This window comes from Salmo salar, chromosome 19, assembly GCF_965601325.2.
Source record: "Salmo salar chromosome 19, fSalSal1, whole genome shotgun sequence".
In the NCBI taxonomy this organism is placed as follows: domain Eukaryota; kingdom Metazoa; phylum Chordata; class Actinopteri; order Salmoniformes; family Salmonidae; genus Salmo; species Salmo salar.
In genome coordinates, this window is record NC_138309.1 from 24,822,923 (window position 1) to 24,965,000 (window position 142,078).

The following is a 142,078-nucleotide window of genomic DNA, read 5'->3' on the forward strand; positions in this document are numbered from 1 at the left end:
ATAATGTGTCATTTTACAAATGCGATCTCTCCCATGCCAGTAGGCTGGCTAGCACAAGAATGAACATTAAACTAATAATTCCCTGTAAACACTCAGAATTTTATTCATTCATTAACCAGCGCAGTGCGGCTTCTAACCTACAAAAAAAAAAAAATGGAGGAGTTCAACGTTCATTTTAATCTTTAGAGAGACATGGATTTTAATGAGTGGTGGGAACAGGATATGGGAGGGGGCTACAATCCCAAAATAACCAGCCGACACACAAAGGTGTAGGAAAAAACCCTGGACTCCCTGTAAAAGTGTCGTAATGAAGCTTACACAGTTAAGCAGACTAACTGGGCAGTGTAATGTTTCTCTGACTGGCTCAAAGAAAAGGGGATAGCCTTCTCTTTTGAGTCTGAGATAATGACAAAGGAAGGGTTAAATGCTGTCCTGCAGGGGGAAGTGTGCGTTCTGATTAGCTTCATGGGTCTCCGTGCCGGGTTCAACCGTTACATCAACATCCTTTCCTGGTGTCTTATGAAAGACTCTGGGTTCACAACGTCCAACAATGTCTTCGTGGGCAAAGTCAAACAGCTGTGGCAACAGGGGAAGGACAAAACACAACATCATGCATACATCAGTCAGCAGGACTATGAGAAGATCAAAAATTCCAGTGCAGTAGACCTGACACACCTGCGGGGCTAGACAAAAAAGTGTGGTTTGATATCCAACTCCACTTTGGGAGAAAAGGCAATGAGGGAAGCAAAGATTTAAAGCACAACTCATTCTGCATGAATTTTTTTTTTTAACTATATGAAGTGTGCTACAATGACTATAACGCCGTGTAACGAGCAAACCAAGAACCACAAAGACCCCAACGAGAGGAACAAGGAGAGTGGGCAGGGGCTCATGTTTGAGCAGTCCAGAGATCGCTTCTGTCCCGTCGCATCGCTGGAAAGTACCTCTCCCTTCACCAGCGCCAGGACCATGGACAGTTCTTACACTATTCTAAACATCAACCTGCAACAAAGAATACTAGGAAATATGACAATGAGGCCACTCCCAGTCTTTTTCACTCTAAGAGAGTTAACAGAAACAGAGTCGAGTAACAACAACCACCACGTGATTGGAACGATTTCTTGAATCAAATGTCCTTTTCAGTTGTGTAGGCAAGGTGACAGACATTCCTAACACTGATCTGAATAAAAGGCATGGAAAGTAAAAACAATTTCTAATGACTAAATGCACTCTAAACAGGACGATGAGAAAGTTAACACTAGTGTTTAAAATCTGAACACTTAGGAGATATAGGTGTTCTCCTGTTTGGAAACTGACTGTAAAAAGCTGACTACCATGTTTAATCTTCATTCTAAATGCCTAAAATGAGAACACATTGACAAATCTAAATGCCTAATGTTTAAGTTTTGAACACTGATGTTTGGGTTATAACCGTTTCACATGTTTTATGGTTTTACAGTATATGACATTGAAGAAGAAAAAACCTCTTCCATTCACTTCTCCTCTTCTCTATATATCATTCATCATACTGTAGTAGCTTTACTGTTCCGCTAATCTTCCTTAAATGTGTCAGAATGAGTAAGTCAGGTCAAGATGATGTTCACAACTGGGATTTTCTCTATGGGGGGGGGGGGGGGGGCACTCTCTGCATCCCAAATGGCATCCTATTCCCAATTTAGTGCACTACATTTGACCTGGGCCCATAGGGAATAGGGTGTTATTTGGGACCTACATGTAAAACTAATTTCCCCGTACTGTGGATCGAGCAGCAGAGGTTGTTTCATGACAAGATCCTCTTCATCGTTGGGGGTTTAACTGGGTGATGGAGGGGTGTGGAAGTGGTGAGGGGAGGTCGGGAAGGAGGTGAGGAAGGGTAAGGGGGAGGTCGGGGCAGAGGGCTCACCCCAGGCTCAGAATGCACTGAGGCGTGAGAGACTTGTCATGATGACTCCAGGATTGTTTCTGAGAAAGCATGGCCTGAACTCAACACATCACTGCAGACCAGAAATATCATGTCAGCACACGTGACATGGCTCATCCAATGAGAGTCAGCATAAGAGAGAGACCATAAATATAATCATATTTCAGTTTTCAGTGTGTACATTTTTTATTTTAGGCAATGATTTTTGTACTCTTTTGTTCTTGAATTGACAATTATTAGATATTCTTCTACTCTCTCTCTCTCGCTCTGTGAAACAAGTGAAGTGATCCATCTCACCTGACCTCCCTGACATTACACCCTACATACGTACACCCCTGGGTACAACCTGACACACACGCTCGTGCACTCACACACACTCCTGGGTCAGCTGTGAGTTGTGGTCAGTGATGGTGGGTTGTGTCATGTCATACCTCTCATGTGGCCTCTCTCTAAGGTTTCGGACTCAGATTTCAAATGGGCACAAAAGGAAAATTACTGCACTTCTGCACAAAAATTAACAAATACCCAGGTGGACAAAACTGGAGGAAATGACGTCATTCTGATGACAGTATTATAGTTTAGTCATTCACAGTGGGCAATGACTGGTTTCGATGTATTTAGCTCTTAAAAACAGTAGGCTTTAACTACTGCTCTGTATGTGATAAATACTTTCTTATTCACTAACTGGCTATGTCATTAAATCAACATCATGAAAAAAACTAATTTAATAAAAGATTGAGAGTAGAAAAACAAGTTAATTATACATTTTCCCCTTTTTACCCTCAGGTGTTGTCTGTTCTATAATCATGTGTTGAGTACTTATCAGACGACAAGTCACCGTGTGCAGCCACTGTGTACACACAGCGTATAATTGGCAATTAATGAATATAATAGCCACACTTTATCAAGGTGAATTACCTCGCCAGACTATTCCAATAAACAGCTTTTATCTGGAGTGTCAGAGCTGAACACTGACATCTAGGCCCAGATAGAATAACTTATTGGCAAAACATAACAGGTGAGAAGAGCTACACACACATGCACGCATGCACACACACAGCGTTTAAGATAGAGCATCCTGTCAGGGCCGAGTACACAGAGCAGCACAATGTGTATTCCCAGGATTAGGAGCATTTGTTATGAGCGTGACCTCCTTTAATCCAGCCTGTCACTCCCAGCTCCCACAGCCTCCCCTGTGCATGGCTCACAACCCCAGTCTCCCCTGTGCATTCATTAATGCTCCGTTCTGAAGGCATAAACAGATCAATGGCCATCCATTGGCACAGGTAGAAATAGACACGGCAAACATGGTGGCCAACAGGGTCAACAAGTGCATCTCATATTGCAAAAAGAGACAACAAATCTGATAGAGAAAAAACACTAATCTGACAGAGAAACAACACTACTAATGTGGAAGGCTGACACCTACTTTTTCATGCATTTTCAAGCATTCTCTAGCCTTCGTCCTCTCTGTTTCTCTCTCTCAGATTCTGTCCCTCATATACAACAACAGGCCCTTAGCCCATGTGTGCCATACCATAGAGATATACTGTATAATATATAATATAGTATACAGAGCCATCTAGGTGCTAGTCAGGCCAAAGCTGTATGGGCACACCTGGGAACATGTTAGATGTAACAGGGCAGGGGAGGCATGGCATGAGATGCAACAGCCATGAACTGACATTCACCACATGTTCATGTTCACCAGCTGTGCATCTCTCACGCACGACAGGGCAGCAGGATGCACACATAAGGACAGTACTCATATGCTCGCATGCAGGCCAACCCCCCCCACACAGACACACACACACACACGTCATTCTTGGTGCCCTGCCATGACTTGCGTGCCATGGCCAATGTTCTGTTGTCTGCCTTGTGTTACATGTTCCTGATTGTGTTTTCAGAACAGAGAGTAATTAGGGATGTGTTTGACCAGGCCTGGAATAGAGGTATGTTCCCTTGTGTGTTTTGTAAACAATGAGACAGGAAACTAGTAAACACGCCACACTACTTCCTACTACAAGCGTGCACGCACGCACGCACGCACGCACGCACGCACACACACACACACACACACACACACACACACACACACACACACACACACACACACACACACACACACACACACACACACACACACACACTACTTCCAGCATTCCAAGAGAGAGGGCAGCGATGGCCTCTGCCAGGACAGGGATACAGAAAGAGAAAGTCCCTCCTCAACCTATGCCTATCAACCAATACTGTGCCCACCGTTATGATGTTCTCTTTCACAAACTTATACTTAAACACACAAACACACCTCCCCACACACACACACACACACACACACACACACACACACACACACACACACAATGCATTCGGAAAGAATTCAGACCCCTTGACTTTTTCCTCATTTTGTTACGTTACAGTCTTATTTTTCTCATCAATCTACACACAATACCCCATAACGACAAAGCTAAATTATTTCAGACCCTTGACTCAGTACTTTCCTGAAGCACCATTGGCAGTGATTACAGCCTTGAAACTTGTTGGGTATTTGGCAGAAATTACAGCATTGAGTCTTCTTGGGTATGACGCTACAAGCTTGGCAAACCTGTATTTGGGGAGTTTCTCCCATTCTTCTCTGCAGATCCTCTCAAGCTCTGTCAGGTTAGATAGGGAGCGTCGCTGCACAGCTATTTTCAGGTCTCTTCCGAGATGTTCAATCGGGTTCAATTCCTGGCTCTGGCAAGGCCACTCAAGGACATTCAGAGACTTGTCCTGAAGCCACTCCTGCGTTGTCTTGGCTGTGTGCTTAGGGTCATTGTCCTGTTGGAAGGTGAACCTTCGCCCCAGTCTGATGTTCTGAGCACTCTGGACAAGGTTTTCATCAATGATCTCTCTGTACTTCAGTCTCCCACTCCCTGCCGCTGAAAAACATCCTCACAGCATGATGCTGCCACCACCATGCTTCACCGTAGGGATGTTGCCACATTTCCTCCAGATGTAACGCATGTCATTCAGGCCAAATAGTTCAATCTTGGTTTCATCAGACCAGAGAATCTTGTTTCTCATGGTCTGAGAGTCTTTTAGGTGCCTTTTGGCAAACTCCAAGTGGGCTGTCATGTGACTCTTACTGAGTGGCCACTCTACCATAAAGGCCATGATTGGTGGAGTGCTGCAAAGATGGTTGTCCTTTTGGAAGGTTCTCCCATCGCCACAGAGGAACTCTGGAGCTCTGTCAGAGTGACCATCGGGTTCTTGGTCACCTCCCTGACCAGGCCAATCTCCCCCGATTGCTAAGTTTGGCCGGGTGGACAGTTCTAGGAAGAGCCTTGGTGGTTCCAAACTTCTTCCATTTACGACTGAAGGAGGCTACTGTGTTCTTGGGGACCTTCAATGCTTCAGAAATGTTTTGGTACCCTTCCCCAGATCTGTGACTCGACACAATTCTGTCTCTGAGCTCTATGGACAATTCCTTCGACCTCATGGCTTAGTTTTTGCTCTGACATGCACTGTCAACTGCGGGACCTCATATAGACACAAGTGTGCCTTCCAAATCATGTCCAATCAATTGAATTTACCACAGGTGGACTCCAGTCAAGTTGTAGAAACATCTCAAGGATGTTCAATTAAAACAGGTTTCACCTGAGCTCAATTTCGAGTCTTATAGCAAAGGGTCTGAATACTTATGTAAATAAGGTATTTCTGTTTTTGTTTTTAGTAAATTAGTAAAACATGTAAATAACCTGTTTTCACTTCGTCATTATGGGGTATTGTGTAAAGATTGATCAGGAAAACATTTCATAAAATCCATTTTAGAATAGGGCTGTATCTTAACAAAATGTGGAGAAAGTGAAAACTTTCCGAATGCACTGTATATCTATGGTAATGTGTTAAATAATTATTTTTCTTAACACTGGTTCCAGTGTGTATGATGGTCCCACTCTTTCGGTGTTGATTTAACACTCTCAGTGGAGAATGTATTGTGTGTATAACGTCATATTTTGTTATTTCAGGGGAATTTGGCCATGTATAGACCCATAAACTTAATTAGTGTAATAACGTAACATATATTTAATGTCAACAGGTTTGTTTAGGGTCTTGCACACAATGGTGAACCTTGTTTATGTGAGTTTTCCTGAATAGTCACAAGGGTAGGCCTGGTTTATCAGAGTTTTGGGACATAGTCATGGGAGTAAACATGGTTCATGTGGGTATTGGGCTAAGATACTGTTTGCAGGTGTAGATCTGGTTTATATTAGTATTGGGACTCAGTGAAAGGTGTAGGAGTACTCGAGCTGAGGTGCAAGGGCTTCAGCACATTTATGCCTTGAATTGTTGACTAATTGGGTTCAAGCACAAGTGTAGACTTTGTAGGTTTGTAAATTGGAGCTAAAGTACAGGTGTTGACCTGGTTTCTTAGAATATTGGTCCTGAAATACAGAAGAACATGTATTTTATGACAATTGGAACTGACAAGTAGCAGTAGACCTGCCTTTGTTGTCAATATTGGGTTAGACGTTCAGGTGTACACCTAGTCTGTAAAGATATTGGGGCTGAAGTACAAGTGTTGACCTGGTTTGTATGAATGTTGAGGCTTCGGCACTAGGGTAGACCTGTTTTGTATGAGTATGCCCATGAATTTACCTGGTTTACATGAGCAATGGGGTGTAGTGATACACAACGCTCATACAGGTAATTGGTCTGGATGGATGTCTATTGCCCATTAAAATCCTTTCTTGCAACAAGCTTGTGGTTAGAAAAAAGTGGGTCTGGAGCACGTGTTATGCCACTGTACAATGAGTACATCTATGAAATGATTAGCATATAGAGGTCACAAGACGATGATACTGTATGCTAATAACAGGGTTTGGGTGTGCAGCAAATAGCTGGATGGACTGTAGGTCACTGTTGGTGACTGTTGGTATACAGGCCTAGGCAAAGTGGGTAACAGGGCTGAGGTGTATTGGCAAAGGAACTGGGGTCTATGAGTAACAAAGAGCGCATTTAGGGCTAGGATATGGGTGTATCCGTACATGATTGTATCAATATTAGGGTATTGGCATGTGGGTGTTTTGAGTAAGGGCATGGGGGTAACAGGGCTGGGGTGTGTGGGTAATTGGGCTGAGATATTGGGGCTGAGGAATAGAGGTAAATGTCTGTTCATTTTATTATAGGCAGAGCACTGTAGGTATGTTCCCATCGGTCAAAATTGTAAATAGATCATAAATCAAATAAATCATAATTTCTTTACATACACTCTAATGGAAAACTGTCAATTATATGGTACTCTTTTTTATTATCAAGAGTCAAATACATCATATTACGTATTGGATTGCAAAAAAATACATTGTCTTGTAGTTTACAAATAAAATTGTCCCCCAGTGATGTGGACGTAGTCAGTATTGATATCCCAAAAGAAATAAATGATCTCACTACAATACATTTTAATGGAAGTTTGCCCATTCAAGTTAGCAAAAATAGATAAGATCTTGCTACCATGGAAAGGTAAATACCTTTTGCGGAAAAATTACCCTGATTAATTATTTTGTAACACTCGTTGTTGAAGGGGGATCCAAAACGCTGCGGGTAGAGTGCTCATCCTCATGTTTATTAAAGAAAACACTTAATCAATACAAAACAAACAACAAAAACAGTCCAGTAAGGTGCATAGACTATACTAGAAACAACCACCCACAAAACCCAGTGAAAACAAACACAACTAAATATGGCCTCCAATTAGAGACAACAACAGTCAGCTGCCTCTAATTGGAGGTCATTGACAAAACTCACATAGAACTAGAAAAGCTAGATAAACATAGAAATAAGAAAACTAGACCCACAATACCTAAACCCACAATACCCAACCACACAAAACAAACACCCCTGCCACGCCCTGACCAACTACAATGACCAATAACCCCTTTTACTGGCCAGGACGTGACAGTACCCCCCAAAAGGTGCAGACCCCAAATGCACCTCAAAACAAAACCCACAAAAACACCCCAAACCTAAAGGGAGGTGGAAGCCCCGGGCTGAGGGGCGTCGCTGGAGGCCCCGGGCTGAGAGGCGTCGCTGGAGGCCCCGGGCTGCGAGGCGTCGCTGGAGACCCCGGGCTGAGGGGCGTCGCTGGAGGCTCCTGACTGGGGAGCATCGCCGGAGGCCCCGGGCTGAGAGGCGTCGCTGGAGGCCCCGGGCTGAGAGAAAGCAATATGGAAAGCAATATGGAAAGCAATATGGATTACATTTTAGGTTTACAAGTGGCATAACATTTGGATTGTTGCATGTCTGGGAAAAATTTGGGAACAAATGGGTTAATGTAAATAAAATGTTAATACAATGAAAAACGTCAGCTGATTGCACCTAAGAACACATTTTTCCCTTAGGAAGTAATTTTGCCACATCAGATTTTAAATGAAGAAATAAAATAATTGGGATTAGGTGTGTTGGTTACATTTTGTTAAATTCATTTAGACCATCCACTAGGGACTGAATAGCATACAATCAATATTGTCCTTCTTGTGCTTGCAATTCACTTCTGTATTCAGAAGGTGGGCAAAATTAAATGTGACACCACATCTTTGTAAAATGGGGCTAGGATGAGCATTCAAGGCTTTGAGCAGAAAGATAATCAACAATTGCAGGTGTACAGATGTAGGATCTTAATTTAGCCACCCTGTTGTTGTGGGACATTTCCTGTTCAGCAGGAAATGCAAACTTGTAGTGTATTCAAGGTTTAAAAAAGCTTCCAAAGTTTGTAATTTCCACTACAGTTTTTTTACATGAATTATAATCCACACAATAATTCACATGTCCTGCTGCTGCAGGATTATTTTCCTGCTTTGAGAAACTGGTCAAATCAAGATTAAACAACTGTAAACGTAAAACAGGGAGGATTTATCAAGCCTGTCAGTTGACAGACGGCATGTAGCGTATTGTCGTTGGTCACTCCAAGAGACCAGTATCACTATCTAGTGATAGGCTGGAGGGAGGGAAGGAGGGACAGAGAAATCAAGAGATGACATTTGTGAGACAATTGAGGCCATGGGCGTGTGTGGTGACATGCAGTCGTGGATGGGAAGTGAAGAGGTCAAGTCAGTGTGACTGAGGGCCATCAGGAGAGGGTGTTGAAGGACTAACAAGAACCAGACTTAGACTGCGTCACAAATGGTAGTCAAATCTAGATAGAGGGTGTGAAGAGATCGATACCCTTGACAGTTGACTGTTTAAGTTGGGAAAAAACATTGTCAGTAAATAAAGAAAGGCATCTGTCTCAGTTCCAGATCTGGGATAATTATAGTTTTAGCAATGCTGTGTGGAAAGTAACTACTGTATTTTTGCGGGGAAACAAATAGTTACTTTGTAACTATAGTTACTTTTCTACAACAATTTCAATACAAATGTCAAGAAATGACTATGTTTTAAAACTATTTGAATACAGATCTCAGAAAGTGACTACTTTTCAAAACTATTTCAATACAGATCTCAGAAAGTGAATACTTTTCTGAAACTATTGGATTGGCTGCCTTCAACTGATGGCAGGGCTGTATCTGTAACTGCATGAAATAGAATGAAGAGCGCACACAGAAGCTCGAGTACTATTCCAATCTATCTGACAGTCATATTTGATCTACACAATGCATTCTATCTGAACATTCTGTAAATGTCCATTGCTCCAGGTGTAAATAATAGTCACCAATTAACCAATGATACTTTGTACATAAGTATAAATAAGTTGTGACGCTCAACTACTGTATGACTCTTTCAACATGCCACTGAAAAGGTTGAAAGCTGCAATTAATTACCTGAAAATACTGCAGAGTAATTCAAAGCCAATTGCAAACATTGCAAACAGCAAGTTGGATGCCTACAAAACAAATTCTCCAGTGTTAAAAAATAAATAAATAACAGAGTGCTAAATCAATAATGAAAATGTGGAATCTGTGGACACATATAGACACTGGAACAGTGTTAAATCAACACACTGCTTAGTGTAAAGCCTTATTCAAATATTTCCCAGAGTGCCTTGCCTTTTGAATAAATTGTAGAGTTACCACCCATGAATGTATTTGTTGGTGACAAAGATATGATTGTTACATTCATCCAAATTCTGACCTCTGGACTTAACTGAATGAGATTCTTAGCGATTATGTAAAAAAAAAGAATAATACATTTAACACAACACCACATTAAAAAAAAAATGCTGGGTTAAGAACGACCTAGTACTGGGTAAATAGTAGTGATATTACATTTGAAACCGAGGCATGTGTCAAAAACGCTAAGCAGTTTACACTCGAAGCAGTGTATCACTTTATCAGACGCACGTCATCAATGAGGTCCAAAGCTTTGTTTCGTCGAACAACCACCTGATTGTTTTGGTAATGGTTTTGGTAGAAGTCAAAAAGGCTACCCTGCGCGCTATTGTATAATAATTTGGCTGCTCTAAATGATTTTGACCAGCAGGTGCCATTAGTGTACACTGTGTTGATCAAACCCTCGAGTGATGAAACTATTTTCAGCACAATTGGCTGGAAAGCATTAATGCTTCAGAAATCTTTGTTTCCCCATGACTAGTAAATAGTGGACAGAACACACATTGAGTTATTTTGACCCAGCCAGTTCAATCAGATCAAGCATTAACCAGCGATAGCAGACACCCGCATAGTGGATGTTTTGGCGGTGTCGAAGGTGGAACTGCGTTGGAGCCGTCTAGTCAGCGAGCAGCTGATCTTGTGGTCATTATCACGAAACCACACCCGCCCCACTCATGTTAGATGTTCAGAACGAGAAAGTGTAGGCTATATGGAAATAATTATGCTCGAATGGCAAAATCATAATCAGCCTAATCGAGGTGTAGATTACATCTCACATTCCGGTGTTTGAACTTGAAAACAAGGCTGCATGTGATTTCTCTTAATGCATGCCAATGGTCATGTCAGCTTTAACTCTGTTCCACTCCGACACTGTGAAAAAATCAGATATGCGAATGTCAGCTAAAGCGGATCTGATTGAATTGGGCCCTTAGTTTGGTTGTTTTCTTTGAAGACTGGAGGTGTGGCTTAGTAGGTGTGTGGTGTTCCGATTGCTATTTTTGCCCACCTGTGTACGTAAATGTTATTCCAGTACGTCTGTTCTGTTGTACTGTCCTCATGTTAAGCTTGAGCACTGACACTTCTGTAGCTTTAAAACGCTTACACAAGAGCATGAGTCCATCAACTGCCTATGCATATTCCAATGTTGGTTTAGTTATCACTTTATGATATTCAAATTATGTTAAGTAATGTAATGAGTTAAAATACCAAAGGAAAATGTAAATGTGCAGTGTACAAATTTAATGACATTTACTCTCACATGTGGCCAAAAATAACTATTTGAAAGCCACGTCCCCAATAACCAGATTACGCAAAACATGGGATAATACAATTTTAATGTAATTCGTAGGTTATTTTCAGAAGCCGTGGCCAATAGGGGGTGAGGCTTTAATATAGTTTTTTTGTTTGCCACCGATGAAAGTAAATGTCATTCCTGTTCATTTTTCTACACGGCAAATTCTTTATATTCTTTTCAATATTTTCAGACATTACATATTTTAATATATATGTAATAACATAACAAATATGTTATAACAAAGTGGTAACTCTCCCAAAATTGGATATGCACTTGAGGAACTAATACTCTTGTGTAAGCCCCATAAAAGCTACAAAATACAACTATTTTATGCCCAGGTCTGCTCAGTTCTCACTCAAGCTTCTACACCTCATTGTACAACGCAATGGATATTCACACATTTTGTTGTGACGTGAACGAGATCTCTGCAAGATCAGGACAAACAAGTACTATAGCTGCTGGTTTGTACTGTGTGTTGGAAATAGTTAACTGTCTCTTGGACTGCGTCACAAATGATCCACTGCACACACTGGTTGAACCAGCGCTGTTTCCATGTCATTTCAATGAAAATATGTAGGACAACCTATTCCCTATATACAGTAGTCCACTAATTTTGACTAGAGCCCCAGGAGCCCTGGTTCTATGTCGTGCACTAATAGGGTGCAATTTGGGGCACAACCCTTCTCTGGTAATGGAGTAATTCAGGCAGGCCAAAATAGAAATGAAAACAACAATCCTTCCTGGTAATGCATATGCCCTCATTTAGTGGCCACGATTCTAGTTCTGTCCAAAGTGCTTATTATTTACTATCTGTATTATCATTCGAACGCCAGACTGCAGCAATGCAATTCTGAACCAATGAAACATGGGCACTCAGTCATAGAGAGAGACCCCTCTTATTGACAGCGGTCAGGCTGAATACAGACACTCAGCTCTTCTCTCTGCCACAGCAAATTGGCCTGTGTTGATTTTTCATTGTACTTTTTCTAGTGTTGCAATTAACACACAGTGAAATAAAAGAACCCCCAGTGCTGGTGTTAATAACCATAGTTATTGTTATACACTGTGGAGAGTAAAACAGTCCCATCAAAACCATGCCCATCATGATCATGTTTCCCAGCATGCTCTACTGCTGGTTGATTTCATTAGGAATGTTTTGAATATCTGTGTTTTTGTAAACTACACAAAGATAAATAACACACTTTTCTAAACTAATCCAATCAGTTAGTTAGATTTATTGCACCCGTTACTTTGTTGCATCCCTTTTTCTCTCCCTCTCTTATGCCTTTCTTCTCCACTCCACTCCTATCCATCCATCCATCCATCCGTCGAGTCGGAGTGGAGTGGAGTCGGAGTGGAGTGGAGTCGAAAACAATAGTGGATGAGCTAAATGGTATGTGCTAAGCCTCACTTGAACAATGCCCAAATCAAGATGCTGAGGATATGAGTGGATGAGATTATTTTTTTGTGAACTACTAACAGAAAAAAATTGAAGGAAGGAGGGTAGTGAAGAGTCATGTGTCTGAGTTTAGAGCAACTCTAAAAATCATACCAATATAAAAGTTCAGCATCTGCTCTGCCCTGAGCCAAAGGGCCATATAAAAAAAATTGTCTGAGCATGAGGGATGCCACGTGCCATGCCTAAAATCAGACAGCAGACAAAATCAGTTTGTGTGTGCGCGTGTGAGTGCATGTGTGTGTGTGTGTAGACAGACAATAAGATGGTAGAGGACAAGAGGAAAATGGTGACAGTCCAAGTCAATGTCGATGGTATAAAAAGGCAGACTATGGAAGCCCTGAAACACCCCCAATATATATTTTTTATAAATTGTGCGGACAGAGGGGTTGCAATCTTCAAAGAACAGTTTCCGATGCAATGTGCGTATGAATTAGTAGCGGAAATGTGTTGCAGTTGTGCATCCTGAGATTCATGCAGATTTGCTCCAATATGTATTTTTTTGGATCTATTTTTCATAAATTAAGTTTATTGCACCGTACTTGCCTACTCATTTTCTTTCTTCCAAAAAAATGTAAAATAAAATGCACAATTAGACCCTAAGAAATATCTATATTTTGGAGCATCCACACACAGGGGCGGCTTCACCTTAAAGTATTTTTCAATTTGAGGCTTTTCAAATATATTCCATTCTCCTTTCTCTTGTTTAAATTATGGCTATATTCCCACTAATATTCCTTTATGTAATTAAACTTTTACATGGTTATTTTTCTGTCTTTATAATTATAATTATAATAATCATAATATTTAATTTCCCATGCTCCATGCACGTGAAGCTTGTTAGTGCTTGCTTCTGTGCACAAATAACTTGACCGCTGCAGTTTGAGATGATTTATTCCATTTTATTTATGAAAAGAAGCTGATATTGGCCTTTATTAATTACAATTTATTTCAGATATTTGACCTTAATTAAATTGATTAATATTATTTAGTTTCTATTCCAAGAAAATAATATATATTTTACAGTACCCTATTCATTGCCTACTGAAACAACCGTTACTACACTTCAAAATAATAACAACACATACTAATGTTAGAAAGTAGAATATAAACTAGATATAGGCTACTGTGGGTGGGTAGGTTTAATACTTACAACCAAATAGCCCTAATTAAAAGCATGCCCAGAGCATGTGGCTGAGAAGTACCAGAGCGAAATTGTAGCTGGAGAGAAGGCTAACACCATTTTTTACATTTCCTTGAATTACGCTCTGCTCCTCAATTCACACTCGCCCATTTACATGCTCTGGCATTCAAAAGCAGTACTGCTTTAGGCTATCAAAGAACTGTCAATTAATAATCTTATTAAAGGATGGAATCAATGAATGAATGGCTGCAGCAGCCATTACACAGTCTGACAAGGTGCATAACACATTAGGCCTAATTAGACAAAATAACAATGAAGTCATTCAAACGAGATAATTAATTCAAACAATTTAGTATTTTGTTTGAACTTAGTATCTAATTTTAATAACTTTTTTTTACTTCGTCGTTCAAACTAGATACTAAGTCGTTCAAACTTGATACTAAGATATCGATTCTTTTTTTTTTGCCTTGGGCTTCAGGGCTTCCGTAGAGATGATTATTTTTTTGCCTTGGGCTTCAGGGCTTCCGTAGAGAGACAGAGACAGACCTAAATAGAAACACAGGTAAATCTAACTGAATGATAGCTAACTACACACACACGCACACGCACACAGACACACACACACACACACACACACACACACACACACACACACACACACACACACACACACACACACACACACACACACACACACACACACACACACACACACACACACAGTGATAGGGCAAGACACAGAATGTATGGAGTATCAATAGTATTTGGGACTGACTGGGTTCAAACCCAGGTTTCCAGCATGCCACTGACTGGGTTAGCCAACTGAGCTGAAAGCCATACTTATTTCTACGCCAAACTCACCACTGCTGTGTGTGGCCGAAGAGCTCTATTTTCATGTCATTAAACAAATGTCAACGCCTGGAGTTTGCTAAATGTCTTTGGCACTTGGACTGGAACCGGTGCTATGGTCAGATGAAATTAAAATAGAGCCCTTTGGCCACGCACACTAGTGGTGAGTTTGGCATAGAAATAAGGATGCATAAGCAGAAAATAACTCCATACCTACTGTAAAACATGGTGGGTGATCTTCAACTCGTCACGGGGCCCTTGTGAAAGTCACCAGTGCCACTTTACATAGTACCAGGACATTTTAGCCAAAAACCTAGTTGCCTCTGCTAGGAGGCTGAAACTTGTCTGCAAGTGAATCTTCCAGCAAGACAATAACCGCAAGCACACATCAAAATCCACAAAGAAATGGTCCATATAACACAAAATCAACATTTTGCTCTGGCCATCTCAGTCTCTGGACATGAACCCCACTGAAAACCTGTGGTTTGAATTGAAGAGGGCAGTCCATAAGCACAGACAAAGGATATCAAGGATCTGGAAAGATTCTGTATGGAGGAATGGTGTAAGATCCCACGCAATGTGCTCTTCAAATCTCATATGTTTGTCCTGACTGTATACTGTTATTTAAACAAAGCAGCATTTGTTTAATTTCAAGGACAATAATGTGGTATGTTGGTTAGCTGCTGGGTACCATTGCACGTACGCTTTTAGTCAGCTAAGCCCATCTATCACTACGCTCTTAGAAAATATGTGTTATTTCTTACACGTGTGTCTAGTAAGGGACAACACATGTTGTGTTACTTTAAACACAATAACTGGTGCCGATGGAGAGGGCTTCCTCGCTTCTAGACATTAGGAAACTTTGCAGTATTTCGTTTTATTCATGTATTTGTTACATTGTTAGCCTAGAAAATCTCAAGTGTTATTACAAACAGCCGGGAAGAACTATTGGATACCAGAGCGACATCAACTTACCAGCACTATGACCAGAAATACGACTTTCCGGAAGTGGATCCTTTGTCTGAACCACCCAGGGCATTTGAACTGATTTAAGAGGCTGACCCAAAACAACGCCGAAGGAGAAGTTGAGGCGCGCACACCACCCACCGCTTCTGAGTATATTACTCGCTAATGTCCAGTCTCTAGAAAACAAGGTAGACTAAATTAGAGCAAGGGTTACTTTCCAGAGAGACATCAGGGATTGTAACATACTCTGTTTCACGGAAACATGGCTCTCTCGGGATATCCTGTCGGAGTCGGTACAGCCACCTGATTCTTTGTGCGTGGCGCCGACAGGAATAAACATCTCTCCGGGAAGAAGAAGGGCGGGGGTGTATGTTTCATGATTAACGTCTCATTTGGTATTGGTATTTTATTAGGATGCCCATTAGCTGTTGCAAAAGCAGCAGCTACTCTTCCTGGGGTCCACACAAAACAGGAAATATAATACAGAATGACATAATACAGAACTACATACATTTTTAAAAAGGCACACGTAGCCTACATTTCAATGCATACACACAAACTATATAGGTCAAATAGGGGAGAGGTGTTGTGCCGGGAGGTGTTACTTTATCTGTTTTTTTTTAATTAACAGGTTACCTGTTTATTTGAGCAATATGAGCTGGAAGGAAGTTCCATGCAATAAGGGCTCTATATAATACGGTACGTTTTCTTGAATTTGTTCTGGAGTTGGGGGCTATGAAAAGACCCCTGGTGGCATATCTGGTGGGATAAGTGTGTGTGTCAGAGCTGTGTGTAAGTTGACTATGCAAACAATTTGGGATTTTCAACACAGTGTTTCTTATAAAAAGAAGAAGTGATGCAGTCAGTCTCTCCTCAACTCTTAGCCAAGAGAGACTGGCATGCATAGTATTAATATTATCCCTCTGATTAAAATGAAAAGCAAAACGTGCTGCTTTGTTCTGGGCCAGCTGCAGCTTAACTAGGTCTTTCCTTGCAGCACTGGTGCAATTGGTGTAATTGTAACAACACACAGGAACTCAAGTCCTTTTGTTCACCTGACCTAGAATTCCTCACAATCAAATGTTATCAAATGTTATTGTCACAGCCTTGTACAGTATATGCCCCCTCAAGCCTATACCATGACGGCCCTCAAGGAACTTCACTGGACTTTATGCAAACTGGAAAGAATATATCCTGAGGCTGCATTTATTGTAGGTGGGGATTTTAACAAAGCAAATTTGAGAACAAGGCTACCTAAATTATATCAGAATATTGACTGTAGCACTCACGCTGGTAAAACACTGGATCACCGCTACTCTAACTTCCGCGATCTATACAGGGCCCTCCTCTGCCCTCCTTTCAGCAAATCTGACCACAACTCCATTTTGCTCCTGCCTTCCTATAGGTAGAAACTCAAACATGATGTATCCGTGCTAAGGTCTATTCAACGCTGGTCTGACCAATCATAATCCATGCTTCAAAATTGTTTTGATCATGCGGACTGGGACATGTTCCGGGTAGCCTATAATAATAATATTGATGTACAGTACATGCTGATTCGGTGAGTGAGTTTATAAGGAAGTGCATTGGAGATGTTGTACCTACTGTGACTACTAAAACCTACCTTCTTTGCCCGCTTTGAGGATAATACAGTGCAACCAACGCGGCCCGCTACCAAGGACTGTGGGTTCTCCTTCTAGGTGGCCGATGTGGGTAAGACATTTAAACGTGTTAACCCTCGCAAGGCTGCCGGCCCAGACAGTATCCCTAACGAAGTCCTCAGAGCATGCGCAGACCAGCTTGCTGTTGTGTTTACGGACATATTCAATCTCTCCCTATCCCAGTCTGCTGTCCCCACATGCTTCAAGATGGCCACCATTGTTCCTGTACCCAAGAAGGCACAGGTAACTGAACTAAATAACTACCGCCTCGTAGCACTCACTTCTGTCATCATGAAGTGCTTTGAGAGACTAGTCAAGGATCATATCACATCCACCTTACCTGTCACCCTAGACCCACTTCAATTTGCTTACCGCCCTAATAGATCCACAGACAATGCAATCGCCATCACACTGCCCTATCCCATCTGGACAAGAGGAAAACCTATGTAAAAATGTTGTTTATTGACTATAGCTCAGCATTCAACAACATAGTACCCTCCAAGCTCATCATTAAGGCTGAGGACCAGGGTCTGAACCCCGGCCTGTGCAAGTGGGTCCTGGACTTCCTGATGGGCCACCCCCAGGTGGTGAAGGTAGGAAACAACACCTCCACTTTGCTGATCCTCAACACTGGGGCCCGTCAGGGTGCATGCTCAGTCCCTTCCTGTACTCCCTGTTCACCCATGACTGCGTGGCCATGCATGCCTCCAACTCAATTATCAAGTAATGAAGTAGTGGGTTTGATTACCAACAACGACGTGACAGCCTACAGAGAGGAGTGAGGGCACTCGCAGTTTTGTGTCAACAAAACAACCTCTCACTCAATCTCAACAAAACAAAGGAAATGATCGTGGACAGGAAATTGCACTTCCACATGGACAGGAAAGCAGTGGGGAAGGTGGAAAGTTCTAAATTCCTCGGCGTACACATCACGGAAAAACAAATAGTCCACCCACACAACAGCGCCTCCTAAACCTCAGGAGACTGAAGAAATGTGTCTTGTCACCTAAAACCCTCACAAACATGTACATATTGTCGGGCTGTATCACCGCCTGGTACGGCAACTGCACCGCCCACAACAGCAAAATGCAAAAACTTAAATTTTTCAAACATATGACTATTTTACACCATTTTAAAGACAAGACTCTCGTTAATCTAACCACACTGTCCGATTTCAAAAAGGCTTAACAACGAAAGCAAAACATTAGATTATGTCAGCAGAGTACCCAGCCAGAAATAATCAGACACCCATTTTTCAAGCTAGCATATAATGTCACATAAACCCAAACCACAGCTAAATGCAGCACTAACCTTTGATGATCTTCATCAGATGACAACCCTAGGTCATTATGTTATACAATACATGCATGTTTTGTTCAATCAAGTTCATATTTATATCAAAAACCAGCTTTTTACATTAGCATGTGACTAGCATGTGACTAGCATTCCCACCGAACACTGCCGGTGAATTTACTAAATTACTCACGATAAACGTTCACAAAAAACATAACAATTATTTTAAGAATTATAGATACAGAACTCCTCTATGCACTCGTTATGTCCGATTTTAAAATAGCTTTTCGGTGAAAGCACATTTTGCAATATTCTCAGTAGATAGCCCGGCATCACAGGGCTAGCTATTTAGACACCCAGCAAGTTTAGCACTCACCAAAGTCAGATTTACTATAAGAAAAATGTTATTACCTTTGCTATTCTTCGTCAGAATGCACTCCTAGGACTTCTACTTCAATAACAAATGTTGATTTGGTCCCAAATAATCCATTGTTATTTCCAAATAGCGGCGTTTTGTTCGTGCGTTCAAGACACTATCCGAAAGGGTAAATAAGGGTGACGAGCATGGCGCATTTCGTGACAAAAAAATTCTAAATATTCCATTACCGTACTTCGAAGCATGTCAACCGCTGTTTACAATCAATTTTTATGCCATTTTTCTCGTAAAAAAAGCGATAACATTCCGACCGGGAAAGCGTGTATACGTACAAAGAGAGAGAAAATAAAAACATCTCGTGCCCTCGTGCACGAGCCTGAGTCTCAGAGTACTCTGACCGGCCACTATCCAAACGCGATAATGTGTTTCAGCCTGGGGCTGCCTCGATATCATTCAGCTTTTTCCCGGGCTCTGAGAGCCTATGGGAGCAGTAGGAAGTGTCACGTTACAGCAAAGATCCTCAGTCTTCAATAAACAGAGACAAGAAGAACAAGATCTCTTCAGAGAGGGCACTTCCTGTAAGGAATCTTCTCAGGTTTTTGCCTGCCATTTGAGTTCTGTTATACTCACAGACACCATTCAAACAGTTTTAGAAACTTTGGAGTGTTTTCTATCCAAAGCCAATAATTATATGCATATTCTAGTTACTGGGCAGGAGTAGTAACCAGATTAAATCGGGTACGTTTTTTATCCGGCCGTGTCAATACTGCCCCCTATCCATAACAAGTTAATGTCTTTGCCTTCAAACGATGGTTTATGTGATTTCTGTGGTGTGTGTCTGGTGCGGAATGATATGTGTGTGTGTGTGTGTGTGTGTGTGTGTGTGTGTGTGTGTGTGTGTGTGTTGTGTGAGGTCAGTGGCTGAGTGAACAGCTATCAGGAGTCATTGAAGTTCTTAGTAAATGTCAGTTGTTATCTGGGGTTTGTATTTGAGCATATTTAACATGGTCTCATTACATGTTAATATAGTGACATTTCTCCATTGTAGTTATATGTCACGTTGGCTAACATTAGTCATATGTTACATATGCAGGAGTTGTTGAATATGTATGATGGTTCATGGCATATAGATACATTTTACCAATCTATCTTTGAAATATGGAAGATGTAGAGGAGAGTGATTCTTGATATCTATTTGTTGAAAGCAGTGTTGGGTGACATTACGCAACGAGGTGAAAAAAAAGCAATATCAATATTTCAAAGAACATTTCTTATGCTATGTCAGGTTGCTGAAAAGTTAAATATTTAAAAAGATTAGAGGGTGTGGGGGGGGTCGGGGGGTTGCGTGTGGAAAGGACAAGGTTATTTTTTCTGATTGGGACTCTTGAGAAATTCAAGAATAAGAATGAGGTGAAACAGAATAAGTACATATTGACTCTCTATATAAAAATTATGGTTGGAGTGCCACACATCTATTACAACTCATGCATACAGTAGCTTGTATTTGTCTGTAGGATACATACAGTAGCTTGTATTTGTCTGTATGATACATACAGTAGCTTGTATTTGTCTGTAGGATACTTAGGGTCTTTTTCTGACCATTTATTGACTGACCGACCTTTAGGCTCCGTCCTGAATGACATCATTTTACCTATATGCACTACTTTTGATTAAGGGCCCATAGGGCTTTGGTTAAATGTAATGCACTATATAGGTAATTGGGTGCTATTTGGGACAGACTTTTGTTCCCTAGCTCTGCTCTCCCTGCTGTGGTTTCCATTGAGACAGAACCGGTCTGTGACAGGGTCTGACAGATTACGTCCATATACAGCACACCCTCCTTTCCCCCCGCCCCCCATCGGTACCCGATAACATCATAAATTATCCCCTGCAATGCACGAGGACCAGCTTATCCGCCAAAGATGTGGCAGATATTGGTATTTCGTATTTTATTTGGACCCCCCCTTTAGCTGTTGCGATAGCAGCTACTCTTCCAGTGGTCCACAAAAAAACATGGAACATTACATAATAAAGAGCATTAACCTGTTGGGGCTAGGGGGCAGTATTTGCACAGCCGGATAAAAAACTTACCCGATTTAATCTGGTTACTACTCCTGCCCTGTAACTAGAATATGCATATAATTATTGGCTTTGGATAGAAAACACCCTAAAGTTTCTAAAACTGTTTGAATGGTGTCTGTGAGTATAACAGAACTCATTTGGCAGGCCAAAACCTGAGAAGATTCCTTACAGGAAGTGGCCTGTCTGACAATTTCTTGCCCTCCTTGATCATCTCTAACAAATACAGGGGATCTCTGGCATGACGTGACACTTCCTACGGCTCCCATGGGCTCTCAGAAGGCAGGAAAAAGCTGAACGATGTAATTCCATCCCCAGGCTGAAACACATTAGCGCGTTTGGCAAGTGCTCTATCAGAGGGCCATTAGACTGAGGCTCGTGCATGAGGGGATAGCATGCTTTTACTTTCACTCTCTTTGTAATAAAAAACGATTTCCCGGTCGGAATATTATCGCTTTTTTACGAGAAAAATTGCATAAAATTTGATTTTAAACAGCGGTTGACATGCTTCGAAGTACGGTAATGGAATATTTAGACATTTTTTGTCACGAAATGCGCCATGCTCGTAACCCTTATTTACCCTTTCGGATAGTGTCTTGAACGCACGAACAAAACGCCGCTATTTCGATATAACAATGGATTATTTGGGACCAAACCAACATTTGTTATCGAAGTAGAAGTCCTGGGAGTGCATTCTGACGAAGACAGCAAAGGTAATAACATTTTTCTTATAGTAAATCTGACTTTGGTGAATGCTAAACTTGCTGGGTGTCTAAATAGCTAGCCCTGTGATGCTGGGCTATCTACTTAGAATATTGCAAAATGTGCTTTCACCGAAAAGCTATTTTAAAATAGGACATATCGAGTGCATAGAGGAGTTCTGTATCTATAATTCTTAAAATAATTGTTTTGTTTTTTGTGAACGTTTATCGTGAGTAATTTAGTAAATTCACCGGCAGTGTTCGGTGGGAATGCTAGTCACATGCTAGTCACATGCTAATGTAAAAAGCTGGTTTTTGATATAAATATGAACTTGATTGAACAAAACATGCATGTATTGTATAACATAATGTCCTAGGGTTGTCATCTGATGAAGGTCATCAAAGGTTAGTGCTGCATTTAGCTGTGGTTTGGGTTTATGTGACATTATATGCTAGCTTGAAAAATGGGTGTCTGATTATTTCTGGCTGGGTACTCTGCTGACATAATCTAATGTTTTGCTTTCGTTGTAAAGCCTTTTTGAAATCGGACAGTGTGGTTAGATTAACGAGAGTCTTGTCTTTAAAATGGTGTAAAATAGTCATATGTTTGAAATTGAAGTTTTTGCATTTTTTAGGTATTTGAATATCGCGCCACGGGATTACACTGGCTGTTACGTAGGTGGGACGAAATCGTCCCACTGGCCCTAGAGAAGTTAAGGTATCTGTGACCAAGAGATACATATCTGTAGTCCCAGTCATGTGAAATCCATAGACTAAGGCCAAATTAACCTGTTGGGGCTAGGGGGCAGTATTTGCACGGCCGGATAAAAACTTACCCGATTTAAACTGGTTACTACTCTTGCCCAGAAACGAGAATATGCATATAATTAGTACATTTGGATAGAGAACACTCTAAAGTTTCTAAAACTGTTTGAATGGTGTCTGTGAGTATAACAGAACTCATATGGCAGGCCAAAACCTGAAAAGATTCTATACAGGAAGTGCCCAGTCTGACAATTTGTTCTCCTTCTGTAGCATCTCTATCGAAAATACAGCATCTCTGCTGTAACGTGACATTTTCTAAGGCTTCCATTGGCTATCAGAAGGCGCTAGAAAGTGGAATGACGTCTCTCCAGTCTCTGGGTGAAAAACAGCAGGAGATTTTTGAGTGGTCAGGCTGAGAACAGTGACACTGGAGATGCACGTTCATGTGAATTCTCCATTTTTTTCTTTCAGCCTTTGAATGAATACAACGTCGCCCGGTTGGAATATTATCGCTATTTTACGAGAAAAATAGCATTAAAATGTATTTTAAACAGCGTTTGACATGCTTCGAAGTACGGTAATGCAATATTTTGCATTTTTTTGTCACGAAATGCGCTCGCGCATCACCCTTCGGATACTGACCTGAACGCACGAACAAAACGGAGCTATTTAGATATAACTATGGATTATTTCGAACCAAAACAACATTTGTTGTTGAAGTAGAAGTCCTGGGAGTGGATTCTGACGAAGAACAGCAAAGGTAATCCAATTTTTCTTATAGTAAATCTGAGTTTGGTGAGGGCCAAACTTGGTGGGTGTCAAAATAGCTAGCCGTGATGGCCGGGCTATGTACTCAGAATATTGCAAAATGTGCTTTCGCCGAAAAGCTATTTTAAAATCTGACACCGCGATTGCATAAAGGAGTTCTGTATCTATAATTCTTAAATTAATTGTTATGTATTTTGTGAACGTTAATCGTGAGTAATTTAGCAAATTCACCGGACGTTTGCGGTGGGTATGCTAGTTCTGAACATCACATGCTAATGTAAAAAGCTGGTTTTTGATATAAATATGAACTTGATTGAAGAAAACATGCATGTATTGTATAACATAATGTCCTAGGAGTGTCATCTGATGAAGATCATCAAAGGTTAGTGCTGCATTTAGCTGTGGTTTGGGTTTTTGTGACATATATGCTTGCTTTGAAAATGGCTGTGTGATTATTTTTGGCAGGGTACTCTCCTGACATAATCTAATGTTTTGCTTTCGCTGTAAAGCCTTTTTGAAATCGGACAATGTGGTTAGATTAACGAGAGTCTTGTCTTTAAAATGGTGTAAAATAGTTATATGTTTGAGAAATTGAAGTTATAGCATTTTTAAGGTTTTTGAATATCACGCCACTCGATTCCACTGGCTGTTGACTAGGCGGGACGATTTCGTCCCACATACCCGAGAGAGGTTAAACGCGGCGAGGCATTGAAAATTTCAATGAAAACATGTCAGTGTTTAGATAGTAAACACCAAAACAAGTTTATGACCAGATAAAGCCAAGTTCTGCAGATGAAGGATCTTGAGGGGTTGACTCTAGGGTTTGGATTGGAGTCTCAGGTAGACCTTCAGTATTTAGGCTGCTGTGGTGAAGGCATTGATTCTAGTGTGGTAGAGACTGCAATGGAGATGTAACCAGACATAATGTTGAGTGAGATGGTGGTGAGGGGGTGGTGGACTTATGTGCGTTGGAGGCCATTAAGGAGAAGGAAGACTTGCACGTGAGAGGAGGAAGAACATGGAGACCCAGTAAGCAACTTGAAAAAGTTAACCTGTTAGGGCTAGGGGGCAGTATTGACACGGCTGGATAAAAAACGTACCCGATTTAATCTGGTTACTACTCCTGCCCAGTAACTAGAATATGCATATAATTATTGGCTTTGGATAGAAAACACTCCAAGGTTTCTAAAACTGTTTGAATGGTGTCTGTGAGTATAACAGAACTCAAATGGCAGGTCAAAACCTGAGAAGATTCTGTACAGGAAGTACCCTGTCTGACCATTTCTTGAACTTCTTTGCCATCTCTATCAATTACAGGGATCTCTGCTCTAACGTGACACTTTCTACGGCTCACATGGTCTCTCAGAAGGCGGCAAAATGCTGAATCGTGGCTTTGCAGGCTCTGGCTGAAACAAAGTAGCGCGTTTGGGTAGTGGCTGGTTACAGTACTGTGAGACTCAGGCTCGTGCCCGCGTCGACCGAAAGCTTTCTTTTCCTTTGTCTGTTTACCTAAAAGGATATTCCCGGTCGGAATATTATCGCTTTTTTACGAGAAAAACGTCATAAAAATTTATTTTAAACAGCGGTTGACATGCTTCGAAGTACGGTAATGGAATATTTAGAAATCTTTTGTCACGAATTGCGCCATGCTCGTGACCCTTATTTACACTTCGGATAGTGTCTTGAACGCACAAACAAAACGCCGCTGTTTGGATATAACGATGGATTATTTTGAACCAAACCAACATTTGTTATTGAAGTAGCAGTCCTGGGAGTGCATTCTGACGAAGAACACCAAAGGTAATCAAACTTTTGTAATAGTAAATCGGAGTTTGGTCAGGGCTAAACCTGGTGGGTGTCTAAATAGCTAGCCGTGATGGCTGGGCTATCTACTCAGAATATTGCAAAATGTGCTTTCACCGAAAAGCTATTTTAAAATCGGACACCTCGATTGCACAAAGGAGTTCTGTATCTATAATTCTTAAAGTAATTGTTATGTTTTTTGTGAACGTTTATCGTGAGTAATTTAGTAAATTCACCGGAGGTTTGCCGGGGGTATGCTAGTTCTGAACGTCACATGCTAATGTAAAAAGCTGGTTTTTGATATAAATATGAACTTGATTGAACAAAACATGCATGTATTGTATAACATAATGTCCTAGGGTTGTCATCTGATGAAGATCATCAAAGGTTAGTGCTGCATTTAGCTGTGGTTTTGTTTTTTGTGACATTATATGCTAGCTTGAAAAATGGGTGTCTGATTATTTCTGTCTGGGTACTCTGCTGACATAAACTAATGTTTTGCTTTCGCTGTAAAGCCTTTTTGAAATCGGACAGTGTGGTTACATAAAGGAGAGTCTTGTCTTTAAAATGCTGTGAAATAGTCATATGTTTGAAAAATGTACGTTTTTGGATTTTTGAGGAATTTGTAATTCGCGCCACGCCTATCATTGGATATTGGAGCAGGTGTTCCGCTAGCGGAACGTCTAGATGTAAGATTAAACCTGATGAATTTATTGTGTTAATAAATGAGGCCTCACCTCGTGGTTACACTAGTGACCATATCCCCTGTGCATCCCGCAAAGGCGGAGGTGTTGCTAACATTTACGATAGCAAATTTAAATTTACAAATTAACAACAACGACGTTTTCGTCTTTTGAGCTTCTAGTCATGGAATCTATGCAGCCTACTCAATCACTTTTTATAGCTACTGTTTACAGGCCTCCTGGGCCATATGCAGTGTTCCTCACTGAGTTCCCTGAATTCCTATCGGACATTGTAGTCATAGCAGATAATATTCACATTTTTGGTGACTTTAATATTCAATTGGAAAAGTCCACAGACCCACTCCAAAAGGCTTTCAGAGCCATCATCGACTCAGTGGGTATTGTCCAACATGTCTCTGGACCTACTCACTGCCACAGTCATACTCTGGACCTAGTTTTGTCCCGTGGAATAAATGTTGTGGATCTTAATGTTTTTCCTCATAACCCTGGACTATCGGACCACCATTTTCTTACGTTTGCAATCGCAACAAATAATCTGCTCAGACCCCAACCAAGGAGCATCTAAAGTCGTGCTATAAATTCTCAGACAACCCAAAGATTCCTTGATGCCCTTCCAGACTCCCTCTGCCTACCCAAGGACATCAGAGGACAAAAATCAGTTAACCACCTAACTGAGGAACTCAATTTAACTTTGCGCAATACCCTAGATGCAGTTGCACCCCTAAAAACTAAAAACATTTGTCATAAGAAACTAGCTCCCTGGTATGCAGAAAATACATGAGCTCTGAACCAAGCTTCCAGAAAATTGGAACGGAAATGACGCCACACCAAACTGGAAGTCTTCCGACTAGCTTGGAGAGACAGTACCGTGCAGTGTCGAAGAGCCCTCACTGCTGCTCGATCATCATATTTTTCCAAATTAATTGAGGAAAATAAGAACAATCCAACATTTATTTTTGATACTGTCGCAAAGCTAACTAAAAAGCAGCATTCCCCAAGAGAGGATGGCTTTCACTTCAGCAGTAATAAATTTATGAACTTCTTTGAGGAAAAGATCATGATCATTAGAAAGCAAATTACGGACTCCTTTTTAAATCTGCGTATTCCTCCAAAGCTCCATTGTCCTGAGTCTTCACAACTCTGCCAGGACCTAGGATCAAGGGAGACACTAAAGTGTTTTAGTACTATATCTCTTGACACAATGATGAAAATAATCATGGCCTATGAACCTTCAAGCTGCATACTGGACCATATTCCAACTAAACTACTGAAAGAGCTGCTTCCTGTGCTTGGCCCTCCTATGTTGAACATAATAAACAGCTCTCCATCCACCGGATGTGTACCAAACTCACTAAAAGTGGTAGTAATAAAGCCTCTCTTGAAAAAGCCAAATCTTGACCCAGAAAATATAAAAAACTATCAGCCTATATCGAATCTTCCATTCCTCTCAAAAATGTTTGAAAAAGCTGTTGCGCAGCAACTCACTGCCTTCCTGAAGACAAACAATGTATACGAAACACTTCAGTCTGGTTTTAGACCCCATCATAGCACTGAGACTGCACTTGTGAAGGTGGTAAATTACCTTTTAATGGTGTCAGACCGAGGCTCTGCATCTGTCCTCATGCTCCTAGATCTTAGTGCTGCTTTTGATACCATCGATCACCACATTCTTTTGGAGAGATTGGAAACCCAAATTGGTCTACACGGACAAGTTTTGGCCTGGTTTAGATCTCATCTATTGGAAATATATCAGTTTGTCTCTGTGAATGGTTTGTCCTCTGACAAATCAACTGTAAATTTCTGTGTTCCTCAAGGTTCCGTTTTAGGACCACTATTGTTTTCATTATATATTTTACCTCTTGGGGATGTCATTCGAAAGCATAATGTTAAAATTCACTGCTATGCGGATGACACACAGCTGTACATTTCAATGAAACATGGTGAAGCCCCAAAATTGCCCTTGCTAGAAGCCTGTGTTTCAGACATAAGGAAGTGGATGGCTGCAAACGTTCTACTTTTAAACTCGGACAAAACAGAGATGTTTGTTCTAGGTCCCAAGACACAAAGAGATCTTCTGTTGAATCTGACAATTAATCTTGATGGCTGTACAGTCATCTCAAATAAAACTGTGAAGGACCTCGGCGTTACTCTGGACCCTGATCTCTCTTTTGAAGAACATATCAAGACTGTTTCAAGGACAGCTTTTTTCCATCTACGTAACATTGCAAAAATCAGAAACTTTCTGTCCAAAAATGATGCAGAAAAAATGAATCCATGCTTTTGTTACTTCTAGGTTGGACTACTGCAATGCTCTACTTTCCGGCTACCCGGATAAAGCACTAAATAAACTTCAGTTAGTGCTAAATACGGCTGCTAGAATCTTGACTAGAACCAACAAATTTGATCATATTACTCCAGTGCTAGCCTCCCTACACTGGCTTCCTGTTAAGGCAAGGGCTGATTTCAAGGTTTTACTGCTAACCTACAAAGCATTACAAGATGATGTCGACAAGATGTCCATCCAAGATGGCGTAGCAGTTCAGACGTCCTCTACCCTCCTCTTGTCGTGTCCCGTGTATTTATATATTTACATATTTATTTATTTTTCTTCACTTATCTTTTTATATATATATTTATTCTTTTTTAATTCTAAAAACTCAACCTCAAAGCACTCTCCTGCAACCCGCCTCACCAATTTAAAAAAAGAAAGTATTATTTACCTCATCTGAATTCCACAACAGAAGCTAGCAAGAGGTTAGCCATTTTCACTGGCTAACGTTGAAGTTCAGCTAGCCACGGTTAGCTGTCCTCAGCTATCCATTAGCTCGAAAAGCTATCGCCAGTTTTTGTACAGCGCGACTCAGACCAGAGCATACCGGACCTATTCTCTCTCCTTTCCCCGATTTCTACCGCAGGCTCTGGACATTTACACCTGGATCTTGCAGCTAACTAGCTGCTACCTGAGTGACTATTGGCAACGTCGGTCACGGAAATAACACACATTATTACGGAGCTAGCCAGCTAGCCAGCTGAAGAGTTCCGTCAGCCACTCCTGGGCTATTCCTGAGCTAGCCAGCTGAAGTGTCTCCTGGGCTACAACTCACCTATCCTGACCCGTTTTACTGCCGATCCGGAGCCCCATCGGGTCTTCACGACTGGACCACCGACGTTATCTGCCCGAGGGAGTTATCCAACTGGCCCCTCCGTCGCGACGTAACCTGATCGCCCATCTGCGGCCCGCTAATCGTTAGCTGTCTTTTCGGCTGCGATCTGAATAGGTCTATCGGACACTTTTCTTGGGCCACTATAACTAACTATTTTGCCAACTTGGACAGGTCCCCCCTTCCACACGGAACCCCACTAACCCACAGACGGAAACGCACGAGCTGGCTAAAAAACAGACCTCCCTCCCATCTTCCACCAGCTTGCTACCTATGGCCCGGCTAGCTGTCTGAATCTCACTGGACCCTTTGATCACTCGGCTAAGCATGCCTCTCCTTAATGTCAATATGCCTTCTCCATTGCTGTTCTGGTTAGTGTTTATTGGCTTATTTCACTGTAGAGCCTCTAGCCCTGCTCATTATACCTTATCCAACCTCTCAGTTCCTCCACCCACACATGCTATGACATCTTCTGGTTTCAATGATGTTTCTAGAGACAATATCTCTCTCACTATCACTAAATGCCTAGGTTTACCTCCTCTGTACTCACATCCCACCATACCTTTGTCTGTACATTATACCTTGAAGCTATTTTATCGCCCCCAGAAACCTGCTCCTTTTTCTCTCTATTCTGGACGTCACAGACGACCAATTCTTATAGCTTTTAGCCGTACCCTCATACTTATTCTTCTCTGCTCCTCTGGGGATGTAGAGGTGAATCCAGGCCCTGCAGTGCCTGGCTCCACTCCTACTCCCCAGGCGCTCTCTTTTGATGACTTCTGTAACCGTAATAACCTTGGTTTCATGCATGTTAACATTAGAAGCCTCCTCCCTAAGTTTGTTTTATTCACTGCTTTAGCACACTCCGCCAACCCGGATGTCCTAGCTGTGTCTGAATCTTGGCTTAGGAAGTCCACCAAAAACTCTGAAATCTTCATCCCTAACTACAACGTTTTCAGACAAGATAGAACGACCAAAGGGGGCGGTGTTGCAATCTACTGCAGAGATAGCCTGCAGAGTTCTGTCCTGCTATCCAGGTCTGTACCCAAACAATTTGAACTTCTAATTTTAAAAATCCACCTCTCCAAAAACAAGTCTCTCACCGTTGCCGCCTGCTATAGACCCCCCTCGGCCCCTAGTTGTGCTCTGGACACCATATGTGAACTGATTGCCCCCCATCTATCTTCAGAGCTCGTGCTACTAGGTGACCTAAACTGGGACATGCTTAACACCCCAGCCATCCTACAATCCAAGCTTGATGCCCTCAATCTCACACAAATTATTAATGAACCCACCAGGTACAACCCCAAAGCCGCAAACACTGGCACCCTCATAGATATCATCCTAACCAACGTGCCCTCTAAATACACCTCTGCTGTTTTCAACCAAGATCTCAGCGATCACTGCCTCATTGCCTGCACCCGTAATGGGTCAGCAGGTCAAACGACCTCCACTCATCACTGTCAAACGCTCCCTGAAACATTTCAACGAGCAAGCCTTTCTAATCGACCTGGCCCTGGTATCCTGGAAGGATATTGACCTCATCCCGTCAGTAGAGGATGCCTGGTTATTTTTTTAAAATGCCTTCCTCACCATCTTAAATAAGCATGCCCCTTTCAAGAAATTTAGAACCAGGAACAGATATAGCCCTTGGTTCTCCCCAGACCTGACTGCCCTTAACCAACACAAAAATATCCTGTGGCGTTCTGCATTAGCATCGAACTGCCCCCGCGATATGCAACTTTTTAGGGAAGTTAGAAACCAATACACACAGGCAGTTAGAAACGCCAAGGCTAGCTTTTTCAAACAGAAATTTGCTTCGTGCAACTCCAACTCTAAAAGGTTCTGGGACATTGTAAAGTCCATGGAGAATAAGAACACCTCCTCCCAACTGCCCACTGCACTGAGGATAGGAAACTCTGTCACCACCGATAAGCCCACTATAATTGAGAATTTCAATAAGCATTTTTCTACAGCTGGCCATGCTTTCCACCTAACTACCCCTACTGCATTCAACAGCACTGCACCCCCCACAGCAACTCGCCCAAGCCTCCCCCATTTCTCCTTCTCCCAAATCCATTCAGCTGATGTTCTGAAAGAGCTGCAAAATCTGGACCCCTACAAATCAGCTGGGCTTGACAATCTGGACCCTTTCTTTCTAAAATTATCTGCCGAAATTATTGCAACCCCTATTACTAGCCTGTTCAACCTCTCTTTCGTGTCGTCTGAGATTCCCATAGATTGGAAAGCAGCTGCTGTCATCCCCCTCTTCAAAGGAGGTGACACTCTTGACCCAAATTGCTACAGACCTATATCCATCCTACCCTGCCTTTCTAAGGTCTTCGAAAGCCAAGTCAACAAACAGATTACCGACCATTTCGAATCCCACCGCACCCTCTCCGCTATGCAATCTGGTTTCAGAGCTGGTCATGGGTGCACCTCAGCCACGCTCAAGGTCCTAAACGACATCGTAACCGCCATCGATAAGAAACATTACTGTGCTGCCGTATTCATTGACCTGGCCAAAGCTTTTGACTCTGTTAATCACCACATCCTCATCGGCAGACTCAGTAGCCTTGGTTTCTCAAACGATTGCGTCGCCTGGTTCACCAACTACTTCTCTGACAGAGTTCAGTGTGTCAAATCGGAGGGCCTACTGTCTGGACCTCTGGCAGTCTCTATGGGGGTACCACAGGGTTCAATTCTTGGGCCAACTCTTTTCTCTGTATACATAAATGATGTCGCTCTTGCTGCTGGTGAATCTCTGATCCACCTCTACGCAGACGACACCATTCTGTACACTTCTGGCCCTTCTTTGGACACTGTGTTAACAACCCTCCAGACGAGCTTCAATGCCATTCAACTCTCCTTCCGTGGTCTCCAACTGCTCCTAAACACAAATAAAACTAAATGCATGCTCTTCAACCGATCACTGCCTGCACCTGCCCGCCTGTCCAGCATCACTTCTCTGGACGGTTCTAACTTAGAATTTGTGGACAACTACAAATACCTAGGTGTTTGGTTAGACTGTAAACTCTCCTTCCAGACTCACATCAATCATCTCCAATCCAAAGTGAAATCTCGAATTGGCTTCCTATTTCGCAACAAAGCATCCTTCACTCATGCTGCCAAACATACCCTCGTAAAACTGACCATCCTACCAATCCTCGACTTCGGCGATGTCATTTACAAAATAGCTTCCAATACCCTACTCAACAAGCTGGATGCAGTCTATCACAGTGCCATCCGTTTTGTCACCAAAGCCCCATATACTACCCACCACTGCGACCTGTACGCTCTCGTCGGCTGGCCTTCGCTTCATAATCGTCGCCAAACACATTGGCTCCAGGTCATCTACAAGACTCTGCTAGGTAAAGTCCCCCCTTATCTCCGCTCACTGGTCACCATAGCAGCACCCACCTGTAGCACGCGCTCCAGCAGGTATATCTCTCTGGTCACCCCTAAAGCCAACTCCTCCTTTGGTCGTCTCTCCTTCCAGTTCTCTGCTGCCAATGACTGGAACGAACTACAAAAATCTCTGAAACTGGAAACACTTATCTCCCTCACTAGCTTTAAGCACCAGCTGTCAGAGCAGCTCACAGATCACTGCACCTGTACATAGCCCATCTATAATTTAGCCCAAACTACTACCTCTTCCCCTACTGTATTTATTTATTTTATTTATTTTGCTCCTTTGCACCATATTATTTATATTTTATCTTTGAACTTTCTTCAAACTACAAATCTACCATTCCAGTGTTTTTCTTGCTATACTTTATTTACTTTGCCACCATGGCATTTTTTTGCCTTTACCTCCCTTATCTCACATCATTTGCTCACATTGTATATAGTCTTATTTTTTTTTTTATTTATTTTTTTTATTCTACTGCATCATTGATTGTATGTTGTTTTACTCCATGTGTAACTCTGTGTTTTTGTATGTTGTCGAACTGCTTTGCTTTATCTTGGCCAGGTCGCAATTGTAAATGAGAACTTGTTCTCAACTTGCCTACCTGGTTAAATAAAGGTGAAATAAAATAAAAATAAATAAAATTACATGGGCTTGCTCCTACCTATCTTTGCAATTTGGTCCTACCGTACATACCTACATGTGTGCTACGGTCACAAGACGCAGGCCTCCTAATTGTCCCTAGAATTTCTAAGCAAACAGCTGCAGGCAGGGCTTTCTCCTATAAAGCTCAATTTTTATGGAATGGTCTGCCTACCCATGTGAGAGATGCAGACTCGGTCTCAACATTTAAGTCTTTACTGAAGACTCATCTCTTCAGTAGGTCCTATGATTGAGTGTAGTCTTGCCCAGGGGTGTGAAGGTGAACGGAAAGGCTCTGGAGCAACGAACCGCCCTTTCTGTCTCTGCCTGGCCGGTTCCCCTCTCTCCACTGAGATTCTCTTCCTCTAACCCTATTACAGGGGCTGAGTCACTGGCTTATTGGTGTTCTTCCATGCCGTCCCTAGGAGGGGTGCGTCACTTGAGTGGGTTGAGTCACTGACGTGGTCTTCCTTGTCTGGGTTGGCGCCCCCCTTTGGGTTGTGCCGTGGCGGAGATCTTTGTGGGCTATACTCGGCCTTGTCTCAGGATGGTACGTTGGTGGTTGAAGATATCTCTCTAGTGGTGAGGGGGCTGTGCTTTGGCAAAGTGGGTGGGGTTATATCCTTCCTGTTTGGCCCTGTCCGGGGGTATCATCGGATGGGGCCACAGTGTCTCCTGACCCGTCCTGTCTCAGCCTCCAGTATTTATGCTGTAGTAGTTTATGTGTTGGGGGGCTTGGGTCAGTCTGTTATATCTGGAGTATTTCTCATGTATTATCCGGTGTCCTGTGTGAATTTAACCTCTATGGGCTAGGTGGGACGCAGGCGTCCCCCCCGTGGTGCACTCCATCAACAGCAGGTGCATTTCAAGAGCGGCAAATTTGAATCCAAATAAATGTCAAAATTCAAATTTTTCAAACATACAACTATTTTACACCCTTTGAAAGATAAACATCTCCTTAATCTAACCACGTTTTACGATTTCAAAAAGGTTTTACGGCGAAAGCATAAATTTAGAGTATGTTAGGACAGTACATTTACAAGAGTTGTGTGTAATGTTTTGTCAATTCAAAGACAGGGTCACCAAAACCATAAAACCAGCTAAAATGATGCACTAACCTTTTACAATCTCCATCAGATGACACTCCTAGGACATTATGTTAGACAATGCATGCATTTTTAGTTCTATCAAGTTCATATTTATATCCAAAAACAGCGTTTTACTATGGCATTGATGTTGAGGAAATCGTTTCCCTCCAATAACCGGCAGTCAAGTCAGCATCACAAATTAAATAATTAAAATTAGAAAACATTGGTAAAATATTATATTGTCATTTAAAGAATTATAGATTTACATCTCTTGAACGCAATCAACTTGCCAGATTTAAAAATAACCTTACTGGGAAATCACACTTTGCAATAATCTGAGCACTGCGCCCAGAAAAATACACGTTGCGATACAGACTAGTCGTCATGTTGGGGAGATCTAAAATCGAAAATACTATGTAAATAATCCATTACCTTTGATTCTCTTCATCAGATGTCACTTCCAGGTATCACAGGTCCATAACGAATGTAGTTTTGTTCAAAAAAGCTCATCATTTATGTCCAAAAATCTCCGTCTTGTTAGTACATGATCTAAGCCCGCCGGACTTCACTTCATGAACGAGGGGAAAAAATATATTTACGTTCGTTCAAACATGTCAAACGTTGTATAGCATAAATCATTAGGGCCTTTTTTAACCAGAACATGAATAATATTCAAGGTGGACGAATGCATACTCTTTTATAACGTATTGGAACGAGGGTACCCAACATGAACTCGCGCGCCAGGTGTCTAATCGGCCATCATCGTTCCATGGCTCTTGTTCGGTCAGATCTCCCTCCAGAAGACTCAAAACACTTTGTAAAGGCTGGTGACATCTAGTGGAAGCAATAGGAAGTGCCAAAATATTCCTCAGCCCCTGTGTTTTTCAATGGCATAGGTTTAAAGGTAATACAACACATCAGGTATCCACTTCCTGTCAGAAAATGTCTCAGGGTTTTGCCTGCCAAATGAGTTCTGTTATACTCACAGACACCATTCAAACAGTTTTAGAAACTTTAGAGTGTTTTCTATCCATATATAATAAGTATATGCATATTCTAGTTACTGGGTAGGATTAGTAACCAGATTAAATCGGATACATTTTTTTTATCCAGCCGTGCAAATACTGCCCCCTAGCCCTAACAGGTTAAGTATGCTCTCTCTAATTCTCTCTTTCTCTCTTTCTTTCTTTCTCTCTCTCTGAGGACCTGAGCCCTAGGTCCATGCCTCAGGACTACCTGGCATGATGACTCCTTGCTGTCCCCAGTCCACCTGGCCGTGCTGCTGCTCCAGTTTCAACTGTTCTGCCTGCGACTATGGAACCCTGACCTATTCACCGGACGTGCTACCTGTCCCAGACCTGCTGTTTTCAACTCTCTAGAGACAGCAGGAGCTGTAGAGATACTCTCAATGATCGGCTATGAAAAGCCAACTGACATTTACTCTTGAGGTGCTGACTTGTTGCACCCTCGACAACTACTGTGATTATTATTATTTGACCATGCTGGTCATTTATGAACATTTGAACATCTTGGCCATGTTCTGTTGTAATCTCCACCCGGCACAGCCAGAAGAGGACTGGCCACCCCTCATAGCCTGGTTCCTCTCTAGGTTTCTTCCTAGGTTTTGGCCTTTTTAGGGAGTTTTTCCTAGCCACCGTGCTTCTACACCTGCATTGCTTGCCGTTTGGGGTTTTAGGCTGGGTTTCTGTACAGCACTTTGAGATATCAGATGATGTAAGAAGGGCTATATAAATACATTTGATTTGATGTCAGCCTTAGCAAGCCAGGCTGCAGACAACACGTTTCATGAGAGTGATGGCATGATTGACAGTGTCATACTGCAAAAAGTCAGTACTGGGGATGAGGCTGTTGACACTGGAGACTGAAGATTTGTGGCGGTGTGGAGAGATGGATGATATGCTTCTTGCCAGAATTCTTCCGGGTGGCAATTCCGAGGTGACTGATGCGGTAGGTCGAGAATGACGGAGAGGGGAAGGGGCCAATAATAAACCCCTGCTTCGCCTCCTTGGCCAGGAGGGAGGAGATGATTTCTGGCTCGTCAAGTGCAGAGTGAAGGTTGGAGCAGAAGTAAGGAGTAGAGATGAGGCCGGGAGAGAAAAAAAATTCAGGGCGTCAAGCACATATCGGACAAATTAGTGGTCAGGGTGAAGGTCCAAGTCCGCAGCCATGGCAGTGACGTTGATTGGGAGGTTGGCCAGCATTAATTTATTAGCAGGAGGAGTTGAGGTGCGGGCGTGGGCACCACTACAAAATGTGCTGAGCTTGCATGTGGAAGCTCAGCAGATCATGCATTCTCCGACGAAAAGCACAGCTTGACTATGGCAGTCCTTCCTCCCAGAGGAGGCAGAACATTGTCTAGAAGGAGGATGTGGTTAGTGCGGAACAGCAAGCAGAGGCAGGGCAGAGGAAGCTTCAGGGGCCACTGATCACAGGGCAGACAGGGTTCAGGGTGGCCACAGAAGTCGTGGGAGTGGGACACTTTGCCAGCGAAGATGCGACAGTAAAGCTCCACGTCTAGGGCGGCTACCGAGAACCTACAATGCTAGTCGTAAAAGGTGTGTCCCTGAAACAGACAGCCAGATCCATGATGATGGATTGCTAGTTGTCCAACTCCTGAAGGCGAGAAGGACGGGCTGACCAAATTATGGCTCTGTAGTGAGAGAAAGCAGAGCAAAATTCTGGGACAGTGAGAATCTTGGAGTGGTGAGGGTCAGTGGAGCGCAGGGGCACCTGGAAGAAGCCGCAGTCGATGATGCGGTGTAATGCCTGTGGAGAAGAAGTAGTGAGGAGAGCAGCAAGATTTACATCTGCACCTTTTAGGATCTGCTGACGGAGAGGGGAAAAGAAGGGAGGCAGATTGAAGATCCGGGCGTTGGGTGGAGGATGAGCAGGGGTCGCCGTAGAGAGGGAGTGGTGGGCCGGAGGGTGGGGCTAGGATACCGTCGGCAGTGAAGACTGGAATAGAGAGGCAGTCGGTTTCCTGAACTGGGACAGGGTTGCAGCTTGGAGGGCAGCGGTCCCGTGGGAATGCTGGCAAAGAGACAAGGTGACATGAGAGAAAGAGTGGTGGCAGCGGAACCTGAAAGAAAGTGGTTGACACTGACAGAGAGAGAGGGTGAGCTGCTATTGGATCACTGGTCACGGGGCCAGCGGGATCTGAAGTGGGGAGGAGAGCCAGAGGCTGTGAAGATAATGCAGGCAAGATAGCCAGGAGGCCAGAGCAGGAATCCGGAAAACCAGTTGCGACGCTGGCAAAGACAGAGCGTGAGAGGTGGGGGGGGAGTAAGCGGTTTACTGAGAGAGAGGTGGTCTCTGGCATAGAGAGTGGTTGAGACACTGCCTAGGCAGTGGTCACAGGGCCAGTGAGGCTGGAGAGAAAAGTAGGTGCAAGAGGCAAGGAAGCCAAGGGGCCAGAGCAGACAAACAATGTGGGGAGGGCACTACTGGCAGAGGAGGAGACAAGGGCAGGGAGGAAGGGGTGGAGAGTGGGAAAAGCTGACGATAAGGTAGAAAAGGAGATGACAAAGTGAGAGATGGAAGGCCAGAGCCACGACATCCAGGGGTTTACTGGCTGCTTCTGGATGGAAGCCGTGTGCTTACCCCCAGGGAACCCACATACAGGCGGAACAGCTCTCCTTGTTGTCATTACTTCTTCTGTAGCCTGGAAATGGTCCAGTATGACAGTACTGGACGCCTGGATTTGGATGCCTTAGTGGTAGTAGCGGGAGCAGAGGGGAGAGCTTTTGTAGATGGGTGGGATGGTGGGGGACCAGGCCATCAACGCATGCGGAAAGGCTGGTGAGTTCCGGTGGGTAGGGCGGTGGAGAGATCAGCCTGGTCACGGCATTTTGGTTCTTCGTGAGGCCTGGAACGGTGACAGGGGATTGAGACAACAGACCGCAACAATCTGGTTTGAGATTGTGTGTCCCTGATAATGGAGAATGTTGAACTTCGTCTGAAAACATCTCAGAATCTGAGGCAGTGAGCTCAATCTCCATTGTAAACAAAGTTAGTAAGCTAACTAAGTAAACTTTGAGTTTACTTAGTTAATCAATCGATGCTTGACACACATGCATACACACACACACACGCACACACACACACGCACACATACACACACACCCCCACACACACTTTCCAGCATGCCTTTCAAATGAATGTGAGGGATACCCACCGCTGACTGAGACATGGTTGTTGCATTCAATAATTTATATTTCTGAAGCCTTCACTAAGTGACTGCCTAAGTCACCTGTCAAACTCACGCCACGGAGGCCGAGTGTCTGCGCGTTTTCGCTCTTCCCTTGTACTTGATTGAGGAATTAAGGTCACTGATTAGTAAGGAACACCCCTCACCTGGTTGTGTAGGTCTAATTTGAAAGGAGAAACAAAAACCATTAGACACTAGGCCCTCCATGGAATGAGTTTGACACCCGCCGATTAATTGAATGTGTTTAAATTTAAAGTACACCCTTTACGACCACATATTATGAACTCATCAAAAAATAAATGTCCCTTTTTCAGGACCCTGTAGTTCAAAGAGAATTTGTAAAAATCCAAAAAAACTTCACAGATCTTCATTGTAAAGGGTTTAAACACTGTTTCCCATGCTTGTTCAATGAACCATAAACAATTAATGAACATGCACCTGTGGAACGGTCGTTAAGACACTAACAGCTTACAGACAGTAGGCAATTAAGGTCACAGTTATTAAAACTTTACTTCTTTGGGATAGGGGGACGTATTTTGACGTCCGGATGAAAAACGTGCCCAAAGTAAACTGCCTGCTACTCAGGCCCAAAAGCTAGGAAATGCATATAATTGGTAGATTTGGATAGAAAATACTCAAAAGTTTCTACAACTGTTAAAATAATGTCTGTGAGTATAACAGAACTGAAATGGCAGGCGAAACCCCGAGGACAAACCATCCCCCCCCCAAAAAAATTATCCTACCACTGATTTCAATGGCTGGCACATTTATAATAGGGCGAAATCGTGCCCGAATGCCGTTCCTAGGACTTCCACTAGATGTCAACAGTCTTTAGAAAGAGTTTCAGGCTGTTTTTTGGAGTGGCTCCCATTTTGTCTGTAGTGTTTCCAAGCGTGTGAATGAGAGCGCGTTCTTTGATATTTTTCTCTGGTAAAGACAATAACGATTCTCCGTCTTAAATTTGATCGTATATTTGCGTATTAGGGTACCTAAGGTTTGATTATAAACGTTGATTGACTTGTTTGGATAAGTTTATTGGTAACGTTTGGGATTCATTTTGTATGCATTTTGAAGGAGGGAAACCGAGTGGATTATTGACTGAAGCGTGCCAACTAAACAGAGTTTTTATGGATATAAAAAATGACTTTATTGAACAAAGGGACCATTTGTAATGTAACTGGGACCTTTTGAAGTGCCAACAGAAGAAGATCTTCAAAGATAAGGCATATATTATATCGCTATTTCTGACTTTCGTGTCGCAACTCCCTGGTTGAAAATGATTTGTTTTGCATTTGTGTGCTGGGCGCTGTCCTCAGATAATCGCATTGTTTGCTTTCGCCGTAAAGCCTTTTTGAAATCTGACATGGCAGCTGGATTAACAACAAGTTAAGATTTATTTTGATGTATTGCACTTGTGATTTCATGAAAGCGTCCCACTAATCCACAAGAAGTTAAGCCACTAAAGAGACCTTTCAACTGACTCTGAAAAACACCAAAAGAAAGATGCCCAGGGTCCCTGCTCAGCTGCGTGAACGTGCCTTTGGCATGCTACAAGGAGGCATGAGGACTGCAGATGTGGCCAGGGCAATAAATTGCAATGTCCGTACTGTGAGACCTCTAAAACTGCGCTACAGGGAGACAGGACGGCATCTGATCGTCCTCACAGTGGCAGACCACGTGTAACAACACAGGATCGGTACATCCAAACATCACACCTGTGGGACAGGTACAGGATGGCAACAACATCTGCCCGAGTTACACCAGGACTGCACAATCCCTCCATCAGTGCTCAGACTGTCTGCAATAGGCTGAGAGAGGCTGGACTGAGAGCTTGTAGGCCTATTGTAAGGCAGGTTCTCACCAGACATCACCGGCAAAAATGTCACCAATGGGCACAAACCGACTGTCGCTGGACCAGACAGGACTGGCAAAAGTGCTCTTCTCTGACGAGTTGCGGTTTTGTCTCACCAGGGGTGATGGTCAGATTTGTGTTTATCGTCGAAGTAATGAGCATTACACCGAGGCTTGTACTCTGGAGCGGGATCGATTTGGAGGTGGAGGGTCCGTCATGGTCTGGGACGGTGTGTTACAGCATCATCGGACTGAGCTTTTTGTCATTGCAGGCAATCTCAACGCTGTGCGTTACAGGGAAGAATTCCTCCTCCCTCATGTTGTACCCTTCCTGCAGGCTCATCCTGACATGACCCTCCAGCTTGACAATGCCACCAGCCATACTGCTCGTTCTGTGCATGATTTCCAGCAAGACAGGAATGTCAGTGTTCTGCCATGGCCAGCGAAGAGCCCGGATCTCAATCCCATTGAGGACGTCTGGGACCTGTTGGCTCGGAGGGTGAGGGCAAGGGCCGTTCCCCCCAGAAATGTCCGGGAACTTGCAGGTGCCTTGGTGGAAGAGTGGGGTAACATCTTACAGCAAGAACTGGCAAATCTGGTGCAGTCCATGAGGAGGAGATGCACTGCAGTACTTAATGCAGCTGGTGGCCACACAAGATACTGACTGTTACTTTTGACCCCCTCCTTTGTTCAGGGACACATTATTCCATTTCTGTTAGTCACATGTCTGTAGAACTTGTTCAGTTTATGTCTCAGTCTTGCTATGTCCATACAAATATTTACACATGTTAAGTTTGCTGAAAATAAAAGCAGTTGACAGTGCAAGGATGTTAACTTTTTTGCTGAGTTCAGATATCATAAAGACTTCAGTGAAGGAATAGTTGTCCTCAACATTAGTCTGAAAATCCTGGTTCATGGGCAACAACAAACATGCAAGACGTATTAGGCTGGTATATGCAGTAAATAGTAATTCCTAACAGAACCAGCCATTGAGACGCTTGACAACATTTGGAACAATTGACCTCCAACAGCACACACACAACTTAGCTATTATGTTATATTAATTGTAAACTAGACTACCTCAACCATCTAAAATGGAACAACCATCTCAGTAACGGGTGCAATAAATCTAACCCCTCACAGATTGGATTAGTTTGAGAAAATTGTATTTTTCTTTGTAAAGTATATGATGAATTAATCAACCAATGTGCATGAGGAAGCATATATATTTAAACAAACTATTCTAAAAATCTACTTACAACACAGCATGCTGGGAAATATGCTAATTTAGCCCCTCCCACATCCTTTTCGCTCTAAAATGGTTAACGGAAATTAACTCTGCAAATCATATTGTGTGTTGTAAAGTGCCTGTGTCTTTGGATTTAAGTATTTAGAAAGTCTCAACAGTTGAGAAACAACAACATGGATTAAAAAGCTTTCTTGAATTATATGTCCTGTTCATTTGTGCTGAAATGTAGGTAAAGTGACAAACGTTCCTAATGCTGATCTGAATTAAAGGCATGGATAGTCACATACATTTATAATGATTAAATGCACTCTTAATAAAAGGACAATGGGGAAGTAAACATATTTAAAATCTGAACACAGGAGATATATCGTAGGTGTTGTCCTGGTTGGAAACTGACTAGAACAATATGACTTTCATGTTTAATCTTGTATTTTAAACACCTGTGTTTAAGATTATATCACTTAATTGGCAAACCTAAGTGCCTAATGTTTAAGTTTTAAACAATGACATTTGTTTAGGTTATAAAGATGTCACGTTTTATGGTTTTACAGCGTACTTATACATGTCACGTTGGCATGAAGGATCGGGAGACAGACGCAGGAATGCATAATAGTTTTCTTTAATTAGCTCAAATTAGGTGTGCCGTGTAAAGGCACGGGGACGAAGACCAAACAAACACGTAACAAAAACACGGGGTTGAAACCCAAACAAAAGAGTGAGGATTACCTTGAATAAATAACTAACGCGCACATTGATTAACACACGGGACGAGACCCGTAATCATATGCGCAATCCACAAGGGCACAAAAGCCCAAAACACACATCACATGTACTCACACACACCAAAGGACATAGTAACGATAATCACCAGCATCATGGGGAAGAAAGGGTACGTGTATATACCAATACAATCAGTGGGAATGAGGGCCAGATGTGCGCAATGAACGTTCCAGAGGGATCCGTGACAACCAAATTGAATATTTTTTCCTAATTGGGATCCAAATGAAGAATAAAGTACAGTGTAGTCATGGAAAGTATTCAACTGTTATGTAAATTTACTTGGTAATAAATAAATAGAATAGTGCAGTGGTGAAATGGCAGCAGAACTTGAAGCTGTCTCTGGTGGTACCTCTGGAAAGTAAATGGTACTGTCCATGTTGTTATAAGCTTTCTTGTGAAAGTGCCAAAAGTTATTTTTATTGTCACATACAGCAGATAGGTGCAGTGAAATGTGTTATTTCACAGGTTCAACCATACTAGTATCCCTGGAGCAAATTAGGGTTAAGCGCTTTGCTCAAGGCCACATGGACTGATTTTTCACCATGTCAGCTCGGGTATTTGAAACAGTGACCTTTCGGGTATTGGCCCAAAGCTCTAACCGCTAGACTACCTGCCGTCCTATACTGTGCTGTGCTGTTTTCTGTGCTGTACTGTGCTGTCATCTGGAGTGAGGACATCAGAGCTCTACAGCCTATTAGGAATAAAGCCTTTGTATTGCCCTACAGGATCTGGATACTTGTCTCGAACGTGCCAGTCACAATAGCTAGGAATCACCACTCTATTCTTGTGTTCCATACTGCCAAACAGCATACTGTCTTTATGCTGCATGGCTGTACTCCTTGTGATCGGTGCCTGGATCCTGCAGATCAGCCAAAATGTAATTTCTGGTAGACCGGACAAGCTGCAAAATAAATCCCTTCCTCCAGGAAAGAAGTTTCCATGTGTGCCGTCCTACTCACATATCTGTCTGGGCCCTGCACCTCAGCACTTCCTCTCAAGGTCAGTGGCCATCTCATGGCAATTCAGGCAGGTGCACCAACGGGGCTGTCCTCGGGCTGGGATGTCTGGAGATCCTGTGATAGCTTCCTCTGAATGAGGACTGCGGCTCTTCAAAACTGGAATCCTACAGTGAAAACACATGTAAACAACATTGTTACTTAGGAATGTATTGTACTTTTCTGTACATGGTCTATTACAGTATGTATGACTGATAATGGTTTTCATGCAGAAGGGTCAAGTATTGTACTTCTACAATCAATAGGCTACATAACATCTTGATAAACAATAATCTAAAGAAATAACCACTTGTATATACCAAATAAAATCCAGTACTTGTTGATAAATATAAAATAAATGTAATGTTTTCTATGATTAGGCTACATCATACTCATACCATTGTTGCACATTTATCAATGATTGTCCATTTCACAAAGGTCTGGTCCGTACTCTCAAATTTCCCGCAGCCTAGACTGTTCAGAGAGGATGTTGATGTACTACTTCATTCCCAGCCGACTACTCATGAGAGCGGTAGTTTCTGGGAAATCATGTTCAAATCAAGAAAAAATACTGCATTCTTGCCAGAGGGGTCTTCAAAAACCCCTGTACACGCATAGTTATGCAGTGCAGCTTTAACTGGCTCCATTGTGGTTGTTGATGTGTGTCATAAGTGAAAGGGCCTCTCCGTGCCTCTCTAAGCAGTGGACATGATTAGGGGCTAACACTCTCTCTCGCTGTCTTTTTCTCTCTTTCTTTCTCCCTTTTGCTCCCTCTTTCTCCCTCTGAGGGAAAGAGCTTTTTTAATGGAATAAATGGAGGTGGTTAATTACCTTCCTGACAGAATATCAATAAATATTTCAGGTGAAAAAACAGAAAATGGAAGGATGTGAGCCAAGAAAAACACACTAATCAGACCTGTTTGTTTCACTAATTTGAATCCATAGTAAATAGCTAGTATATTTTGTTTTTCTTGGTTAAATTCAGAGAGAAAGGGGGGGTTGTTACAATATAAGACCAGCTAGGCCAGCTCGACCGCCATACCGGAAATGTAGGCTGCATGTTAAATACACCTTGGATCTGCAATGTAATTGGTCATTAATCTAACACATCTAGGGTGTGTTGTATGGTTTTCAGCTTTTAACAAATTAATTGCAGGAATTGACATAAAATGTGTTGGAAAATGTATTCAAATCATGTTGTGCCATCAAGGTGATTGTGTTAAAAGTAACACAACATGTGTCGTCCCTAACTAGACACACAGATGTGTTAAAAAACATTTTTGATATATTTTCTGAGTGTAGAAATGGGCGGGGTTTATGACTTTGTGGGTATAGAACAGATTGTTATAGAAGCTAGTGATGACCCTGAAGGATTACAGAACACAAACGTGCGCTGGGAGAGGAGTGCATCTCTTCTATGAATGTAGTAGTGTGTCTAGAGTTGTGATGATTTGAGTTTGCCCCCCAAAGTATTCTTTGTTATCTCGCCCTGTCCAGCCTGGCCTCAAAGACATAACATAGTAAACGTACATCTGTGACACTCAAATTAGTATGATATGTTACGTTTGGAAATCTGTGACACACAAATTAGTATGATATGTTACGTTTGGTACAGAGTAAGGATTTTAATTTAAGCCAGTTTGCTACAGCAGGTAAACAATCCCGCAGCAAAATGAAATGTGAATTATTATGTGAATTATAATTAATGGACATTTCTTGTAGGGGTTGATCCATTTTTCGTTATGGCAAATCAAGTCTAACATTTTAATGTGGAAATTACAAACTTTGGAAGCCTTTTTAAACCTCGAATATACCACAAGTTTGCATTTACTGCTGTGCAGGAAAATCCTCAGCAATAAAAATGTGATTGAATGAAGATCCTACATCTGTATGGTTGCAGAAGACAGAAGGTAACTTAAGGCAAACATGAAAGGGGGGAGGTTGGTCGGGTGTACTTACAACTTTTTACGTACTTTCCAACTCCCTAGCATTTTAGCTAACCCTTTCCCTAACCCTAACCTTAACCCCTAACCTTAAGCCATAACTCTAACCCCCTAGCCAGGGTTGGAGAGTAAGGGATTACAAAAAAAAACTGTAACTGTAATGCAACATGTTACCAGCAAAAATATTGCAATCAGATTACAGATCCTTTTGAAAAACCAGATGATTACTTCTAGGATTATTCAGAAATTCTGTTTGTGAAAAAATTATTTGACACCTTTCTGTTTTCTCATTAACATTCAAATCAGCTTTGAAAAAAGGCGCAAGTTTACGTTTGTTCCACCTGAGCGAGTCTGAGCACAAGTCAGAGATCACTATGTTGACACACCAAATGCATTTGATGGATCGTGGGAAAAGAGCAGTAATAGGCTTTTGAAGGCTACAGTCCAAGTTATGTCTTCCAATGGTGTGACTGCTGTCAGCATCCAAAGATTATCCAATTTAAATAAACACTTGGAGGTAAGGATGACAGCAGTGGTGTATCCTACGAGCTATACGGATATCCCTTTTATTGATATCTACTCAGCACATTGATGTGAATCACACTGCTGCTCTCTCAATTAGCTATTTGCGGCTTAAGGATTGTGGTTGTTGTGGATGGCTGTTAACAAATGTATGTGTATTTTAACCCAATGATGGTTGAATTGAAGATGTTTGTAAACATGAACAATAGGCCTATAGCAAATGCTGCACATGGCATTAATTTTTCACATAATAAAACACTTTTTGGTCGTGCTCAAAGCATGCCACTCCATGAGAGCAGAATTTATGTTTCAACTTGAAGCAATGAACCCAATCAGTCCTCCATGCCAACAAAATCATAAACAACACGGTAGGCTAATAAGTCCTTAGATTTTAGGTTATGCCCAGGTAAAACTATTTGGCGAATGTATATTTTCATATTCCCAAGTCCTATTATTGAAGATCAAGGGGTATTCAATTAATTGGAGTGACTGGACATCTGACAGACTTTGGTTTTTAATGTAAAGATACTGTATAGCCTAATCATAATATTATCTATAATAGAAAGCAATAGGTTACAAGAAGCCTACATGCAGTAACTAACCCATAAAGTGAAATGTAACTTAGCTAGCTAACGTTAGCAACATACAGATTGCAAATTCGTCACAGATTGTACGAAGAGCAAATATGTGAAGAGACACACACAGGCACAGTCACATGCATACACACACGATAACATATACACTATAGACACATGTATACATAGATTTTGTGTTGTAGATATATGGTAGGATATGTTGTGAAATTTGTTGTGAAATGTATTGTAATGTTTTGAAAATGTTATAGCTGCCTTAATTTTGCTGGACCTCAGGAAGAGTAGCTGCTATCTCCTTGGCAGCAGCAAATGGGGATCCCTAATAAATACAAGTACACATACGAATTGTAATTCTTATCATATGAAATCGACGATGAACATCCACAAATGAATACATACCAATGGAAACGTAACATATCATACTAAATGGAGGGAGACAGATTTATATTTACTATGTTACGTCTATCCCTGAGTTGAGGTTGCACTGTCACATGTAACTAAAGTTGCATATTTATTCATGTTCAGATAAGAACTCGCATTTGAATGTGTTAGCAATAGTGCTTCTTTATATTCATGCTTGGATTGGGTCATTAAGTTCCTTAGTTTGCCCAAAAAACAGTTTCATGTTGGGTGTTCTGGAGCAGTGGTTCCCAAACTTTTTATAGTCCCGTACCCCTTCAAATCTTCAACCTCCAGGTGCGTACCCCCTCTAGCGCACTCTCAAATGTTGTTTTTTGCCATCATTGTAAGCCTGCCACACACACACTATATGATACATTTATTAAACATAAGAATGAGTGTGAGTTTTTGTCACAACCCGGCTCGTGGGAAGTGACACAGGCTAGGTTCTATTTTTCTCCACTTCCTGTCTGACTGACGTGCCCAAAGTAAACTGCCTGTTACTCAGGCCCAGAAGCCAGGATTTGCATATATTTGGTACCATTGGATAGAAAACACATTTTAAGGTTGTAGAAATGTTAACCTCTCTGGGCTAGGTGGGACGCTTACGTCCCACCTACTCAACAGCCAGTGTAATCCCGTAGCACGATATTCAAATACCTAAAAAATGCAAAAATGTCAATTTTTCAAACATATGACTATTTTACACCATTTTAAAGACAAGCCTCTCGTTAATCTAACCACACTGTCCGATTTCAAAAAGGCTTTACAACGAAAGCAAAACATTATGCCAGCAGAGTACCCAGCCAGAAATAATCAGACACCCATTTTTCAAGCTAGCATATAATGTCACATAAACCCAAACCACAGCTAAATGCAGCACTAACCTTTGATGATCTTCATCAGATGACAACCCTAGGACATTATGTTATACAATACATGCATGTTTTGTTCAATCAAGTTCATATTTATATCAAAAACCAGCTTTTTACATTAGCATGTGACTAGCATGTGACTAGCATTCCCACCGAACACTGCCGGTGAATTTACTAAATTACTCACGATAAACGTTCACAAAAAACATAACAATTATTTTAAGAATTATAGATACAGAACTCCTCTATGCACTCGCTATGTCCGATTTTAAAATAGCTTTTCGGTGAAAGCACATTTTGCAATATTCTCAGTAGATCGCCCGGCATCACAGGGCTAGCTATTTAGACACCCAGCAAGTTTAGCACTCACCAAAGTCAGATTTACTATAAGAAAAATGTTATTACCTTTGCTGTTCTTCGTCAGAATACACTCCCAGGACTTCTACTTCAATAACGAATGTTGGTTTGGTCCCAAATAATCCATTGTTATATCCAAATAGCGGCGTTTTGTTCGTGCGTTCAAGACACTATCCGAATGGTAAAGAAGGGTGACGAGCACGGCGCATTTCGTGACAAAAAAATTCTAAAAATTCCATTAACGTTCTTCGAAGCATGTCAACCGCTGTTTAAAATCAATTTTTATGCCATTTTTCTCGTAAAAAAGCGATAATATTCTGACCGGAAAAGCGTGTATACGTACAAAGAGAGAGAAAATAAAAACATCTCGTGCCCTCGTGCACGAGCCTGAGTCTCAGAGTACTCTGACCGGCCACTATTCAAACGCGATAATGTGTTTCAGCCTGGGGCTGCCTCGATATCATTCAGCTTTTTCCCGGGATCTGAGAGCCTATGGGAGCCGTAGGAAGTGTCACGTTACAGCAAAGATCCTCAGTCTTCAATAAACAGAGACAAGAAGAACAAGATCTTGTCAGAGAGGGCACTTCCTGTAAGGAATCTTCTCAGGTTTTTGCCTGCCATATGAGTTCTGTTATACTCACAGACACCATTCAAACAGTTTTAGAAACTTTAGGGTGTTTTCTATCCAAAGCCAAGAATTATATGCATATTCTAGTTACTGGGCAGGAGTAGTAACCAGATTAAATCGGGTACGTTTTTTATCCGGCCGTGTCAATACTGCCCCCTAGCCCTAACAGGTTAAAACAATGTACGAGACTATAACACAATTGATATGGTAGGGGAAAATCCAAAGAAAAACCAACCAGAATTATTTTTGTTTTTTGAGAGCCTATGCACTTTCAATGGAACGCTATGGGCACTATGCAATTCCAGCTCCCAGATTGCAATTCCTATGGCTTCCACTAAATGTCAATAGTCTTTGTTCGAAGTTTCAGGCTTGTTTCTTCCCAAACAAGGAATAATTTTGAGTTTTGGTACAAGGAGTCAGAGTTGGAAATCAGTCTGTACACCCGCGACGAAGAGGGCGCGCACTTTTCTATTGAATATACTTCTTTCTGTATGAAATATTATAGTTTAATTACATTTTAGGGTAGCTGAGGATTAAATAGAAATGTATTTTGACTTGTTTTAACAAAGTTTAGCAGTATCTTTTTGGATTCTTTTCTCTGCCCGTTGAACGAGTGGATTACTCAAATTGATGGTGCCAACTAAACAGACTATTTGGGATATAAAGAAGGATTTTATCTAACAAAACGACCATGCATGTTGTATCTGGGACCCTTGGGATTGCAAATCAGAGAAAGATTTTCAAAAGGTAAGTGAATATTTAATCACTATTTGAGATTTTACGAAGCCAGTGCCGGTTGAAAAATAGTTTGATGTGGGGCGCCATCCTCAAACAATCGCATGGCATGCTTTCGCTGTAATGCCTATTGTAAATCAGACAATGCAGTTAGATTAACACGAATTTAAGCTTTTAACCGATATAAGACACTTGTATGTACCTAGATGTTTAATATCCATAATTTCTATGATTATTTATTTGAATTGCCACCCTCCAATTTCAGCGGAAGTTGTCGATGGGACGCCTAGCCCTATAAGACCAGGGCACAAATAATAACATTATAATAATCAATAAATAATATAAGAGAGTCCCTGTAATCCTAGATTCAGATCATTCAGGTGAGAAAAAACATAACCCAGATAGGCCAGTTGTGTGAGAAACTCTTTATCATGCAAGCGGTCAGACAAGTGAAAATTATGGTCAGTAATGAAAACTTTAATCTCGTCTCTCAATTAAAAAAAACGTGTCAATACTTTGCTCCTTGATAACCAGCGCACTTCTGTATGTTGTAAAAGCGTTACATGGTCACTAGCCATATCATTGCATAATGCAGAAAATACACAAGAGTTCAGGGGCCTTACTTTAACAAAATTAACCATTTTCACTGTAGTGTCCAAAACGTCTTTCAAGCTGTCAGGCATTCCCTTGGCAGCAAGAGCCTCTCGGGGGGATGCTGCAGTGTACCCAAGTGGCGTCAGGAGCAACTGCTTGCACGTGCGTTACAACTCCACTATGTCTCCCTGTCATGGCTTTTGCGCCATCAGTACAGATACCAACACATCTTGACCACCAAAGTCCATTTGATGTCACAAAGCTGTCCAGTACTTTAAAAATATCCTCTCATGTTGTCCTGGTTTCCAGTGGTTTGCAGAAGAGGATGTCTTCCTTAATTCACCCCCCCCCCCCCCCCCCATCAACTTAATGGAAATATACCAGGAGCTGTGCCAGGCCCGCCACATCTGTTGACACATCCAGCTGTAAGGCATAGAATTCACTGGCTTGTATGCGAAGCGGTAATTGTTTCAAAACATCTCCTGCCATGTCTCTGATGTGTCGTGAACAGTGTTGTTTGATGAAGCCATTGTCTGTAAAGTTTTTTTGGCCTTTTCCCCCAGCATTGTCCCAGCCATATCCGCGGCAGCAGGAAGAATTAAGTCCTCCACAATAGTATGGGGCTTGCCTGTCCTAGCCACTCTGTAGCTCACCATATAAAATGTTTCTAGCACCTTCTTATTAATGGTATCTGTTGCTTTTATACATGTCTTTCTACTCAAAAGTCATCTTTATTCTCGCTCATAAAACTCCTGTGTCTTATTTTTCAAATTGTCATGTTTCGTTTCTAAGTGTCTGTGCAAGAGTGAAGGTTTCCCATGAGAGAGTAACGGTTAATGTGATTGGATGTTAATTATTTGACTAGGCTACCTGTATTTGACATTGTGTTGTTATTTCTCCGAACACTAGATGGTTAAAAAAAAATTGGGCAGTGAAACGAGGCTACTCAGGCAAGAAAAAAACCTCACCCAAATGTATAGCCCTGTTGGAAAATATAAATGTAGTGTTTGAAAAAAAACAAAAAAAACAAATGTGTATCACATTTTTGTTTGGCGTACCCCCGACGGCATTGCGCATATCCCTGGGGTTAACCCAGTTTGGGAACATCTGTACCGGAGGGTGCGCGCCGGTCTCATGCACTACTTTACCAGTGTGGAGATTGTTTGGGATAATCCATTCTAAAATGTCAGTGACATAATATTACATTTTGTGATCCTTATAATTCATTACACTATTTCCAATTACTATTATGTTTGTTGACTTGAAATAAATGTTTATTTTATCTCGCTTTGCGGTGCATTTGTTTCATGTGTGGATCCACTTGGGGTACGTTCAGTTCAATGTTTGCTAAGTGGCTTTACTGTATGTACTGAATGACACGTTCCCCCAAAACGTTTTTCTAAGTTCTTGAACAGACTTTGAGGTACGTTTGCTCTATTTGTTGGGTGTGGCTTGAAGCAATGAGTGACATATTTAAAGGGCAAAGGTGCATTTTGAACACACAACCCTACCCCTCTCCGTTTTTCAACTGGTCGTTCAGAACAACACCGTTTCCATTTAATTGAATGTTGAACACTTTTTTTGTACTGAACTGCCCTGCCATTGGTAGGCCTACGTCACATGACACCATTTCCGGTTTCAGGCTATTTAACCCATTTGAGCCATTTTATTCTGGTTGGTCGAGAGGGCTTTACGTATTTAGACAACGTGCTGCTGTTGCTTTAGCTTTCAGGTATTAGACTTGAGTCTTTCTGCAGTTTTTGCAGTGTTTGGACGTTTTAACTTTGTAGCCGTTATCTTGCTACAGTAGCCTAAGTATTTTGGATCATTTTTGTAAATGTAGATTTTTTTTGTCAATACATTTTCTTTTTAACTACAACCATTTTTCTTTGGATTCCGTCATCACTTTTGCACTTTGGGCCTACAAAACCTATTTTTTTCACGCTACTCCGTCCGCTCTCTAACTGTATGCTCCAAAAACCTACTAACTAGGTTGCTTGGTCCGTTAATCTTAACAAGAGTATTATTTGGTTTAAAATAACAATTATTTGTTGAAAAAATAAATTACTCAAAAACACTGCAGGTGAATTTCAGACAGTTTATTTAATAGATCACTGAAACAGCTGTGTGTGTCTGTCGAACCTGACACAAACAGAAACTACTACTGGAACTTTACATCACTGACTGACAAACACACAGGCACAGACTTGACAACCCTTGGTCTTCTTCTCTCTCTGGCATACACACTCATACATAACATGTGTTCTAGAGATAGAAAGGTGAATGTCTTGCAAATGGCACTGTATTTTCTATATAGTGAGCTATATAAGGAATAGGGTGCCATTTGGGACGCACTTTGCGTTTCTGACATAGGAGCAGCAGGCATGACTGGATGGGAATTCAAAAACATTCCCTGTTAGTCTTCTTACCAAATTACCCATATTCAAATGCCACTTGGTGTGTCTGTTAAGTAAAATAGAGGGCGCTTCAAATGATCAGAGCCATGAAATAAACACTGGAATAAAAAAAGTATCCTATCCAACTTTAGCCTGGTATTCAATTCGATTGCTAATTTGGTCAATGCTACAATTTATACGTCATTTCTGATTGAGCCGACATATGCAGTGTTTACCGTGAATGTGAATGTGAATCCAATGTTTCTATGTCAAGCGTTTTTTAAATATTTTTCAGTTTTCTGTGATGTATATAAAGTGTAATATTGTGATGCAAACTCAAAATGTAATACATTTAAACTCTCTATCTGACATGGTACAGATGTCTTCTTTTTTAAGCCCACAACCATGTGTGTGAGGTGTATACTTTTGTTTCAAAGTAGATTTGTTTAAGACTACCAAGAAACACTCGGTGTGACCCTGATTTAGCCCACTGCAGTAAAAGGTTAAGGCTACAGGATGTAGTCCTTGGCTTTGTACATGGACTGTTGTTTAAAGTAAACAGTGTCCTCTGAAAATGATTCCAGTTTAAAAACAGGCTTACTGTAGCATGGAAAGAAACATCTTAGTGCTGTCCTTAACACCCGCTATTCCTATGGGCCCTGGTCAAAGGTAGTGCACTATATACAGAATAGGGGTCAATTTGGGAAACACAATAGATCTACCCAGGAACGCAGTCCAAAAATCTCCAAATCCCCATTCTAATGTTTCATAGCTTCATTGTGCACAGACACCTTTTAAACTATACTATTTGACATTCCTCTGTACCTTCATTTGCATATAAAATCCTATCCTCTACTGACTCCATCCAAGCAAAATCACATCATGCATCTTTTAACAATGGATCTATTGGCAGTACAACAGGGGTTTCAAACACATTGAGTCCATCGGTTCAAATCATTTTACTGGCTGTATGTATTAATACATAAAATAACACTGACCTAAAGCAGTGGTGGCTGGTGCCACTTTAAATCGGAGGACGGGCTCATTGTAATGGCTGGAATGGAATAAATAGAATGGCATCATACACATACCGTTCTAATAAATTCCATTCCAGTGTATGAGCCGTCCTCCCCTCACCACCTACCACTGACCTAAAGAAACCCTTTAGGGCCAGACACTGCTTCCCAAATGGCACCCTATTTCGTATTTAGTGCAATACATTTGACCAGGGCCCATAGGACTCTGGTCAAAGGTAGTGCACTATAACATTATAGGGAATAGGGCAATTTTGGGTTGCATCCCTATTAACTACTGTTATTTCTGTTTACTATGGTATCTATCTACAGACAATGTAACTGTACTAGTCCGGTTTCTTGGCACCATAAATTTACATCATTTTTAAAAATAAATCTTCAGTGTTTGTCTAATATAACAATACTCAGCGTGGCATATATACTTTTAGATCATTCTCCGGTTTTTAAGAAATCCTGGTTGGAACCATTCACAGCCAGAGAGGAAGAGGTTGTAGAAATGAGACGCTCCAGTTGTTCTGGGGATTGGCTGTTCAGCTCTTACCTAAGGATAATTGTGGCTATCAAACTGAGATTTCTCACTCACTGACTGCCTTTTTAAGGAGTCCAATATTGAGTTACATTAGTGCCAATCACAGTGGCAGCCCAGCAGGTTTGTTAGATTTTTTACAGGGTGGTGGGGATAGCAGAGCCTGTGACCAATGGCACCCTATTGCCTATATCGTGCACTATTGCGATGCATACAGAATGCTTGGGCAGAGGTTCCATCATGCCCGTTGGTGGTTCCAGCACCAGTTTGATAGCCGCCAGACCCAGTGCAATTATCTGTAGGTAAGCGCTGATCAGCCAATCCCCACAAAACCTGAAGTCTCTCATTTCTACAACCTCCTCCTCTCTGGCTGTGATTGGTTCCAACCAGGATTTCTGGAAATATTGGAGAATATTGGAAAAATGTACAGAATTCTGCAACCCTAACAAAGAGCCTAACACACCCACTGTCTTGAGCACTGATCCTAGACCAGTCCGAACGCATCTTCACACTGTCCACCACGGTTTCTAACTTGCTGCAATAAGAACTGATTCTAGACCAGGCTACTATTACAGACAGACAGAAGTAAACATGTAAACACAAATAGAAAGAAGGACAACAAGGAAAAATACAATCATTCTGTACATGTCTGTACATGGCTGCTATACAAAACAGTTCACCCTGTTTGTTTGTGATTACACTCAATTGCTATAATACAGTAGATACCGGATCATAATAATTTTGTCAACAACAACAAAGACACTGTGTCCCACATTGCACCCTACTCTCTATATAGTGCACTACGTTTGACCAGGTCACTATGGGCCCTGGTCAAAAGCAGTGCACTAGATAGGTAATAATGTGCCATTTGGGACAAAAACATGGAGAAGAAGAAAATATTTATAACTCTTCATAAATCAATGCGATTAGCATTAAGACTTGGAGCCTCAAACCTGCCCACTCCTAACTCCTCCCAGCAACCTCACACCACCTTACTGAGACCCCACAGCCCCATATGAAGATCAAAGACAGTATTAACATGAAGGGAGATCAGTGTGAGAGATAGAGAATGTGACTTGACTTGCCTATGACTTGAGACCTGGTTATCACGGACGCCCACCCACATGTTCTCTCACACACTGATCTCCCTTCATGTTAATACTGACCAGAGACCTCAATATTAAAAGCAATGACCATCTGTTCTCAGTGAAGGGCATTGGGGTTAGACAAATAATTTCAACATTACATCAATCATTATTACTTTAGGCTGGCTGGCTACTGAAGACATGTAGTATGTGCTTTCTATCAAATATAGGCTGGTTTATAAGTATATGACACAACACAGAGATCACATATTTCCCTGTTTTTGTTTTTAAAACATTATTGATCAAAATACCATCACATACGTACAGTACTGCATTATATATTGGAGCAACAGTAAGTAAGCATTCTGTTTTTAGACCATTAGAGAGATTCTGACAAAATTTGAAACACAGCAAGCGCTTCCCCAAAATGTCACCCTATTCCTACATAGTGCACTATATAATATATAGGGTGCCATTTGGGACACAAACACAGCGAACAACCACCAGCAGTATTGATTGATCAGTCCCTCTAGGAACAACCCTTGGCTAGAGGTGGTTTAGTGGATTCCACATACAGTAATTACTGGATCTACTCTCTGTTACGCCTCAGCACTGAGGACAGAAATAAAGAAAGCAGACCTGGGTTTCAAATACTTGGAAAATCAATTGAAATACCCTATCTGTTTGAAATTTCCTGGCTTAATAAACCAATAGAAAAGTCCCAAAACATCATACCCCACCCATCTGGCACGCCAGGCAGACTTTCAAAGTATTTGAAAAGATTCAAATTTTTGTATTTGATCCCAGGTCTACCAAGAGGTTGCAGCTCCAGCTGGAGATACTGTATGTGCTCAGTACTGACACCACCAGTCCCCAGGAGCACAGGGGTCCCCAAATTAGGTCCCCGGGTCCATAGATCCACGGGGTACCTCAAATTTCCATGAGAATTCCATGAGGCTGAGGCCCTCCTTCTGAAGGGGGGGGGGCAGTGTAATTGGGTTTGGAGAGTAGAGGGGTGCATCAAGTTGACGGAAAGGGGTGTGTTTTTTGTGTCTTCAGAATATCTCCAAATCAATAATAGGAGCAAATGACTTTCAGTCCCCAGTTTATTTGTAGCAACCCTCTCTCTCTCTGTCTGTTTGTTGTTTTCTTGGCCATCTATGATAGGTATAAAATCCTTTATCCTCATCATAATCCAGGCTGAGGAGGGTGGTAGAGCTACAGCAGGGGGGAGTGGGAGGGAATATGGTGATGTCTGGTCCCTCCCCTCAGCCACAGGAGATGACAGTAAAACGTTTGGAGATGCAGGACATGTTGTGGAGCACGATACCCAGGAGAAAGAGCAGGACACAGGCTACCAGGATCACTGTACACACCCCGGACCATGTGGAGCCCTTCCCCCCTCCACCACCTCCTCCCCCGGCTCCCCTCCTCTCTGTGTCTTCCAGGCCATCGAGACTCATCCCCAGGGGCTGCAGCTCAGGCATGGCTACCACCGCCACATCCACCTTCTGCTGCCCGCTGCCACCTGGCAGGAACCGGCAGCCCAGTTCGCCAGGCAAAAGCGCCCTCTCCTTAGCGACGGGCAGAGGCAGCATGTAGCAGCCATTGCTAGGCAGGCGGATGAAGACAGGCGTGTGCTCGGAGGCGTGCGGGATGGCGATGACGGTAATGATGTCAGGGTCATCGGGGAGCTGGGAGACGGACAGGCCGGCAGGGAGTTTGGTGACGCCACGGCACCAGGGGCAGCGGATCTCTTTCTGGCTGGACCTCATCTGGGTCAGGCACACAGAGCAGCACGTGTGTCTGCAATCCAGCAGCTTAGGCCTCCTTCGCGGGCTGTAGTAGTTAAAACAGATCTGACACTCTAAGATGGAGTCCTGCGAGAGAGACCGAGTCTCCATTTTGTTATGGATTGTTATTATGGGTCCTTTATAGTAGCGTTCACGTTTCCTTTCACTTCACTTGCCAGAATGTCAGCAATCACAACAATAGGCTGGTTTCACAAGGCTATGTGCTTTATAGTTTCAGGAGAAGGGAGAGAACGTGCTCAATTATTATCCTCTTGCGTAAACAAGTGAAACGGTGCTTGTAACCCTTTGATGTAACTGGCTGTTTTTGTGTACTGCAACACAAACCAGGATGACAAAGAAGAATGTCTCTTATTATTTGACTGTAGTAGCAGGAAGCTAAATGGTATCCAGATCATCTCCTCAGAGCAAAGCTGTGCTGTTTGAGTTCATAGCCTCTGCTCGGTGTCCTTCCACCCACCTGGCCGTCTCAGTGTTGGTGTGATGTCTCAGTGTCGGTGTGATGTCACAGGATGATCGAGGTCACATGGTGGTTCATCTGTGAAACAAGAGAGAAGACAGCAGTGTTAATGGGCTGAAGAGATTCACGGGGCAGAGAGAGTGTGTGTGTGTGTGTGTGTATGTATAGAAGTGGGCATCAACAATGATAGTGGATCAGAAATAGGAGCAGGGGCATGGCATGGGCAGTGTAGTGGGCAGCCAGGCACGTAGGCTTTGTGTGTGTCCCGAATGGCACCCCATTCCCTATACAGTGCACTACTTTTGACCAGAGCCCAATGGGGATTAGGGTGCAGCCTGTGTCCCCCTCAATCCCCCTGGGGCTGGCTCATCAGCCTGGATCTCTCGCATTCATTTTCACACAGATAAATCAGTTCACTGCCCTGCCCCTATCAACACTCTGCCTCTCTGCCTGCCCGCCTGGCTTTAACATCAAAAGGAATCCACACACACACACACACACACACACACACACACACACACACACACACACACACACACACACACACACACACACACACACACACACACACACACACACACACACACACACACACACACACACACACACACGGTGATACACGCGCATGTGCACCACACACTTACACACAAACACAGTTAGCTCTCATCAGACACACGTCAGAAAATAACTAACATTACAGAAATGTGTGAGGAAGCTCATACATGCCACATCATACTGAGCAAAGAGAAAGGAGGTCGTCATGCCACAACCACATGTGATGGAAAGTGACATTATCATCCTCATCATCATCTGGGACATATCCACATCAGACACAATAGGGTAACTCAGGGCACTAAGGGCAGCAGAGGAGATCTGATAATGGGTGGGATATAAGCATTTTTCATAATATTGCTAATTCTTTTTTTTATCTTCAGTTCAGTTAACTTCCTTATGCCACAGCAGGAAATTAATTTGGTCATCACACTGTACACAGAATACATCAAAATCAACATACGTATTAGTTAGCCACAGGCTCTGTGAAAGTTTGTTCTCCCATTCTTCTTCTTACATAGTCATATCAGCCATGTTAGTTAGGGCAAGTCCATGGTAACATAATTACGCCCAGACTCAGATTTTTTACTTCAAATGTAAACCAAGCAAAAAACACTAATGTCCAAGCTTAACAAACCATACAGCTCTATGCACAGGGACTACTTTAACAAGACGTTACCGTAATTCTGTTACCAAACGTTGCACACTTTTTCCAGATTTTTTGTATTTATTTACTGTGTACCTTTTTCTAAGTAGTCATTGTGCATAGAGTTCTATGGATTGTTAAATTTTGAAATCAGTGGTTTTTGTTTGGCATTCATTTTAAAGTTAAAAAAAAGTATTAGCGTAATTCCGTTAATGTGGAATTGACCTTAATCCATGTAGAATCTCTGTTATGACACTCACATTTACAGATGATTACGTTCTGTCAAAATATTGCTGTTAAAATGCCGAAGAGGGTCTCTTCCTACGCTTTATTTTCCTGTGAACTGGGAGTGTGAAATGGAGAGTTGGACTCAAAGCAAGGCAAGGTTTTTCTTTCCTCTTCCATCTCTAAGCCCTATAGGGACACTAGCTTGTACGGTAGTAGGCACATGTCTTAGTAACTGACTGACAGAGGGACAGTGACATGGAACAACCGTGAAACCTTTTTATTTTCAAGGTTACCATAGATACTATTCATGTCAACAGTATTGTCAAATTATATATTGTCAATTAAACTCCTCAGCTCTCACAGCTGTTTGCTCACACGTTGTAATGGGCTTGCAGCCATAGTGAAGACATCCATGTGACATACCGGTTGTGTCCCAAATGGCTCCCTATTATCTATGGGTCCTGGCCAAAAGTACTGCACTAGTTAGGGAATAGGGTACCATGTCACTGTCCCTCCCCCTTTTGGGACAGAAACATCTATTTCTTGTGTTAGGTTTCTAAATCCACTGTAAATGCAACACATTTGCAGCGGTTAGCGTCTCCACCACACACATCCGAACCTCACCCACTTCCTCCCTTCCCCTCTTTTCCTCTCTCCCTCTATCCCTCCCCAGGCAAAATGTATCTTTCTGCTTTGGTTCTGATGCGATACCCCCTTCACTCCTCACTCTCCGCTTGACCTAGTTTCTCTAAACCCTTCTGCATTCTCTACCACCATTTCAAAGTCAAGTAAAATGCAGAAAAATCCAAGTCATTTTAGTTACGGGGAAGAGAGAGAGAGAGGGGGGAAGATACAGAGGGAGAGAGAAAGAGAGAAAGAGGGAGAGAAAGAAAGGGAGGCAGATGAAGAGAGAAAAAGAGAGCAAGAGAGAGACCTGCCTGATGGGTAAGACAACCAGGGGTATTAGTAAAAACCCTTCATAAGATAAGGATTAGCTTTGATCTGACAAAAATGCTTTGTGGCTCAATATTCCCATACACTCATTATTTCATGCTCCTCTCCTTCCCTCCTTCATAATTTACTCTCTTCCCCTCCATCCTCTGTTATTTACTCTCTCTAAATACATTTCTCGACTGTTAGTGTGTCTAGGTGACTCCTCTCTCTCTCTCTCTCTCTCTCTCTCTCTTTCTCGCTCTCTCTCTCTTTCACATTATAGTTTTGTGACCCATTTTCACATTTCACCTAGTGTGGGAGAGAAAACACACCTCACTGTCACTGAGCAGAACTATAGGAGGTATGGCAAATCTAATTTCTGAACATCCTCTATAAAACACTTAAAAGCAACTGTGAATGAATTAAAAAAAGTCTTAATACAAGGTTTGGTCCATCATATCATTTGACCGTAGGAAGGGAATATGTTTAAGTAATGATGGTGAGTTCCCTACTGGCACCGCTATCCCTGTCCACAGCCCCTTTGGCCCCCTGGGACCATCCAAAAGGACAGACACACTCCCTCCACTGAGCGTAACTGGAACACACACACACAGAAACACTCTGTCCCTCCAGTCTCCCCTGCCTCGCTCCACGGCACACACAATCAGCCCAAGGAAAAAGCTCACTCCTCCTTAAAGACAGCGGCTAAAAATAACCAAGGAAAGGACACACACACACTCCCAAAAATGATAAACTGGTTGGAGCAAGTCAGAGAGGGGGGTAAAAAGTAGCAAGAGAGTTGGAAGACAAAGGAGGAGAGGAGAGAAAGGGAACAGAAACACAGGTTAACACCTGTCATTGTAAATAAGAATATGTTCTAAACTAACTTGCCTAGTTAAATAAAGGTGAAATAAAATCAATCAATAAAAATTACCTTCAGATACTGAAGACTAAGTATGAGTCCCAAATTGTACCCTATTTCCTTATAGGCTCCAGTCAAAAGCAGTGCACTAAATAGGAAATAGGGTGTCATTTGGGATGCAGAGTAGACATTAGACATGCATCAAAACTAAATAGTTCCCTTTTCTGAAAGAAAGGCTGGTCTCCTATAAAATAACATACACTTTCACAAAAAATCATTACTATGTACATGTATGCATGAAAAGGCATTGATATTATACCACTTACACGGGTGGCCACTTACCAGTACTAAGACTAAAAACTCTGGCACAGTCAGAAACAGTTACTCTTTAAATTGAAACTAGGGGTTAATTGACATTACATGGCATGAGGCTAGGTCTAGGACAAACCCTTGACTAGGTTGCCAAGTACTTTTACGCTCCACACTCACTCCTAGTTAATCCTCCACTCAACAATTAATCTCAATTAGACAACATTTTTATTATACATCGTAAGTGAAGCACACAGGCGAACAGAGAAGACCACATTTTCCCTTGAGAAAGGTGTATCTCGATGATGAAAAGTGTGTGTGTATGTGTGTGTGTGTGTGTGGCATGTGTGTCCAGAGGCCTGTGCAGCAGACTGCTGCAGGACACATTATGGCAATTTCCATCTTAAGGAGCTAGTCCCCATCAGCAAACGCACACGCACACAATCCCCATCCACAGACGTGCCTGCCAGGCAGCAGTACTATGAACTCTGGCCCACACACCCACATGAGCGTGACCAACAAACACAAAATCCACTACCTCTCGGATACATCAGTAACACAGCTGAGGGGGGAGGTGTGTGAGTATGTGTGTCCATGTGTGTGTGTGACCTGGAGAGGGAGGCGATCATACATCTTGAGGAGCTTGCATCTCATTCTCCAAAGCCAATATTTGACCACGTCCTTGGCTACCTTTCCTTTCTTATCAACAAACCCTAGTGGAAAACTGGAGAGAATAGATACAACACTAGGACCAGACTTACTGATTGAATTTCCTTGATCCTGAAACACAGACACCTCACATTGTTCTGTCTTAATCAATGTCTATATAGCAGCTGGCTACATTATCATAGATACAGGTATTTGCCAAAATAAAGGAAACAAACATAAAGTGTTGTAGCCCTTTACACTCATACCTGTATACAAGTTGAAAATGGTCGATTTGGGCAATGATAAGTGCATAAATTGGAACGCAGTGGCTGTACAGTAACATGCTATACATGACCTCAGGCTCTGTCTGTATGGGTTTTGACAAGAAGGAGGGATGGGGGAACAAGAAGATCCCCCATGCCTTCAGCTAATTGGGCAACTTTTGCAAATGTTTTGTTGTCTGAGAGAGAAATGCTGTAAACGTATTTTGAAAGATGAGACGTCGAGGATTATAATAAATACCGTATTGATGTCATACAGGCAAGCCAAACATCCATGAGTCCAAATGTGCACTTCACATTTCCATCTCATAAAAATCATATCTATTGTCAAAGTGGAGGATCATTATGTTTGATGTACAGTACCAGTCAAAAGTTTGGACACACCTATTCATTCAAGGGTTGTTCTTTATTTTTACTATTTTCTACATTGTAGAATAACAGTGAAGACATAAAAACTATGAAATAACACATATGGAATCATGTAGTAACCAAAAAAGTGTTAAACAAATCAAAATACACTGCTCAAAAAAATAAAGGGAACACTTAAACAACACAATGTAACTCCAAGTCAATCACACTTCTGTGAAATCAAACTGTCCACTTAGGAAGCAACACTGATTGACAATACATTTCACATGCTGTTGTGCAAATGGAATAGACAACAGGTGGAAATTATAGGCAATTAGCAAGACACCCCCAATAAAGGAGTGGTTCTGCAGGTGGGGACCACAGACCACTTCTCAGTTCCTATGCTTCCTGGCTGATGTTTTGGTCACTTTTGAATGCTGGCGGTGCTTTCACTCTAGTGGTAGCATGAGACGGAGTCTACAACCCACACAAGTGGCTCAGGTAGTGCAGCTCATCCAGGATGGCACATCAATGCGAGCTGTGGCAAGAAGGTGTGCTGTGTCTGTCAGCGTAGTGTCCAGAGCATGGAGGCGCTACCAGGAGACAGGCCAGTACATCAGGAGACGTGGAGGAGGCCGTAGGAGGGCAACAACCCAGCAGCAGGACCGCTACCTCCGCCTTTGTGCAAGGAGGAGCAGGAGAAGCACTGCCAGAGCCCTGCAAAATGGCCTCCAGCAGGCCACAAATGTGCATGTGTCTGCTCAAACGGTCAGAAACAGACTCCATGAGGGTGGTATGAGGGCCCGACGTCCACAGGTGGGGGTTGTGCTTACAGCCCAACACCGTGCAGGACGTTTGGCATTTGCCAGAGAACACCAAGATTGGCAAATTCGCCACTGGCGCCCTGTGCTCTTCACAGATGAAAGCAGGTTCACACTGAGCATGTGACAGAGTCTGGAGACACCGTGGAGAACGTTCTGCTGCCTGCAACATCCTCCAGCATGACCGGTTTGGCGGTGGGTCAGTCATGGTGTGGGGTGGCATTTCTTTGGGGGGCCGCACAGCCCTCCATGTGCTCGCCAGAGGTAGCCTGACTGCCATTAGGTACCGAGATGAGATCCTCAGACCCCTTGTGAGACCATATGCTGGTGCGGTTGGCCCTGGGTTCCTCCTAATGCAAGACAATGCTAGACCTCATGCGGCTGGAGTGTGTCAGCAGTTCCTGCAAGAGGAAGGCATTGATGCTATGGACTGGCCCGCCCGTTCCCCAGACTTAAATCCAATTGAGCACATCTGGGACATCATGTCTCGCTCCATCCACCAACGCCACGTAGCACCACAGACTGTCCAGGAGTTGGCGGATGCTTTAGTCCAGGTCTGGGAGGAGATCCCTCAGGAGACCATCCGCCACCTCATCAGGAGCATGCCCAGGCATTGTAGGGAGGTCATACAGGCACGTGGAGGCCACACACACTACTGAGCCTCATGTTGACTTGTTTTAAGGACATTACATCAAAGTTGGATCAGCCTGTAGTGTGGTTTTCCACTTTAATTTTGAGTGTGACTCCAAATCCAGACCTCCATGGGTTGATAAATTGGATTAACATTGATTATTTTTGTGTGATTTTGTTGTCAGCACATTCAACTATGTAAAGAAAAAAGTATTTAATAAGATCATTTAATTCATTCAGATCTAGGATGTGTTATTTTAGTGTTCCCTTTATTTTTTTGAGCAGTATATATTTTCTATTTCAGATTCTTCAAAGTAGACACCCTTTGCCTTGATGACAGCTTTGCACACTCTTGGCAATTAACATCCCCCTATGCTCCTTTGAGACCCCTCTTTCAAAATCTCTGAGATCTCTTCTTCTAGCCATGGTAGCCAAAATAATGGGCAACGAGGCATTTTTATACATGACCCTAAGCATGATGGGATGTTAATTGCTTAATTAACTCATGAACCACACCAGTGTGGAAGCACCGGCTTTCAATCTACTTTGTAGCCCTCATTTACTCAAGTGTTCCTTTATTTGGCAGCCTCTTATTTTTTAAACTGCATTACTGGTTAGAACTTGTAATTAAGCATTTCACTGTAAGGTTTACACCTGTTGTATTCGGTGCATGTGACAAATACAATTTGATTTGGGATATACACTGAGTGCACAAAACATTAAGAACACCTTGCTAATATTGAGTTGCACCCCCTTTTGCCCTCAGAACAGCCTAAATTTGTCGGGGCATGAACTGTTAAAAGCATTCCACAGGAAGGCTTGCCCATGTTGACTCCGATGCTTCCCACAGTTGTGTCAAGTTGGCTGGATGTTCTTTGGGTGGTGGACCATTCTTGGTACACACGGGAAACTGTTGAGTGTGAAAAACCCAGCAGTGGTGCAGTTCTTGATAGACTTAAACTGGCGCACCTGGCACCTACTAAAATACCCTGTTGAAAGGCACTTAAATATTTTTACTTGCCCATTCACCCTCTGAATGGCACACATACACAATCCATGTCTCAATTGTCTCAAGGCTTAAAAATCCTTCTTTAACCTCTTATGGCTAGGGGGCAGTATTTTCACGGCTGGATAAAAAAACGTACCCGATTTAATCTGGTTACTAATCCTACCCAGTAACTAGAATATGCATATACTTATTATATATGGATAGAAAACACCCTAAAGTTTCTAAAACTGTTTGAATGGTGTCTGTGAGTATAACAGAACTCAAATGGCAGGTCGAAACCTGAGAGATTCCTTTACAGGAAGTGGCCTGTCTGACCATTTCTGGAACTTCTTTGCCATCTCTATCTTTTACTAAGGATCTCTGCTCTAACGTGACACTTCCTACGTCGTCCATAGGCGCTCAGAGCCCGGGAAAAACCTGAATGTCGTCATCCCAGCCCCAGGCTGAAACACATTATCGCCTTTCTCAAGTGGCCGATCAAGGGACTGTGGGCTTAGGCGCGTGACCTGACCGCCCCCGTCTTTGTGATTTTTTCCTCTGTTTGCCGAAAAGGAGATTCCCGGTCGGAATATTATCGCTTTTCTACGAGAAAAATGGCATAAAAATTGATTTTAAACAGCGGTTGACATGCTTCGAAGTACGGTAATGGAATATTTAGAATTTCTTTGTCACGAATTGCGCCATGCGCGCGACCCTTCTTTACCATTTCGGATAGTGTCTGGAACGCACGAACAAAACGCCGCTATTCGGATATAACGATGGATTATTTTGGACCAAACCAACATTTGTTATTGAAGTAGCAGTCCTGGGAGTGCATTCTGACGAAGACAACAAAGGTAATGAAACTTTTGTAATAGTAAATCAGGGCTAAACTTGGTCGGTGTCTAAATGGCTAGCCGTGATGGCTGGGCTATCTACTGAGAATATTGCAAAATGTGCTTTCACCGAAAAGCTATTTTAAAATCGGACATATCGAGTGCATAGAGGAGTTCTGTATCTATAATTCTTAAAATAATTGTTATGTTTTTTGTGAATGTTTATCATGAGTAATTTAGTAAATTCACCGGATGTTTGAGGGGGGTATGCTAGTTCTGAACGTCACATGCTAATGTAAAAAGCTGGTTTTTGATATAAATATGAACTTGATTGAACAAAACATGCATGCATTGTATAACATAATGTCCTAGGGTTGTCATCTGATGAAGATCATCAAAGGTTAGTGCTGCATTTAGCTGTGGTTTTGTTTTTTGTGACATTATATGCTAGCTTGAAAAATGGGTGTCTGATTATTTCTGGCTTGGTACTCTGCTGACATAATCTAATGTTTTGCTTTCGCTGTAAAGCCTTTTTGAAATCGGACAGTGTGGTTAGATAAAGGAGAGTCTTGTCTTTAAAATGCTGTGAAATAGTCATACTTTTGAAAAATTGAGGTTTTTGTATTTTTGAGGAATTTGTAATTCGCGCCATGCCTATCATTGGATATTGGAGCAGGTGTTCCGCTAGCGGAACGTCTAGATGTAAGAGGTTAAACTGACGGATTTCATGGGGATTCTTTTATTATGCTAATTCGATTTCAGCAGGGCCGCGGACATCGGCTCTAAGGGTGTAACCTTTCTCTTCCCCTTCATTAGTCGTGGCTGAACAACGACAACATTAACATACAGCTGGCTGGTTATATGATGTCCCGGCAAGATAGAACAGTGGCGTCTGGTAAGACAAGGGGCGGCGGTCTATGTATTTTTGTAAACAACAGCTGGTGCACGATTTCTAAAGAAGTCTCGAGCTATTGCTCGCCTGAGGTAGAGTATCTCATGATAAGCTGTAGACCACACTACCTACTGAGAGAGTTTTCATCTGTATTCTTTGTAGCTGTTTACATACCACCACAGTTAGAGGCTGACACTAAGACAGCATTGAATGAGCTGTATTCCGTCATAAGCAAACAAGAAAATGCTCACCAAGAGGAGGTGCTCCTAGTAGCTGGGGACTTTAATGCAGGGAAACTTAAATCCATTTTACCATATTTCTATCAGCAGGTTAAATGTACAAACAGAGGGAAAAAAACTCTGGACCACCTATACCCCACACACAGAGACGCATAGGCTGGTCACAAAGCTCTCCCTCACCCTCCATTTTGCAAATCTGACCATAATTCTATCCTCCTGATTTCTGCTTACAAGCAAAAATTAAAGCAGGAAGCACCAGTGACTAGATCAATAAAAAAGTGGTCAGAGGAAGCAGATGCTAAGCTACAGGACTGTTTTGCTAGCACAGACTGGAATATGTTCTGGGATTCCTCCGATGGCTTTGAGGAGTACACCACATCAGTTATTGGCTTCATCAATAAGTGCATTTATAACGTTGTCCCCACAGTGACTGTACGTACATACCCCAACCAGAAGCCATGGATTACAGGCAGCATTCACACTGAGCTAAAGGCTAGAGCTGCCACTTTCAAGGAGCGGGACTCTAACCCGGAAGCTTATAAGAAATCTTGCTATGCCCTCCGATGAACCATCAAGAGGCAAAGCGTCAATACAGGGCTAAGATCGAATCTTACTACACTGGCTCTGACACTCGTCGGATGTGGCAGGGCTTGCAAACCATTACAGACTACAAAGGGAAGCACAGCCGAGAGCAGCCCAGTGACATGAGCCTAACAGATGAGCTAAACTACTTCTATGCTTGCTTCAAGGCAAATAACACTGAAACATGCATGAGAGCAACAGCTGTTCTGGAAGACTGTGTGATCACGCTCTCCGCAGCCGATGTGGGTAAGACCTTTAAACAGTTCAACATTCAAAAGGCCGCAAGGCCAGACGGATTACCAGGACCTGTGCTGCGAGCATGCGCTGACCAACTGGCAAGTGTCTTCACCGACATTTTCAACCTCTCCCTGTCCGAGTCTGTAATACCAACATGTTTCAAGCAGACCACCATAGACCCTGTGCTCAAGAACACTAAGGTAATCTGCCTAAATGACTACCGACCCGTAGCACTCACATCTGTAGCCATGAAGTGCCTTGAAAGGCTGGCCATGGCTCACATCAACATCATCATCCCAGAAACCCTAGAACCACTTCAATTTGCATGCCGCTCCAACAGGCCCACAGATGATGCAATCTCCATTGCACTCCACACTGCCCTTTCCCACCTGGACAAAAATAACATCTATATGAGAATGCTATTCATTGACTACAGCTCAGCGTTCAACACCATAGTGCCCTCAAAGCTCATCAATAAGCTAAGGTCCCTGAGACTAAACACATCCCTCTGCAACTGGATCCTAGACTTCCTGACGAGCCGACCCCAGGTGATAAGGGTAGGTAACAACACGTCCGCCACGCTGATCCTCAACACAGGGGCCCCTCATGGGTGCGTGCTCAGTCCCCTTCTGTACTCCCTGTCCACATCACCAACAAACTAACATGGTCCAAGCACACCAAGACAGTCGTGAAGAGGGCACGACAAAACCTATTCCCCCTCAGGAGACTGAAAATATTTGGCACGGGTCCTCAGAACCTCAAAAGGTTCTACAGCTGCACCATCGAGAGCATCCTGACTGGTTGCATCACTGCCTGGTATGGCAACTGCTCGGCCTCCGATCACAAGGCACTACAGAAGGTATTGCGAACGGCCCAGTACATCACTGGGGCCAAGCTTCCTGCCATTCAGGACCTCTATACCAGGCGGTGTCAGAGGAAGGCCCTCAAAGACTCCAGCCACCCTAGTCATAGACTGTTCTCCCTGCTACCGCACGGCAAGCGGTACCGGAGCGCCATGTCTAGGTCCAAGAGGCTTCTAAACAGCTTCTACCCCCAAGCTATAAGACTCCTGAACATCTAGTCAAATGGCTACCCAGACTATTTGGAGCAGAATCAGTAGAATGCTATCAAATACATCAAACACATGGTTGCCAGGTATTTGATGCCATTCCATTTGATCCATTCCTGCCCTCAGAAGGCCCCACTGATCTACACTGAATGAAGTGGATATAAAACGTGACATCAATAAGGGATTATCGCTTTCACCTGGTCAGTCTGTTATGGAAAGACCAGGTGTTCCTACTGTTTTGTACACTCAGTGTCGATACAGATATCATGACAGGAAGAAATACTGATGAAGTGACATCAATCAATTATGAGAAGGGGCTTTCTGTGTTGTCTATGCATCCAAGAGCATAATAAATGTTATCAACTGTGCTGTCCAAACAAATATCTATATTTTTTGTTACATAAGACCAATTCAAAGCCCTTTATAGCATTATGTCTATTCATGTCTACTCAGAATCGTAGCCTGCTGACTGTTCAAAATGCTTTCAGTCATGACAGTGAGCTGGGTTGTGTGTTGTGCAGAGAAGTAAAACAAAGCAAGCTGGAGTCTAAATCCCCATATAAAATAACTACTCATCTTTCTTATCAAGGTCTCTCAGGTCAGGATTAAATCCGATCAGTGGTAGATCTGCGTTATAGCAGGTTTGACATTTAAAGGTAATTTCCAAGATATGCAACATTCACTGTGAATGAGGTCTCCACGAACACGGGAACATTGCCTTTGACAGGTGCATAGCTGACAAAGCACATCCGGATTGAATCCCAGCCTTAATGTTGTGAACTCTGTGAAATACATCCAGGTTTAGTATCCTTTTCTTGATGTCAGTCATGGCTTACAAGCAATGAAGATTGCCATTTTTGTATATCTTTAAAACTGAAATAAGAAATATCCTAGTAATTTCTAACCAGATCCAACGGATGATACAATGTTTCTGTCTTCTACATGCAATGGCATCCACCTGTTCTATGATGAAATAACAGCGCAAAGCATCCTAATTATCAACAGCATTGCGATCCCTTTGTCTGATGATGAAAGGCAAGTTTAGACAGCACTGATGAGAAGTAGAGATAGTAGGACTATTATCTCTGTGATTAAAGGAGCAGTTGAAAGGAGAGGATGGGTGACTCTATCTACTATCTGCCAGACATATTTACTGATTGTGGAGATGTGAAGGAAACTACAACTGAACCAGACAGCTTGGAAAAAGTTGATCCTATTAGAAATTAACTCACAGTTTTTGACTCAAATTTAGCTGACCGTTAAGCACTAACCATATCTGTTAAAAATGTGAATAAGGGTTGTAGTTTCCTCGTGTGTACACCACCATTTTTAACAAAGTGCATACATTCTGCTGCTAACCAGCGGGTATTCTACACACACACACACAACTTCACTTAGGACTGGGAATGACATCATTCACACATCGGCAGGCAACGCAGCAGTAGTGTATATGAATGGGAACAGGAAGGGGATACCTAGTCAGTTGCACAACTGAATGCATTCAACCAAAATATGTCTTCCGCATTTAACCCAACCTCTCTGAAATCAGGTGTGTGTGCCCATGCGTGGGCGCACATGCAAGCTTACAAACACTGAATGAGACAGCTTGAGCGTCTTACCCCAAGCACAGCACTACAGAGTGAGAAGACTACATACACTTGATGTTCTACTAATGCTTAATCTCTCAACGTCTTTCTGACGCACTCCCCTATCAGACAGTCTTCAAACACACACCGCTTTTAACACACACACAAACTTTAGGTCTTCAAACACACACCCCCTTCAAAACTTGTTTACTTAACACATCATCTATTCTAGTGTTCAATAGCATCCCCCGAGAGGCAAAACTTTCTCCAGCAAGTCAGTCAAACAAATGATATCTAGAAACAGAGGGAAGCGAGCGGAGATCTAACTCATTGCTCAAAGACAAGAACTGTCACATTACTTGAGTGTAATGTTGCTGGCGGTTCTTGGAAAGGAGTGAAGATATATTATCGAGAGAGAGAATGGATATTGTAGCACATTTTTAGAGTTGCCTGCCCTGAAACTCTTTCTTGTCACCTTATCAAGATCGACACCAGCTACTTTGTCACTTTGTCATTATAATCATAGTAACAGTAACACATACTACAACTCTTAACCCTTCGAGTCCCTCGTCATGTAAAACTTTCATAGTTGGCAGAACTGGTTGAAAAATGTCATTTCAACCAGGTTTTGCAGCTGAAAAGGTAACTCACCTGTCAAAGGTGCTATTTTAACCAGTTTTGCCCACAGGGATATTTCAAGATCATACCATAGTTAGATCATCTTTGAAATAACACTGCCAGAGATATCAAGCTTAATCAAGATTATACATGTTGTCAAGGGACATGTATGGTGAAAGTAGAGGGAGTTCGCTACAACTTCCGCTTAAACAATCACATCAAATACGTCTATATCCTTTCAGGTCTCTCTATACCATGCACGCACACACACACACACACACACACACACACACACACACACACACACACACACACACACACACACACACACACACACACACACACCTCTGTTGCCAGACAGTGGAAAAGAGAAAAACAGCCAAACCTAGGCAGGCCTGAGAGTTTTAGTATAATCTCATATTAGAACCTTACCTGAGCAGCTTAGCTCTTCCCCAGGGCTGTGGAGCTGGTTTAAACAGCATCATACATACGCTGACTACAGTTATATAACTGTATCATGTAGACCCTGACTACTACCGCTATACACTGTACTGTGTATACCTAGAATACCGCTATATGCAGTGTTGATACTGTATTATATATGTATGCTGTACTGTCTACTGTACTAATACTCTCTCTCTCTTTACTGTTTCAAAGCGATAGCAAAAGCACCATAGATCCTTGTGTTGTGAAACTGGTGCAGAGGTAGCTAGCTACTAGAGATAAAATCCATGCTCTGTGTACCGAATACTGAGCCTCCTATCATGTAAAGGGAGCCACCCATAGACATTATTTACTTAACAACTAGCCAGTTTACTAACCAATCAACAGCCAACCACCCAGAGATAATATCGTTAAATGTTATGTCCCAAATGGCACCCTATATTCATAGAGCTCCATAGGGCTCTGGTCAAAAGTAGTGTACTACATAGAGCATAGATAGGGTCGCAGCCAAGTTGGGATGCAGACAAAGGCTTATCTTAGCTCAGAGGCAAACACAATGGTAGACTACAGCTATATCCCCTGTCATTAGTTACTAAGGCAGGGCCTTACTGTGGGCATCAAAGACTTACACCTGCGTTCCAAATGGCAATTTTTGTAGGGGTTGATACATTTTTTGTAATAGAAAATCAAGTGTGACATTTCAAAGTGGAAATAACAAACATCAGAAGCCTTTTTAAACATCAAATACACCACGAGTTTTACATTTCCTGCATTGCAGGAAAGTTCTCTTGCAACAGGGTGATCAAATTAAGATACTACATTTGTATGAGCCCTGACCAGATGTACTGCACTATAAAGGTAAGAGGGCGCCATTTAGGACCCAGCTACACCATCAATGGGGATCAACGGAATAGCAGCATTGATTGGTCATTAATCAGTCAATGAGACCGGACTGTTAGCTCTCTGAGTAGATTATAAATGGCTATTTCAGTAGGAAAATCTCCCAGCTTGTCCCTGTGCGTGTGCATACAGACAAATACATTCTAAAACAGTCCTTCATTTCAAGGGAAAAAATGTGTCTATACTAGAGTATATTTGTTCTTCTAAGTTAAAATAGCTGATAATTCTTTGAGTATCAACCAATTATAAACCCTAATTCAAGAGGGTAATTTTCTCAGTAAGGCTCTCTTGACAAACATGAATCAAATCATGAGCTAACAACATTTAGCTTTCGCACATGCGTTCTGCCTTTACTTGGTCCCCCAAAAATAGATTTAAAGAGCACTGCTACTGTAAATGGAATAGCTTGGATTACAGTAACTCTCTGCTCATAAATCTGAAATGATGAGTGGATCATCGTTTTAATGCTCTGACTAGATAGCTGTGAGGTAGTTGTCACCAATTGGAACAAAATCAGTGTGTGACAAATTATAAATCTCTCTCTCTCTCTCTCTCTCTCTCTCTCTCTCTCGTGAAGAAAGGGGAGAGATATTTCATCTGACTGGTTGACGTGCAGCGGTGGACAGCTCTGGCTGGTGAAAACACAAACAGATCGATGAGATGATTGGCACCACACGACAATCCCGGCCCTTGGGCAACTCAGACACTCAACCTCCATTCCCCAAATGGCATCATATTCCCTTTCCAGAGGGAACGGCCTCTGTAAGTGAAATGGAAAAACATAGAAAAAGGCTAACATTGATATATAGTGACAATAAATTAGCTTTGCTAGCGCTTTAAATCCTCCACCCTCTGGGACCCTGCAGCTATTAATTCCTTGAGGACAGTCAGCTATCAAGCGTTTTTCTTTTTCATTCCCACTGAAAACATTCCCAGATGTTGGCAAATCAACAGCCTTTAATATTCCTCTACCCCCTCATCTCATGTCGTATCCCCCCTCGTTTCTGGCAAACTCAAACGCTGAAAAATGAGCACTGTCTATTCTTCTCTTCTGACAGCTGAGGTGGCCTTTGTGATGGACGTGATTTCTCGAAACTGCACGACAACAGGCACAAAGCAGCAACGTCAAAGCAATGCTCTTCCTGACAGATATCCCAGCAAAACTCTGAAGAAATTACCAACCCAAACAGGTAAGAAATTCAAACACTCGCGGACAATACTGATTCGGTTCTACACAAACATCAAGTCCATCCTCACCTCCTCGTTTGGGAATAAATGGGCCCGCTCTAAGGCAAACTGCAGCAGATTGTCCTATCTGCTAAGAGGGTCATCAGCTGCCACCTGCCCTCCATCGAGGTCCTGCATGACTCCAGGGAAAGGAAGCGTACAGGAAAGATCATTGCTGACCCCTTCAACCCCCTCTTCCAAGAACTCCCCTCTGGGAAACAGTTCAGGGCCCAGTTTCCCAAAAGCATAATAAGGCTAAGTTCATTGTTAGATGAAGTATTCTATACGCAGCCAAGACAGAAAGATAAATGCGGTCAGAGACCCACTAAAGCAGCACCGCACCCTCAAGATTTTGAGCCTGCCTGGCAGAGTTGGTCCTACAGAGCCAAAGCCCCCAGATGGGTGAGCATAATATACAAGGAATTTCTCAAAACTGCTAATGAGAACCTTGACGACCTTAAACCTAGCCGGTGGGGATTCCGGTGGGGTGCCCCAACCCAGGTAGTGGCAGTGCTGGCAACACTAGCTGCACTAACCCATGGGGAGGGGGGTCACACTCTGACAAGGGGGCAAATTATTGTGGCCCTGGTGGCACAGCATAATTCAAGGTGTGACTGCACAGAGATGCTTGGGAAAATGGTCACAACGGGGGACCAGCGTGTGTGTGTTCCAGTGGAAAGGGGTGTATCTGAGCTCCATCAGCTAGGACATTGGCTAATCAAATCTCCCCATTCTTGCTCAATTTTGCATGCCTTCTCAAACAGCTACATCTGAATAGGCATTCGCCCAAGTCCTTTAGGCTCGGGGATGGAACAACTGTTGAACATCTGAGCTTGTGGTTGTTTGTGGAGGAAGGGTGGGGAGTGTGAATGTGTGTGTGTGTGTGTGTGTGTGTGTGTGTGTGTGTGTGTGTGTGTGTGTGTGTGTGTGTGTGTGTGTGTGTGTGTGTGTGTGTGTTGTTAAGGACAATATAGGATGAATCACAATAATTGTTTTCTAAAATAATAATTGCTTGCCAGAAATGTAATTTTTGTAATGGCAATCCTGGTTATAGGTAACAATCCTTCGCATGAACTGCCTACATTATTACGCATATTGTTCATTAATTGTGGAAATTAAGATAAGCAAGATTTATTTTATGTACACTACCAGTCAAAAGTTTTAAGAGCACCTACAAATTCAAGGGTTTTTGCTTATTTTTACTATTTTCTACATTGTAGAATAATATTGAAGACATCAAAACTATGAAATATCACATATAGAATCATGTAGTAACCAAAAAAGTGTTAAACTAATCAAAATATATTTTATACTTGAGATTCTTCAAAGTAGACACCCTTTGCCTTGATGACACACACTTTGTATTCTTTCAACCAGCTTCACCTGGAATTATTTTCCAGTAGTCTTGAAGGAGTTCCCACATATGCTTAGCACTTGTTAGCTGCTTTTCCATCACTCTGCTGTCCGACTCATCCCAAACCATCTCAGTTTGGTTGAGGATGGGGGATTGTGGAGGCCAGGTCATCTGATGCAGCACTCCATTGCCTAGTTAGATAAAGGTTCAATAAAATAAAAATAAACTATCCTTTTTGGTAAAATAGCCCTTACACAGCCTGGAGATGTGTTGGGTCATTGTCCTGTTGACAAACAAATGATAGTCCCACTAAGTCCAAACCAGATTTGATGGCATATCGCTGCAGAATGCTGTGGTAGCCATGCTGGTTAAGTGTGAATTCTAAATTCTAAATAAATCAGACTGTGTCAACAGCAAAGCACCCCCACACATAACACCTCCTCCTCCAAGCTTACAGTGGGAAATACACATGCAGTGATCATCCGTTCACCCACATGGCATCTCACTAAGACACAGTTGTTGGAACCAAAAATCTCAAGTTTGGACTCCAGACCCAAAGGACACATTTCCACCGGTCTAATGTCCATTGCTCGCGTTTCTTGGCTCAAGCAAGTCTCTTATTATTATTGGTGTTCTTTAGTAGTGGTTTCTTTGCAGCAATTCAACCACAAAGGCCTGATTCACACGGTCTCCTCTGAACGGATGTCTGTTAATTGAACTCTGTGAAGCATTTATTTAGCCTGCAATTTCTGAGGCTGGTATTCTTATGAACTTATCCTCTGTAGCAGAGGTAACTCTGGGTTTTACATTCCTGTGGCGTTCCTCATGAGAGCCAGTTTCATCGTAGCGCTTGATGGTTTTTGTGACTGCACTTGAAGAAACTTTCAAAGTTCTTGAAATTTTCCGTATTGACTGACCTTCATGACTTAAAGTAATGATGGACTGTCGTTTCTCTTTGCTTATTTGAGCTGTTCTTGCCATAAAATAGACTTGGTCTTTTACCAAATAGGGCTATCTTCGGTATACACCCCTACCTTGTCACAACACAACTGATTGGCTCAACAACAAAAAAATCCACAAATGAACTTTTAGAAAGCACATCTGTTAATTGAAATGCATTCCATGTGACTACCTCATGAAGCTGGTTGAGAGAATGCCAAGAGTGTGGAAAGCTGTCATCAAGGCAAAGGGTGGCTATTTGAAGAATATAAAATATATATTGATTTGTTTAACACTTCTTTGGTTACTTCATGATTCCATATGTGTTATTCCGTAGTTTTGATGTCTTCATTATTATTCTACAATGTAGAAAATAGTAAAAATAAAGAAAAACCTTGAATGAAAACGTTTGACCGGTGGTGTATATTTTCTAAATAACTGTATATAATACAATTGAGGTGAGGCTTTTGGAAATGCTTTTGGCAGTTAATGTGCTTCTGTTCTGTGGGTGGCACTGTGTGCGATTTTTGAAGGATAGATTCCAGGTCTCTTGGGGGCCCTGGGATCCGGTGGGACCGGGGTGGTCTGCCGGTCACTGGGAGAACAACCCAACCTGGGATAGGTGTAGGTTTTAGCGAGTGGAATGGTAGAGAACAATTGGAGGTTTAATTAGTAACAATGCAAATATCATGGTAAAGAACAGGGCTCCGGGCAGCCGAGCGGAAATGGAGGAAAACTCGCCTCCCTGCGGACCTGGCATCCTTTCACTCCCTCCTCTCTACATTTTCCTCTTCTGTCTCTGCTGCTAAAGGCACTTTCTACCACTCTAAATTCCAAGCATCTGCCTCTAACCCTAGGAAGCTCTTTGCCACCTTCTCCTCCCTCCTGAATCCTCCTCCCCCTCCCTCCCTCCTCCCTCTCTGCGGATGACTTCGTCAACCATTTTGAAAAGAAGGTTGACGACATCCGATCCTCGTTTGCTAAGTCAAACAACACTGCTGGTCCTGCCCACACTGCCCTACCCTGTGCTTTGACCTCTTTCTCCCCTCTCTCTCCAGATGAAATCTCGCGTCTTGTGACGGCCGGCCGCCCAACAACCTGCCCACTTGACCCTATCCCCTCCTCTCTTCTCCAGACCATTTCCAGAGACCTTCTCCCTTACCTCACCTCGCTCATCAACTCATCCTTGACCGCTGGCTACGTCCCTTCCGTCTTCAAGAGAGCGAGAGTTGCACCCCTTCTGAAAAAACCTACACTCGATCCCTCCGATGTCAACAACTACAGACCAGTATCCCTTCTTTCTTTTCTCTCCAAAACTCTTGAACGTGCCGTCCTTGGCCAGCTCTCCTGCTATCTCTCTCAGAATGAACTTCTTGATCCAAATCAGTCAGGTTTCAAGACTGGTCATTCAACTGAGACTGGTCTTCTCTGTGTCACGGAGGCTCTCCGCACTGCTAAAGCTAACTGTCTCTCCTCTACCCTCATCCTTCTAGACCTATCTGCTGCCTTTGATACTGTGAACCATCAGATCCTCCTCTCCACCCTCTCCGAGTTGGGTATCTCCGGCGCGGCCCACGCTTGGATTGCGTCCTACCTGACAGGTCGCTCCTACCAGGTGGCGTGGCGAGAATCTGTCTCCGCACCACGTGCTCTCACCACTGGTGTCCACGTGCTCTCACCACTGGGCTCTGTTCTAGGTACTCTCCTATTCTCGCTATACACCAAGTCACTTGGCTCTGTCATATCCTCACATGGTCTCTCCTATCATTGCTATGCAGACGACACACAATTAATCTTCTCCTTTCCCCCTTCTGATAACCAGGTGGCGAATCGCATCTCTGCATGTCTGGCAGACATATCATTGTGGATGACGGATCATCACCTCAAGCTGAACCTCGGCAAGACGGAGCTGCTCTTCCTCCCAGGGAAGGACTGCCCGTTCCATGATCTCGCCATCACGGTTGACAACTCCATTGTGTCCTCCTCCCAGAGTGCTAAGAACCTTGGTGTGACCCTGGACAACACCCTGTCGTTCTCCACTAACATCAAGGCGGTGACCCGATCCTGTAGGTTCATGCTCTACAACATTCGCAGAGTACGACCCTGCCTCACACAGGAAGCGGCGCAGGTCCTAATCCAGGCACTTGTCATCTCCCGTCTGGATTACTGCAACTCGCTGTTGGCTGGGCTCCCTGCCTGTGCCATTAAACCCCTACAACTCATCCAGAACGCAGCAGCCCGTCTGGTGTTCAACCTTCCCAAGTTCTCTCACGTCACCCCGCTCCTCCGCTCTCTCCACTGGCTTCCAGTTGAAGCTCGCATCCGCTACAAGACCATGGTGCTTGCCTACGGAGCTGTGAGGGGAACGGCACCTCCGTACCTTCAGGCTCTGATCAGGCCCTACACCCAAACAAGGGCACTGCGTTCATCCACCTCTGGCCTGCTCGCCTCCCTACCTCTGAGGAAGCACAGTTCCCGCTCAGCCCAGTGAAAACTGTTCGCTGCTCTGGCACCCAAATGGTGGAACAAGCTCCCTCACGACGCCAGGACAGCGGAGTCAATCACCACCTTCCGGAGACACCTGAAACCCCACCTCTTTAAGGAATACCTGGGATAGGATAAAGTAATCCTTCTAACCCCCCCCCCCCCCCCCCCCCCCTTAAAAGATTTAGATGCACTATTGTAAAGTGGTTGTTCCACTGGATATCATCAGGTGAATGCACCAATTTGTAAGTCGCTCTGGATAAGAGCGTCTGCTAAATGACTTAAATGTAAATGTAAATGTACAGCTACATATATTACATATATTTTATTTATTTCAGTTTTTATTTCTTTCATCACATTCCCAGTGGGTCAGAAGTTTACATACACTCAATTAGTATTTGGTAGCATTGCCTTTAAATTGTTTAACTTGGGTAATACATTTCAGGTAGCCTTCCACAATAAGTTGGGTGAATTTTGGCCAATTCCAGAGAGCTGATGTAACTGAATCAGGTTTGTAGGCCTCTTTTTTTTCTTTTCTTTTTTTAGACCTCCTTGCTCACACACACTTTTTCAGTTCTGCCCACATATTTTCTATAGAACTGAGGTTAGGGCTTCGTGATGGCCACTCCAATACCTTGGCTTTGTTGTCCTTAAGCCATTTTGCCACAACTTTGGAAGTATGCTTGGAGTCATTGTCCATTTGGAAGACCCATTCGCGACCAAGCTTTAACTTCCTGACTGATGTCTTGAGATGTTGCTTCAATACATCCACATCATTTCCATCCTCATGATGCCATCTATTCTGTGAAGGGCACCAGTCCCTCCAGCAGCAAAGCAACCCCACATCATGATGCTGCCACCCCCATGCTTCATGGTTGGGATGTTGTTCTTCGGCTTGCAAGCCTCCTCCTTTTTCCTCCAAACCTAACGATGGTCATTATGGCCAAACAGTTCTATTTTTGTTTCATCAGACCAGAGGACATTTCTCCAAAATGTATGATCTTTGTCCCCATGTGCCGTTGCAAACCGTAGTCTGGCTTTTTTATGGCGGTTTTGGAGCAGTGGCTCCTTCCTTGCTGAGTGGCCTTTCAGCTTATGTTGATACAGGACTAATTTTACTGTGGATATAGATACTTCTGTATCTTTTTCCTCCAGCATATTCAGAAGGTCCTTTGCCGTTTTTCTGGGATTGATTTGCACTTTTCGCACCAAAGTACATTCATCTCTAGAAGAGAGAACGCGTCTCCTTCCTGAGAGGTATAACAGCTACATGGTCCCATGGTGTTTATACTTGCGTACTATTGTTGGTCAAGATGAACGTGGTACCTTCAGGTATTTCGAAATTGCTCCTATGGATGAACCAGACTTGCGAAGATCTACAATTATTTTCTGAGGTATTGGCTGATTTCTTATGATTTTCCCATGATGTCAAGCAAAGAGGCAATGAGTTTGGAGGTAGGCCTTGAAATACATCCACAGGTACACCTTCAATTGATCAAATTATGTCAATTAGCCTATCAGAAGCTTCTAAAGCCATGACATCATTTTCTGGAATTTTCCAAGCTGTTTAAAGGCACAGTTAAGTTAGTGTATGTAAACTTCTGACCTACTGGAATTGTGATACAGTGAATGATAAGTGAAATAATCTGTCTGTAAACAATTGTTGGAAAAACGACTTGTTTCATGCACAAAGTAGATGTCCTAACCGACTTGCCAAAACTATAGTATATTAACAAGAAATTGGTGGAGTGGTTTAAAAACGAGTTTTAATGACTCCAACCTAAGTGTATGTAAACTTCCGACTTCAACTGTAGGTACATGGTTGCAAAGGGCATCAGTGTCTTAACAGCGCGATTTGCCAAGGCAGGATACTCTGAGAGCAGCCCAATCCAGAAATCTGGCAGTGGCTTCTGATTAAAATACATTTTCAAAGAACCGCTTGGTGCAATTTCGATGAGGCTCTCTTGTTCAGATGTCAGTAAGTGGACTGGAGGCAGGGCATGAACGGGATAACGAATCCAGTTGTTTGTGTCATCCGTTTTGGGAAAGTACCTGCCTAATTGCGCAGCCATCTCACTCAGGTGCTTCGCTATATCACATTTGACATTATCTGTAAGCCTGAGTTCATTTGCACACAAAAAATCATACAATGATGTAAAGACCTGTATGTTGTCCTTGTTAATGCAGACAGAGAACAGCTCCAACTTCTTAATCATAGCCTCAATTTAGTCCCGCACATTGATCATAGTTGTGGAGAGTCATCAGGCGAGAAAAAACATCACCCAGATAGGCCAGTCACATGAGAAACTCGGGCATTATGCAAGCGGTCAGACAAGTGAAAATGATGGTCAGTAAAGAAAACTTTAAGCTCGTCTCTCAATTCAAAAAAGCGTATCAATACTTTGCACCTTGATAACCAGCACACTTCTGTATGTTGTAAAAGCGGTACATAGTCACTGCCCATATCATTGCATAGCTCAGAAAATACACGAGAGTTCTGGGGCCTTGCTTTAACAAAGTTAACCATTTTCACTGTAGTGTCCAAAAAGTCTTTAAAGCTGTCAGGCATTCCCTTAGCAGCAAGAGCTTCGGGAGCAACTGCTTGCATGCGCGTTACCACTCCACTATGTCTCCCTGTCATAGCTTTTGCGCCATCAGTACAGACCACCAAAAGTCCATTTGATGTCACAAAGCTGTCCAGTACTTTAAAAATATCCTCTCATGTTGTCCTGGTTTCCAGTGGTTTGCAGAAGAGGATGTCTTCCTTAATTGACCCCCCATAAACGTAACGGACATATACCAGGAGCTGTGCCCGGCCCACCACGTCTGTTGACTCATCCAGCTGTAACACATAGAATTCACTGGCTTGTATGCATTAATTGTTTCAAAACATATCCTGCTATGTCACTGATGCGTCGTGAAACAGTGTTGTTTGATGAAGTCATTGTCTGTATAGTTTTTGGGCCTTTTCCCCCAGCACTGTCCCAGCCATATCTGCGGCAGCAGAAATAATTAAGTCCTACACAATGGTATGGGGCTTGCCTGTCTTAGCCACTCGGTAGCTCACCATATCAGACTCTTCTAGACTCTTCTTATTAATAGTATCTGTTGCTTTTATACATGTCTTACTCCTCGAAAGTTGTCTTAATTCTCGCTCAAAAACCTCCCGTGGCTTATTTTTGTTTCTATACATTGTTTCTAAATGTCTGCGCAAGAGTGAAGGTTTCATCGAGTTGTGAGATAGTACTTTTGCACATATAACACACTGTGGCTGAGGAAAGGCACTACTCCCAATATAAGTTAACCACAAATCAATGTAGTTCTAATCATATTTGCGCCTCTTCGATGGTCTAACATCCCTGTCTGTTGTTTGGTGCTTTCCAGGGCAAGGGGGCAGTAGCTCTTCGGCTGCATCAGATTCACAACTGTCTGTGTCCATGCCAGCTGGGCTAACAACAAATGTAGAATTACTGATGCTAGCATTGGATGTGCTCGTGGAAGCAGAACAACTTGTGTCGTCGACAGGTGCAGGTGTAGTACTGCTGGTTGTAGTAGTACTACCAGTAGAGCTGGTATGTGTCTCAATGGATGCGGGCCTTACTTTTTTAAACCATTTATCCATCTTCGAGCAAACGGAATGTGCATTAGCTACGTTTGGCTACATACGGACCGGTAGTGTAATTCCCGCAAGAGAGTAACGGTTAATGTAATTGGATGTTAATTATTTGAGTAGGCTACCTGTATTTGACATTGTATTGTTATTTCGCTGAACACTATGGTTTAATTTTATTTTTGGTAGTGAAACAAGGCTACTCAGGCGGGAAAAAAACTTTTCCCAAATGGTTAGTCATGTTGAAAAACATAAATGGAATGTTTGAAAATGTTGAATCACATTTTTATTTGACGTACTCCCGACAGCATTGCGCATACACAAGTTTGGGAATACCTGCCTTACATAGACCCCTATGGACCTTGCTCAAAAGCAGTGCACTATATAGAGCATCAGTCTGAATGGACATTAATGAATGTAAAGTGCTAACGGCGAATGTTCTGTTTCCACTGTACGCTACCCTTCATTCACACACACACTTCCGCAGTGTGAGAGACAGAAATCAGCATAGTAACAAAGGCATTTAGTGAGCTAATCAATAGGAATGACACACTATGAGCTGGTCTTTAAAGAGCCATGCAAAAACACATTAAGAGAGGAGTCAATAAAACACACACCGCAGCCTACACACAGTCAATGAAAGACACATAGAGGACCGATAGAATGCACAGTCAGCAAAGCTAATCAATGTGGAGCAGGGGCACAAACCTAATCAGAGGGGGGAAGTCATACTATGTCAGTGAGGTCACACACACACACACACACACACACACACACACACACACACACACACACACACACACACACACACACACACACACACACACACACACACACACACACACGTCATACATCCCAGTCCAGCTGCTGTCTGTCACAATAGAAACACGCCTGATTATATCCTAGCTATGTCTCTCTTGGGGATATAACACAGGAGATATATATTAAAATCGAAGGTTGAATCTGAAAACTGAACCTGGGGTCAGAGGACTCCAGATAACCTCAATTTCTCCTGTCGTTTGGAGCAGTCGTTGTCATGGTAACAAGATACCAGAAAAAATAGCTATATCCTCTTTAGTAAAAGCCCCATGTACTCCAGTGTTTTTTAATAATTCTGTATGTGTTACAAACAGGGTTAGAACTTGGACAGAAAGCTGATGGTTATCTGCAGATTCTTTGGGTGGTCAGCTACAACCACAGATGGAGCGGAGCAGGCAGGCTGTTCAAACAAACCTTATTGGACTCACTCACATTGGTTTACTATTTATTCAAACGCAAATGGTAATAGAAATATATACTCACATAGGAAGATGATAAGAAGGAACACCCTGATAGATGTGCTATCCTTTGTGAGACAGCGGTGCATCTGTAGCCGTTTGATATGAGGCGATGAGACGATGGTGGTTAGTGCTTTGGTGGATGGGAAGGAGGAATAGAGAGATAAAAAAAACACCCTCTGTCTCCCTTTCTCTCTCATTCTCTCTCAATTCAATGTACAATTCAATTCTCTCTCTCTCTCCTTTCTCTGCCCCCTCTGCTCCCCAACCTCTATCTCTCTCCCTATGCCTCCCCCTCCCTCCCCTTCGTTCTCCCCCTCCCTGTCTTTTTCTCTCTTTCTCTGTCTATAAATCCTGATCTATACTATGCCTGGTGCACTACACAATGCCTTCAGAATGTATTCACACCCCTGACTTTTTCCACACTTTGGTGTTACAGCCTGAATTTAAAATTGATTAAATAGAGATGTTTTGTCACTGGCCTACACACCATACCCCATCATGTCAAGTAGTATTATGTTTGAGAAATGTTTACAAAAGCTGAAATGTCTTGAGTCAATTAGTATTCAACCCCTTTTTTTGGCAAGCATAAATAAGTTCAGGAATAAAAACCTGCTTAACAAGCCACATGCATGGACTCTGTGTGCAATAGTGTTTAACATGATTTTAAAATGACCCTGTAAGGTCTCAGAGATTCTATGAGGTCCCTCAGTCGAGCAGGTAACGTCAGACACAGATTCAACCAAAAAGACTGAGGAGGTTTTCCAATGCCTCACAAAGAAGGGCACCTATTGGTAGATTGGTAATTCAGTTGCCGGAGTGGAAGGAAACTGTTCAGGGATTTCAACGTGAGACCAATGGTGACTTTAAAACAGTTACAGAGTATAATGGCTGTGATAGGAGAAAACTGAGGACGGATCAACAATATTATAGTTACTCCACAATACTAACCTAATTGACAGAGTGAAAAGAAGGAAGCCTATACAGAATAAAACATATTCCAAAACATGCATCCTGTTTGCAACAAGGCAATAAAGTAATACTGCAAAGAATGTGTCCATAAAGACCAATCTGAAACCCACACCCCCAATAGACCACACCTCCTGAAAATAACCTATGGATTATATAAAAAAAAGACCCATCTGCTGGGTCAACCCAGCATGAAAGTGAATAAAAACCCAATTGAGGGTTAAATTATCCCATGTTTGGATAATCCAAATGCGTGACCTGTTGGGGGCGTGGCTTTCAAATAGTTATTTTTGGCCAACCGTGAGAGTAAATGTCATTCATGTTCATCATGTTAAGTTTGTTCACTGCAATTCTCAATTTTCCTTCAAAAGTGCTGCACATTCTATTTCTTAATACAAAATGAATAACATTTAAATACTAAAACTATCCCAACGTTGGGCTATGTCGAGACAAGTCTTTAATTAACATGATATGACCATTCACTACTGTAGCATATTCAGTTTCAAAGTTTTGGCACCGGTAATAGTATACCACATTATATTACAGTGTGCATTCATACTGCATGTGTATTCACACAGCCATTCTTACTTTTCTCCACTTTTCTAAAATGTTTTAGTAAAAACATTTAGTTCATTCAGAAGAAAAACATGACAAATAATTCCAACAGGACATTTGTGCACACTGTATACCCTCATGGTACAAAGAGAACATTAAATCATTAAACTATCTAATTATCATTATGGGCCAAATTCTTACTTACATGCACTTAGCCTTAATTGTTCTCTCACATTTGAAAATGTTGTAAACTGTTCTTGTACTGTAAACAACCAAAAAAAATACATAAACATAATGAAATGTAAGCATTGTAAGTAAAATTGACAAATATCTCTGGTGCACACATATTTTGTGAATCTTCAAGTGTGATATGTGAACTGAACTACTCTAGCAATTTTTTTTCCAGCTATTTTTTTTGTGATGAATAAGTCCATGCTGGCCAGTGCGAGCCAGGAGGGTCCTCCCCTAGCAGGGTCCTCTGCTATGTGACTCTACTAGGCAAAGTCCTGAGGAGTTACCATGGGTTTCACAGGACAACTTGAAGTAGACACCAAAGGCAGCAGTGCTTAGGCACATAGAAACTCCTGAAAGATGAGAAGCTTTCTTCCAGCGCGGTCCATGACCAATGCTGCTACAGCAGTGAACACTACCTTGATTGCTGCTACTACCACCACCACCGTAGCAACATTGCTGTTCTTAAAATGGGCTTCCTCAAAGATAGTCTCAGCATAAAAAATGATGGCATTGATACTGGTGAGTTGTTGGAACAGCATCAACAAGGGGCTTGTATACTCCAGGGTCCTTAAGATCATGCCTAGACGCTTGTGTAAGCTTCATTTACACTACAAAAAGTGTTAGGGTCAATTTTAACATGGGTTGACAACATAATAGATTAACCAGAATGACATTTACTCTCATGGGTGGCAAAAAATAACTATCTGAAAGCCACACCCCTACTAAGTATTCTGATCTGACCTGGGGGATCATAGCTCAATAACCCAGGATCAACAACCCAACTTAATGAAAACAATGGGTTGTTGTAAACCAACTGGCTGGGTCAAAATAACCCAATGTGTGTTCTGTCCAATATTTACCCAAATTGGGTTGTTTTTAACCCACCATTTTTTTACCCAGCAGTTTATCTGCAAACATGTTAGCTAGCTTGTTGGCTTTGTCTGCTCTGTTTTTGTTAATGGCAGCTATAATATTAGCGTCCAAGTGACTTTCACTTCCTTTCCAGCTACGGGGCAGCAGGGTCATTCGACTAGGTGGGATTTAATGCAAAGACAAACATTGCCCAGAAGGTCAGTGGCTCAGGGCTCAACCCCCTTGTTTTCATTCAAAGTGAAAACACTAGTGATGTTACGCTTGATACCAGAGCTCTGAGGCATGCGTCGAAGTCGCTAAGCGGTTTCCTTCAAAGAAGTTTGCCGATTCCTGTATCACTTCATCAGAAGCATGTGATCAATGACGTTTGAAGCTTTGTTTCATTGAACAACCAACTGATTGGTTTGGTATTGGTTTAGTAGAGGGAAAAAAGGCTACTACAGTATTTTGCATTAGTCAGGCGTTACAGTAATATGCAGTAAATTTGTGTTTCAGTAAAGGTCCTGTAAATCTACAGAAATGTACTGGCTTCTGTGCTGCAAGTATTTTACTGTAAATTTACAGTCATCTACTGGCCACTGTGCTGCCAGTAATTTACTGTAAAAATTACAGGAAATGTTTTACAGTGTATGCAGGGAATGGGGTTTCATTTGGGACACAGAAATGTTAAGACAAGCTAGACATGGCTTATTCTACATCCCTGGCCTTTTCCTTTCCACAGCTAATTTTCTCCCTTTCTCTCAGCTCTCCCTTTCTGCTGCTCTCTTTCTCTTTCATTCATTTCCTCTCTCTCTTTCTCCATCTCTTTCTTGTCATCTGCATTGTCTAATAGGCTTTGGTTCTACAGCCCAGCTGTCTGTAGTGATTAGAGGGAATGGAAAGGGGATGAAGAGAAGAGAGAGAAAGAGACCCTGTAGCAGAATGATTGTTGGACTTGGGATCTGTGGGAAGGAATTCTATCATAGAACCAAGGTACATTTGATTTCCCTATCCTGCTAGATCTAGGCCTATTTGTGCCCCAGCCAACTCCTCAATCGTCCTTGTCTTTCTGGCGACATGTTTGGAATGACAATCAACACCAGAAGAGTTAGCTGGCCCACATAGGTCGTGTCTACACTTGACACTAACATGTGACTTCTGCTATCAGAATACAAAGATCACATTGAAAACATGGGTCTCGATCCACAAAAGTCAGTTTGTGGTCTGATTGTGTTCAGATCTGGCTGACCACTTCAGGAGATGTTCAGAGGTGCATTGTGTGAGGATTTCTCCTCAGTCTGGATGCAATCAGGCTACCGAAAGATCATACAGTGGACGACATCATCAGCACTCCTCCCACAAGTCTCCAGAAAACTTGTGTTTTGGGACCGAGAGGCACCTTTTCATTATTACGTTGGAGGTAATATAATCCTAGTGTGTGAGGAACATGTTCGCTGACCTCAAACTCTAGCCAGGTAGCTAATATTTAGAAAAACTTTTGGGGGTTTGGCTAGAGTTATGCTAACCCATTTACAATCCCTTTAGCGTTGCTTGTTAGCTTGCTGGCAAGCTACAGATGTTTGCTGGCTTGTTAGCTACAGCTGTTAGCTACTGCCATCAGTTGTTGTTGTATTATTATCATATTTTACCTCTTCCACCGTTTGTAGAATGCATACTGGCATTTTAATAGAACACAGGAAAATCCGGACACACTGTGGACACGGTAGACACATTTAAATGTACAGTTGAAGTCGGAAGTTTACATACACCTTAGCCAACTACATTTAAACTTAAGTTTTTCACAATTCCTGACATTTAATCCTTGTAAAAATTCCCTGTCTTAGGTCAGTTTGGATCACCACTTTATTTTAAGAATGTGAAATGTCAGAATAATAGCAGAGAGAATGATTTATTTCAGCTTTTATTTCTTTCATCACATTCCCAATGGGTCAGAAGTTTACATACACTCAATTAGTATTTGGTAGCATTGCCTTTAAATTGTTTAACTTGGGTCAAACATTTTGGGTAGCCTTCCATAAGCTTCCCACAATAAGTTGGGTGAATTTTGGCCCATTCCTCCTGACAGAGCTGGTGTAACTGAGTCAGGTTTGTAGGCCTCCTTGTTCGCACACACTTTTTCAGTTCTACCCACAAATGTTCTATAGGATTGAGGTCAGGGCTTTGTGATGGCCACTCCAATACCTTGACTTAGTTGTCCTTAGGCCATTTTGCTACAACTTTGGAAGTATGCTTGGGGTCCTTGTCCGTTTGGAAGACCCATTTGCAACCAAGCTTTAACTTCCTGACTGATGTCTTGAGATGTTGCTTCAATATATCTAGATGAATTTCCATCCTCATGATGCCATCTATTTTATGAAGTGCACCAGTCCCTCCTGCAGCAAAGCAACCCCACAACATGATGCTGCCACCCCCGTGCTTCACGGTTGGGATGGTGATCTTCGGCTTGCTAGCCTCCCCCTTTTTCCTCCAAACCTAACGATGGTCATTATGGCCAAACAGTTGTATTTTTGTTTCATCAGAAAAGTGGACATTTCCCCAAAAAGTACAATCTTTGTCCCCATGTGCAGTTGCAAAACGTAGTCTGGATTTTATGGTGGTTTTGAAGCAGTGGCTTATGTTGATATAGGACTCATTTTACTGTGGATATAGATACTTTTGTACCTGTTTCCTACAGCATCTTCACAAGGTCCTTTGCTGTTGTTCTGGGATTGATTTGCACTTTTCGCTCCAAAGTACGTTCATCTCTAGGAGACAGAACGCGTCTCCTTCCTGAGCGGTATGATGGCTACGTGGTCCCGTGGTGTTTATACTTGTGTACTATTGTTTGTACAGATGAACGTGGTACCTTCAGGTGTTTGGAAATTGCTCCCAAGGATGAACCAGACTTGTGGAAGTCTACAAATTTTTTTCTGCGGTCTTGGCTGATTTCTTTTGATTTTCCCATGATGTCAAGCAAAGAGGCACTGAGTTTGAAGGTAGGTCTTGAAATACATCCACAGGTACACCTCAGATGATGTCAATTAGCCTATCAGAAGCTTCTAAAGCATTGACATCATTTTCTGGAATTTTCCAAGCTGTTTAAAGGCACAGTCAACTTAGTGTACGTAAACATCTGACCCACTGGAATTTTGATACAGTGAATGATAAGTGAAATATAGTCTGTCTGTAAACAATTGTCGGAAAATTACTTGTGTCATACACAAAGTAGAGGTCCTAACCAACTTGCCAAAACTATAGTTTGTTAACAAGACATTTGTGGAGTGGTTGAAAACAAGTTTTAATGACTCCAACCTAAGTGTATGTAAACTTCCGACTTCAACTGTAGGTGTAGATGCATGACGCATTCAGAATTCCATGATCAGAACTATATGATCAAATTACTAAAGCTTCATGAACTGTCAAGTCTAGACGACACGGCCAGACAGATCTGGCTAGCCTCGATCTAACATTTCCCGGCTCTTGCTACCTAGAGCCCAATGATTTCACCGAAGCTTCTGTGAAGTGCAGTTGTAATTTTTGAATTTTGTCATCACCTACTGATCGTCTCTCTGGAGGTAGAGAGAGGGGGGGTAGATAAATAGAGAGAGAGAGTACAGGGAGACAGAGAGAGAGAAAAAGAGACAGAGATAGAAAAAGGACATAGCACACACATCTTGTACATACAGGTAAGCCTAATTGTTAATCTCCAAAACCATTACAGTGCTGTCCAGGCACTAAAGCAATTCATTACTGAATTATACCACTCTAGTTGCTGCCTGCTGCACAATGAATGCAATAGGCCCTGGGGTGCTCTCCTCATTACCAGGTATATACTATCCCAGGTTGTGTCCCAAATGGCACCCTATTCCCTATGTGGTGCATTATTTTTCACCGGGGCCCATAGTACTATGGTCAAAAGTAGGGCACTATGTAGAGAATAAGGTGCCATTTGGGACACAGACACTGTCCTATACCAGGGAGGGAAGGAAAAGCTTTTAATAATAACATTTAGTATTCAGATTAAACTGCTATATAAATTTATATGCAGCTGTAGCTAGAATGACAGGGGCTGTGTCTCAAATGACACCCTATTCACTATATAGTGCACAATATAGGGAATGTAGTGCCATTTGGGATAGAGATATGTGTTAGGTATTAGATTACACTCCACTTTATTCTAATTGCGTGTGTGCATGGCTCACAAGCTTTACTGCACACTCTTAGAAAAAGGGTTCCAAAAGGATTCCCTTTTTGGTTCCAGTTAGAACTCTTTTGGGTTCCATGTAGAACCCTCTGGGGAAAGATTTTTTCCAAAGAACCCAAAAGGGTTCTACCTCGAGCCAATAAAGGGATCTTCAAAGGCTTCTCCTAAGAGGATAGCCGGAGAACCCTTTTAGGTTTTAGATGGCAATATCTTTCCAAGAGTGTACATACAAATAAAGGAAACAACACCATAAAGAATCTTAAAATAGGGCATTGGGCCACCGCAAGCCAACAGAACAGAATAGATTCAATGCGCCTTGGCATAGATTATACAGCGCATTGGGAAAGTATTCAGACCCCTCGACGTTTTCCACATTTTGTTACGTTACAGCCTTATTCTAAAATGTATTAAATTAAATGTTTTCCTAATCAATCTACACACAATACCCCATAATGATGAAGCCATTTTTTTTGCAAATGTATTAAAAATAAAAAACAGTAAAACCTTATTTACATATGTATTCAGAACCTTTGCTTATGAGACTCAAAATTGAGCTGAGGTGCATCCTGTTTCCATTGACTATCCTTGAGATGTTTCTACAACATGATTGCATCCACCTGTGGTAAATTCAATTGATTGGACATGATTTGGAAAGGCACACACCTGTCTATTTAAGGTCCCACAGATGACTTGCATGTCGGAGCAAAAACCAAGCCATGAGGTCAAAGGAATTGTCCGTAGAGCTTTGAGGCACGATTGTGACGAGGCACAGATCTGGGAAGGGTACCAAAACATTTCTACAGCATTGAAGGTCCCCAAGAACACAGTGGCCTCCATTGATTTTAAATGGAAGCAGTATGGAACTTCTAAGACTCTCCAGAATTGCTGTGTTGAGATGGGAGAACGTTCCAGAAAGACAACCATCTCTGCAGCACTCCACAAATCAGGCCTTTATGGTAGAATGGCCAGACGGTTGACACTCCTCAGTAAAAGGCACATGACAGCCCGCTTTGAGTTTGCCAAAAGGCAACTAAAGGACTCTCAGACCATGATAAATAAGATTCTCTAGTCTAATGAAACCGAGATTGAATTCTTTGGCCTGAATGCCAAGCGTCACTTCTGGATAAAACCTGGCACCATCCCTACGGTGAAGCATGGTGGTGGCAGCATCATGCTGTGGGGATGTTTTTCAGTGGCAGGGACTGGGAGACTAGTCAGGATCGAAGGAAAGATGAACAGACCAAAGTGCAGCGAGAGATCCTTGATGAATACCTGCTCCAGAGTGCTCAGGACCTCAGACTGTGAAGAAGAATCACCTTCCAACCGGACAACGACCTTAAGCACACAGCCAAGGCAATGCAGTGGCTTCGGGACAAGTCTCTGAATGTCCTTGAGTGGTCCAGCCAGCGCCCGGACTTGAACATCTCTGGAGAGACCTGAAAATAGCTGTGAAGCGACACTGCCCATCTAACCTGACAGAGCTTGAGAGGATCTGCCGAGAAGAATGGTAGAAACTCCCCAAATACAGGTGTGCCAAGCTTGTTGCGTAATCTCTGCCAAAGGTGCTTCAACAAAGTACTGAATAAAGGGTCTGAATGCTTATGTACAGTTGAAGTCGGAAGTTTACATACACCTTAAATACATTCAAACTCAGTTTTTCATAATTCCTGACATTTAGTCCTTGTAAAAATTCCCTGTCTTAGGTCAGTTAGGATCACCACTTTATTTTAAGAATGTGTAATGTCAGAATAATAGTAGAGAAAATGATTTATTTCAGCTTTTATTTCTTTCATCACATTCCCAGTGGGTCAGAAGTTTACATACACTCAATTAGTATTTGGTAGCATTGCCTTTAAATTGTTTAACTTGGGTCAAACATTTCGGGTAGCCTTCCACAGGCTTCCCACAATAAATTGGGTGAATTTTGGTCCATTCCTCCTGACAGAGCTGGTGTAACTGAGTCAGGTTTATAGGCCTCCTTGCTCTCACACACTTTTTCAGTTGTGCCCACATATTTTCCATAGGTTTGAGGTCAGGGGTTTGTGATGGCCACTTCAATACCTTGACTTTGTTGTCCTTAAGCCATTTTGCCACAACTTTGGAAGTATGCTTGGGGTCATTGTCCATTTGGAAAAACCATTTGCTACCAAGCTTTAACTTCCTGACTGATGTCTTGAGATGTTGCTTCAATATATACAAATACATGTCCATCCTCATGATGCCATCAATTTTGTGAAGTGCACCAGTCCCTCCTGCAGCAAAGCACCCTCACAACATTCCTCCTGACAGAGCTGGTGTAACTGAGTCACTTTGTAGGCCTCCTTGCTCACACACACTTTTTCACTTCTGCCCACAAATTGTCTACAGTATTGAGGTCAGGGCTCATGATGCCATCTATTTTATGAACTGCACCAGTCCCTCCTGCAGCAAAGCACCCCCACATCATGATGCTGCCACCCCATGCTTCACGGTTAGAATTGTGTTCTTCGGCTTGCAAGCCTCCCCCTTTTTCCTCCAAACATAACGATGGTCATTATGGCCAAACATTTCTATTTTTGTTTCATCAGAGATTTCTCCAAAAAGTATGATCTTTGTCCCCATGTGCAGTTGCAAACCGTAGTATGGCTTTTTTATGGCGGTTTTGGAGCAGTGGCTTCTTCCTTGCTGAGCAGCCTTTCAGGTAATGTCAATATAAGTCTCGTTTTACTGTGGATATAGATACTTTTGTACCTGTTTCCTCCAGCATCTTCACATTTTTATTTGCTGTTGTTCTGGGATTGATTTGTACTCTTCGCACCAAAGTACGTTCATCTCTAGGAGACAGAACGTGTCTCCTTCCTGAGCGGTATGACATCTGCATGGTCCCATGGTGTTCACACTTGTGTACTATTGGTGTTACAGATGATCGTGGAACCTTCAGGCGTTTGGAAATTGCTCCCAAGGATGAACCAGACTTGTGGAGATCTACAATTGTTTTTCTGAGGTCTTGGCTGATTTCTTTTGATTTTCCCATGATGTCAAGCAAAGAAGCACTGAGTTTGAAGGTAGGCCTTGAAATACACTCACAGGTACACCTCCAATTGACTCAAATTATGTCAATTAGCCTATCAGAAGCTTCTAAAGCCATGATATAATTTTCTGGAATTTTCCAAGCTGTTTAAAGGCACAGTCGCTCTTATTGTATGTAAGCTTCTGACCCACTGGAATTGTGATACAGTGAATTATAAGTGAAATAATGTCTGTAAACAGTTGTTTTAATGACTCCAACCTAAGTGTATGTAAACTTCCGACGTCAACTGTAAATGCTATATTTCCTTAACTCTTTTACCTGTTTTTGCTTTGTCGTTATGGGATATTGTGTGTAGATTGATGAGGGAAACTTTATTTTTATTACATTTTAGAATAAGGCTGTAACGTACCAAAATGACGGAAACGTCAAGTGGTCTGAATACTTTCCAAAGGCATTGTACATGTGTCTGGAATTCTATTGGAGGGATGGGACATCATTCTTCCAGCAGAAATTTCATAATTTGGTATTTTGATGATGGTGCTGGAAAACTCTAAAATACACTGTGGTAGGTATTAGATTCCAGTCCAAATCATTATAAATACATGTGTACATGGCTCACAAGCCTTACATACAAATAAACAACCTACAGGTAACTGCCCAAAAAAACTAAAAACAATCAAAGTTTCTGGAGGCAGAACTGAGTGATTTCCGCTAGATAGGCTGGCTGCAAAGTCAAAATTAGCTATATTGTAGAATTCATGAAAACAAAAATGTACTTTTTGGTCTTAATTGAAGGTTAGGATAAGGCATTACGATTAGAAGTGTGGTTTAGGTTAGGGTTAGGTTTAAAATCTGTGCAAGCGAGTGACCACTATGCCGAGCTACCTCCAGAACAAGATTCGTGACGAAAAACACTAACCTGTCTCTTCATAGGGCGTTGGGCCACCATGAGTTGCCAGAGCAGCTTCAATGCAGCTTGGCATAGATTCTACAAGTGTCTGGAACTTTATTCGAAGTATTCGACACCATTCTTCCAAAATGTGTTTTGTTGATGGAGGTGACTGGGTGTTTCTCAAAATGCATACTATCGTACACCGAAGACAGAAAAGATGGAGCACAGGAGGGAGTATGAGTCCGAATTAAAGTCTGAAAAACTGAGCACAGAGGGCACTTCTTGAATGCGTACTCCGTTTGTAAATATTTTTAAGCAAGCTTCAACGGAAAGTATGCAAAGAAATATGACGCAACAACTTAAAAAATTATGCAACATTTCTTGAAATCAATGCATGCTGTGTACATGCTGTATTAATTATGGCATGTTTACCTGCCTATGTTGGCCATTCCTATTGGAGATATTAAATGGGGAAAATAATTGGGTTTTGAGATACAGTGGGGGAAAAAAGTATTTGATCCCCTGGGGTTTGCCCACTTCCGAAGAAATGATCAGTCTATAATTTTAATGGTAGCTTTATATGAACAGTGAGAGACAGAATAACAACAAAACAAGCCAGAAAAACACATGTCAAAAATGTTATAAATTGATTTGCATTTTAATGAGGGAAATAAGTATTTGACCCCTCTGCAAAACATGACTTAGTACTTGGTGGCAAAACACTTGTTGGCAATCACAAAGGTCAGACGTTTCTTGTAGTTGGCCACCAGGTTTGCACACATCTCAGGAGGGATTTTGTCCCACTCCTCTTTGCAGATCATCTCCAAGTCATTAACCTCCCTGGGCAAGGTGGGACGTTTGCGTCGAAATACAAATACAAGGTGGCTCGAAATACAAATACCTCAAAAATGCTATAACTTAAATTTCTCAAACATGTGACTATTTTACACCATTTTAAAGACAAGACTCTTGTTAATCTAACCACATTGTCCGATTTCAAAAAGGCTTTACAGCGCCAAACTTGGCCCAAGTTTGACCAAACTCAGATTTACTATAAGAAAAATTGGATTACCTTTGCTGTTCTTCATCAGAATGCACTCCCAGGACTTCTACTTCAACAACAAATGTTGTTTTGGTTCCAAATAATCCATAGTTATATTCAAATAGCTCCGTTTTGTTCGTGCGTTCAGGTCAGTATCCGAAGGGTGACGCGCGAGCGCATTTCGTGACAAAAAAAATTCTAAATATTCCATTACCGTACTTCGAAGCATGTCAAACGCTGTTAAAAATCCATTTTTATGCGATTTTTCTCGTAAAATAGCGATAATATTCCAACCGGGCGACGTTGTATTCATTCAAAGGCTGAAAGAAAAAAATGGAGAATTCACATGAACGCGCATCTCCAGTGTCACTGTTCTCAGCCTGACCACTCACAAAATCTCCTGCTGTTTTTCGCCCAGAGACAGGAGAGACGTCATTCCACTTTCTGGTGCCTTCTGAGAGCCAATGGAAGCCTTAGAAAAAGTCACGTTACAGCAGAGATGCTGTATGTTCGATAGAGATGCCACAGAAGAAGAACAAATTGTCAGACAGGGCACTTCCTGTATGGAATCTTCTCAGGTTTTGGCCTGCCATATGAGTTCTGTTATACTCACAGACACCATTCAAACAGTTTTAGAAACTGTAGAGTGTTTTCTATCCAAATCTACTAATTATATGCATATTCTTGTTTCTGGGCAAGAGTAGTAACCAGTTTAAATCGGGTATGTTTTTTATCCGGCTGTGCAAATACTGCCCCCTAGCCCCAACAGGTTAAGGTTTCGAGGCTGACATTTGGCAACTCGAACCTTCAGCTCCCTCCACAGATTTTCTATGGGATTAAGGTCTGGAGACATGCTAGGCCACTCCAGGACCTTAATGTGCTTCTTCTTGAGCCACTCCTTTGTTGCCTTGGCCGTGTGTTTTGGGTCATTGTCATGCTGGAATACCCATCCACGACCCATTTTCAATGCCCTGGCTGAGGGAAGGAGGTTCTCACCCAAGATTTGACAGTACATTGCCCCGTCAAATGATGTGGTGAAGTTGTCCTGTCCCCTTAGCATAAAAACACCCCCAAAGCATAATGTTTCCACCTCCATGTTTGACGGTGGTGTTCTTGGGGTCATAGGCAGCATTCCTCCTCCTCCAAACACGGCGAGTTGAGTTGATGCCAAAGAGCTCCATTTTGGTCTCATCTGACCACAACACTTTCACCAGCTGTCCTCTGAGTCATTCAGATGTTCATTGGCAAACTTCTGACAGGCATGTATAAGTATTCTTGAGCAGGGGGACCTTGCGGGCGCTGCAGGATTTCAGTCCTTCACGGCGTGGTGTGTTACCAATTGTTTTCTTGATGACTATGGTCCCAGCTGCCTTGAGATCATTGACAAGATCCTCCCGTGTAGTTCTGGGCTGATTCCTCACCGTTCTCATGATCATTGCAACTTCACGAGGTGAGATCTTGCATGGAGCCCCAGGCCGAGGGATATTGACAGTTCTTTTGTGTTTCTTCCATTTGCGAATAATCGCACCAAATGTTGTCACCTTCTCACCAAGCTCCTTGGCGATGGTCTTGTAGCCCATTCCAACCTTGTGTAGGTCTGCAATCTTGTCCCTGACATCCTTGGAGAGCTCTTTGGTCTTGGCCATGGTGGAGAGTTTGGAATCTGATTGATTGATTGAATCTGTGGACAGGTGTCTTTTATACAGGTAACAAGCTGCGGTTAGGAGCACTCCCTTTAAAAGTGTGCTCCTAATCTCAGCTCGTTACCTGTATAAAAGACACCTGGGAGCCAGAAATCTTTCTGATTGAGAGGGGGTCAAATACTTATTTCCCTCATTAAAATGCAAATCAATTTATAACATCTTTGACATGCATTTTTCTCTATTTTTTTGTTATTCTGTCTCTCACTGTTCAAATAAACCTACCATTAAAAGTATAGACTGATCATTTCATTGTCAGTAGGCAAACATACAAAATCAGCAGGGGATCGAATACTTTTTCCCCCCACTGTATATGCCGCAAATAAGGTCTGAGGTTAACACAGGCTTGGGATATCTTATATGTTTTATTCTTTGAGATATTATCAGTCAGTTAACATCCTTTATGAATTATGAAGCCTTTGTGTGCTCAAAATACAGTGCCCTCAGTAATTATTGGGACAATGAAGCTTTTTTATTTATTTTGACTCTATACTCCAAAAGTTTGGATTTTAAATTAAACAATGACTATGAGGTTTAAGAGCAGATTGTCAGCTTTAATGAGGGTATTTTCATCCATATCAGGTTAACCGTTTAGAAATTACAACACTTTTTGTATATAATCCCCCCATTTTAGGGGAGCAAAAGTATTGGGACAAATTCACATACAGTACCAGTCAAAAGTTGGGACACAGAGAATGCCAAGGGTGTACAAAGCTGTCCTCAAGGCAAAGGGTGGCTACTTTGAATAATCTAAAATCTTTCTGAGTTGTTTAACACTTTTTGGGTTACTACATGATTCCATATGTGCTATTTCATATGGTTGATTTCTTCACAATTATTCTACAATGTAGAAAATAGTAAAAATAAAGAAAAATCCTTGAATGAGAAGGTATGTCCAAACATTTGAGTTGTACTGTACATGTACACATGCATGCATGCACACACACACAGGCACACACTTCCCTCTCGGGATAATAACCTGTTAACAACTCCCCTAACCCCACCCCTCGTTTCCAGCCTCACAGACTCAGCCAGTCCTACCCAGCAGAAAACCCTACCCTGTTTGACTCCAGCTCAACCATGCCACCACCACAGCAAGACAATTCTTCGGTAGGGAAAATAACTTTCAGATTCATTCCCCGAGTCAAATCTGAAAGTAAAATGAGATGCCTATGGCTAGTCAGGCAGAGGGAGGAAAGAGAGGGAGAATAATATATCTAGCTACCTGGCCAGCGAACAGAGGGCAGGAGGGAGAAACAAAACAGGACCCCACTTACATACCAATTTATAAATCCCTCTTTCATGCATAACTTCGTTTACATCCCAACTGGCACCCTATTTCCTATTTGTTTTCTTTGGTTAAAAGCAGTGCACTTGCTCTGGTTAAAAGCAGAGCACTTCATAGGGAATAGTGTGCATTTTTGGAAGGGCCCCTAACCTCCAGGAGACTATATGCTAAACTTACCGTGCACTCTTAGAAGTAAAGGTGCCTGGAATAACCTTTTGGGTTGCCACACCGGCAGAACCTTTCCAATTGAAAAGGATCCTTGAGTAACCCCTCAAAAAAGGCTTTTGAGGAACCCCGGTGTAAAGGTTCAAACTGCAAACTAGCCGACAACAAAAGCTAGCTAGTTAGACCATGGGAAAACTACGGCTCGCTCTTGCGCAGTGACCTGTTGGCCTTCAAGAAGGCAGAATTTTGTTAAAATGGTCCCACTCATTAAGTCAAAATGTGATTGGTCGATTCCACTGTCACTCCAAAAATGTTGCCCTAATACAGTTGAATGGCAGATGCCTTTATCTGGCTTCTGATGGCCTAGCCAATGGCTGACTTTGCTTGCCAGATTTATCTCTCCTGAGACCAGCAATGAAAAATCCTGATTGGTTACTTTTTTTAATCTTTTGTGTTAACCCTTTCCTTTTCAACAAAAACTGAAGAGATTAAATCAGAACATAATTTTAAATAAAATAATAATATAATCATAATTTCTATAAATCCTTAGCCCTTCTCTGAAGGTGTAGAAGGCCCATTGTTCCACTCTGTGCTCTATTTTTACCTTAGCATGAATTTTATCTGTATTTCTGTAAGTTGTCCTGAAATGTGAAGACAGAAATACTGGACAGTTTTTATAATGGTGGTGATTTGACAAAATTACAATCATGTCTTGAATTGGACTTGCATTTTTCTGGTCTCGGTCTTGACCCTGTCTCGTACCCCTTGTCCCCCATCCCGGTCTCGGTCTTGACTCGGACTCGATATGTTCCTGTCTTGGTCTTGAATCGGTCTTGGTTTAGGTGGTCTCAAACACACCCCTGCTACGAAGCAAGTGACAAATAACATTTGATTTGATGTGATGTGAGAGTGAGTGCCTGTCAGGCAGACTGAGTCTGCATCCAAAATGGCACCCTACTCCCTACGTAGTGCACTAGAAAGAGAGAAAGAGAGAAGGAGAGAGAGCAAGGGTGAAAAAAATAAGCCATTGTGAACTACGGTTGATGAGTCTATTGGCTGCAGTTCATCATCTGGTCAATAAAAAGGTCATGGGTCGACATGTGCAGTGTCACATTAATGACTGTACCTAGTAAACGACACTGCATGAGTGCCAAATGCCCTCCTATTACCTTTATAGTGCACTAGTTTTGACCAGAGCCCTATGAGTCCTGGTAAAAAATAGTGACCTATAATGGAATTAGGGTGCCATTTGGGAAGCAGTAAAGGATACTCTCTGAGGGGTCATATCTCTCTTGTCTGTCACAACATCATTCTATAGTTTGATGCTCTAGAGATATTACACTGTAACCATCAATCTTACCCTGACAGGCATTTATCACCCTCTCTGTCTTTCTCATTTCTCTCGCTCATCTCTCTCTCTCTCTCTCTCTCTCTCTGGGCTTCAAATATCTCTTCTTACTTTACAGTTTCTCTTTGGCATATACTGTAATCAACAGCGACTCTTCAGAAGTGAAATATTTTCCAGTCAACATGAACATTCAATTATCATATGACAAATTCCTCATTGACAGCTATGTACTAGCTTCAAGGTCTGTTTCTCCAACCGTTGTATGTTAACTGTCCTCCTTACATCACACACTCCATCCATCAATCATTTCTGGATCGTTTGATAAATAATGTTTCCCACACAAAAAATAAAAGCCTCTTCCTTCAAGGTAATAATGATGATCATTAGAGCAACCCAATCAAAGCTAAAGTCCTTCCATTTTGAGTCCTTTATACTGGTTTCCTAACCTGGTCCCAGATATGTTTGTTCTCTTGCCAACTCCATTGTTTGGCATGAAAATAAGTGACAATGAGTTGGCATGATGGTACACACAGATTTTCCCATATGGCCCAAATACAGATGGGGATGACAAGACAGCGTTGATTCCCTGTGGCTCAGTTGGTAGAGTATGGTGTTTGCAACGCCAGCATGGAGTGTGCAACACCAGGGTTGTGGGTTCGATTCCCACGGGGGGCCAGTACAAAAAAAAAAAATGCATGAAATGTATGCTCTGGATAAGAGTGTCTGCTAAATGACTAAAATGTAAAAATTATTTCTACCACTGTCTGTCCTGAGAGTTGTCTGGACTTTTCTGAGTATGTGTTAAAACAAGCAGGAAACACCATCATGAGGCGTTTCGTATTGGTAAGAACGATGAGACATGTCGGTGGCCAGACTGACTGACCTGTCTGATGAAGGAGGAAAATAAGTCACCCCTGAAAGAGCCTGGAGAGCTCCAGGGAACCACTGAGATCACCACACACTGTTCACCTCTGTACCCTCTACACACTCTGTTTGAGATCACCATTAATCTACCAAACACCCAATAGAGGCTGGTGAGGGGAAGATGGCCCCTAGTAGTGGCTGAAGTAAAATTAGTGGAACGCTATCAAACCATTGCATTCATTCACCAGCCACAACTGCCACCGCATTTTCTCAGACACACTGGCCAACTACGCACTCATCAGCAATCCCTCAAGGTCAAAGATGATCTCTTGATTCTGGGGGGGTCGTACACACTCTGAAAACAACAAGGTCTGTTCAATACAAACCAAAATGTAACAGAAGACCACGTGTGCTGTGAAGCCATGCTGTGCTGTGTGCGACAACTTTTCTATGAAAACAACCGTGAGTGTGGTTATGCGTTCTTTCACCTTTCAACGTTGTGATGGGTTAGCTGCAGCTAAATGCTAAAATAATCACTGCCACCAAATGCTAAAATAATCACTGCCACCCCTGCCGATGCTACCTCTACCTTCTCTCGTTGTCTTAAAGTGGCAAGAGACTTGGGAGACTTGAACAAATTCTCCTAGAAATGTGAGTTATAGATCTACTTGAAAGCAAGTCTAAGAATTGGTAGATCTGTTCTATGTGCACTATTTCTATGCTTCACGTTCTCAAGTTTTGTTTTTCCATCTTTTACCTTCGGTTTTTACACCAGCTTCAAACAGCTGAAACAACAATATTTTTGGTAATGGAAAATATTTCACAGCGGATTAGATGGTACAATGATTCTCTACACTATACTAGCTTATTTTGTCACATAAACTGAAATTAGGCAAACTATTAGCGTTTTAGCAACCAGGAAATGGCAGAGCAATTTCTGCATTGTGTAACTTTAATGGCTGGTTTGAAGCATAGTAAATCACTTTCATCTGACAAAAATGGATGCATTCACCATCGCCATTAGACACTGTCTACGTCCCAAATTGCACCATATTCCCAATGTAGTGCACTACTTTTGATCAGGTCCCATTGGGTTCACATAGGGCTCCAGACAAAAGTAGTGCACCATGTAGGGAATACGGTGCCATTTCAAACAGCCCCAATTTAGAATACATCCAGGAAGCTAGAAATAACATAATTTATCAACAGGAAGAGATGTCGTCTAAAACAAGAACACCTGGAAGATGGTGAGTGATCTAATTTGAAGCCAATACAGTAAAACTAGTAGGTGAATGAAAGAAAAACAGCATTTAAATACTGGAGATCAAGGAAGGCCTCGGAAATGCATTAAAAACTGTCATTAAGGATAGATGGCCAAGTCAGTGGGTAAATGCATCTAAAATGCTAGTAACTGAAGTGTTGCTGGTTTGAAAAAAAATCTGTCAATGTACCCTTGAGCCAGGCACTTTACCCTAATTTGTTCCAAGGGTGCCATACTACTATGGCTGACCCTGATAAACAACACATTTCACTGCACTTATCTGGTGTATGTGACTAGAGCCCGGGATCTGGTTAAAAGTAGTGCACTATATAGGGAATAAAGTGCCATTTGGGACGCAACTGGTGTATCAATATGCCTGTGTGTTTGTATGCATGGAAAGCTCATTTTAGATAGGGCGGGAAAACAAAATGAATGCCGGGGAGAGACTCAAAGAATCAAACACATACACACCAATATCTGCTCACTAACAGGTTGTGGACTTGGACTATCACTTCTAAAAATGTGCCTAAATTCCTCAATATCACCTAAATTCAAATAAGTTCCAAAAAGTACATGAAGGAAAACATTAAATGACGCAAGTACAGTCCCCTGGACCATTCAGCTTCAATTTGTGTCTCGATTCTCAAAACTGGGCGGGTAACCTTGTAGTCTCTTACTTTGAAAGTTCTCCCTCACTCTCTCCATCTCAACATCACCATTGAAATCTTCACTTCTCTCTTTATTATTTTTGTGCTGAGAAAGGAGATGTGACATAACAGGGCCAAATATCTTACAACCTGTTTCATTCCGCCTGTTCACCCTACCTCTGCAAAATACATTTCACTAATTTTTCAGATGGAAGATACAAAGACGTTCCATCATTATAGAAGGTCACTGTTGGCACCCCATCAATTGTCAGATTTTTTTTATATATATGCATGAAACACATTTATTACAAACAGCTCTCACAGAGGGGAAGGATATGAGAACCATGATGAATCACAAAGTCATCAGGTACAGAGAGAAAGAGAGAGGGAGGGGGAGAGAGAAAGAAAAGAGGGAGAGTGAGAGAAAGAGATAGAGAGAGAGATGGGTCAGCATGATGTGGAAGATAAAGTGACAGGGTTTATGTATCTACTCCAACATTTAGAATGGTAACGGTCTATAGTAACCCAGGCTAAATATAATTATAGCATGAAAAAAAACAAACACACAAACTATCTATCTTGCAGATTCACAGATGACTGGTACAAACACATTTTCAAACAGGTTGCATTTGTTTGATTTTACAAGAGAACCCGAGGGAGTCATAATATGCATTAATAAGAACAGAACATATATGAAAGCCAAACACAGCATATGGTCTTATTGAACATTCAAAAGATGCAGTGTGATAAGTTGTGCACAGTGGCCAAGATCCAATAGACTGCCTCTGCACTGGGTGAACTACCAATATAATATCCGTAGGTAGGTAGCCTGTAGCACCAACTTTATTTTGCATCCCAAATGTCACCCTATTCACTTTATAGTCCACTACTTTTGACCAGGGCCCTTTGGGACACAGGCTATCCCCTCTATTTTACCTGTTAGAAGTTTTAACTCTTTGGTTAAAAGAGACAGGCATTTCTCTCATGCTCGTGTGAACAGGCACCTTTGTGTTATGTGTCTTTTGGGTTCCTCTTTAAGTTCTTGTTTTTAAGGGTGCTAGCATGCCAACTGCAGATCATCACCAAGCTTAAGACCTTACCACTTCCTCAGTACTGCGGGTAGTTTGCATCCTGCTTCTGAGCTGCTGAGGCTTGATGCAATCAGTGTGAGATTAAAGGCAGTGCAGAGAGCATGTGGGAGGAAGTACTGTTTGTTTGGTTTTTACTTGGTCAGAACAGAACAGGAACAATAACATAGCAACAACACAGCTGTGATGAAGCCTTTATCTGTATGCACTTCAGCCTAGTCCTTATGTAATGTGGATCATTTTGCTTGTTTAACAGTATAGCTTCCTCAATCACAAGTACACTATTGGGATTAATCTTGCGTCTTCTGCCTCACAAACACACATGACCGCCCTCTTGACAACATCTTACCCAGCTATGATACTGGAAAAAATACAATTCCATGCTGTGGGTGGAGGCATTTCAAGCTGAAGGTTCAGGTTACCAAGACAACTCGTCGTTACACCTTCAAAATATTAGCGTACAGAATGGGAGATGGAAGGAGCATTATTTGGAACATTTCTGCCCAGTCAGTCTATGGCACAGAGTCCATGAGCAACTACAAAAAAAAACAATTAGGTGTTTCTGTGAGTCTAAGACCACTGAAATAGTGAACATGGTGCCATTGGCCCAGCAGAACTCAGTCAATATGGTAAAAATCCGGACACAAATTAGCCTGGATTCGGCACAGACCTCTCTCTCTCCCAACAGATGGGACCCAATTAGCCAGCTGACTCCAGGAGAAACACTTGGGCAGCCAGCCACATGGAGCCTAGAGCCAGGATGCAAATTAATAGAGGGGGGAGGGGATGAAGAGAGGAGGAAAGAGAGCACCTGAGAAAGCCATCTTTGGAAAGTAGAAATTAATTAGGGGGACAGCAGAGGTGGAGGAGTAGTTTTGTAAAACGTAACAAAGAGAAAGAGAGCGAGAGAGGGGAGAGAGAGCGAGCGAGAGGTGGGTGATGAGAAAGAGAGAAAGAGAGGTGAAAGTGTTGTATTGAAGACAGGAGAGGAGAAGCAAGAGGAGGAGGAGGAGAGAAAGTGAGGATGGATGGATCCCAGGAGATCTTAGACAAACACACACCTGAAGGGTGTTAATGTAGAAGAATGTATGATTGTAATAACTCCCGGCATTGAATCTTTCTCTATTTATTCATAAGATTATCCAACTGTAAAATCAACAGAGGCATATTAATTTTGAAACCCATATGTAGTTAGTATTCTATAATTGTCAAATTTCCTCCTTCCAACCCATTGATTCAATTAGTGTGGGTGTCAATCACTGATCCATTTAAAGTGGAGAAAAATACAAAAAGGTACTCCCACTGCCTCAGCTACTATGTATTGTCATGTTTTCACACAAAACGTATAGCTGCATCTTGTCTTTAGAAAGGCCACTAGGCAAAAATATTGACCAAATTGCCATGTCCACTTTTGTGAACATACACAAATACAGACCAGCATCATACTTGTCTCACAGCCTTTAAATGTTTTATTGGAAAAAACTTGCGAACACAGTTAAGAAAGATGCATACCTATTCATGTTTACCTAAAGAAACTAAAATGAACTAAAATTCCACATCTTTGCATTTTCAGCGACACCTCCCAAACTGGATCATCAAACACCTGTCAGGTGGATGCAGCTTCAGTCACATCTAGAGGAAAGCTTTAACCTTTTCTGACGCCACAATCACAGCTTTCAGACTGATTTCAAATGTCTCTCCCACTCACCTTAAAAGCAGGTAGAAAACCTCCCCAAAATAACCTGCCATAGAGCATTAAACTCCAAATGACAATTTTCAAAGCCTCAGATCTGTCAAAAGCTCTCCTCTCTCGTCCTCTGTCTCTCTTCTTATTTTCTCTTCCTCTCTCAACATCAAGGCGGTATTTACTTTGTTGCTATCCCCAGAATCATTCTCCGAAAGCAGCACAAAACCTTACTTAAAATAGTAGAACATTGACAAATCAGATGAAATAAAACACAACGTAAACACAACTGTAGCTAAATTTGTTGAAGCTTAACCAAGCTACTGGGTGATCATTCACAGAAAACTGTGGTTTAAATGAAAGGGAGAGACTTAAAGAAACATTATATTGTATCTTCACCTAATACCTAACTGGAGTGGATCTTTAGAGGGGAAATCTGCGATTGGAAATACAACAAAATGGTCATCACACCCCTTGTTTTGATAAACAGCCGAGGGATGGGGCTAAATAAATGTTGAAACTGAAATTCTCCATAAAAATGTGGCCTCTCTCTGCCATGTCTGGGTCTCCAAGACATCTGGTTTTTAAAACCACCTCTTGTTCTGCTGTCCTTGTCACTTCGGATTATGCTTACAAGTCAATTCCCTCCATGGTTCTTATATACAGTTTGTAGGAGTATCCTTTACTGTTTAACCTCTATTTTAGGACCCCTGTAGGTATCAAAAAAATTATTTCAAAATGATTTGATGAAATATAGAAACACATTGAATAGCACGTTCATAAATGGCAGAAACACATAATAAGGAATAAGGTTTTGAAGTGTCTGTCCTATATCTAGGAGACATTTTAACCTGTACTGAGTTACCTTCAGACAAGTCGTAGAACAAAACGGAGAACACCATCGTGTTCGTGAGAGTCTCATCTTGCCATAGAGGGGTCATATTATTTTGGACGCTACAGACGTTTTCGTGAAAAGACAGATTTTCAGGGTGTCTCCTGGTCTGACAAACAGCCCTGTAGCTCTGCCACTTTCCACCGCAGATGTGGAAGGCCGACATAGGCGGATGGGGTGGATTGAGTCCATACAAAAATACAGATATCTCTAGCTTAAACAGGCTTTCAATTATTCAGTATTATCTTTTTCAAAGCAGTTCAGACTAAAAGCCATGAAAGCCAAGCTCAAGGCTGCCCAAATAGGCCTACAGAAGGCTAGAATACTACCAATCCCAAACCACAGTATTCCTGATATTTACAATATAATATGTTAAAGCATCTTTTATCTCAAAATGCACATATCACTCAGTATGCATATCAATAAATTATAGGAAAATAAAAACTGTGTGTGCGGGTGTGGTTTTACTATCCTTGCGGGTATCAGAGGTCCTAAATAAGTGGTTACAACTAGCATTAGGGGTTTGGAGTTAAGGTTAGGTTAAAGGTTAGGGTAAATAGGATTTTTTATGGGAATAAATGTTTTGGCCTCCATAAGGATAACAAAACAAATGTGTGTGTTGGTGATGTGCGAGAGAAAACAATACAAAAAAGAAATCTACAAATGTATCATTCTTGTGCAATTTATATCTATAGGCTGCATATATTTTTTTTTCTCTCATAATTTATCTGCCATTAGTGTGTAAGCCTAAACTTTAGGGCCTAACTTTACAAACGGCAAATAGCCTATACACCAATCACCAAATGCTTTTGGAAACCGGTAGAAAAAGTTACTGATGAGCCACTGAGGCAAAGAGGACAATGTCGAAGTTTAATTCAATAAGACAAAAGCTGCGAAATGGAGAGTTGAAAATAAAGACAAGGGATGAGGATGGTGATAGCAGTGCCTACACTCTTAGAGAATATAAATTTTTTAACACATCCGCGTGTCTAGTTAGGGAGGACATGTTGACCGAACATGATGTGTACATTGTGAATTAATTCCTGCAATTAATGTTAAAAGCTGACAACCATACAACTCACTCAAGATGTGTTAGATTATTGACCAATCATATTGCTGATCCGAAGTCATCGTGGATCTACACTCTAAGAACAGATGTATTAAAAAATACATGTTGTGTTATTTTAACACAATCATCATTTTGGCACATTTAACACATGATTTTTGTAAATTTTTCAACACAATGTTAAAGTAATACAATATGTCATCCCTAACAAAACACACGGATGTGTTAAAAAATGTGTTGTTTTTTTACACATAGTGTGTTGTAATCCACTTTAACATTCTGTAAATTTAACGCAGTGAGTGCTCCATATACAAAATCTTACATTCTGTACATGCAAAATATCCTTCATGAAAGACTTCAAACATTTTAGTGCCAGTTAGATATGCAGTCCAGGGAAATTAACTCAGACAATTTTATAGATGAGATACAGGAGAACAGACTCGGTAAGGTTGCCATTTATTCCTTGTCAGAGGTAAACATAAAAAATCTATCATACACCAGGTAAAATGGTAAAACACTTCCACTGACAGGTGGCCAAAAATATCTAACTGAAAGCCACGCCACCACTAAGCCACACCTCCAATTGAATAAACTTCTACCATAGACCAGTTAAACTGGTACAACACTTCTACTCACAGGTGGCCAAGGAGCGATAACTAAAAGCCAAGCCCTCACTAAGCCACATCTCCAAAATAATTTCCCAGTGTGCCTTGCCTTTTCGAGGGAATTGTAGTATTACCACCCATGACTGTATTTGTTAGTGATACAGATATGGTTATTGAATTTGCTTCTCTTCAGGCCTGTGGTTATCACCAATTAAGTTTCTAGGTGAGTGGTTTCATTCAAATCTTGTATGGCCTTACTTTAAAAACTAAATTATCCTATACAGTGGCCTGAAACTATTGGTTCTACAGGCTACATCTGGTCTGCAAGTAGCATTGGAAAACTCTAGTATCTTTCCTGGAAAATGTGGTTGAAGGAGTCCAGGTTTCCTGCATATTCCCTCCAGTTTCCATGAAGCTTTCAACTGGGATATCTAAATATCCTGGGAATTTTGGGAACATTACCAGATTTTTGCAAACCTGCCTGCAAGTCACATTATGCAAAGTGATGTATAATTCCTATTGGAATCCAGCCAACAGTTGGGATTTTTATTCCCCTGCAACCTGCATTCAGAATGACTGCCAGGGTTAGGAACATTGGGTAGAGACTACGCATTCCATTTAGACTGGAAGAACGATTCCAGTAACAAACGCAAAAACTAACTGATTGGATTAGTTTAGAAAAATGTATTTTATTTATCTTAGTGTAGCATAAGATTAATGCCTCAAACAATGTACATGCAAAAACACAGATATAAAAACATTTTTTCTAAATCAACCTGCAGTAGAACATGCTGGGAAATATGATAATGATAACGGTTATGGTAGAAATTTGCTTAAATGTCCTAACTTCTTGAAAACGCGTCTGAGACACATTATATTTTTATAAATCAAGGCTAAAATGTTGCCGTGTCCGCTCTGCATTAGCCTCAAATGTACACCTTATTCAGATAAAGAGTACATTTACCTTGTTTCATGTTTCATATTCCTTCTGCTGGCTGAGGCTCACTGCAGGTTTTCAGTTGTCACTTCACTTTTCAAGATGTGTGAATGCCAGGGTGTGAGGCCACAGCATAGATACATGATGACTTCGGATCCACAATTCGATTGGTCAATAATATAACATCTAGGGTGTGTTGTATGTTTTTCAGCTTTTAACACATTATTTGCAGGAATTGACACAAAATGTGTGGAAAAATGTACACAAAATGTACACAAATCACAGTGACTAAATGACTGAAATGTTATTGTGTTTAAAGTAACACATGCCGTCCAAAGCTAGACACAAGGATGTGTTAAAAAATGTAATACCAACTCTAAGAGTGTATGTTATGTGTGATGATTGTGATGCGTTATGCAAATTCGACAGTCACAAGACAGGACTTCAAATAGGCCTATGGCATGTCACGTGAACTGTAGCCTACTGTTCAGATGGGTTAAATGGAAATTGAAATGTGGACACTGACTGTAGGTCTACAACCTATTGTATTTTTTCCCCAGTCCATAAACGTCTTTGCTCCCCGAAATAAGCAGAGACCACAGAGAACTTAACTGATGTCAACTAAATTGAAGCATTAATTCTATCATTTATGACATTATTCTGGTGAACAAGAGTTAATTTAGTTTTCTATGGCAACATATAATGACAGAAGAGAAGCTGCATGTATCTAATTATAGACAAGTTGGCTAACAAATAGCCTCAAAAAATGTCAGAGATTATAAGCAGAAACATATAAATTAGGGAAAATCCTCAGATTTTCACTTTATCACATACAGTGCATTCGGAAAGTATTCAGACCCCTTGACTTTTTCCACATTTTGTTTCGATGCAGCATTATTCTAAAATGTATTAACAAAAAAAATATATAATCAATCTACACACAATACCCCATAATAACAAATCAAAAACAGGTTTTCAGACATTTTAGCACATTTATTAAAAATAAAAAAACACAGAAATACCATATTTATATAAGTATTCAAACACTTTTCTATGAGACTCGAAATTGGGCGCAGGTACCCATTTCCATTGATCGTCCTTGAGATGTTTCTACAACTTCATTGGAGTCCATCTGTGTTAAATGCAATTGATTGGACATGATTTGGAAAGGCACCCACATGTATATATAAGGTCTAACAGTTGACAGTGCATGTCAAAGCAAAAACCAAAGCATGAGGTCAAAGGAATTGTCCGTAGAGCTCGGAGACAGGCTTGCGTCGAGGGTATTAAAAATGTAGGGTACTAACAATGTTCTGCAGCATTGAAGGTCCCCAAGAACACAGTGGCCTCCATAATTATTAAATGGAAGCAGTTTGGAACCACCAAGACTCTTCCTAGAGCTGTCCACCCGGCCAAACTGAGCAATCGGGGGAGAAGGGCCTTTGTCAGGGAGGGGACCAAAAACCCAATGGTCACTCTGACAGAGCTCCAGAGTTCCTCTGTGGAGATGGGAGAACCTTCCAGAAGGACAACCATCTCTGCAGCACTCCACCAATCAGGCCTTTGTAGTTGAGTGGCCAGACGGAAGCCACTCCTCAGTAAAAGGCACATGACAGCCCGCTTGGAGTTTGCCAAAAGGCACCTAAAGGACTCTCAGACCATAATAAACAAGATTCTCGGGTCTGATGAAACCAAGATTTAACTCTTTAGCCTGAATGCCAAGCGTCACATCTGGAGGAAACCTGGTACCATCCCTATGGTGGTGGCAGTATCATGCTGTGGGGATGTTTTTCAGTGGCAGGGACTGGGAGACTAGTTAGGATCAGGGGAAAGATGATCAGAGCAAAGTACAGAGAGTTCCTTGATGAAAACCTGCTCCTGAGCGCTCAGGACCTCAGACTGGGGTGAAGGTTCACCTTCCAACAGGACAATGACCCTAAGCACATGGCCAACAAGTCTCTGAAAGTCCTTGAGTAGCCCAACCAGAGCCCAGACTTGACCCTTATCTAACATTTCTGGAGAGACCTGAACACAGCTGTGCAGCGACGTTCCCCATCCAACCTGACAGAACTTGAGAGGATCTGCAGAGAAGAATGGGAGAAACTCCCCAAATACAAGTGTGCCAAGCTTGTAGGGTCATACTCAAGAAGACTCAAGGCTGTAATCGCTCCCAACAGTGCTTCAAGAAGTACTGAGTAAAGGGTCGGAATACTTATGTAAATGTTTATTTTCAGTTTTTATTTCTTAATTTCTTTGGTATTATGGGTATTGTGTGTAGATTGATGAGAGAGAAAAAAACAATTTAATACATTTTAGAAGAAGGCTGTAACATAAAATGTGGAAGTCAAGGGGTCTGAATACCTTTCGAATGCACTGTATAGGCCTAGTCAGGCAGTTGCTGATGGGTTATTAGCAATTGCGGGTGGGTTCGGGTGAACAAACAGCTGACCCTCGCACTTTAGTGTGTCTGTGTGTGTAAAGAAAGGAGTGTACGCTCTTTGCCCTCCAAAGACTAGATAAAAGTTAGAAACACTTAGGCCTACACATTGCAAGGGACAACATTCTTTCTCTTTTCTCTCTGTCTGCGAAATGAGGATATAGAGCGGAGTGGGCTCTGAAGTCAAATAGCATACAAGCAACTACAAAAAGACTGTAAATCAACTGCATAACACAATTACTACATCAAATTATGAACAGGGTAGAACATTCGAATTAGTTGTTAGCGTTCTAAAAAAACGATTGATTTAGTTTCATTTTGACCTCACCTATCAATGCATTGCATTATAAATGTATTAGCAAACAAAATTGAAATCTACGCCAAAAAACGTAAAGTTTGACATCTAGGCTAAATTATTTGTGGAAAAAAATAAAGATGTCTGTCCATCAGAGAGCAATCAATGTTTTATTTTGCAATCGGTCTGATGGTTAACATTTCCTTTAACATTATTATCGGAGAAAGGACAACGCACCAAGCCAACAGAGCGCTGCAGCCTCGAGACAGAGCATATGATATTTATTCCTAACATTGTCTCACCTAGCCTAATGTTGATAGCCTGCGCATTGCAACATTTGTAACATATCCGATAAATAAGTTTATATTGTTTACAGAATCAATATTGCCTACCATACATTACAATATGTACGACAACAATATAATCTCAATCTCACCTTTAATATCCGCTGTATGTCATGTATGCATTTAGTAGCCTACAGCAGCAATCCACATTCGGCTTCAGTGTCTGTTTGATAATTTTTTCTGTCTGTACCTGGGCTCTGTCTCCTCCGAACGAGCATAGACTAGACTGGACTGGCAGCGATTGCGAAATTCTGGCTCCGCGTTCCCCCTTGATCTAGGTGGACTAGGCAACTTCACGGAGTGGTGACAGCAAAGACCGTTTCGTATGTGGTTACCCAGCTAGCAGATTTGGATCCTTAGAAGTTGTGGGAACGTATGTTTTTGGTCTTACATTGTTTGTGGGAACGAAGCCATATGTTTCCTGACTGGTAAAACTGAATATTTCTTTTAACTTAACTTTTTTTTAAATGTTCTGGGAACAGAAGTGAAAAATTCACCTGTTCTGGGAATGTTTATTTTTAGGATACAGGGTGGTTCCTTGAACATTTTCCTGGGAGGTTTGAGAACGGAAATTATAAGCTATTTGGAAGGTGAATAACACTGCTAGTTTATTTTGAGTTAACTCTTTTTAACTTCAAGCACAGATAGAACACATGTAATTTCATTTCCTTAGGCATTAATAATGCCAAACACATTTATTTTGACACGGTATCTGAGAGATTCAAACCTATAATCTTCTGTTTTGTAGCCATGGAATTAGTCCACTGCTCCACCAGGATGGAGCTAGCATGCCATGTAAGATTAGTCTATTCAAACAGACCCCATTTCAGAGGAAACATGCACTCAGGTGTGGCAAATTAGTGGGCGCGGCCAACATACCTGAACACACTTAACAAGATAGATGACAGCGAGAGTTTTGTTCATACTGAGAACAGAATGTATTTGTTTTTAAATAACATTCATAGAATATTCTTTGAACGTTACAAAAATGTTCTTGTGGTTTTTATGGAAACCTTTCTTAATTTTCTCAGAACAGGTTGAGGACATGACTTTATATAGAACCATGAGGAAACCTGTAGGAAACGTTTTGCTAAAGTACTGAAATTCCCACAGAAGAACGTTGTTTCTTAACGTTCTTGGAGCAATTTGAGACCATTCCTAATGTCAAACCAGTTGTAAAACATTCCTAGATCATTACCAAATGTTAAATACATGTATCCATGTTTGAACTTTTAGGAAATGTTATGTTAAAGTAATGAAATACCAAGAAAATATTTAAAGTTCCTTAAATGTGCTGAGAATGTTCCAAAGCCAAGCAACTATCCTGCACCATTCCCGGAATGCTGTAGGAAGGTTGTATGCAAAATAGTGGCTGCTGGTGTGGAGGAGCTATAAGAGGACAGGCTGCAAGAAATGGAACAGAGTAAAACAATCCATTAATTCCATTCCAGCAATTACAATAAGCCCATGCTCCTGTAGTCCCTCCCATCAGCTTCCACTGATGCAAAATAACCATAGGACAACCACGCTCTCACCAAGCTCTAAGAAATATATGGTTCTCAGAACGTTATGTGCTAGCTGGGAACAATGTGGCGGTAGTCTTCCTACTAAACCAAATTAACACCCTCCCACCGCGCTATTCTCAATTTTAATAGATCGATCAACCTTCTGAAAGATTGATACGCCCTCTGATAGCCAATTACTGCTACTCGATCTACTTTATGACCAATACCGTTCTGTTTAATTCTTAGGTAATGTGAAAAAATTATATTTTAGTTCAGCACTTACGATGTGTAGCGAGAGCCACCTTGTGTGACACAAGGTAGGTGGTCCTTTGCCTGGCTTTTTATCAATGTTCTTCCCATTTGTCCGTTTCTTGTTTACAATGAATTTCTTTATTCTTGACTTCACTTTTTTATTTAAAAATTATAATATCTGACCTTCATCTAAGTGAGACAATGGTTCAGTCAGAGCCTATGATATATTTCCTGCATAGGCATACTTTACATTCCTAGTAGTGAAACACTGTAACACTGGGTTGAGTGTGGAAAATTGTTTTAATTGGGATTCATTCTTAATAAAATAATTATAGCTGTGGGAATGATTGCCTGATGTGCTTGGAAATTAACCAACAAACATCCCCATGTGAGGTCCACTGCTGAACCCATGACATCACTCCCTCTGGACTTTCCTGTTCTTAACACTGCAGTGGAAAGCTGTTGTTTGATATATTTGCTTAAAATTATGAAGGATAATGTAATTTTAATGCATTGTGCTTCAATCAAGGCTATGTAATGGCCATCTACCCTGGAGCCTGTAAATGAGTGATGTTGTTGCAGGGGCTAAGGGAGTTTGGGACATATAATGGAAGATTGGCTTGTGTCCCAAATGGTATCTTATGCCTTATTTAGTGCATTATTTTGAGTCCAATGGGCCCTGGTGAACATTAGTGCACTATAAAGGAAATAGGGTACCATTTGGGATGCGACACTTATGGAAGATTGAGTTAATGAAAATGGATAGGGCTCTGAAATTATAATGTTGACTTTGTTACTCAAATTTAGTTGCTCCATAGGGATACCTAGCCGCAGTGGTTCACTAGATTACATAGTTGGCTTGGATAGGGCATGAAAAGGTGTGTGTGTGTGTGTGTGTGTGTGTGTGTGTGTGTGTGTGTGTGTGTGTGTGTGTGTGTGTGTGTGTGTGTGTGTGTGTGTCAGTGGAGGCTCCTCAGTTGTGGAAGGGGAGGACCATCCTCCTCAGTGAATTAAAAAAGTTATCATTTTTAGATAAAACTATACAAAAAATATTCACGTTACCAAATGTTTGATTAAAACACAATGCTTTGCAATGAAGGTCTACAGTAGCTTCAGCAGCACTCTGTAGGGTAGCACCATGGTGTAGCCAGAGGACAGCTACCTTCTGTCCTCCTCTGGGTACATTGACTTCAATACAAAACCTAGGAGGCTCATGGTTCGCACCCCCCTTCCATAGACTTACAAAGTAATTACGACAACTTTCGGAGGACGTCCTCCAACCTATCAGAGCTCTTGCAGCATGAACTGACATGTTGTCCACCCAATCGAAAGATCAGAGAATGATTTTAGTACGGAAAGCATAAGCTTCAGCTAGCTAGCACTGCAGTGTATAAAATATGGTGAGTAGTTGACTAAAAGAGAGAGAAAGACAATAGTTAATTTATTCCAAAATTAAGGAGAAGTGAGAGAGAGAGAGAGAGAGAGAGACAGAGAGATAGCTATATTTGGTTGTATATTTTTTTTAACTTTCACTTTCACTTAGCTAGTGAATGCGCTAGCTAGTTAAGCCTACTCAAACACCCGGGTCAAACAGAGAGGGATGCTAATTTAGCTAACTAGCTATGGCTATCCAACACTGGATCTCTTCCAAATCAAGGTAACCTTTTGGTTTTAGAAAATAAAGGAAAGCCGCACACTCTAAGAGCTCAGATGCAAAAATTTAATAACCAACGTTTCGACAGCGAAGCTGTCTTCATCAGGGTATCATCACAAACACTGCGAGATGAGTCATTTATATAGTGTCAAGAGACACAGGTGTTTGTAATCATGGCCAAGTATGGCCTAATATCATTGGTTAACTCAAATATTTTAAAAAATGGCATACAAAGAACATACAAAAAGACAAACAAATGGATAGCATACGATCATAGCATTTGTAGTCTAAAATGTATCTAACAAACAATTACAATGGCAAAATCACAATTATCACAAGAATGGCTTCAGATCAAAGTCTATGTTGAGACCGAAGGGAGCAAGGGTCTTTAAATTAAAGACCCAGGCAGCCTCTCGTTTTAACAATAAATTATCAAGGTCACCCCCTCTCCTCGGGAGGGTGACATGTTCGATGCCAATATAACGCAGAGACGAAATCGGATGGTTTGCTTCCAAAAAGTGGGCCGCAACTGGGTAAGTTAAGTTTTTGCACCTAATGGTGCTACGATGCTCTGAGATACGTACTTTTAATTCACGCTTTGTTTTACCCACATAATTTTTACCACAAGGACAAGTTATAAGATAAATAACTGCCTTAGTGGAACACGTAATAACACCTTTAATTGGGATAGATTTCCCTGTTTGGGGGTGTTTGAAGGATCTACATTTATAAGTGCCATTGCATTGAGCACAGCCATTACACTTGTAATTTCCATCCAGTATGGGCGCAAATAGACGTTGTTCAGGAATATCTTGGGGTGGTAAATCAGAGTGTACCAATTGGTCTCTGAGATTTCTTCCCCGCGAGAATACGACCAGGGGAAGATCAGAAAACACATTAACGAGACTATCATCATATTTCAGAATGTGCCAATGTTTGTGAACGATTCCTTTAATTTGTTCAGAGCACTTTGAATAGCGGGTAGTGAGAACGCAAGAATGCGTCTTTTTGCGAGACTGACCTTGAAAAAGGTCATGTCTCGTTTTGTTTTGAATTTTCTCAATGGCAATATTAATCTGATCATTGTTGTACCCCCTCTCCTTGAATTTATCCTGAGTCTCAGCCATATTTCTGTCGAAATCTGATTGTTTAATACAAATTCTTTTGATTCGACAGAATTGGCTGTAGGGCAAACTATTTTTCAAGGGAAGTGGGTGACAACTATCAGCCCTCAACAAACTTACTATCAGTAGGTTTCCTGAAAGATCAGTGTATAAAACATTATCTTCACACAAGATCAGAAGATCAAGAAAACTGATTTGACGTGTATCAGATTGCATAGTAAATCTCAAATGTTCAGAACAGGAGTTAAGAAAAGCATAAAACGCCTGGAGCAGTTCTGCATCACCCCTCCATAGAACAAAAATATCGTCAATATACCGTTTCCAAATAATGATGTTAGGCAAGAAAACATTTTTGAGAGGGTTGAGAATGGATTGTTTCTCCATGTAACCCACATACAAATTAGCATAGTTAGGAGCCATGGGGGATCCCATAGCAGTACCCTTCGTCTGAATAAAGAAATCATTTAGAAACATGAAATAGTTATGTGTGAGTACTATTTCAGCCAATGTTACAATGCAGGCACTGGAAGGTAGCTCATTAGGGTCACGTTGCCTTTTGGTTTTATTAATTTATTGCCACCGGACCCTCCGGTGTAACTGCTAAACTGCTTTCTGACAGTACACTGTACTGCATGATTGTAGTGGGTTTACTAACAGTGTTAGTTCTAGTAGCTATGTTGACTATGACGAAACCGCAATGTAGGCTGTGTGTAGCGGTTATCGTCATGATATGAAGGTTTGGCTTGGAAAGGTTTTTTGCCTGGTCACAGACAGGTGATGTGTTGTGCACTGAAGTCCACAAGCGAAGGGAAAAGGTGAGAGGATGAGAGCGAGTAGATACTTGCAAGAAGCAATTACATATACAATGAGCAAAGTGATCATGCTGTTTTTATGTGGCTGCTATGAAAGTGAACTGTTTGCATGTGATCAAGGGTGTATTCATTCCACCAATTCTGTAGAAAAAAAGTTTCTTAAACGCAAGCAAACAGAACTAAATGTGGATAAAAATACCTGAATTTGTCTAATAGAAACTCACATTTGCAACTGTTGGACTAATGATTATACCCTACATCAGCTAGATTCAAGCAAGAGTGTGCAAGGCAGTATTGAATGTGTCACTCACACTTTCACCTTGATAACTAAAAATTATTTTGACCTGTGAGCGTTCTTGTAAACTTTCATTCATAGGCTAGGTTGTAGCAACCTCATGATGGGTATAGGGAAAATTAGAGTATCATGTGGTTGCCTAAACCTATCGATAATACATTGACCTGGGTGAATGGAATATGAAAGACAGTCATCCAATATGCTGTAATAGAAATAAGGCCATGCTCAAAGCATTTTTTGTCATCCTCCCTCATCTTAAACAGCACTGACCGCTACTGGTGTGTGTGTATGTGTGTGTGTGTGTGTGTGTGTGTGTGTGTGTGTGTGTGTGTGTGTGTGTGTGTGTGTGTGTTTCGTGAATGCCTTTCGTGAACTAACACTCGCACTTGACTTTTTCCCCCCTTTACTACAGTGAGGGAAAAAAGTATTTGATCCCCTGCTGATTTTGTACATTTGCCCACTGACAAAGAAATGATCAGTCTATACTTTTAATGGTAGGTTTATTTGAACAGTGAGAGACAGAATAACAACAAAAAATCCAGGAAAACGCAAGTCAAAAATGTTAGAAATTGATTTGCATTTTAATGACGGAAATAAGTATTTGACCCCCTCTCAATCAGAAAGATTTCTGGCTCCCAGGTGTCTTTTATACAGGTAACGAGCTGAGATTAGGAGCACACTCTTAAAGGGAGTGCTCCTAATCTCAGTTTGTTACCTATATAAAAGACACCTGTCCACAGAAGCAATCAATCAATCAGATTCCAAACTCCCCACCATGGCCAAGACCAGAGCTCTCCAAGGATGTCAGGGACAAGATTGTAGACCTACACAAGGCTGGAATGGGCTACAAGACCATCGCCAAGCAGCTTGGTGAGAAGGTGACAACAGTTGGTGCGATTATTCGCAAATGGAAGAAACACAAAAGAACTGCCAATCTCCCTCGGCCTGGGGCTCCATGCAAGATCTCACCTTGTGGAGTTGCAATGATCATGAGAACGGTGAGGAATCAGCCCAGAACTATACGGGAGGATCTTCTCAAGGCAGCTGGGACCATAGTCACCAAGAAAACAATTGGTAACACACTACGCCGTGAAGGACTGAAATCCTGCAACGCCCGCAAGGTCCCCCTGCTTAAGAAAGCACATATACATGTCCGTCTGAAGTTTGCCAATGAACATCTGAATGATTCAGAGGACAACTGGGTGAAGGTGTTGTGGTCAGATGAGACCAAAATGGAGCTCTTTGGCATCAACTCAACTCGCTGTGTTTGGAGGAGGAGGAATGCAGCCTATGACCCCAAGAACACCATCCCCACCCTCAAACATGGAGGTGGAAACATTATGCTTTGGGGGTGTTTTTCTGCAAAGGGGACAGGACAACTTCACCGAATCAAAGGGACGATGGACGGGGCCATGTACCGTCAAATCTTGGGTGAGAACCTCTTTCCCTCAGCCAGGGCATTGAAAATGGGTCGTGGATGGGTATTCCAGCATGACAATGACCCAAAACACACGGCCAAGGCAACAAAGGTAGCTCAAGAAGAAGCACATTAAGGTCCTGGAGTGGCCTAGTCAGTCTCCAGACCTTAATCCCATAGAAAATCTGTGGAGGGAGCGAAGGTTTGAGTTGCCAAACGTCAGCCTCGAAACCTTAATGACTTGGAGAAGATCTGCAAAGAGGAGTGGGACAAAATCCCTCCTGAGATGTGTGCAAACCTGGTGGCCAACTACAAGAAACGTCTGACCTCTGTGATTGCCAACAAGGGTTTTGCCACCAAGTACTAAGTCATGTTTTGCGGAGGGGTCAAATACTTATTTCCCTCATTAAAATGCAAATCATTTTATAACATTTTTGACATGCGTTTTTCTGGATTTTTTTGTTGTTATTCTGTCTCTCACTGTTCAAATAAACTTACCATTAAAATGATAGACTGATCATTGATTTGTCAGTGGGCAAACATACAAAATCAGCAGGGGATCAAATTCCCTTTTTTCCCTGTAGATCAGGTTTTTCTGATAGAGCCTTTATTTTTTACACCATAATTTCTCATCTAATACATTTTTTCAAAACAAAACGATCCCACCATGTGAAACGAACAAATTATCTGTCGGCATTTGTCACGACATCGACGGAAGGTGGCACCCCTCCTCACCCGGGCGGCGCTCGGCGGTCGTCGTCGCCGGCCTACTAGCTGCCACCGATCCTCTGTTTCACTTTCTGTTGGTTAGGTCTAGGTTAGGCACGCACCTGTTTTGTATTAGTTGTTTAGTGGGGGGGAGGGGCTATTTAGTCTTGCTATGTAGGCTTGTTGTTTGTGCGTGATTATTTTACGTCAGGATGATTTTCGTCTGAGGAACAGGTGTTTCCCTCTGCCTGTGGTTTTGCAGAGTTTATTGTGGGCTGCGTCCCTACATTGTGTGTGGGCTGGTATTTTGGTCTTTTGTATTTTTCGCCCTGCCCTACCTAATTTTTGGGACAGAGTGGATACCTATTAAACGTGTGTCTCCTGCGCTTGACTTCACCCCTCCTGCTTCCTTGAGCCGCCTTGACAGCATTTATACAATTGTACCGAAACTTCCTGTTTCCATCACAGCTCTCGTGATTTGTTTTTATATGGTATGATTTTACTCGCATGAAAACTGTGGATGAAAACGTCGTTTATAACTCAGATATGTGAATGTCCCACCTATCTTCCTTAAGATGAATGCACTAACTGTATGTCACTCTGGATAAGAGTGTCTGTTAAATGACTCAAATATATATGTGGTAGCAGTAATTTTCATGATTCTGTTCCATCTTTTACACTCAAATTGCGCTACTGAGACTCGTGGCACCCATCTATATAAATCAACGTAATTTTTCCGCAAATAACCGAAACCACTGAAGCAATTCTTTATTCCAATCTCTCTTCCTTCGTCTCCCCTGTCTGTACCATAAAATAACACAACAATGTTGAGATGCAAGCAACCACAAATGTGTTCAGGTTCATCCACACAACCCCATCCTCATTTGCATCCTAAATGGCACCCTATTCCCTGTATATTGCACTTTGGGCCCTGGTAAAAAGTAGTGCACTACATAGGGAATATAGTGCCATTTAGGACGCAAGCCTCCTCATCCACCCACATGCTCTAGCTGTGCCGATGGTGATGAATTAAAACAACCACATGCACTGTGACATTCCAGTCAGATAGTCTGACATGCCAGTCTCCAGCCCAGTCCAACATCGTGACAATTATCTAGCCATTGCAGGCTTAGTTGGCATTCAGAGGATTCTTTCTCTCTTTATCTCTTTCTCTCTCTCTCTCTGTAAATCTCTCACTCTTCCTATTTTTCCTTATTTTTTCCTCGTGGCCCTCACACCGGCCAATTCCATATTTGGTGCACTACTTTTGGCTAGGGCCCAAAGAATAGGGTGCCATTTGGCCTACGACTATTATAGATAGATATTTCACCCATTTTCATTCATGGTTACCTGTCTTATTGCGCTGTAATGTCGAGTAATGTTGAGTTCCATGTAAGTCATACTTGAAAAGCACATTTGTCAAACTGTAATATCATAGTCATTTTGTGAGAATGTCCCTAGTGTGCATCGCAAACAACACCCTATCCCCTAAGGTATATCAGTGGCATTCAAAGTGGCCAAAATATAACAAATAAAATTAAAATAACAACTTATTTTAGGAACAAAACATTTAGTACAGATTATTGTATGGGACAATATACAAACGTTTCTGAGAAAGATAATTTGAAAAAGAAATTGTATTGAGTAAATCTATTTATAGGTTTCTTGAAATGAATTGAAGGTTATATGTTGATGTAAAAAATGAAAAGTCAAAATTCAGGCGATATAAATTGGGATCAACGCTGAAAAACGGAACACCGCACACTGTCCTATACACTGAAGGTACAACACATCAGGAACACTTTCCTAATTTTGAGTTGCACCCCCTTTTGCCCTCAGAACAGCCTCAATTCGTTGGGGACTTGGACTCTACAAGGTGTTGAAAGCATTCCACAGTGCCAATTTGGTTGGGTGTCTTTTGGGTGGTGGACCATTATTGATACACACAGGAAACTGTTGAGGGTGAAAAACTCAGCAGCGTTGCAATTCTTGACACTCAAATCTGTGCGCCTGGCACCTACTACCATACCCTGTTCAAAGGCACTTAAGTCTTTTGTCTTGCCCATTCACCCTCTGAATGACACACACACAATTCAGGTTTCAAATGCCCTGTCTTAGGTCAATTAGGATCACCACTTTATTTTAAGAATGTGAAATGTCAGAATAATAGTAGAGAGAATGATTTATTTCAGCTTTTATTTCTTTCATCACATTCCCAGTTTAACTTGGGTCAAACGTTTTGGGTAGCCTTCCACAAGCTTCTCACAATAAGTTGGGTGAATTTTGGCCCATTCCTCCTGACAGAGCTGGTATAACGGAGTCAGGTTTGTAGGCCTCCTTGCTCGCACACACTTTTTTGGAGCAGTGGCTTCTTCCTTGCTGAGTGGCCTTTCAGGTTATATCAATATAGGACTCGTTTTACTGTGGATATAGATACTTTTGTACCTGTTTCCTTCAGCATCTTCACAAGGTCTTTTGCTGTTGTTCTGGGATTGATTTGCACTTTTCGCACCAACGTACGTTCATCTCTAGGCGAGAGAACACGTCTCCTTCCTGAGAGGTATGACGACTGCGTGGTCCCATGGTGTTAATACTTGCGTACTATTGTTTGTACAGATGAACGTGGTACCTTCAGGCATTTGGAAATTTCTCCCAAGGATGAACCAGACTTGTGGAGGTTTACAATTTATTTTCTGAGGTCTTGGCTGATTTCTTTTGATTTCCCCATGATGTCAAGCAAAGAGGCACTGAGTTTGAAGGTAGGCCTTGAAATACATCCACAGGTACACCTCCAATTGACTCAAATGATGTCAAATAGCCTAGAAGCTTCTAAAGCCGTGACATAGTTAAAGGCACAGTCAGCTTAGTGTATGTAAACGTCTGACCCACTGGAATTGTGATACAGTGACTGATAAGTGAAATAATCTGTAAACAATTGTTGGAAAACTTACTTGTGTCGTGCACAAAGTAGATGTCCTAACCGATTTGCCAAAACTGTAGTTTGTTTACAAGAAATTTGTGGAGTGGTTGAAAAACAATTTTTAATGACTACAACCTAAGTGTATGTAAACTTCCGACATCAACTGTATATCTTTTTATAAAACATTTTCTTCACATTTTCAAACAGTACATTTATATTTTCCAATGGGCTATAGATTTGGGTGAGATTTTTTTCTTGCCAGAGTAGCCTCGTTTCACTGCCAAAAATAACATTAAACCATCTAGTGTTCAGCGAAATAACAACACAATGTCAAATACAGGTAGCCTAGTCAAATAATTAACATCCAAACACATTAATCGTTACTCTCTCACGGGAAACCTTCACTCTGGCGCAGACATTTAGAAATTAACCATGACAATTTAAAAAATAAGCCACATGCCTGTGGAGCGAGAATAAAGGCGACTTTCGAGTAGTAATACATGAATGAAAGCTACAGATACCATTAAAAAGGTGCTAGACGTGTCTTATATGGTGAGCTGCCGAGTGGCTAGGACAGGAATGTCCCATACTATTGTGGAGTACTTAATTCTTCCAGCTGCCGCAGATATGGCTGGGACAATGCTGGAGGAAAAGGCCAACAAAAACTATACAGACAATGCCTTCATCAAACAACACTGTTTCTTCACTATGCATCAGTGACATGGCAGGAGATGTTTTGAAACAATTACTGCTTCGCATACAAGCCAGTGAATTATATGCATTACAGCTGGATGAGTCAACAGACGTGGCGGGACTGGCACAGCTCCTAATATATGTTCATTATGTTTATGTGGGGTCAATTAATTAAGGAAGACATCCTCTTCTGCAAACCACTGTAAACCAGGACAACATGTGAGGATATTTTTAAAGTATTGGACAGCTTTGTGACATCAAATTGACTTTGGTGGTCAAGATGTCTTGGTATCTGTACTGATGGCGCAACAATTATTACAGGGAGACATAGTGGAGTGGTAACATGAATGCAAGCAGATGCTCCTGACGTCACTTGGGTACACTGCAGCATCAACCGAGAGGCTCTTTCTGCCAAGGGAATGCATGACGGCTTGAAAGACGTTTTGGACACTACAGTGTAAATGGTTAACTTTGTTATCGCAAGGCCCCTGAACTCTTGTGTATTTTCTGCATTGTGCAATGATATGGGCATCGACCATGTAACACTTTTACAACATACAGAAGTGCGCTGGTTATCAAGACAAAGTGTTGACACGTTTAATTGAGAGACGATCATAAAGTTTTCTTTACTGACCATAATTTTCACTTGTCTGACCGCTTGCATGATGACGAGTTTCTCACCCTATCTGGGTGATGTTTTTTCTCGCCTAATGACTCTCCGCAACTATAATCAATGTGCGGGACAAAATTGAGGCTATGATTAAGAAGTTGGAGCTCTTTTCTGTCTGCATTAACAAGGACAACACACCAGTCTTTCCATCATTGTTAGATTTTTTGGTGTGCCAATGAACTCAAGCTCACGGACAATGTCAAATGTGATATAGCGAAGCATCTGAGTGAGCTGGGTGCGCAATTACGCAGGTACTTTCCCGAAACGAACGACACAAACAAATGGATTCGTTATCCCTTACATGCCCTGCCTCCAGTACACTTACCGATATCTGAACAAGAGAGCCTCATCGAAATTGCAACAAGCGGTTCTGTGAAAATGTAATTTAATCACAAGCCACTGCCAGATTTCTGGATAGAGCTGCGCTCAGAGTTTCTTGCCTTGTCATATCGTGCAGTTAAGACACTGATACCTTTTGCAACCACGTACCTATGTGGTAGCGGATTCTCGGCCCTCATTAGCATGAAAACTAAATACAGGCACAGACTGTGTGTGGAAAATGATTTAAGACTGAGACTCTCTCCAATACAACCCAACGTTGCAGAGTTATGTGCATCCTTTCAACCACACCCTTCTCATTAACCTGTGGTGAGTTATTCACAATTTCTGATGAACAAATAAGGTTTTATATGTAAGATGGCTAAATAGGGTGTAAAATTATTGATTATTATTGTATTATTATTTGTTCCCTGGTCCTATAAGAGCTATTTGTCACTTCCCACGAGCCGGGTTGTGACAAAAACTCACGCTCATTCTTATGTTTTATAAATGTATCGTATAGTGTGTGTGGCAGGCTTACAATGATGGCAAAAAAACAACATTTGAGAGTGTGCTGACCCTGGTGCTAGAGGGGGTATGCAGCTGGAGGTTGAATCTTTGAAGGGGTACGGGACTATAAAAAGTTTGGGAACCACTGATCATGCTGATTGAAGTGGATTTAATTGGTGACATCATTAAGGGATCATAGCTTTCACCTGAATTCCACTGGTCAGTCTGTATCATGGAAAGGTGTTCCTAATGTTTTGTACAATAAAACACAACACCATCATCACCACCACCACCACACCAACCACCGTCCTAATCCAATCCTGCATCCCTCACAGGGAGCTTTGTTTAAAGAGTGTGTGTGCTGGATGAGATCAAGTAAATCAAACATATATCGTTTAGTGTCTGGCATCAGAGTGCTTGCCACTTTTAAAGCAACACTCGTGGGATGTTTGTGGGACAGCGGGTCTCCTTGACATGCGGCATTGGAATATTAATCAGTCCTCCAGCAGGGACCCTCTCAACTAATTTAATACATTACTGAAACACACTCCATCAGTGTAGGAGTTGAAGCTGGGTCATGTTCAGCGAGGAGAATTTTTTTTGAAACGGAGAGGTACTACTACCTGAACTTGTCCAAAAAGAACACAGATATTCATTTCTGAGTAAAAACGTTTTTTACGGTGTGCCCTATTGAACACCACCCTGGTGATGGCCACTCAAGCTGACTGAGAGCTCTGATGAGGGCACACCCACACCGTATTGTGGGAGTGGCAGGGAGTAGGGCTCCTGAGTGGCACAGTGGTCTAAGGCACTGCATCTCAGTGCAAGAGGCGTCACTACAGTCCCTGGTTTGAATCCAGGCTGTATCACATTCGGGCGTGATTGGGAGTCCCATAGGTTGGTGCACAATTGTCCCAGCGTTGTCCGGGTTTGGCCGGGGTAGGCAGTCATTGTAAATAAGAATTTGATCTTAACTGACTTGCCTAGTTAAATAAAGTTTAAAAAAACAAAAAACAATAACAATAAAACAATAAAAAAGATGGGGACATGACAGATCTTTCAGAAACAGCACTCTGAGAGGTTCACTGATTAGTCTAATTTAATGGATGAGCTGAGCGTCACTGTAGTCTTTTCTGTCTGCTTGATTCTCAGAACCAGGGAAACTGAACGGTGGTTGTAATACTTCTTCTCTCTCTCTGGGACTGTTTCCCAAATGGCCATACAGCTCTGGTCAGAAGTAGTGCACAATATAGGGAATAGAGTGCAATTTGGGATGTATGCTCACGCTACTAGCTAGCTGCCTGTGCAAAGTAGGTTTAATCCAGACCCCCTGTTCCAATCTCTGGGGGGGTGGACATGTTGTAAGAGCAGGTAGGGACAGATTTTTTTTCTTTAAATTGGTCATTGTCCACGTTGACTATGAACAAAATATCTGGATATTCAGTCTGGCTTAAGATTTGAGGCAACTCATGTGGATGAGAGGATGAGATGAGGACACTGATTGACAAATTACATACCTTTTTAATTACACTGCTACATACGGACATTACATCTAGACATATACTCTTACCAGAGAGAGATGGAGAGGGAGAGATTGAGAGAGAGAGAGAGATAGAGAGAGAGACCGACAGAGAGAGATGGAGAGAGACAGAGAGAGATAGAGACTGACAGAGAGAGATGGAGAGAGACAGAGAGATAGAGAGAGAGACCGATAGAGAGAGATGGAGAGAGACAGATAGATGGAAAGAGAGAGAGAGGAAAACAACTGTAAAATGGCTGAGTTCCCTGTGGAACCTCTGAAGTAGGCTACACATCACTTGAGGATGTTGGTTGACTGGTTGTCAGTACACATCATCCAGACAGTACAGCTACAGAACAATAGGCAATTAGAACGCTCCTGTGGAACCAAACTCAGAGGGATAGAGAGCGACAGACAGACACAGACAGACACAGAGCTCTGACTATTTATAGGGGAGTCACAGAGTTTTAAGATTCAAACTGTAGGATTCGGTTAAAATAATCCTTAAAATTGGTCTTCCTCATCCCTTCTCAGTCAGTGTAACAGTGTAGTTGTGATGGTGGCGTTTCTTTAGACATTCTATATGAATCTTTTAGTCTCATTTGCTCCAATTACATATTGGGGTTTGTCTCATTGGCAGCCTAATGGCATGCGTCTGTGGTCTTGATTCATCCATGCCTAAATGACGAAAAGAAGGGGGAAAAGCCATCTACTATCCATCACTTCCTACTAGTATCCCTCACTACAATGGATTTTCTGTAGACAGCCTTGGCCCTGGCCCGAGTGACACAATGCACACTGACAGACGTCTGCTCCAGTCAAAGAGACGTTCGGAGACGCGAGCTGCCACTGACTGATCTTTGTCAGTTCACACACACACACACACACACACACACACACACACACACACACACACACACACACACACACACACACACACACACACACACACACACACACACACACACACACACAGCGACTCTGTACTGATACCCCGTGTATTTAGCCAAGTTATAATTACTCATTGTGTATTTATTTCTTGTGTTATTATTTTTCTACTGATTCTAAATTTTTCTCTCTGCATCGTTGGGAAGGACCGATAAGTACACATTTCACAGGTAGTCTAAACCTAATACACAGTGTTTATGAAGCATGAGACAAATAAAAGTTGATTTTATTTGACACACACACACACACACACACACACCCACACACACACACACACACAACAACAACTTTACATTTACAACAGATCTTCTGACTCCTCACTACTTCTTTACCACTACTGACCACAGTCTTCTTTTCTACTGCGTCCCAAATGGCACCCTTTTCCCTACATAGTGCACTACTTTTGACCAGACACCTATGGGCTCTGTGCCCTGGTTAAAAGTAGTGCACTTTGTAGGGAGTATAGTGCCATTTGGCAGACATCCTTCTCACCTCAATCACTGCCCCCCCCCCCCCCGTTTGTCCCTCTCCATACCCCCTCTCAATTGAATCCCCTAGATGACGGGGAGATAAGATCCAAGGTGACCCTGCTCTGAATCATCCTGCTGGCACGGCTGTATCATTGGTCAACATGTGGTCAAAGGAAGTGCACTATATAGGGAATAGGTTGTCATTGGGAGTCTGCCATGGAGATTGGGTTTATCCCAGGTAAAAAAAGCCCCAGCTCAGCCCTAAGTGGTGGTCCGGCTGAGCTCTGCTCTCAAATGGATGTTTGTCAATGAGAGATAATCGTGTTAAGGAAAGAGCCCTCCCTCGGTTACAGAGCTATACGGAGAGCCTCAATCAGGTTACAGGTTATACTATGGCCTCTGTGGATGGAGCTGATGTACTTAGCTACACTGTAAAGGGGTTACCATGAATTTGACAGTAATTTACAGGCAGCTCGAGGCAAGTAAAATTCTGTATGTAATATTACAGTACACCTACTGTAATATAAATATGGTATCAAAGCAAGTACTGGGTAATGACACACAGTACAATACCTTTAAAATTGACAGCATTATACTGTAAAAAAGTAAACGCTACAGTGATCGGGATAAATTCATGAATGGATTAATTAAATTCATAATGGGGAGGGGCTTGTATTTCAGATTTTACTGTAATTACAATGGATTGGTGCAAGCAGGTTGGCTGCTAGGTAAAGTGTTTACACATTACAGCATATGAATGAATATTTGGTGTTTGATGTCACTTGCACATCCAGAGACCTTAATTACTAACCGCAGCGACTACAGGGCAAAACAGACCAAACTTACATGGCAAAATGCTCAACCAAGGTTTAAGATTAGCTGCCACTCCAGTCTGTCTCTTATACATTTTTAAATTGATGGGGCACTATAACCATATAGGAGTTAAATTGGTACAGCATTCTCACACAAGGGTGTAACAACTATAGCCTCTTACAAAAAAATATGTTAATGAGCGAGAAACAACAATACTATCCATCCACTAGTGATCAAAAGGTTTTTGCAGCTCCAAAGATATGGTACGGTACTGTATTCTGTGGGGTGGAATTTCAGTACCATTCGAAATACAGCAATTTTCCCAGAATGCGTCATCATTTAATTTATGCTGCAGTAACACGTTTCATCGTTTTTTACTGTCGATAATACCTTTTCCTTCACAGTGTAGCTATATGGATGTGTGCACCAAACGGCACTGTATTCCCTATATAGTGCACTACTTTTGACCACAGCCCGTAAGTTTCTGGTCAAAACTAGTGCACTAAATTGTATCGGGAATAGAGTGCCATTTGGGACGAAGCCTATAGCCTCTGTAGACAAAGCAGATGTACTTAGCTAGCTATACTATTGGTCTGATATTGTTGGAGAGGCGAACTTCTGTATCTTTAGGGAAGGCAGACGCCCGTTCGGTTGTCAATTTAAGGACATTTTGACATATATTCAGAATGGCATTATTACATTATCAACTGATTGTAGTTCTTCACTACAATTTCTATATGCTATAGAGGAGGCTCCTATAGCGTTATGTCAGATGAGCTTTAATCCAGTTCCTAACACACCTTGGAGTGTCATTGGGTGTTGGGCGTGCTGCCTTTCAGATCCCCAATATGCATCCCAAATGGAACACTATTCCCCTATATAGCCCTATGGGCTCTAGTCAGAAGTAGTGCACTATATAGGGATTAGGGCCATTTTGGACACAACCTCATACAGACAACATGAGAGGTTAATTATGAAGTGTTCCCTGAGGGGAGTCTCCTGAGAAATATGTGAATCAACCAGCTTCTGTCTCCTCCCATTTCACTGAACAGTATCTCACTCTGTGGACACACAGTTCCTCCTCATAATATAATTATTTCTCTCTCTCTCTCTCTCAGAATTGCAAAAAATAAAATAAATTAATATATATATTTTTTAGCAAGCTAGCTTCATACTTTTTTCTGACATGTTGAAAATGCAGCCTTGTTGATTACATTTGACACTTCATGGCTACCAGTTTGACATGTGACTACAGTTTGCATTGAATTGTGGGTCATATCAACCTTGCAAGTGACCGAAGTTGTTCGCTTGCTCCCTCAAGCTAAATTGTGGGCCGAGGGGGCAACATTAGTGAATTGGACCTACACTTAAGATGGCAATCAAACTGCATCCTGTTTCGACTGGGATTCCCCAGAGGGAAAGTGGATCGCGCAAGGGCTGATGGGGTAAAAATAACCTGTTTGGACTGCAGCCTCTCTCTATCTCTCCAGGCTCAACCATTTTAACTAATTCCCTCTGCTTAGGCAGGACCTAAACCTAATCCTAAACCATAAAACAGTTACCTTAACCGTAACCTTTACCCCAAACTCCTAACCCTAAACCTAACCACTAAGCTTAAAATAGTATTTTTCCTTGTGGGGACAGGCAAAATGTCCCCACTTGTGAGGACTTCTGGTCCCCACAAGGATAGTAAAAACAAACAAACAAACAAACACACACACACACCACCCTACATGAACCTATCTATTAACGTTATGGGCATTCCACAACAACGATGTTATGTTTCCACAACAATGATGTTGTGTTTCTGTGCAAATCGCATTCTGGTACAGTACATCTGGTTCAGATTTTTAGCGATTTACAGGGGAACAAGGTAGTTTTTATACCTTTTGAAGCTCCTCAATTACATGTGTTTGTAATCTCACTCTTCCTGAATTTGGTGATCATTGACATTCCTCCCTGCTGTGTTTCTTTGGGTAAAAAGCCCTTTGCGCTGCTTCCCAAATGGCACCCTACTCCCTAATAGTGAACTACTTTTGACCAGAGCTCATATCAGAGTCCTGTGGGTCCTGGTCAAAAGAAATGTATTACAATATATACGGAATTGGGTGCCATTTGGAAGGTACACATAACCATTGGCTGAGCTCAGGCTGGAAAACCTCAGCTAGGCTAACTACCTCTAGGTGAGGTATGTGTGTGCACACGTGCCTGCATTTGTGGTTACCTATGGGTGGGGGTAAGCTGATCCTAAAGCAGCACTGAGCAGAGGCAGAGCAGAAAAAGCGATCAACCCACTCAACCAAAGGTAGCTTTATTTTCTCTAAAAAGGACATTTATGTTTCTAACCAACAGGAATATATGTTATCACTACACAGTACATGATATATTTGGCTGATTTCCCAGAGAGACCTAATATGCTCCTGTAAACATCCAGCAGGGGGTATACAGATATATACAGTATATATCAGTATATATATATATATATACAGTACCAGTCAAAAGTTTGGACACACCTACTCATTCAAGGGTTTTTCTTTATTTTTAATATTTTCTACATTGTAAAATAATAGTGAAGACATCAAAACTATGAAATACCACATATGGAATTGAGTAGTAACCAAAAAAGTGTAAAACAAATAAATATATTTAATATTTTAGGTTCTTCAAAGTAGCCACCCTTTGCCTGACAGCTTTGCATGCTATTGGCATTCTCTCAATCAGTTTCACCTGGAATGCTTTTCCAACAGTCTTGAAAGAGTTCCCACATATGCTGAGCACTTGTTGGCTGCTTTGTCTTCACTCTGCGGTCCAACTCATCCCAAGCCATCTCATTTGGGTGGAGTTTGGGTGATTGTGGAGGCCAGGTCATCTGATGCAGCAGTGTCACCAGCAAAGCACCCCCACACCATCACACCTCCTCCTCCATGCTTCACGGTGGGAAAAACACGTGGAGATCATCCGTTCACCCACACGGCATCTCACAAAAAATCTCAAATTTGGACTCTTCAGTCCGAAAGTAAAGATTTCAGCAGGTCTAATGTCCGTTGCTTGTGCTTCTTGGCCCAAGCAAGTCCCTTCTTATTATTGGTGTCCTAGAGTAGTGGTTTCTTTGCAGCAATTCAACCACGAAGGCCTGATTCACGCAGTCTCCTCTGAACAGTTGATGTTGAGATGTGTCTGTTACTTGAACTCTGTGAAGGATTTATGTGGGCTACAATTTCTGAGGATGGTAACTCTAATGAACTTATTCTCTGCAGCAGAGGTAACTCTGGGTCTTCCTTTCCTGTGGCGGTCCTCATGAGAGCCAGTTTTATCATATCGCTTGATGGTTTTTGCTACTGCACTTGAAGAAACTTTCAAGTTATTGAGATTTTTTGTATTGACTGACCTTCATGTCTTAAATACAATATGGACTGTCGTTTATCTTTGCTTATTTGAGCTGTTCTTTCCATAATATGAACTTGGACTTTTACCAAAAAGTGCTGTCTTCTGTATACCACCTCTACCTTGTCACAACACAACTGATTGGCTCAAATTAAGAGGGAAAGAAATTCCACAAATTAACTTTTAACCTGTTGGGGCTAGGGGGCAGTATTTGCACGGCCGGATAAAAAACTTACCCGATTTAAACTGGTTACTACTCTTGCCCAGAAACGAGAATATGCATATAATTAGTAGATTTCGATAGAAAACACTCTAATGTTTTTAAAACTGTTTGAATGGTGTCTGTGAGTATAACAGAACTCATATGGCAGGCCAAAACCTGAGAAGATTCCATACAGGAAGTGCCCTGTATGACAATTTTTTCTCCTTCTGTGGCATCTCTATCGAAAATACAGCATCTCTGCTGTAACGTGACCTTTTCTAAGGCTTCCATTGGCTCTCAGACGGCGCCAGAAAGTGTAATGGGGTGTCTGCAGTCTCTGGGCGAAGTACAGGAGCTCTGTTTGTGAGTGGTCAGGCTGGGAATAGTGACACTGGAGATGCGCGTTCATGAGAATTCTCCATTCTTTTCTTTCAGCCTTTGAATGAATACAACGTCGCCCGGTTGGAATATTATCGCTATTTTACGAGAAAAATAGCATGAAAATCGATTTTAACTAGCGTTTGACATGCTTCTTAGTACGGTAATGGAATATTTTGAATTTTTTGTCACGAAATGCGCTTGCGCATCACCCTTCGGATACTGACCTGAACGCACAAACAAAACGGAGCTATTTGAATAAAACTATTGTCACGTCCTGACCAGTAATAAGGGTATTTGTATTGTAGTTTGGTCAGGACATGGCAGGGGGAATTTGTTTTATGTGGTTCGGTGTGGTTGGTTGTTTAGAAGAGTGTTTGATTTATTTATTCCGGGTTTTGGGCAATGTTCTTGTTTATGGATTTCTAGGTTTAGTCTAGCCGTTTGTGTTTCTATGTTTAGTTAATTGGGGGCTTGAACCCTCAATTGGAGGCTGATGTTTTCTCGTTGCCTCTGATTGAGGGTTCTATAAATAGGTATGTGTTTGTTTTGGTAATTTGTGTGAGATTGTGCTAGCTATAGCCTTAATGCCTTCCCAGCCTGTTATGTGTCATAGTGTTTTGTGTACGTGTTTATTTAGTTTTTTCCTTCTTTGCCAAATCAATAAAAGAAGATGAGTGCACATAACCCTGCTGCGTTTTGGTCCGACAATGATTTTTCTTTATCATCTGACGAAGAAGATTGTGACAACTATGGATTATTTGGAACCAAAACAACATTTGTTGTTGAAGTAGAAGTCCTGGGAGTGCATTCTGACGAAGAAGAGCAAAGGTAATCAAATTTTTCTTATAGTAAATCTCAGTTTGGTGAGGGCCAAACTCGGTGGGTGTCAAATTAGCTAGCCGTGATGGCCGGGCTATGTACTCAGAATATTGCAAAATGTGCTTTCGCCGAAAAGCTATTTTAAATTCTGACACCGCGATTGCATAAAGGAGTTCTGTATCTATAATTCTTTAAATAATTGTTATGTATTTTGTGAACGTTAATCGTGAGTAATTTAGTAAATTCACCGGAGGTTTGTGGTGGGTATGCTAGTTCTGAACATCACATGCTAATGTAAAAAGCAGTTTTTTTATATAAATATGAACTTGATTGAACAAAACATGCATGTATTGTATAACATAATGTCCTAGGACTGTCATCTGATGAAGATCATCAAAGGTTAGTGCTGCATTTAGCTGTGGTTTTGTTTTTGTGACATATATGTTTGCTTTGAAAATGGCTGTGCGATTATTTTTGGCAGGGTACTCTCCTGACATATGTTTAGCTTTCACTGTAAAGCCTTTTTGAAATCGGACAATGTGGTTAGATTAACGAGAGTAATGTCTTTAAAATGGTGTAAAATAGTCATATGTTTGAGAAATTGAAGTTATAGCATTTTTTAGGTATTTGTATTTCGCGCCACGCGATTCCACTGGCTGTAGACTCGGTGGGACCCAAACATCCCACCTTGCCCAGGGAGGTTAACAAGGCACACCTTAACAAGGCACAATTTAAATGCATTCCAGGTGACTACCTGGTTGAGCTGGTTGTGAGAATGCCAACAGTGTGCAAAGGTATCATCAAAGCACAGGGTGGCTACTTTGAAGAATCTCCAATATAAAATATATTTTCATTTGTTTAACACATTTTTGGTTACTACATGATTCCATATGTGTTATTTCATAGTTTTGATGTCTTCACTATTATTCTACAATGTAGATAATAGTAAAAATAAAGAAAAACCCTTGAATGAGTAGGTGTGTCCAAATTTTTGACTGGTACTGTTTTTTTTGGGGGGGGGGGGGCTTGCCTGTTTTGCATGTTATTTTGTCATTAATACGTCACATATCAGTTTGCAAACAATGTAAAAAATATATATCACTGAGTTAATAAAGCTGCATACAAACATGGTCTCTTTTTTGTTATCTTGACTAAGGCAGCTCAAAAATGCAGGTGTTTCAGCCTAGCTCAGTGCTTCCTGTGGTGATGGGGCAAGCCAGCAGAAAAGATGAGTGTTGCTCCGTGATTGGCTCAGTGTTCTGTCACTCATGGGGACACTACGTTGCTGCCATGTCTAAGGGTAGACCTAGAAAATTCTAGCCCCTTGGGTGCTGCCATTGAGTTACAGAAGTGCCCATCCAGGAAGGCTCAATGTCATTGTCTTTGTCTTTTTTTTTTTTTCCAAGATGGCGTAGCAGTTCAGACGTCCTCTACCCTCCTCTTGTCGTGTCCCGTGTATATATATATTTACATATATATATTTTTTTCTTCACTTATCTTTTTATATATATATTTTTTAATTCTAAAAACTCAACCTCAAAGCACTCTCCTGCAACCCGCCTCACCAATTTAAAAAAGAAAGTATTATTTACCTCATCTGAATTCCACAACAGAAGCTAGCAAGTGTTTAGCCATTTTCACTGGCTAACGTTGAAGTTCAGCTAGCCACGGTTAGCTGTCCTCAGCTATCCATTAGCTCGAAAAGCTATCGCCAGTTTTTGTACAGCGCGACTCAGACCAGAGCATACCGGACCTATTCTCTCTCCTTTCCCCGATTTCTACCGCAGGCTCTGGACATTTACACCTGGATCTTGCAGCTAACTAGCTGCTACCTGAGTGACTATTGGCAACGTCGGTCACGGAATTAACACACATTATTACGGAGCTAGCCAGCTAGCCAGCTGAAGAGTTCCGTCAGCCACTCCTGGGCTATTCCTGAGCTAGCCAGCTGAAGTGTCTCCTGGGCTACAACTCACCTATCCTGACCCGTTTTACTGCCGATGCGGAGCCCCATCGGGTCTTCACGACTGGACCACCGACGTTATCTGCCCGAGGGAGTTATCCAACTGGCCCCTCCGTCGCGACGTAACCTGATCGCCCATCTGCGGCCTGCTAATCGTTAGCTTTCTTTTCGGCTGCGATCTGAATAGGTCTATCGGACACTTTTCTTGGGCCACTATAACTAACTATTTTGCCAACTTGGACTGGTCCCCCCTTCCACACGGAACCCCACTAACCCACAGACGGAAACGCACGAGGTGGCTAAAAACAGACCTCCCTCCCATCTTCCACCAGCTTGCTACCTATGGCCCGGCTAGCTGTCTGAATCTCACTGGACCCTTTGATCACTCGGCTAAGCATGCCTCTCCTTAATGTCAATATGCCTTCTCCATTGCTGTTCTGGTTAGTGTTTATTGGCTTATTTCACTGTAGAGCCTCTAGCCCTGCTCATTATACCTTATCCAACCTCTCAGTTCCTCCACCCACACATGCTATGACATCTTCTGGTTTCAATGATGTTTCTAGAGACAATATCTCTCTCATAATCACTAAATGCCTAGGTTTACCTCCTCTGTACTCACATCCCACCATACCTTTGTCTGTACATTATACCTTGAAGCTATTTTATCGCCCCCAGAAACCTGCTCCTTTTTCTCTCTATTCTGGACGTCACAGACGACCAATTCTTATAGCTTTTAGCCGTACCCTCATACTTATTCTTCTCTGCTCCTCTGGGGATGTAGAGGTGAATCCAGGCCCTGCAGTGCCTGGCTCCACTCCTACTCCCCAGGCGCTCTCTTTTGATGACTTCTGTAACCGTAATAACCTTGGTTTCATGCATGTTAACATTAGAAGCCTCCTCCCTAAGTTTGTTTTATTCACTGCTTTAGCACACTCTGCCAACCCGGATGTCCTAGCTGTGTCTGAATCTTGGCTTAGGAAGTCCACCAAAAACTCTGAAATCTTCATCCCTAACTACAACGTTTTCAGACAAGATAGAACGACCAAAGGGGGCGGTGTTGCAATCTACTGCAGAGATAGCCTGCAGAGTTCTGTCCTGCTATCCAGGTCTGTACCCAAACAATTTGAACTTCTACTTTTAAAAATCCACCTCTCCAAAAACAAGTCTCTCACCGTTGCCGCCTGCTATAGACCCCCCTCGGCCCCTAGTTGTGCTCTGGACACCATATGTGAACTGATTGCCCCCCATCTATCTTCAGAGCTCGTGCTACTAGGTGACCTAAACTGGGACATGCTTAACACCCCAGCCATCCTACAATCCAAGCTTGATGCCCTCAATCTCACACAAATTATTAATGAACCCACCAGGTACAACCCCAAAGCCGCAAACACTGGCACCCTCATAGATATCATCCTAACCAACGTGCCCTCTAAATACACCTCTGCTGTTTTCAACCAAGATCTCAGCGATCACTGCCTCATTGCGTGCACCCGTAATGGGTCAGCGGTCAAACGACCTCCACTCATCACTGTCAAACGCTCCCTGAAACATTTCAACGAGCAAGCCTTTCTATTCGACCTGGCCCTGGTATCCTGGAAGGATATTGACCTCATCCCGTCAGTAGAGGATGCCTGGTTATTTTTTTTAAATGCCTTCCTCTCCATCTTAAATAAGCATGCCCCTTTCAAGAAATTTAGAACCAGGAACAGATATAGCCCTTGGTTCTCCCCAGACCTGACTGCCCTTAACCAACACAAAAATATCCTGTGGCGTTCTGCATTAGCATCGAACTGCCCCCGCGATATGCAACTTTTTAGGGAAGTTAGAAACCAATACACACAGGCAGTTAGAAACGCCAAGGCTAGCTTTTTCAAACAGAAATTCGCTTCGTGCAACTCCAACTCTAAAAAGTTCTGGGACATTGTAAAGTCCATGGAGAATAAGAACACCTCCTCCCAACTGCCCACTGCACTGAGGATAGGAAACTCTGTCACCACCGATAAGCCCACTATAATTGAGAATTTCAATAAGCATTTTTCTACGGCTGGCCATGCTTTCCACCTAACTACCACTACTGCATTCAACAGCACTGCACCCCAAACAGCTACTCGCCCAAGCCTCCCCCATTTCTCCTTCTCCCAAATCCATTCAGCTGATGTTCTGAAAGAGCTGCAAAATCTGGACCCCTACAAATCAGCTGGGCTTGACAATCTGGACCCTTTCTTTCTAAAATTATCTGCCGAAATTATTGCAACCCCTATTACTAGCCTGTTCAACCTCTCTTTCGTGTCGTCTGAGATTCCCATAGATTGGAAAGCAGCTGCTGTCATCCCCCTCTTCAAAGGAGGTGACACTCTTGACCCAAATTGCTACAGACCTATATCCATCCTAGCCTGCCTTTCTAAGGTCTTCGAAAGCCAAGTCAACAAACAGATTACCGACCATTTCGAATCCCACCGCACCCTCTCCGCTATGCAATCTGGTTTCAGAGCTGGTCATGGGTGCACCTCAGCCACGCTCAAGGTCCTAAACGACATCGTAACCGCCATCGATAAGAAACAATACTGTGCTGCCGTATTCATTGACCTGGCCAAAGCTTTTGACTCTGTTAATCACCACATCCTCATCGGCAGACTCAGTAGCCTTGGTTTCTCAAACGATTGTGTCGCCTGGTTCACCAACTACTTCTCTGACAGAGTTCAGTGTGTCAAATCGGAGGGCCTACTGTCTGGACCTCTGGCAGTCTCTATGGGGGTACCACAGGGTTCAATTCTTGGGCCAACTCTTTTCTCTGTATACATAAATGATGTCGCTCTTGCCGCTGGTGAATCTCTGATCCACCTCTAAGCAGACGACACCATTCTGTACACTTCTGGCCCTTCTTTGGACACTGTGTTAACCTCTATGGGACCGGCGGGACGAATTCGTCCCACCTACGTAACAGCCACTGCCAGCCTGTGGCGCGATTTTCAAAACCTTAAAAATCCTATTACTTCAATTTCTCAAACATATGACTATTTTACAGCCATTTAAAGATAAGACTCTCGTTAATCTAACCACACTGTCCGATTTCAAAAAGGCTTTACAACGAAAGCAAAACATTAGATTATGTCAGCAGAGTACCAAGCCAGAAATAATCAGACACCCATTTTTCAAGCCAGCATATAATGTCACCAAAACCCAGAAGACAGCTAAATGCAGCACTCACCTTTGATGATCTTCATCAGATGACAACCCTAGGACATTATGTTATACAATACATGCATGTTTTGTTCAATGAAGTTCATATTTATATCAAAAACCAGCTTTTTACATTAGCATGTGACGTTCAGAACTAGCATACCCCCCGCAAACTTCCGGGGAATTCGCTAACATTTTACTAAATTACTCACGATAAACGTTCACAAAAAGCATAACAATTATTTTAAGAATTATAGATACAGACCTCCTCTATGCACTCGATATGTCCGATTTTAAAATAGCTTTTTGGTGAAAGCACATTTTGCAATATTCTAAGTACATAGCCCAGGCATCACGGGCTCGCTATTTAGACACCCGGCAAGTTTAGCACTCACCATAATCATATTTACTATTATAAAAATGTCATTACCTTTTGTTGTCTTCGTCAGAATACACACCCAGGACAGCTACTTCAATAACAAATGTTGGTTTGGTCCAAAATAATCCATCGTTATATCCGAATAGCGGCGTTTTGTTCGTGCGTTCCAGACACTATCCGAAATAGTAAAGAAGTGTCGCGCGCTTGGCGCAATTCCTGACAATAAAATTCAAAGTATTCCATTACCGTACGTCGAAGCATGTCAACCGCTGTTTAAAATCAATTTTTACGTCATTTTTCTCGTAGAAAAGCGATAATATTCCGACAGGGAATCTCCTTTTCGGCAAACAGAGGAAAAAATCCCAAAGGCGGGGGCGGTCGGGGTCACGCGCATAAGCTAGTGTCTCTTGATGGGCCACTTGAGAAAGGCGATAATGTGTTTCAGCCTGGGGCTGGAATGACGACATTCTGTTTTTTCCCGTGCTCTGAGAGCCTATGGAAGACGTGGGAAGTGTCACGTTAGAGCAGAGATCCTTAGTAAATGATAGAGATGGAAAACAAGTTCAACAAATGGTCAGACAGGCCACTTCCTGTAAAGGAATCTCTCAGGTTTTGACCTGCCATTTGAGTTCTGTTATACTCACAGACACCATTCAAACAGTTTTAGAAAATTTAGGGTGTTTTCTATCCATATGTAATAAGTATATGCATATTCTAGTTACTGAGTAGGAGTGGTAACCAGATTAAATCGGGTATGTTTTTTATCCAGCCGTGTCAATGCTGCCCCCTAGCCCTAACAGGTTAACAACCCTCCAGACGAGCTTCAATGCCATTCAACTCTCCTTCCGTGGTCTCCAACTGCTCCTAAACACAAGTAAAACTAAATGCATGCTCTTCAACCGATCGCTGCCTGCACCTGCCCGCCTGTCCAGCATCACTTCTCTGGACGGTTCTAACTTAGAATTTGTGGACAACTACAAATACCTAGGTGTCTGGTTAGACTGTAAACTCTCCTTCCAGACTCACATCAATCATCTCCAATCCAAAGTGAAATCTCGAATTGGCTTCCTATTTCGCAACAAAGCATCCTTCACTCATGCTGCCAAACATACCCTCGTAAAACTGACCATCCTACCAATCCTCGACTTCGGCGATGTCATTTACAAAATAGCTTCCAATACCCTACTCAACAAGCTGGATGCAGTCTATCACAGTGCCATCCGTTTTGTCACCAAAGCCCCATATACTACCCACCACTGCGACCTGTACGCTCTCGTTGGCTGGCCTTCGCTTCATAATCGTCGCCAAACACATTGGCTCCAGGTCATCTACAAGACCCTGCTAGGTAAAGTCCCCCCTTATCTCCGCTCACTGGTCACCATAGCAGCACCCACCTGTAGCACGCGCTCCAGCAGGTATATCTCTCTGGTCACCCCTAAAGCCAACTCCTCCTTTGGTCGTCTCTCCTTCCAGTTCTCTGCTGCCAATGACTGGAACGAACTACAAAAATCTCTGAAACTGGAAACACTTATCTCCCTCACTAGCTTTAAGCACCAGCTGTCAGAGCAGCTCACAGATCACTGCACCTGTACATAGCCCATCTATAATTTAGCCCAAACTACTACCTCTTCCCCTACTGTATTTATTTATTTTATTTATTTTTCTCCTTTGCACCATATTATTTATATTTTATCTCTGAACTTTCTTAAAACTACAAATCTACCATTCCAGTGTTTTTCTTGCTATACTTTATTTACTTTGCCACCATGGCATTTTTTTGCCTTTACCTCCCTTATCTCACATCATTTGCTCACATTGTATATAGTCTTATTTTTTTAATTTTTTTTATTCTATTGCATCATTGATTGTATGTTGTTTTACTCCATGTGTAACTCTGTGTTTTTGTATGTTATCGAACTGCTTTGCTTTATCCTGGCCAGGTCGCAATTGTAAATGAGAACTTGTTCTCAACTTGCCTACCTGGTTAAATAAAGGTGAAATAAATAAAAAATAAATAAAAAGGAAGCAACACTGATTGACAATACATTTCACATGCTGTTGTGCAAATGGAATAGACAACAGGTGGAAATTATAGGCAATTAGCAAGACACCCCCAATAAAAGGAGTGGTTCTGCAGGTGGGGACCACAGACCACTTCTCAGTTCCTATGCTTCCTGGCTGATGTTTTGGTCACTTTTGAATGCTGGCGGTGCTTTCACTCTAGTGGTAGCATGAGACGGAGTCTACAACCCACACAAGTGGCTCAGGTAGTGCAGCTCATCCAGGATGGCACATCAATGCGAGTTGTGGCAAGAAGGTTTGCTGTGTCTGTCAGTGTAGTGTCCAGAGCATGGAGGCGCTACCAGGAGACAGGCCAGTACATCAGGAGATGTGGAGTAGGCCGTAGGAGGGCAACAACCCAGCAGCAGGACCGCTACCTCCGCCTTTGTGCAAGGAGGAGCAGGAGAAGCACTGCCAGAGGCCTGTAAAATGACCTCCAGCAGACCACAAATGTGCATGTGTCTGCTCAAACGGTCAGAAACAGACTCCATGAGGGTGGTATGAGGGCCCGACGTCCACAGGTGGGGGTTGTGCTTAGAGCCCAACACCGTGCCGGACGTTTGGCATTTGCCAGAGAACACCAAGATTGGCAAATTCGCCACTGGCGCCCTGTGCTCTTCACAGATGAAAGCAGGTTCACACTGAGCACGTGACAGACGTGACAGAGTATGGAGATGCCGTGGAGAACGTTCTGCTGCCTGCAACATCCTCCAGCATGACCGGTTTGGTGGTGGGTCAGTCCTCCCAACGCATTCATTCGTGATAAATGGACATTTGCCAAGCAACATGACTGTCCTCTTCGCAGACCAGCCCGCCTACTTTGCGTTCCCGCCATCCGTTTTGTCACCAAAGCCCCATATACTACCCACCACTGCGACCTGTACGCTCTCGTTGGCTGGCCCTCGCTTCATAATCGTCGCCAAACACATTGGCTCCAGGTCATCTACAAGACCCTGCTAGGTAAAGTCCCCCCTTATCTCCGCTCACTGGTCACCATAGCAGCACCCACCTGTAGCACGCGCTCCAGCAGGTATATCTCTCTGGTCACCCCTAAAGCCAACTCCTCCTTTGGTCGTCCCTCCTTCCAGTTCTCTGCTGCCAATGACTGGAACGAACTACAAAAATCTCTGAAACTGGAAACACTTATCTCCCTCACTAGCTTTAAGCACCAGCTATCAGAGCAGCTCCCAGATCACTGCACCTGTACATAGCCCATTTATAATTTAGGCCAAACTACTACCTCTTCCCCTATTTATTTTGCTCCTTTGCACCATATTATTTATATTTTAACTTTGAACTTTCTTCAAACTACAAATCTACCATTCCAGTGTTTTACTTGCTATAGTTTATTTACTTTGCCACCATGGCCTTTTTTGCCTTTACCTCCCTTATCTCACATAATTTGCTCACATTGTATATAGTCTTATTTTTTTCTACTGCATCATTGATTGTACGTTGTTTTACTCCATGTGTAACTCTGTGTTTTTGTATGTTGTCGAACTGCTTTGCTTTATCTTGGCCAGGTCGCAATTGTAAATGAGAACTTGTTCTCAACTTGCCTACCTGGTTAAATAAAGGTGAAATAAAATAAAAAATAAATAAATAAAATTGGCCACAGATAAAATGATGTCAAATCACGTCATATCTACAGTAGCTTTGATTGGACTCAAAATCTTAGCTAGCAGTCATCATCATGAATCAAGTCGACAATCTACTGGCAAATCTTTTTTAATCCTTGTCATATGAAGAGAAATAATGAAGAGAAATTATAGATAAAACATATCGGTACTCTTCGGCCATTGGACATAAACTGTCATGCCCTAATCTGTTTTACCTGTCCTTGTGCTTGTCTCCACCGTCCTCCAGGTGTCGCCCATCTTCCCCATTATCCCCTGGGTACTTATATCTGTGTTCTCTGTTTGTCTGTTGCCAGA

The 142,078-nt window shown here is 42.1% G+C and overlaps 1 protein-coding gene and 1 long non-coding RNA gene across 3 annotated transcripts; both read right to left on the reverse strand.

Moving 5' to 3' along the window:
* Window positions 1–7,505: 7,505 nt before the first annotated feature.
* Window positions 7,506–111,452, reverse strand: LOC145850372 (uncharacterized). Of its 2 annotated transcripts, XR_014381608.1 has the most exons (3): window positions 111,240–111,452; window positions 43,235–43,398; window positions 7,506–8,112 (listed from the first exon to the last, which is right to left on the reverse strand). It is a non-coding gene; the product is annotated as an uncharacterized LOC145850372 (long non-coding RNA). The 2 variants fall into 2 exon arrangements; XR_014381609.1 differs by lacking the exons at window positions 7,506–8,112; window positions 43,235–43,398 and adding an exon at window positions 96,280–98,652.
* Window positions 52,001–71,218, reverse strand: LOC106578589 (E3 ubiquitin-protein ligase RNF152). Its single transcript, XM_014157578.3, has 2 exons — window positions 70,966–71,218; window positions 52,001–57,306 (listed from the first exon to the last, which is right to left on the reverse strand). Exon 2 carries the CDS (start codon window positions 56,859–56,861, stop codon window positions 56,226–56,228), a length of 636 nt encoding a protein of 211 aa, XP_014013053.1. The 5' UTR covers window positions 56,862–57,306; window positions 70,966–71,218; the 3' UTR covers window positions 52,001–56,225.
* Window positions 111,453–142,078: the final 30,626 nt, after the last annotated feature.

Excerpts from the sequence above, each read along its gene's own strand:
- LOC106578589 (XM_014157578.3), bottom strand. The coding sequence starts at position 56,861 with ATGGAGACTCGGTCTCTCTCGCAGGACTCCATCTTAGAGTGTCAGATC.